Source organism: Cimex lectularius, unplaced genomic scaffold (assembly GCF_000648675.2).
Source record: "Cimex lectularius strain Harlan isolate CLEC.00 unplaced genomic scaffold, Clec_2.1 scaffold374, whole genome shotgun sequence".
NCBI lineage: Eukaryota > Metazoa > Arthropoda > Insecta > Hemiptera > Cimicidae > Cimex > Cimex lectularius.
In genome coordinates this window covers 103724-237981 of record NW_019392920.1, presented here as the reverse complement: position 1 = coordinate 237981, position 134258 = coordinate 103724, and the positions used below count along the sequence as shown (strand labels likewise).

Here is a 134258-nt window from a genome sequence, read left to right as displayed (position 1 = left end):
TTCATCCTTGGATGGCACTATAAGATATATATATATATATAAGGATATAAGGGGTATTCACGATCTTTGTGTTAACACTGTTAAGTCTGTTAGGTCCTGTCAGATCGAGAAAAATGATGACGTAGACTTGACAGAATGGGCTCGTTAACATTGCTCGATCTAACAGGCCAGAGCCAATGTTAGGTGTTAGGTTGAAAATGTAGTCACATCGCTAGACGTTCGGGCGTAGGTAGCCAACATGGCAGCCATGAATTTAACAGCTGTTTTTTGTTTACACGTATTTTATTTTTAAATATGCATAAATTAAAACAGACCAATACATTTATTTTGTTAATTTCTGACCTGTCCTTATACTCTCATCCATACTAGAGTCATCCCCTATCCCATAAAGTAGTTAGAAGTTAGAAGCAGGAGCTAAGTTAGGTATGTCGGCACGAATTAATCAAGTCTTTCATTCAAAATGCTATCTATGCACTCGAAAAGTACTAAGAAATGACAAGCTTAAATTGCTGCCGACCTACCTAACTTGTATCCTAACCTCTAACAGCCTACAACATTATAGCACACAATATACAAATACAAAAATACATTTAAACAAAAAACTGCTGTTAAATTTATGGCTGCCATGTTGGTTACCTACGCCCTAACGGCTAGCAATGTGACTACATTTTCGACCTAACACCTCATTGGCTCTGGCCTGTTAGATCGAGCAAGCCGATTCTTACAAGTCAACGTGATCATTTTTCTCGATCTAACAGTATTTAACAGACTTAGCAGGGTTAACACAAATATCGTGAATACATTACCTAACATCTTAAAAACAACCTGAATACCTCTATAAGGAAGGTTTATGAGCCGACAAACAGCTGAGGTCATCGCCGGCCCACTGCGTATTTTCCTTATTTTTCTGTTCTTGTAAGCATATTTTAACTGCAGTTATTTGAACGCCTCGACGGTTACTGACACTCATACTTTTTTATGTGTATTACGCTGATATCCTAAAATGTTGGTCAAGTACATTCCCCCAGAGTACTCGATATTGCTCGGGTTGGGGTAGAATCCACTCCATTCTCGTTAATTACTTATTTACAATGTTCAGACATCACGCACTCACCCCAGCTCAGCTGAAATACAAACGAGAGGCTAGTCGTCACCCCAGAGTACTCGATCATGGGGGCGGGATTAAGCAATTCTTTCCTTTCACGCTTAAATTACATTCATTACAATAAATTAGCATAAACTCAACATCCGATACAACATGGAAGTCTGGTCACATTCAGTCGAACAGAGTGCCCGATATTCCTGGGGGCTTGGTCGACAGTCCATTTTCGCTAATAACTTACTTTTATTCTTCAGACTTCACAAATTCACCCCAAAGTAGTCGACATTCTTCGAGCGGGGTTAAACAGATACTTCTATCACGCTAATAAATTACATTCGTGCTAATAAATGAATATAAATACTAGACACAACATAAAGCACACATAAACTACATACATTTAAAAATCCTTATAACCCTGAGGTAGGTACCTGAACAATGATCGTTGCCCGCTGACGCAAGTCTATGCAAAGATCATATACCAAAATATTGTCAATATACATCAATGTCTACTACAATTAAAGAGGTGGTCGACCTGTTTGAAGAGGTGTTATTCTAACCGTACATAACGAACACCTACGCGGTCAAAATCCGTCCAGAAGGTGCCATCTAAATGTAAATGTTCTTTTATAAGTACGTCCAAAATAGGTCGATCGTCGATATCATAAATAAAAGCTATTATTTGTTATTTACAGCGATATTTTTATGAGATAATAATTCATGAAGCGTAGAATGCCATATGTCGTAAATGCTTAACGTCATAAACGCTCAACTGCGCTATAAAAATGGACCAGTACCGCTCATAAGAGCGATAAAATTATCCAGAAAAATTGTGAAAACATTAGCCGAGTGGGGAAGGGTGAAATTCCCCACTGGTATTCGAATCCGGCCAATCTCTGACTATTTCCATAATCGGATCCCAGGGGTGAGGGCGGCGGAAATGCCGCTGGAGTTTAAAAAGTAGTTTACCTAATCCGGGGGAAAGTATGCCCCTTGTAAACTTTCCATTCCATCTTCAGGTTCTTTAATGTTTTATTCATCCGACCGCTACGGCGGGATGTGAGAGGCGATATGTTTTCACCTTCCCATTTATATACCCTCCTTGAACCAGTTTTAAATTTTCACGCTCCGGCTATCTAGCGAGTTAGGTACGCTCAGTTACACACATCGACAAAAATCAGACATTTAATTTGCATCTGCACACTCCAACAGGTGTTTCGGCTGATTTTGGTGGTTTTGTTATCAAAAATCTGCACCTCGTGAGGTTGTTTATTCAATAGTGTATACCAGATCATAAGGCATGACATTTGACTGTATATTTTGAACGGTGAACTCATAAAAAGCATCGACGATGACAAAAGGAAAGTTTATGTTCGATTCCGTCAAAATGTCCCCCACTGGTCTAACCAAGATATATTGGATTTTTCTATTTTAACTGACACATTGTAATGGATTGACAAACACTTCAAATCATTGGTTACATAACATTAAAGTTTTTGAAATTCGTCGCAATAAATAATATTGTAAGTTGTGTTTTATTTCCAGATGGTAAAATTATAACAATACAGCAACAAATCTTTATCTAATATCCGCAATGTGATGCGGTGACGATGGAACTAAATCTCACTCGCCTACCTCTTCTATGACGGCTTGGGTGAGACTCTGTAGACCTCCTCGATTGGCATTTGTTGAAAAAGTATGCCGGACTGGACTGGCAAACCCACTGAACACATTGGTCAACAGGGAAGGACGAAAAGCCCTTTTAGAATGTCGTAGATTACCATAAGAAAGGATGTGTGGAGTGACCGTTAGCCAATGATTATTTGGAGATCGTGAGGTGCGGTCTGGTGTGATGTAGGTTTAAGAAAAACGTTTTGTTTATCGTACCAACGTTTCGATCTTTATTGAGATCATCTTCAGGGCTCAAAGTGTTTGTTTTCTGGTAGATGTATCATTCTTGTGTATCTTGTTGAGAATGCCCTTCGTTCTTCTCGTGTACAAATGTGTGGTGTTTAATGACCGTTAGCCCATGATTAATTGGAGATCGTGGCACTCTCGACACGATACATAAGAATGACGCATCTACCAGAAAACAAACACTTTGAGCCCTGAAGATGATCTCAATAAAGATCGAAACGTTGGCACGATAAAGAAAATGTTTTTATAAAACCTACGTCACACCAGACCCCATCTCACGAGCTCCAAATAATCATAAGAAAGGATCTTTGTACATAAGGATTTTCATGCAATTTAAAGACAGAACAAGTCACTATTTACTATGACATTGTAAAATTGGAAATTTTACCTTGTTGCTTTGAGGTATTGCTTTAGTTGTTGTCGACTTTCACCCTGTTGTCAATCCCCGATGTGCATATACCTCAGGGGAGTTCACTTACCATATTATGCGGCTGGGTCTTAGTATCTTAAGCCAGATGCCAAGGAGATCATCGCTTTCTGACAAACGTGGTTAGGCTACAACGGGAGCTTTCGACAGCTAGGTCAGCCCCGACGCATGCGAACTAAAATCTAACCTAAAACTAACTAACTTCTATATAGCATAAGCTGTGCTCATAGCAGTCCAACCGGAGGCGACGGGGTTCGTCGCTCTTTCTCTCTCATTATTTTTAATCCTTTGTACATAGTTTTTGTAAATAGCAGTAATTTTACTTATAAATATATAAAAAAGCAATTTTTGTAAATGTTCTCTGTGGTCACAAAAGTACCTGTAAGAAATTGCTAGTCAGTACAAAAAATAGTTGGACCTTTAGTCCTAGTAACTAGTAGATTTTTAGCGAGATGTCTGTTTTCACCGTCAAAAATGTATTATGCTGGCCATACGCTCCATAATCTTAAACCCAAAACGCTTGTACAATAGTTTTCCATGTTAATCGTTTTCTTCATCCTTGGATGGCACTATAAGGTGCCGAATGCTTGGTGAACCCAGCATTTAGTCTAATGACCCTACGAAGATTGGAACCCTACATAGATCTGCAGGTCGATCAACGAACATCATAAAATAAAATAGATAAAACAGATCTATGTACAATTTTAAAAAAATCGGTGTTTTTATTGCATTATTTCTTCGATTTAGCATTTAATTTATGTTCTTTTTATATATTATGAAAATAGTGACTCATACATTAAAGTAGTATTGAAATTTTTAGTGAGCATCTTTTTGTCTTTGTTTTTGCCTGTATTTAGAGAAGTATCACTCATAAATATTAAATGACTCAAGAATTTCGTTTTTGACGGTAAAATCGGGGCTTTTTTAGGAGCGAAAAAAGTTCGCCAAGTGGAAATATCGATTTCCTCGAGTTTTAGGGGGAGTTGCGTTGGAGCACGGAGTACACCTCATTTTCCGGCAAGTTTCATTTGCTCTTGCCCTTTCATCTAAATAAAAATACGAGCCAGGATCCTTTTTTCTACAACCTCGCTCTCGTTCAATTAGCGAAAAGATGTTTATTAAATTGTTCCCTCGGAAATTAAATTCCAGAATTTGATTCAATGAAAATAGTGAGAAAAAGAAGATCCTGGCCAGATGATAATGACATACTTGACTGGGTATGATTGGACGTGACTCCATGTGGTTTGATGAGATTTTGAGTCACTGTAAGGAGCAAGTCTCACTTGACGGGGTCTGATGTGGTTTTTTTTTTTTTTAAGATAAGATAATAAGCTGTGGTGGAAACGGTTTACCAGCTCCGAAGTCGACTCTCACGTCTACTGGACCAGTTTTTATGGAATCGTACATTTGGCACAATCGATTATGATAAGTGGAGCTTCTTTTCTGAATTGAGATAATGAAAGTAGAGGTGATGAATATGGACCAGTGTAGAAATTCTTTTGGAAGATTGTATGTATGTAATATACATGTAGCATCCGTACTGGTTATTTAAAAATGTATGTTTAAATCGCCGTATGGATAAGATTTCTTATCTTCTTCTTCTTCCAGTTTCTAAACGGTACCGATATAACTTTTTCCTTTTTTAAATGCCTCAACATTAAATCCGGGAACACACTTACCCTATGCAACGCCACGCTCCGCTACCCGATGCTACCCGACATCTTGTCACGTTTTGTTGGGGTGTGCACATCTGTGCAAAGTCAAGTGCCCGTCAAGTACAATCACACATCGTGTATCACAATAATCACTATCATAATCGAACTCCTCTTTTGTTCTTAATGCACTATTTGGAGCAAAACCTTGTAATAAATTGTTTGTTAAACTTAATTTTAAGTTTTAAATAAAGTTATTCTGGTGTTTTGATAAATTTTCTGCCTAACCATCATAATTAAATGATTTTTTTTATAGAAACTTATGAATTTTTGATCTCCTTTAATTTGGTTTACATTAAAATAACATGTTGTAATTAATATAACGACAAAATTACATATACTTAGTTTGAAAGAAACTACAAAAATATGAGTGTCCTGTTCTGAAGCTCTCGACGAAAATGGTGTCATTTTATGAGCAAAACCATGAAATAAATTTTTACTTAAATTTTATGAGTAAAACCATGAACTAAATTGTTAGTTAAATTTTATGAGCAAAACCTGTAATAAATTGTTAGTTAAATTCATTATATCAAAAAATAGTATTCCGGTGTTTTGGTCAGTTTTCTACCAAACCATTGAAATTATTATTTATTTATTTTTTAATAAAAACTAATGAATTTTTGATCTCGGTTAATTTGGTTTACATTAAAATAAGAACGTTTTAATTAATATAATGACAAAATTACATATACATAGTTTGAAATAAACTACAAAACATATGAGTGTCCTGTTCTGACGCTACTCGACGAAAATGGTGTAATTTTATGAGCAAAACCATGAACTAAATTGTTAGTTAAATTTTATGAGCAAAACCTGTAATAACTTGTTAGTTAAATTCATTCTATCAAAAAACGGTATTCTGGTGTTTTGATCAGTTTTCTACCGAACCATTGAAATTATTATTTATTTATTTTTTTATAAAAACTAATGAATTTTTGATCTCGGTTAATTTGGTTTATATTATAATAAGTACATATGTTGTAATTAATATAACGACAATAATACATGTAGTTCGAATAAAAATATGAGTGTCCGGTTCTTTTGTATTCGACTGTACTCGATGCTAACCGGCGAAAATCTGGACAGTTGGGGATCACACAGCGTAGAGTAGGGTAGCGTAGCATAGCATCGGGCAGATGTGCACGGGGTAATACAATCTTATGGAAAAATGGATTTGCGTCGGGTAGCGTCGGATGGCGTTGCATCGGGTAAGTGTGTTCCCGGCTTAAAAGTCTTTGATATTCGTTTAAATAGAGATCAGGTATTTTCCAAGACAGATTCGTTAACTCAATTTTCGCGTTTTTCTATAGGTATGTGAAAATGTAAGAATTACCTTACATCTTCTGGACCGTATCAACAGTAGCTCTTTCTTCACGTTGATAACTTTTCGGTATTCTTCAGGAAGATCGAATAGCAATCGTAATGTGATCCAAATGAAATTGCCGAATTAAAATTTACAAGGGGAAGACCAGGTTTGTGGGTCATGGATTTGGATCCAACTCGTTTTTGTGATTCTACACTCTAAACTATTGAACTTTTATCCGCCACTTCTTGTGAATAGTTGGTTTCGCCAAAAAAATATTTGTACGTTTAGATTGTCCGTTTTTAATCGTTTTATTTCGCCGTTATACTTGTTCAAATTGACTATGTGAATATATCAATTAATTATTCTTTTTATGTAAGGTATTGGTTGAGATGAAAAAGCTAGTGTCCCGAGCAGGATTCGAACCCACGACCTTCGGCTCAATACGCCGCTGCTTTACCACTTGAGCTATCGTGAATTCGATCCACACGGATACTAACTATGTAAATATATCATTTCACAGCATTTTTTATGTAGAACAATAAAAATATAGTAAAAACTATCAAAGTTAATCACTAATTAAAAATTTCTGAAAAACCAAATATTTTTCAACTAAGTAAACTAGTACAATTAATTGAGGGTTTTAGTTGAGATAAAGAAGTCAATGGCACGAGCGGGATTCGAACCCACGATCTTCGGCTAGATACGGCTAGATTGAGGTCACGATAGCTCAAGTGGTAGAGCAGCGGCGTATCTAGCCGAAGATCGTGGGTTCGAATCCCGCTCGTGCCATTGACTTTTTATCTCAACTAAAAACCTTAATTAATTGTAATATATTAATTGGTCAAGCGGACCACGAAATTAGTGAATTTAAGTAAACTAGGTCAAATATTTTTCGTGAAACTAATACGAAATTTCATTTCAACACCTCTAAAGACCCTTAAATATATTTTTTTTTACTTTTTGTCGGTTACACGCACACACACACACGCGCACGCGCGCACACGCACGCACAGAGAGAGAGAGAGAGAGAGAAACTAGTCCTCTTTTTTATGTAATATTTCCAACTTAGTCTGTGATATTATTTTGAAATAATTATAATTAGCAAATAAGAGATGATTGATAAAAGAAAATAATGTTTAAATATTGACTGAAAATGTAGCCCTGAGAAAGGTGAGATTTAAAAAAACCGAAAGCGTGACATAGTTTCAATACACAACATTTGACCACATCCCCAATCCCACCAAATATATTGTGAATAGTTGCTGGTCGATCCCCTTTACATCATTAAATCCCATGGAGTGAGCCCCATCAGACCACGTCAAGTGTGCAAGTATAGCCTGTGCCAGGACCGTCCTACTAATGAATATTGGGGAAAGGGAAAGCGGAAGTGCTGGTAATTGAAAGGGCGGAGGCAAAAATCGTTTTCCGAGTACATTTTAACAAACTGGGGCAATCAATTAGGATGTTGAACTTCCTCAATATACCTTGCCGAAAATGTGAAAAAGAGGAGAGGCACGAATATAACAAAGCTGTAACATTTACGGGTCATAAAAGCGTTTTACAGTTTAAAGTTGGTTAATTTGTGTAAAAAGCTTTGGTTGTTATCTACCAAGCCATAATTTTCAATTGACTTTGTTCCTAAGTCTAAAGTAATAACCACAAATTAACAAATAAACCTCTAATTGGTAGGATATGAAGTTCGGTTAACTACTTGCTAAGCGCAAAATTAACTTCACCAAGTTATTATTATTATTATTATTATTAGAAATACCTCATCATATATGTTCTATCAACACAAAATAATATATATTTTTGTATTTTGAACTGATGGACACCAACGACCAAATTTACCTGGGGTTCAGGTTCATTTAGCAGACCAACAACCACCACCAACAGTGCATTAAATTTTACTCGCATTTACGTGAAGGCGTCCGTTGAAGTTAAGACCGAAGGATTTCTTTAATTTCAGAATGAATCAATTATCGCCTTATAATGTGAAAAGCGCGCGAAACGACAAAACAGACATTCAGGTATTTTATCGCACTGGACTTGGACAATAGTAATGCATTGGAATGAATGTGATTTATTAGCGCGAAAGGAAGAGGTTGTTTAACCCAACTTCCAGGAATATCGAGTACTCTGGGGTGAGTATGTCTGAAGAGTAAAAGTAATTTATTAGCGTGAAAGGAATAGGTTGCTTACAACCCCGCTCCAAGGAATATTAAGTACTCTGAGGGGGGGGGGGGAGTGTTTGACGTCTAGAGAGTAAAAGTAAGTTATTACCGAGAGTGGAGAAGGTTCAACCCCGCCACGAGGAATATCGAGTACTCTGGGGGAGTGAATGTGACCATACAACTATGTCTGTGGTGATGTATATATGTGTATTGTATGTTTCGTTTCTGTTCTGTATTTGACAACATTAGGTACAAACGAGAGACTAGCACTCTAGGATATCAACGTAGTATATATTTGAAATGCTCAAATGACTGCAGTTTAAAACAAAACATGCGAACGAAGAGAAAAAGAAGGAAAACACGCAGAGGGCCGGCGATGACCTTAGCTGTTTGTCGGCCCATAAACTTCCCATTTTTTTATTATTATTATAGTTATCATGTAAGGTAGCCAAGCAGCCATCGAAGCACTAAATTCATTCGCTCTACGATTATACTGAATTGCAAAACTAAACTAAACAGATTAGGTATGCAAAACGAAGTCACCATCTTCTAGGTCCCAGGACATGTGGGAGTAGAGTGCAAATAGAGAGAGGACGGACGCCTTTGCAAGGAAAGGGGCTGTTATACTGCTGATAGATCCTGAGCCCTTCTATTGCATAGGAATTAACACTAACAATGAGTATGTCAGACAAAAAGACAAATTGAAAATGAGGGAATAGTGGAATTCACTCCTTGCACACAAACAATCCAAGAATCTTCTAGCACTCTTTGGTAGGAAGAACAGAATGAATCACAGAAAGCAGGGTAAAACGTCTTGATCCTGATAAGGACACTGCAGACTGAATTGGCATTTGAAGAAGATTGGTATGACACAATGTCATTAACAGTCAGATTCAGACATCAACACACCTACTAACGAACTGTTGCGCCACATTTGCCCGCAGGAGGAATTCTTTTTGGATATACCGTAGAAGAAATTCAACCACTGAAACGGGGCCTACTTATCAAGTTTCTTGATGAGCTATCAGTACAGTGAGGGGTAATACACCGTTTCCAAATAAGCAAATATCAGTTGAAATTTAGATAAAAGAGGAAATTTGTGAAATGATTGAGCTAAACGTCAGCTAACAATGAGCAATAAGTATTTCGTCCTTCTGTGCTCTTTCACAGATTATAAAAAATTCAAGTGGACCTGAAGCAAATTATGAGATAGCACGTTAAACGATATGTAAAAGTTTAGACTAGAATATCGACCTCCTGACAGAAAACTGCAGAAAGTTAGCATTTAAAGCGAATAGAGGAGGGTCGGTTTAGCCGTTGACATGACGCTCATCACTGTAAGGTGAATGCCCCGGGTTCGAATCCAGCGGCCCTGCATTCGAACCCGACATACTTATATTCATAATTCAGTAAAAACTGTATAAAATAAAACAAAAATAGAATAGAAGTTGTGCGGGTCCAATGACACCGTGCAACAATTAGCGTAATTTCATATCTACTATTCTATCAGTTATCACCCCTTCGTCTTTTAAAGGTGGTTTTTCCGGAAAATTAGAAAACACGAAATCGGTTCGTTCATATTCGTACCTTACCGGTACAGGGTATGAAAGTAAATTTCCTTTCCAGTTTAAGAGAGAATTCGTGAAAATAGCTCCTTGACATCAGGGACTGAAGTCAACAGGTTGAAAGTTTCATTTCCCCTCGTCTCCTCCGTCATCAGGGCAATTGCTCAACTTTATCACTTACTTTGCCCCGACTCTCGGATTTGTCTTAGCAAATTGGATTCCATTCAAGAAGTTTTAATTCCCACGATGTCGGAGGTGGATTAATTTCTAGCCAATTCATTCAAATCGCAGATTAGCGCTTTGTCAGTTCCTTCTTAGTTAAACGATTTTTTCGCTGCATTTTCACTTAGCGGTTATCAATCCAACGTGAAATCTTGTTTTCAAGCTTGTTTAATTATTTGCTTTTTATTTAACTACTTATGGAAGTTGCCAAAATTGCCAAAAAAATTAATCGATTTTTATGATTTTTACAGAAAATGAGTTATGAAGAAAGTAGCTCTTCTTGAAAAGTTCAACTACGTCTTCATTTTTTATCAATAGCAAAATAATAATAATAAACTCACTTGTTTTACACAAACAAAACGACAAATTTTATACCTTAAAAAAATAATTTATCGTTTATTCATGGTGTAATCGCATTCACTAAAACATAGTGTAAATAAAACGTGACCATGCATTAAAACGAACACTTTAGATTTTCTTGTCAGGGAAGATGGACGATATATATTTCAAAAAATAGTTAAAAATCATCTTCCAACAAAAATAATATTCAGGCCTAAATGGTCCGGCTAAATTTCTCTTAAATAGACATCGTGTTTAAGTCTAGTTTTAAATTCTTTTCAATTAATTAATTTTTAATTAAGGTTTTGATTGAGATAAAAAAGTCAGTGTCACGAACGGGATTCGAACCCACGACCTTCGGCTCAATACGCCGCTGCTCTCCCACTTGGGCTATTGAGAATTCGATCCACTCAGACACCACCTTCCCATCTCAACCCCACCTTTTAAATTTTCCCTCCTTTTTTGCCATTTTTCAAATTTCGTGAAATCTATTTGATTCTCGGCGACAAATGAAATGGCCTCGGAGAGCTTTATATATTCTTATATAGCTTTATATATATATATATTTATACTTCATTTTAAACTTATTCAATTCACTAGTTTCGTGGTCCGCTTGACCAATTAATATATTACAATTAATTAAGGTTTTTAGTTGAGATAAAAAAGTCAGTGTCACGAGCGGGATTCGAACCCACGACCTTCGGCTAAATACGCCGCTGCTCTCCGACTTGGGCTAATGAGACTTCGATCCACTCGGACACCACCTTCCCATCTCAACCCCACCTTTCGAATTTTCCCTCCTTTTTGCCATTTTTGAAATGTCGTGAAATCTATTTGATTCTCGGCGACAAATGAAATGGCCAAGGAGAGCTTTAGTGAAGGATACTTTATTTTGCTTATTACATGTATTAGGTTTCGTGGTCCGATTGACCAAATAAATTCTTTTCAATTAATTAATTTTTAATTGAGGTTTTGGTTGAGACAAAAAAGTCAGTGTCACGAGCGGGAAGTCACGGCGCGGAAGGTCGAATCACGCTCGTGACACTGATTTTTTTATCTCAACCAAAACCTTAATTAATAATTAATTAATTAGAAAGAATGTATTTGGTCAATCGGACCAATGAACTTAATACATCTAGTTTTAAATTTTTACCGCTGTTTTAAAATATTTGTTGTCAGGGTACTTCAGAGCCAATTTTGAAATGAAGTATACTATTTACCTACTGTTTTAAAGGATTTTTACTCTGAAAACGATGGCGCAATAAGTTTTTAAATTTGTCAAAGAAGTTATGGCACATAATGTGAAGAGAAGTTTTCATTATTACGTATTCTCATTTGCTATTTTGGTATTAGTCGATTTTATAAAATTATTGGGATGATGTTGATGAGTCTGCTAGGCGTAGGTACGCTCATTTTTAGTTAATTTAGAAGGTTAATAATGTCTGACAAATAATTTTGCTATTTTGTGTATTTTCTCATAGAAATCGTTGTTAAAATGATACGTTTTTCTTCTTTCGAATGGTCTGTTTGACGTTGAAATCCTTTAAACCGTTTTCGAATTATAGCCGTTTCAACTTTATTTTTAACATAATGACCTAGTTTACTTAAAAATATTTGATTTTTAAAATCGTTTGGTTGTTGGTCAACTTTGGTTGCTTATGTCTGTCTACCAAATAATTTTGCTATTGTATTGTGTATTTTCTCATAGAAATATTTTATATATTTTAATGTCACATACGTCGTTAAAATGCTGTTTTTCTTCTTTCAAATGGTCAGTTTTTGACGTTGAAATCCTTTTAACCGTTTTTGAATTATAGCCGTTTCAACTTTATTTTTAACATAATGACCTAGTTTACTTAAAAATATTTGATTTTTAAAATCGTTTGGTTGTTGGTCAACTTTGGTTGCTTATGTCTGTCTACCAAATAATTTTGCTATTGTATTGTGTATTTTCTCATAGAAATATTTTATATATTTTAATGTCACATACGTCGTTAAAATGATGTTTTTCTTCTTTCAAATGGACTGTTTTTGACGTTGAAATCCTTTTAACCGTTTTTGAATTATAGCCGTTTCAACTTTATTTTTAACATAATGACCTAGTTTACTTAAAAATATTTTATTTTTAAAATTGTTTGGTTAATGAAAAACTTTGGTTGCTTATGCTATATTTATTTTGCAATCTATATAAAAAGAGCTGTAAAATTATATATTTACATGGATGATTTGAACAAGTAGAATGACGAACTAAAAATGTTAACAAACGGTAAATCTCAAAATTCAAAAACTTAAAAAAAAAAAAATTGGCGAAACCAGGGCCTATTCATAATAAGTATCTGATACGAGTCCAATTGTAGAATAAAAAAAAAAGTTGGGTCCAAATCCGCGACCCACTAACCAGGTTGTCCTCGTTGTAATTATAATTTTTCAATGGTCCAAATTTCTGAAATGATCATCTTATTTAGCCAAAGGTCTAAAATAAATTTAAAAGCGTAATAATATTGTAACTTTATTTCGAAAAAAAATTTCGTTTAAACAAACAAAACTTAATTTCCGTTTCTTTTTCAGGACGAGAGATAAAGACTTGGAATTTTGAAACCAGGCCGAAATAGTGCGATGGCAAACACTCGTATTTATTATGGTGAGTGATATCATAAAATTAATTACGTTCACATCCTAAACATGTTCAAATCATGAGAAATGGGCGTTTTGAAACGGTTTTACCAACATGTAAAGATAAATTTTCCGTTTATGGTAAAAATGCGCGTTTGATTATTTCCAATTCGATTAAAATTCAATTTTAAATTTATTTTCGACTATACACAAATAACAAATTGTATCTATAAAAATAATATTTTAAAAAATATTTGGATTCGAACACTTTCCCACGAGAACTAATTCTTCTCAAACAAAGCTAATTGTAACAATAATGATGTAGTAGTAAAATAATATTACAATTCAGCATCATAAACGCGAGTGTGTTAAGAGTGGCATTTAAAACAATAAAATACAAATTACAAATGTTTTAATGGGTAATAACACTTAATTTCAGGACTTAGATATAGGCCTGCTTCATACTTATACTCTGCACACGACTCGGGACTCAATCCGGCATTAGTTGTACCCGCGTCCAAGGTTAGAATGGAACGCAATAATTTATGGAGTTGTATAGACGTATAAAGAAAAGGAGAAGAAATAAACGAGAAGAGACGAGATTGGGAGATTTGTTGTATTTTTTGAAGATTTAAGAAATGACAGTGTAAGAGTTTTCAGCTGCTTTAGATGTGCAAACATTTGACGAACTACATTAAAGAAAGAAAGATTCTTTTTTTTCCTCCTGCAAGATGTATCTGGCCTATTCAGATGTCGGCAGTTACGTCAAAGACAGTGTTCTTCTTGGAAGCCATGACTGAAAAATGAACTCAGAGAAATGGCTTCCTCGTCTAGCATCTAGATGAAGATAATGCGCAGAAAGTTTGGGATATGCCTTTGAAGGCAATAAGTAGTAGTGCTCCCTCAGCCGCAGTATTAAATTTAGCATTGTCACGAGCGGCAGTGTAGGCAAATTCTACGAACTGCTTCTGCGGAAGATGTTCCCACCGGATATTAGAAGAAGACACTAAGACAAAAACTAATCATACGGAAATCCAAGAGATGGTGTCAAATGGGAAATAACAGAGAGCATACGTGGGTTAAGACCTAACAAGCGCCAAAAATTGACGAGTTTGAAGCTAGGGCATTAAAAAAATGAAAAAACCTGAGGCCCTTGGCAATTGTCAATGTTTGTATTAGCCTCGGCTACTTGCCGATTGCTTGGAAGGCAGCAAAATTAACGCTAATACGGATCAAAGATGCAGACACCAAAAGCTTATCGGTGGAAGCCCCCTTAGCGTTATGGGCAAAACCCTGGAATTGCTAGTCTCGAGGAGGATTAACGATAGGATTACCCTCTCAGACAGGCAATTTGGCTGAGGAAGAGCGACACAATCCTACGGCTGAGAATTAAGTACGTCCCAAAGATGGCTGGATCTTTCTATGTTCCGAAGTTCCATATTTTGTCGTTGCTGTTGAAGCGTTCTGGGTGCACAAACGGTTTCGACGACAACTTGGGATTGACAATTGGAACAAGGTTTTTCTAATTTTTGTCTTTCCTGATGAAGCGTTCGGGCTGCACAAACACCTTCGACGACCATTTGGAGTTGACGATTGAAACAAGAATTTTCTATTACCGCATTTCGATAGCACGATGATATGTTGAGTATTCATTTAGAATAATGAAAAATAAATTGAAAATTTTCCATAGAGCTATAAACCTAAATCCCGAATTAGCCATTGAAATCGACACACAATTTCGTTCACGAACATGATCGATCCCTCAACATCATGGTCTGCCATTTCAGCGGAGGCCATTTTAAAAGGTAAACTTTGAATTAGAAACGAATGCCGTGCCGGGTAGATGTGAAGGCCTCCATAAACATCCAACTCTATGCATTTTAGCTTGGCCGTTTACCCGAGACCGACAGTCGACTCTTGACGAGGGGGGTGCCGGCTACCCTCAACAATGCCCGGCAACTGGGTATCGGTGATACGAATACAGCTTTTGACCAGTATGAAACATCTCATTCACTTCTACTCCCAATAATCGTGTACACCAAGTGTGAAACAGGCCTTGGGCGGAACGAATCTGACTGGTAGTGTCATCTAGTTTCAAAAATCTATTTCAATCGGGCTTGTTTTCCTCACTAAATTAGTTTCTTAAGACGAAGTCTGCCATAGATTTTCAGCCCGATTGTTTAAATTGTTCTCGTTTTCATCGTTGTTTACGTCTCCGCTCGTAAATTAATACACTCTTGTTTCGATGCGAGGGTCATATTCCATGATTAAATTAACTAGATTCTGTGAAATTTATTTTATACCGGCATCAGGTTATAACAAGATTTTGGATATGTCACGTGATAATTAGAAACTTGCTCTTTTAAAATTAAAAACAATAATCAATATAGTTTAATGGTTTAATGACTCTACGAGAACTAAGTTTGTAAATGATATGCCCAACAAGTATGATGAGAGGTGTTTTCATACAGTTCCACCTTCATAACGTTTTGATAATTTGTTAACAATTTTCCAATGTAATCGATCAAAATCCTTTCAAAACTCCAATTTTTGCATAACTTGTAACACTATGGTGAACGATAATTTATGTATATTTTTTCTGTTTTGTTTTTAGATCAATTTCTCATATTTGCAGCATGTACCTCTTCAAAATGGCAAAACTGCCATTCCCAAAATTTTGTCTGATGATATCTGTATGTCGTAGCCGTAGAAAGACGAAGTTCGAAAATTTCGGCGAAAAAAAATGCAAAACGTTCATTTTCAGATTTGAACCTTTGTAGGAGGACTTCGGGATTGCGGGCGAGAAGCGAAACTAATCTCTGCTTTCTGTAGGGTGAGCCGTGAGTTGGGTCGAAAATTTTCGAGATTGCCATGGTTGTAATCTTCACGAATAATTACGGCCATAGCCCGAGTCGTAGCCGTCGTTAAGCCTTCAACTTTTCACGAGGCTCAGCTCAACATCCGCTCGACCCAGGCGAACCTCCTCGCTCTCCTCTTCCCACAGGTAAAAACTCAAAAAGTTGCAAAACTTGCACCTCATGTAATTTGATTTTTCCCTTTGAAATAATTTAATATTACTTAGCCAAACTGATAATTTTGATCCTGCTCAGATACCTTTTATAAAAATATTGGTCAACGTTCATTTACCATTCATGTAAATATTCATTTCAGTGTTGTGTCTTTTTGATGTATCTGTGGGTTTCATGTGTTTTGTCCCCCCGATGCGCACTTTTTGTGTTTTACCGGCCTTCTATTTTTTGAGCATATCGTTAAAAATCGTTCAATACAAAAATTGATGTCACGAGAAAAAGTTATTAATAATTCTGAAATCTGCTTCCTATAAAGAGAACATTTTTCACATTGGTTTTTGTTTCCATTTAAATGAATTGTTGAATCTATANGGAATCGATTCTACTCTTCGTTTGGAGCAAAAAATGCTCAGGAGAAAATTTTCGGAAAGTTCTCTATTTTGAAGATATTCGTCAATTTAGGTTTGTTCAACTTTTCACTACCTTACCACATAAAAACGCTTACAACTTCCAAAATGTTGAGACTACAACAAATCCAATTGCACCATTTGAAAGAACGCTAAATTTGCTGGAAGATACTTTTTTGCAATAATCTGAATGACATAAAATGTTAACCAATATCAGTTGGAACATGTCAAAATTACAAAATTTAAAATTTGGGTCATGATTGCACATTGTACTGAGGTTACAAAAAAATACCTACAACTTGTCAAATTTTACAAAAACTTGTTCATCTAATACGCTTTACGTTGATATATCCAGGTTTTTAAATAATGTTCTAATAGAGTGGAAAAGTAACAATTGAATGTTCGAAAAGCTAAGGTAAATTTGAAGGGGGGTAGAAATAAATCAATTAGAACTCGCTTTGTAAAATAAAAATGACACATCTGTAATCTCACAAAAACCATACAAGAAATCTTCATACAATAAAATGCAATGGTTCTTCTTGTAGAAAGCACCTAACGACAAAGGAGGAACTTTTCAGAGGAAATCGTGTTTTCCCTCTTCTCGAATGCATAAATGACTTTCTGAATTTCTACCCCCCCCCCTTCAAATTTACCCTAGCTCACGTTTTCGAACAATCAATTGTTATATTTCAACTCTACTAGAACATTATTTAAAAACCTGGATATATCAACGTAAAGCATATTAGATGAAGAAGTTTTTGTAAAATTTGACAAGTTGTAGGTATTTTTTTGTAACCTCAGTAGAACGTGCAATCATGAGGAAAATTTTAAATTTTGTAATTTTGACATGTTCCAACTGATATTGGCTAACATTTTATGTCATTCAGATTATTGCAAAAAAGTATCTTCCAGCAAATTTAGCGTTCTTTCAAATCGTGTAATTGGATTTGTTGTAGTCTCAACATTTTGGAAGTTGTAAGCGTTTTTATGTGGTAAGGTAGAGAAAAGTTGAAAAAACTTAAATTGACGAATATCTTCAAAATAGAGAACTTTCAGAAAATTTTCTCCTGAGCATTTATTGCTCGAAACGAAGAGTAGAATTGATTCCCTGAGTTTTGTCAGAAGGAACTGGGACACCCTATATATAGAGTGTATATATTGTAACGTTTTTTCAATATATTTCAATTCTTTACCTCTTTTTCTTCAATTTACTTTTTAAACTAAGTTTTTCTTTTGGCTAACATCAAACAAAGTTCATTTCTACGTCTGTCTTTACAAATGCCGGTTTTTATTCCTGATGAACAATGAGGATAAGATACGATTTCAGTGAAATTACTACTTTCGTATGAAAACCTCGGACGACTCCTGTCTTTTTCAGGTGGCTTCAAAATAAGACTTTGTTGAAATAAGACCTTTTGTCATCGCAAATGTCTCTTTGAAAAGGTTTCATTTAAAAACATTGGCAAAACATCGGTTTAAAGTAGAGACGATTATAATCTTAAAAACGTTTTTCATACTATAGCTGTAGAGATCAGTCAAAAAGCTCTTTTTCGTTTGTGAAGCCTGTATTCAACCGAATTACCAACGCTATTGTAAATCCGTTAAATTTAATTTACTTCTTTCAATTAATTAATATTTTTATGTAAGGTTTTGATTGAAATGAAAAAGTTAGTGACTCAGGCGGGATTCGAAACCGTTCCGAGTGGATCGAATTCATGATAGCTCAACTGGTTTGAGCAGCGTACTGAGCCGAAGGTCATGGGTTCGAATCCCGCTCGCGACACTAACTTTTCCATTTCAATCAAAGCCTTACATAAAAAGATTAATTAGCTATTGTAAATTTTTACTCGTTTCTTTTTAATCTTCCATTTTCTCATATCGCAAATGTATTTTCAGTTTATTAATTATGATTTGATCTAAACGAATTATTTTAAACCAAAGGAACAGAAAGAATAAGAGCAAAGGGAACGAGAAATCGATCTTACTCCGATTAAGTTGTAATACGTGGTTGACAGACGGGCACCTGCTCTGAGACAAAGCCCGCACAGTTGCCCCTTACGCAGAGAAAGGTTCGTGATGTGGTAGAAGCTTGTCATGCCTTGGCTGCTTACAGTGAGCGTGTAGGCTTGCCGCCGAGTATCAGAATGATTCACGGTCAAAATAGCTACTTTCTCATCCCCTGTTCCGATTTTAGGAAGACATGTTTTTTTGTATATAGTACATGTTTTATGTGCCTTGTTTGAGTCCATGTATTTATTAGTGTAATTGGTGAGGAGCCAATGGTGACATATAGCGTTACCATTGCTCCCTAGCATTGTTTTTAGGGTCGATGGCGGAATAGCGAGTACTCCACCGACTAATTAGAATGAGTACAATGTACATAAGTTTAAATGTATTTATTTGTGAGAATGTATTGTAGAATTTAGTTAATTTTAGGCTAGATTATAGTTTACAGGGGCTGAAATGACATAGCTAACGATGCATATGTCAGAGCCTAGCGAAGTTGGTAGGTGAATTCTTCTTTGGTAGGCTCTAGGGTCAGCACATCAATGACGACCACCCTTCTGGGTGAAAATTCAAATAGAACAAATTCACCGACTAACGGATGTAATAGACTCGAAGAGAAACAATTTTTTTTTTCTGCTATCTTCCTTGATGTTGACAAGGTCTGGCATGAAGGACTATCATTTAGATAAAAGCGATGCTACCAAAGCAGTTTGTAGATATTATCAGTTCCTACCTAACCGGCCGGCGTCAAACTAGACGGAAATGCGACGGAAGTTTTCGTGACGAAAAATCCGCCCAACTCGAACAAGCCACATATACAGCGAAAATGAACGGAATGACTTCAACGACTGTTTGGTTAACGTGACTCAGTTGATCTTGTTCGATACAATGGAAAAACTTTTCATTTCGTATATTTACAAGGCAATGGAGAAGCAGAAAAGAAAGAACATTGGATTCATCCATTGATTATGAAAGGGGTAGCACGTGGTCAATTACTCTGTATGGGGAACTTCGACGCTATCCTGTCAAGATCTTCCAATACTATGGAATGACTATAGAACTTCCGCAATAAATTGGACCAAGTCCATCCTAGATCAGTTTCACTTGCAGTTTGCGTGTCCGACTGCCTACCACTTCCGTTCTCCGCCTGTTCGTCTGTGTGGCGCACCCCATCTACTTTGCACTGTTTTGATCTGTTTAGACGGAACCCAGCAGAACGTTCCGTCGACGGACGCTGGTGTACCAACGGAGCTCGACGGATACATTACGAGGGAAATTTGTCTGTCGCTGTCTGTGTGTTTCGATTGTAATCTTATGCAGCAGAAATTTCCGTCGCATTCCGTCTCGTGTGGCGCAGGTCAAGTTTAGAGAATAAGACTTCAGATTGAAAATTAAAATCAATAAAAACAGAGGAGCCATCATGTACCATACTAGGTATACAACTTGTTTTCACCAGTAATTTGAGTACAAATTGCAACGTTTGCAGATGTCACATTGGTGATATCAGTAGGACCGTCCACGAACCATTCTACCGAAACAATTCAAAAACCTTGTAACAAGAAAAGCGAATGCACCACAAAATCAGAATCGGGCTCAATCAGTTAAATGTGTACATATACATCTTACAAACAAACAAATGGACCGTTCCGTCATCGTTGAATAGTGGCTAATAGAGCGGTACATCTAAATATCTGGCTTAAGAGAGATACTAGCTACCTAGCCGCATAATGGGTTAACATCCATGATGTATCGACCCTTAGGTCAGCACATCGGGAGTGCCCTCTTTCGGGTGAAAGTCCAATAACTGCAAACGAAAAAGAGTTTGAATGTTCTAACTATGCTTCATAGAAGTGGTATGTATGAAATGTACTAATTAGAAAAAATATGTTTAAGAATGTTAGTACATGGACCGCACAACACAATAATCCCGGTTTAGAGAAACGGCATACAATAAAACTGAAAGATGAAGTAAAGTTATTACTTATTGCAGTATTTAACAATATACAGCAGAAAAAAAATCTTTGGTCTGTTGAAAAGAGACGTGCTAAAGCAGTGTGCAAGATCAAAAAGTTCTTTTTAATAAATAAAACAGAAATAACACTGGCCACAGTTAAGTCGGAATTCGCTAGAAGAACGAGTCTGTTGACTGTTTCGTCATATATGGTGGGGGGAAGAGTAGCGGGGGAAAAAGAACAGGGGTGACGGTAAGAGTCGAACCCACGACTGCCACATCTTCTTTTATCATTAAGACGGTATTACGTTAATTTCATAAAGCCCGCTATTTCTCCCCACCATGGAGACGAATAGAAAAGATAGACCTAGTGTAAGAAGAGATAGGGCTGACCGGCTCTTTCTTGTTGAAGAAAAGGTGAGAAGAAAAACGTGGCCCGTATTAAGTTTTAAAATTGATTATAAAGTGTTATGAGTTTATGTTTTTTGATTTTAATTTAGTTAAAGGTACATTGTACACAACACACACAGTAAGTGTTTCTGTTTGTGCATGCAGAAGAATTTTGGTTAATTTTTCCTTTTAGTATTTTTCTTATTCTTATTGTAAGCATTAATCTTTTTATAATTTGTAATTGGGAATTTATTTTTTTTAAATATAATTTGTGATTAAGCATTGATCTTTTTTTAATTTGTTATTACAATATATTTAGTTTAGAAAATAAATTTTTTTGTTCTGTTTATTCATGATTCACTAAGGTACGATCCTCCGACTAAAAAAAAGTCAAATAATCACTACAAATAGTGGTAGCAGAGCGTAAGACTCAATGATCATAAAATTAATCTATTTTCTTTTTTTTTAATTAATTAATTTAAAAAAATGGGGCGAAATAAAAAATGTAAAAAACGCATGATGGCAGAATGTGGAGATGTCAATAAAGCCCAAATTGATAGCTTACATACATACATTCAGAGTGTTTTAAATGAAAGTCATAAAACTCTAATAAACGCGCTCGTTGATAGTTTTATAAAAAGCTGGCCTGAATTAGAAGCAACAGAAAAAATGGCAAATTTTATTAAAAACATATCAGACGTTGCACAGCAAAACGCTCAAAATCTAAGAGAACATACATCACAATCCCCAAACACCCAATATTTCTCCTCGTATAAAAAAAGATATTCAACTCACCAATTTTCGTATGGCTTTACAACAACTAAATTTAAGTGAAAGCCATATAAACCAAACTATGCAAAAAGTGCAAGAATGTATTATAGAAACAAAACCTGTAACTGAGATAACAGATACTTGTGAAACACCCAAAAAATCTCATAATAATTTGCCCTGAAATCACTCCTCTACGTTTTGCAAACAAAATGTTCAAGAAACGAAACAATTATATCCAGATTTCAGTGTTTTACATAATTCAGGTGATGATAGTTCCTCTGAGAGTTCATCAGATATTGTTGAAATACCTCATATGCATAAAACCTTTTTTAAACACACAATTTCTCCTACTCTTATCAAAAAAATTAAATTACTACCGAACTTCAAACTTTATCAGCCTTCAGCAATAATTGACTTTATGACCGAACTGATTCCCATCGTGTTACGTAAATGAAATAAATTCAAAAATTTTTTAGCTATTTTAGCAGAGAGAGAAACGGATGAAATGACAGCAAATTTCTTATATAATGCCCTAGCGTTTAGCAAAATAAGTTTTGAAATATTTTCTGAGGCGTTATTAAAACATGGGATGTCGGAAAAGCAATATTTTCAAATTAAAGTCCAGTTACTTTTCGTCCCTCAGGATGAAAACACTCCCCTAAGACAATATATTGACTATCAATTGAAACTATTAAAACTTTTTGGGGAAACGAACGATTTCGCGAACATATGGCATTTAATTACAGCCATACATCCTAAGTATTTAATTTTAATGAGCAATACAGGCAATTTAACTTGTTACCAGCATCTATTTGATAAAATCAAAGAAATTGAAATCAGCCCTGACAGATACGCTAATTTTGGACATAATACGGTACCCAATTTTAATTATAAACTTACATACGCGGGCATTACGAAAACAATTTCAACCCCTAGAAATTTCAACTACAATTATAATCATAACATGCAAGTGCCTAGATTTAACACTCAAACATTCGTTAACAGAAAATTCAACCAACGAAATCCAAACAAAACTTATCAGAGATACAGATACGATAACAATTCCTTTAACAACAATCGATTCAACAATCAATACTATAATCAACCATATAACACTATAAGGAAGTTTAATCATAACAACAAAGATCAAAACAATTATTTTAGAAATAGAAATTGTAACAATTATAATCACTTTAGAGGCAACAATTACAACAACCATTCTAATTTTGCGTATGTTAGGACAAAGAACACAGGATTTGGAAACCCGAACAGAAATAGTCGTTAATATAAATGTCTATGTGGGACCCCACATTAACATAAAAACATTACGGTGCCGCTTCACCGAGAGCTGGAGACAGTTTAATATTTTTTTCCAATTTTAATGTCAAACAGATTTGTAATGCGACGATTAAAGATTGCCAATAGGAATTTCATCAATCTCCTTTAACGCGTTGTCAAAGTTTCTTGATTTTCTATTAACTAACTGGCGAGAATTTATCCATACTTAAAATTTTACCAATCAAAAGAAAAACCTTAATAAAACACTTGTGTCGTTCGGGTTATTGTGTATATTAAATTTTACAGTAATGTAATTTGGCCGGAGTACGCATAAGATAAATTGAAAAATGCAAATTGGTTTCGTTTTACTGCTGTTTTCCATCATATTCATTGGCAGTAAAACGCTCAGACGAGTTTAATTATTTATATATATTCAGCATACATGTTTCGACCTGCCTGCCTCTCATCTGCAAAACATTCCCGGTGCGTGAGTTTATTAAACTACACGACAGATACTATAATGATAATTTTAACGTATCCGTACTAAATTGTTGCAATTAAAATTCTAAAATTAATCAGAGTAACCACAAAAAATGCAATTTTGACTTTTATAAAGGTTAATTAAGATTAGAAATTAATGTAATTGGGTAGATATGAAAAAGTTTAAGTATTAACCATTAGAGAACGTCGATACACTATTTTCACCACGACAAGAGATTTTTTGGTACACGTAAAACAAAATAAAATTCTTTAAATTCTACGAAAGGAAAGAATAGATCAAAGGACGCGAGAACAGATTCATTAAATTCTGAGTGGATGAATCTGTCAATTGATTCACGTGATTCGGACGATCACGACCTAGACAAATAGTTAAGGTCCTTGGTTGCATTAAGACCCTCTCTAAGTACAAAACAGAGAATTTGCAAACTATTCAAGTTATGTATAAAGTAATGCCCGTCCAACCGTAAGAATCAAAAGTTCCGTTAATTAAGTTTTTTTTATTAAGCCTTTAAAATCTCGTAAATCAATTCAAAGAATTATTATTCAGAAATCGTGAGATGCGGTCCGGTGTGGTGTAGGTTTCAGAAAAACATTTTCTTTATCGTGCCAACGTTTCAATCTTTATTGAGATCATCTTCAGGCCCTGGGATTTACAAACATTGTTTAAGAATTATATATTCATAGAGCATTGATAATATTCAATCGTGCAGAAATTTATAGACAAGATTGAATCTGAATGTAAAATAAAAAGGGGTTTTTACACGTTTATTAACTTTCTGATAACATCTGAGTGAATGTAAAACACTTTAAAAGTCCAAAAAACACAAAAGCCATGTTTTTAGTTTCCTACGGGAAATTCCTCCCAATCCATTTTCAAATAATTAAGTAGGATCAAAAGTCAGAAAGTCAACTTTTGTTAAAAAATAAATATGTTTCATGGAGCATCACGAACGTACTACATAATTCACTAATTCGTTAGGTTCAGCGGTTAGGATACAAAATTTCTTATAAAAAGATAAAATATTTTTTAAAGGTTTTTTTCATAAGCTTCATATCTTAGAACCGTCAGTGTCAGAATGTTGTAGCCACCCAGAGGGGCCTATCCCATTAAATGTGGGACTACGGTGACAATGGGTGGTACAGTGTGGCCAAGGCGGGGGTGCGACCTGAAAAGGTGAGCCTCGTGTCCTTGGTCACTTCCCTTTCAAAATCCAGGTTCTACGCAAATTTCCTTGAGACTTGTCCCAACACTTGGATACAAGGTGGGTATCCAGGCGCAACATTAATTGTGTAGCCTTGGGAACGTGGCAACTCTCTAAAGCACAAGCTGTATTCGTGTGGGCAGTGGACGGCGAGTGCTTTTTATAACCACACGGGATAGCAGAAAATGTTCCAAGTCCAGACCTTGCCACATGAGAATGGACTCGTTGAGGCTTAGTGGCGATGCTCCTGGCAAGAACGTGTCGCTCGGGGATACCGTTAGCGGTTTCTTTCCGAAGGCAGTGTTTCTCTAGGGGGTGGACAATCCACTTTAAACAAAACCGCGGCCGGAGCGGATCCGGAATTTCTTAAGCTGGAGGAGCCCCAATACTCTTCTTGGGAGACTTCTTGGCCTTCTCTATCTAGGGAGTGCGAAGGAGACTTGGTCGATGCATTTCGACCTTTTTGGGTATTCCTTTACGCGCAGCACACGGTCTGGTTCTTAAATGCAGCCCCATTCACTCGGAATGGACAAGCGGAGAGTGAGGTCGGTGGGGCTTCTACTCCAAAACTTACAGCTGGAACACCCATCCAGTCTCGAGCGGAGGTGCGTCATCTATCATCTTGAGAATCAAAACATTTTAGGGTTCAGTGTAAATACAGGAAAGAATGTCAGAATGTTGTCAGAATAATGGAACAGATCTTTGATTAGATTTAGGCAACGTTTAGGAATCATCACTTTTGGTAATTCACCGACAATTCCAGTGTTTGTAATGTACAGTAAATTACGGCCTCGGGAATCGCCCACCTCGGATGTTGGCAGTGCGAGGTCAGACCTAGGTCTTAAAGTCGATTCACACATCAGTTACGTGTCAGTGTCGTGACGGCCCTTATTCCCCCTCTGTCGCTGGTCAGTGATTCATCCGTGCCTTGCAGTGGACGAGATTCGCCAAAGTAGCAATGTTTTCAGATGATGAACTTCTGATTATCGCACTGATTTTGGATGAAGACGAGGAACCATAAGCGAAAAAACGGAAGTGGGTCTATGAAGTAGGGAACAAGAGAGACAATTTGCTACACTTCACAAAGAATAAGTGGACGATGGAGAAAAATTTAGTTTACTGCATAACTTAAGACTTAAATTTCACAATAGATTAAGAAATTCGATATATGCATGTATTATTACGTAGCTTCCCAAGTGGATTCGAGGAGTGAAAGTCAAACACTACAAAATTTACATTTACAGGGAGGGGCAGATACATGTCGTGTACGAGAAATATTCACTGATTATTTCAATTCTGGTGCTGAATCTATCCCGTGGTTATCAAATACCCATCAACCTTAAAACAAGTTCTAATCATAGTTCATAATTTATTATACCCTGTTGATATTCATAATGTAAACATTACTGAAATATAAACATACTTTACTCACTGTTTTCATTTCTGCTCTTATTTTTATCCAGAGAATATTCATAAAATCTGAGTCCGTATATTTTGACATTGCTTGATCGAACAACAGAATTATTTGTATTAATTAATTATTATTAACTCAATGAGTTTTTCGTTATTCATGATGTATGGCCGTGAAACAAAATTATCGAAATCCGACGATCACGGTCCGGTGACAACGGCAGCACTGTTTTGGCACGGACACGGTCGCGCGCCGGACGAGTGTGAACAAAGCCATTCACTTTCCAAGTATAATATTTTCAAATACGTCGGTGTTACAAAATGCCTGTCATTTCTCGTCGGTAACTGACACGTCACTGATGTGTGTGAATCGATATTTATCCGTCCGGCCACCGTGGTCGGGATCCAAGGAGTATCAACAGGTATGTCATTTCAGCCCCCAACGCGATCAATCACTAAAGCCAAACCCATTTCTGGGCCACTCACTCACTCTTCAATACGTTCTTTCTTATTTACATACCATTCACTCAACTAGAGTTGTACACGATATTCCTCCATCCCCTCTCACAGTATTCACACCAATAAATACACTCACTTTCAACTCACGCTAGGGACATAAAGCTACCAGTATATTTTTATAATATAAGCTCTACAGTCATCAGCAGAGTTAAGCATACAAAACATAATCAAATAAAACACTAGAACGTTAAGAGTTCTTATATAAAAACAACAGAAAAGAACATTGGCATCTTCTTTTAAAAAGTATATAAAGAGTCTGATAAAAAATTACGTTCTGCTGTAATTGAGCATTCCAGGGAGGCGAAACGGCTAAGCTGGTAATGTCTTGCGTAACCGGTGCGATGTTGCTCTACAAAAAAAGTTTGAACACTTCTCAAAAGAGACTGCAGAAGAGAAGGTAATTAAGAGAGCCAACTTTAAAAAAAGTATCTAGTAGCCCTACGTTGAATACATCAGAAAAGTTTAATCTCAGTTTTAAAACATGAATCCAAGACAATAGTTGTATACTCAAGACGACTACGGAACAAAGACTGATATAACATTTTAAGAGCAAAGGAGTTACCCATGTCTGAAAACGTCTGATAAATTCTAACAGCCTTACTTCCAATCTTGGAAATGTGATCACAAAAATTGCATTTACTATTAAAAAGAATGGCTGTCATTTATTTCAGCTACTTCATCCAGAGGAAGACTGCTTATGTGGCAGATCAAGAAACACAGTCCTTCGGCTTAGAAGACGCATTGAATTTAATGCATTTGCATTTCGATTGATTGATATACAAATCACACCAGGTAAAGAAAGCATTTAAATCTAATTGAAAGAATTCACAAAACGCAATGGAAGAAACGTTGGAAAAGAAACTTTAGGACGTTTGTTAAAATAGAGTATTAAGATAACCGAAAAATCGATTATTTGTCGTAAAAAATACTTTGAAAAAGGTGAGAACAATGAGGGATCCCAAATAGAATTTGAGATAAAAATGAGATCGAACCAACACTCCTGTAAGCTCAAGCTTCCTGGGAAGAGTTGACCTTGTCGAAAGCCTTGGATATGTCAGTGTATATAGCATGAACTATGTGGCCCAACACGAGATTTTTTCAGCGCATTGTGGAAAAGACAATTTATTTCCTACCCATCATTTTATTACGGAACGACACAAAATCAGGATGGGCAACATAAAAGAAAAGTAAAGAAGCAAGTTGGTCGAAGTGGAGCGCCCCATGACAAATTGCTCAAGAATGACGATATGTTTAAAAGGACAGCAATAAAAGAGTCAAGAATCTTAGCAATAATGGAACATTTAGCGTCCTAGATGTAGCAACCATGTTTTCTTCAAGAATTGGAAGAGGATACGTGCTGCCGACAAGCACGATCCTCAAATCGGAGGGTATTCCTACACGCTCCCTATATGGAGCGAAGAAATTGTACCCTTCGACCACACATCGACCAACGTTTCTTTATATCCATTATATTGTACCAAATAACTTTTTTGAATAAATTAATCTTTATGTAAGGTATTGGTTGAAATGAAAAAGACAGTGTCATGAGCGACCTTCGGCTGGTGGTTCGAATCCCGCTTATGACACTGCATTTTTCATTTCAACCAATACCTTACATAAAGATTAATTGATTCAAAAAAGTTATTTAGTCAATCGGACCACGAACTCTAATGGATTTAATAAAGAAAAATGAAGTATATCTTCACTAATGCTCTCCGTGCCCATTTCATTTGTCGCCGAGAATCGAAGAGATTACACGACATTTGAAAAATTGCAAAAAGGAAAGAAAAAATAAATAAACTAATTAATCTTTATGTAAGGTATTGGTTGAAACGAAAAAGATAGTGCCACGAGCGGGATTCGAATCACCAGCCGAAGGTCGTGGGTTCGAATCCCGCTCGTGACACTGGCTTTTTTATTTCAACCAATACCTTACATAAAGATTAATTAGTTTCTTTATATGCCGATCACATATGCAGTTTTTTGAAAAATATTGAAATCAATTATTTATTTTCGTATAAGAACGTTCAAATATATTTATATTAAATAATATTATAAATATTATAAAAATATAATTTGCCTTGGCATATAAGAACACCTGATATTTTATTATAGCTTTCTTTTAATTTTGTCATATTTTACAAAAGCACTGCTGTAATTTAATAGCTTTTCGATTGAAAAAAATCAGACTTGCGAAAACCGAGCTTCCTTGTGAAAAATATAAATGATCAGCTTTATCAGAACTATTGGAACGAAATTTATTCAAAATTAATTTGTTCACCGTGACAAAACATCATTCCAGTGAGATGGAAAATTCTTATCTTCATTCAACTTTTAATTTCGCTTTTTGTCTTCCGTCTCAGTGGATCCTTCAGACGAATCAAACTGAATTCGAGCCGAAATTTTAAATTTAATCATTAAACGGATCATTTTCATTATGGCGTTACATTTCCGTGTTCAAAACCACTTCGTCTCTTCTCTGCAGGAGTGGTCTTTGGCCAGTGTCCGCTCGACCGCCGAGGGTCCGCTACTCAGCACTGCGTATCAAATATGGATTATTTATTAAAAATTTATCATGAGATCCAAGCACTCAGGTACGATTGAGTTACCGTCCCTCCCTAATTCATTTACTTCCCTGGCCATCCCTCCAAGGCACTATGTTGCCGTTGAAGCTATTTTTCAAGTATAATTTGCCTATTTTGATTAATTTTCCTATGTATACCTCAACCCTTTCCACTTTAAATTTCCGGCTTGTTGATTAACCCCTGTACCAATTAACACCGAGGAATTTCTGATGTTTCGATATGTTTAATTTCTATTAATTTTTTCCTCCTCTTATTTAACATAATACGTTTAATTTATTTTTATGCTATTACATTTAAATTAATGTATATATTTTTTTTCACCATTTCATTGTACCAAATTAAACGTATCACGGCTTTTTTGTTATTCAATGAATTCAAAGCCCCAATGGCGTTACATTGTCTTTCGAAATTTTTATGTCGAATAGGCGAACATGATTTAAATCAAAGTAAATTTACATAGATTCAGAACGCAACCTCTTTAATATTTTAATTTAACAGCTTGTTTAAAATAAGTTCTAGATGTTTCATCTATATTTTGTGTGTGTGCGTGCGTGCGTGTGCATGCGTGTGCGTGCGTGTGTGTGTGTTAATTATGACGGAGAGGGTCAGCCAGGAAGCGCGGCTCCAGAACTATTGGAATTGCCATTGTCGAAGACGATTCTGTCCGTCTCTTTGACGGTGATTGGACTTTGGCGAGCCATCCATTCCCTGACAATATCCAGTTGCGGTTTATCTGAAAGAAATGTCAAAAATACAACGAAACACATTTAAATAAAGGCCTTTGTGAAAGTAAGAAAGGGGAAAAATTTAATTTCCAAGGAAAACGAGTGTCGGTAATTGAATCGGGCTTTAGGCGAATTAAACACTGGGAAGCGGGGGAGCGATTGAATTGGACAAAAAAAACGTAAAAAGAAATATGGAAAACTTCCCAGCTTTGAGCTTCATTTAAAATACAACCCTTCCGTGCCTGCTAATTACACGGACCGCATAATTAAAAAAATTTTCTTCGTATTTTATAACGTCTAACTCACCGAAAAACTGAGTGTACTCGCCTTGGCTGAAGTTGTACCCGTCACCTCCTCTAAAGAGATAATCGGTAACGACCACATCGTAGAAGTTGTTCGACATAACTTCTTCAAACTGGCCTTTTCTACTCTTCACAAAAGCTTGGATTTTCTTCGTTTTGTTCTGGGGATATATAATTTTCATTTCTACAAATTAGGAACACTATTAGACTTCCAGACACTCCCACGACTTCTATAAGCTTACTCGATACTTGCAGAAATCCTCCCCGCGATAATTGATCGTATGAATGATTGAGCTGCTCAAGTAACATACTACCGACCACCCTGACTTGCACTAGTTGGGCAGGGAAAGGCAAAATTGTTGCCAAATCCCATAACAGCAATCTGCCTACAAAACAAAATCATAAACATTGGCATTGGGTTAAAAAACAAAGGGTGAAAAATTACCGTTTTCGAGAGTTGATTTATCGACTGAAGACCTGATGTTTCCTCCGTTAATCCACCCAATGGTCTCAAACTCTCTATTTTTATCTGTAGTTCGATTGTCAACCTTAAAAACAGAAATCGTTTAAATCTTCAAGTCTACTGGTAACACTTTCCGTCGTCGTATCGTTACCACTTACAAATTCAGCCGCAGCATCCGCAATTATATCTCCCAAATTGCACTCACTTTTCTTGCAAGATCCATTCAGATCTACTTCTGTTATGCAGACCAGCTCTTTGTAAATTGCGCTCATGTTCTTTTTAAACTCTTCCAAGAGGTGCGTCACATTCTCACCTGAAATCCGATTATTTAGAACGCCAGGTTATCTGTTTACTCTCTAAACGCTTACACTTTGCTAGATTCGCCGTCATGAGAACTGGGTTTCCGGTCGCGTTGATCAGTTTGTTAGTCTTGTCGTCAAAGCTAAGATTCAGTACTCCGACGTACTTTGTGTAGCCGTACGCCTGAACGGCCGGCACTAGCTTTCCGGAAGACTGCTTTACCAGGGTCGGATAAGGGCCCTCTGGCTTTTCCCTGCTAGGGGGAGTACCTATCAATACAAGCCAATTGGATTTAGAAATATTTTTTGTTTAACTTTAACGGTTGTAAACCTGTGTAAAGAAAAGTATCCGTATGCCCTCCGACGACGACGTCCACTTCTTCCACTTTTTCCGCTATTTCGAGATCTTTAGTCCAACCGGAGTGGCCGACTGCGATCACGACATGTACACCTTCTTTCTTTAATTTCTGCGCTTCTTTTCTAATGCATTCGACCTCGTCTGTTAGTATAACATTGCCGACTGTTGCTATCTCCTAGAGAAAGAACTTTTAGAAGAAGACAATAGCAACTTTCAGGTCATTCACCTTGGTGGCGGGAAGGAGGTAACCGACGACGCCAACTTTAACATCCCCGACAGGTATAACTATAGATTTGTTTAGCTTTGCATTGGCAAAGTCCTGCTCGTTAGAACCGTCCACGTTACAAGTCACGACAGGAGTCATCACTCTGTCAAGATAATCCCTCAGGACTCTGGGCCCTCGATCAAACTCGTGGTTTCCAAGACTCTGTTAGCAGAAATTAATTGCTGTTAAATTAACTTAGGGGATGTATTTTTGAAAAGTAGTTTCATCCATGTTTTCTCATATTATCACATTTCAAATATTAATTTTGAGTTATAAGGTAAAACCTAATATTTGTTTTCGAAAACATGTTCATCTGTTATTAGTTATGACGATATGCAATGTTTTTTCATCGTTATCATAATAATCCTTAATTTTAGGATAGTTAGTTTATGTTTTCATGTTTGCATATTATATTTCTCTATGTTGATCCACCGAAAATTCATCAGTTAAAGTTCTGTTGTAATTACTCAATTTATTATGCATAATTTTTTTCTAAATGAAAAATCTGTGTCACAGACGGGATTCGAACCTACAACTAATGACACAAGCATCCCATTTCGACCCCTCGTTTTATTCTAATTGTAAGCAAATCACGGCTTCGGATAGAAAAACTTGTATTAAAGATTGAAACCGCGATTTTTTTACAATTGGAATAAAATGGAAGTTTGTGGCATGGGCGATCGAAGTCATGGTGGCTCAAGTGGTAGAGCAGCGGCGTACTTAGCGGAAAGTCGTAGGTTCGAATCCCGCCTGTGACAAATTTTTTATTTCGAAAAAAAATTTTGTTTAATTAATTGAGTAATTATATAATTAAAAATAAGCTGATAAAAATAATTAAAAAGTTATTTTTTAATGATGTTTAAAATAGTATAGATACAATAATTCCCAATATAGCTTACAGCTTGTCTTAGTATACTCCCGCCTGTGACAAATTTTTCATTTCGAAAAAAATTTTGTTTAATTAATTGAGTAATTATATAATTAAAAATAAGCTGATAAAAATAATTAAAAAGTTATTTTTTAATGATGTTTAAAATAGTATAGATACAATAATTCCCAATATAGCTTACAGCTTGTCTTAGTATACTCCCGCCTGTGACAAATTTTTCATTTCGAAAAAAATTTTGTTTAATTAATTGAGTAATTATATAATTAAAAATAAGCTGATAAAAATAATTAAAAAGTTATTTTTTAATGATGTTTAAAATAGTATAGATACAATAATTCCCAATATAGCTTACAGCTTGTCTTAGTATACAATAAAACAATGAATAATTTCGTCTCCTGTTCCGCTTCTTAAGAGAAACGAGGGTGGTTCCTGGCTGTGTATATACTGTGCGGTGTTTACGTGTAAATGTGCGTATATTCAAATGTATAAGTGTTTAGGGTGTGTAAGTAGAATGTAATTGAAAACGCAAGAAACGCCGATCAACATTACGGCCGAACGATCCACGGATTATCGCCTTTATAGCTTAAACTTTTAGCCCTGACCTCACATTTATTCGAAAAATTATCAAAAGTATAAATTAATAATCGCGAGGATAAATAAGTAATTAAAATATGATTGCGTAGAATATGACATGATGCCGTTCCGTACTTTTCAGTACTTAAAAACCAGTAATTTTCAGTACTAATATTGTTGAGTTGTTCTTTTTATTTTTTTTTGTTATTGTAAAACGTGATTTCGCGCCTATAATTACCTACACAGAGAAATTCCTAAATATTCATATGTAGAAACTATATAATGTGTTCATCCGAAGAAAGAGGGAAATAGTCATTGAAAGAATACATACGGCGTAGCAAAAAACGACCAAAATATGTTTTGTTTGAGCAAAAGTGTAATTTTTTGCCCAGAATAAAGTTAATATCTACCGATCCCAACATGAACTTTGCAAGGATTTAATTTCACCTAAGGGTTGCTTTCGCACCATAACAGCCATAAATAAAGCTCAGACAGACGTTCCATTTTTTTTTCTCAAAACCCATTTTACTCGAGGCCAACTAGACGTTGCACTCAACAGACAATCAAGTTGAGGACGCTGAATCTGATTATGCTACAAATATGGTGTATCCGGAAGTACTTATTTAATATGATCAGAATATTATAATCTTGGGTATCTTTCCATGATTCCAACTATGTAAGAGGCTATTGCCCTAACAGGCCACTAGTTTGTATATCGAAGTTGAATGTCAATAAATGTTAGTTGGAACTAAAGGCTTTATTGACATTCAACATTTGATAATGGAGCTCCACCACAAAAGTACAACAAACCTTGAAAAATATCGTTAGTTTGTAAACCATAAAACTTTGGTGGTGGAATATCTCACGACATTACAAAAAAATTGTCCGAAATGGGTTTTTTCCTAAAAACCTGACGTACCATGGCGTCGATGTCGAGGGAGTCTATCATCGGCTGGAGGATCTCGGTGCCGAAAGCGACGAAAAGCGGCGTCCCTTGAAAGCTGTCGCCGGCGTTCAAAACGAGTGTGTTGTTTTTGCGGTGCGTCTTGACGAAGTGTGCGACACGTGCGAAACCTCCGAAGCACGGGTGGTTCTCCCTGCAGACGCCGGTCGTATCGCTGATCTCGTCGAAACGCGAGTGCAGGTCGTTCGTGTGGAAGATCTGCAGATCGAAGCCCAAGGCTGTACAAAAGAGTAGAAGAGCGAAAACACTCCAAACGGAAGACATCGTCGGAATGATTAGAGACCAGGAAGATTTCAAACGGCTTTCTCTTTTATCAGGTATAAGGACGCATGCGCCTTCACTCTAAAGCTCATTCCACCTGTTCTTTCCTCCTTTTCGTTTCAACGCTTTTCGCCACCTATTTTAAATTTAATCGTCAACACATCTCATTTCATAATAAAACTCAAAGTGTCAAAAACCCTTTTTCTTAAAACAACCCCTGGTCGCAATGGATCTGACGCAAAGCCAGCGAACCCAGACGGGTCAAGATTCCCATCCCATCTTCACGGGCAATCATCAAATTCCTATTCGAAAAACCATCGCCTTTTTTTAAACTAAGTTTTTATTCGTATAAATAGCAGTTGGCTCCTCATTATTGTAGTTCAAATACTGTTTTCTTTTTTCAAAATATATATTTTTTTTGTAAATCTTGCTCGGAATAAATGTCATAGACGAACAATTGTAATTAGCCTGTGTATTCGTTTAAAATCCGGTTAAAAATTAACGATATCAATCACAATTTAATTTAAAGTTTTTGGTATCTAATTCTGTTTTGGGGGCAGATTTTAATCTTTTGTTTAATAAATTGTTTTAATCTTTATTTAGTTCCATGTTTGTTAAGTTTATAGTTCTTGGGCTACCGATGAACCAAGGGATAGTAGTTTTTTTTAATCTAATTCTGTTTTGGGGACAAATTTCAAGCCTTTGTTTAATAAATTCTTTTCACCTTTATTTAGTTCCATGTTTGTTAAGTTTGTAGTTCTTGGGCTACCGATGAACCAAGGGATAGTAGTTTTTTTAATCTAATTCTGTTTTGGGGACAAATTTTAAGCCTTTGTTTAATAAATTTTTCTCTTCTTTATTTAGTTCCTTGTTTATTAAGTTTACAACCTTTGGGGTATAGATGAACGAAGAGATAGTAGTTTTTTTGTATATAATTCTGTTATTGGGACAAATTTTAAGCCTTTGTTTAATAAATTGTTTTCTACTTTATTTAGTTTTAGGTTTGTTAAGTTTATAAACTTTGGGCTACCGATGAACCAAGGGATAATAGTTTTTTTGAATTTAATTCTGTTTTTGGGACAAATTTTAAGCCTTTGTATAATAAATTATTTTCGTCTTTATTTAGTTCCGTGTTTGATAAGTTACTACCCTTGGGTTCGTTGCCTGTGAAGAAGACGGGGTGGAAATCTTGACCCGTCTTGGTACGCTGTTTGCGTCGTGTCAGAGGGGGTCGTTTTAAGAAAAAGCGTTTTTGACATGTTGGGTTTTATTACGAAAACCTCCCAAGGGTTGTAAACTTAACAAACATGGAACTAAATAAAGAAGAGAACAACTTATTAAACAAAGGCTTAAAATTTGTCCCAAAAACAGAATTAGATACAACAACAACAAAAATACTATCCGTTGGTTTAATTTAAATGTTACTTCAGTTTAATAGGACGATAACTTTCCCTACCAACGTCATGAAACGCTTCTGAATTAACCAAAATCAGCGAGTAAAGGCAGACCAGGATGATATGTTACTATCAAACAATAGGTTTTTAAGGACGCAGACCACAGTAGGGGAAACCTCACAATCTTCTGTGATTGTTCGAAATGAAAAGATTTTTAAAACTATTAAGCAATTCATTTTTTCTTATATTCTTTGTTGGCATGATATTAAACAAATTACTTATGGTAATTTTCCAAAAAATGGTCAAGTAGTTGCTTAAATAAAAGTAATTAATTCAAGGGGTTATTAAATAATTCGATCAATCAATACAGAGTGCGTTTGTAAAGAATTACATATTTATTATATATTGTACTTAAAAACAAATAATAAATTATGAAACATTGATTTCGGTTTTTTCAATTTTTTTTTAATGTAATTTAATATCTTCCATCATTAATTAAAATTGGATCACTTGGGTGGACATACAAACTGAACATAATTATATATTAAATTTTTGCATTATTAAAACTTAATTGATAGCAGATAATCCGTTATCCTTCTTCTCGTCAAATTAAAAATGGCAATATTCTTCATTTTAGATCAATTTTCAATTTGATAAGAATTATGCTTTAATAATGCTGGTAATACGTCTTCCTTAATCAAAATGACATCTTTTCTTCGAATAATTTGAATGACGTTTTAATTGTTTTCTTTTTAAAGATTTTTTATTACGCGTCTTTTGAAAATAACGAAACTCGATAGTCAAGCTCGGCATCAAATTCGGAATATCTTATTTACAGTACTCGAATTCTCACAATTCTTTCGTGACATGTAAATATGTATATGTATCAAATTACTGACAATTTAATATTCTATAATTCAATGTTTTAAATAAAAGACGTTACTTCTTTCGCTGATCCTGTCTAACATTTCTCCTTAGAAGTCCCTTTTTGTTCACACTTAAAGACTGAAAATTGTCCCAGTTTCTGTCGTTTTTATTAATTCATCATTTGCAACTTAGAAAGAAGAACATTCACTGGAAATGTGGTACTGCACAGTCTAATAACCAAGATATAAAAGCTGGAGCTCGACAAGGAAGAGTCCTAGAGCCTCTTTTTTTGTATATTGTGTAGTCATCGACTTTCCTAAATCGGATAATTTAGTTATAACCCAACATGCAGACAATTTTGCAGTCCTACGTATTGGTCCAAGAAACTCATCCTTGCAAAACATCACCATAGAAATCTCCGAAAGTTTTAAAAAGTAAAAAACGTACTTAAAAAGTTGTTGTAGAACCGAAGATGATAACCCGGGAAAGGGTAAAATAGTCCTTAACCAGGAGCCTGTCCGCTATCTAGGCCTCACTCTTGACTAAACTCATTTGGCGTGAACATATCAATGGCATAAAGAAACGCGCCAGATACCGAATTTTATGCTTAAAACCTGTAATCGGCCCAACTTCACCATTGCCACTACACCTTAAGATGCTCTTCTACTTAGCACCATCCGGACGATATGGTAATACAGCTGTGCAATAAGGTTCGCCAACAAACAACCAAAACTGTTTTTACGGCTAGCAAAAGAAGCCCAGTAGTATGTCAGGAATTCTACCCTTCATAATGACATGAAAATACCGGAAGTTGATCACGTCATTATTGCATGCTACACACGTCTTCCGCCTCATTGTTCTCGCTAATCAAACTCTCCAGCATATATCAAACAATCCTTCACCAAGGAACGAACGCTTAAAACGCTTAAAAATATAGAGACCTAGTGTTAAAAAACTTTTAAAAAATATATAATGTTTAAAAATAGACTAGAGACCTAATCACTTTTACATTGTATGTATCTATCGGATTTATAAATATTGTACCTATGATTTTTTTGAGCACTTAATTAATTGATTTTTTTATTCGTTTATTATGACAATTAATTAAGGTTTTTAGTTGAGATGAAAAAAAGTTAGTGGCACGAGCGGGATTCGAACCCACGATCTTTGGCTAGATACGCCGCTACTCTACCACTTGAGCTATCTTGACCTCGATCCACTCGGACATCAACTTCCTATCTCAACCCCACCTTATGAGTTTTCCCTCCTTTTGCCATTTTTCCGAGGGGATCGAGGTCACGATAGCTCAAGTGGTAGAGCAGCGGCGTATCTAGCCGAAGATCGTGGGTTCGAATCCCGCTCGTGCCATTAACTTTTTTTCATCTCAACTAAAAACCTTTATTAATTGTCATGTATTAATTGGTCAAGCGGACCACGAAAGTAGTGAATTAATGATTGAAAAAATGAAGTACACTTCACTAAAGCTCTCCGTCGCCATTTCAATTGTCGTCGAGAATCAAAACCGATTACACGACATTTGAAAAATGGCAAAATGAGGGAAAACTCATAAGGTGGGGTTGAGATAGGAAGTTGATGTCCGAGTGGATCGAGGTCACGATAGCGTGGTAGAGCAGCGGCGTATCTAGCCGAAGATCGTGGGTTCGAATCCCGCTCCTGCCATTAACTTTTTTTCATCTCAAGTAAAACCTTAATTAATTGTAATGTATTAATTGGTCAAGCGGACCACGAAAGTAGTGAATTCGTTTATTATTTTGCACGCCTATCTACTGCTTACAAAAGTGAAGTTCATTTTACTTATAAATAACAATTAATTCTGTGAGAAACATTAGTGAATATGATACCTCTATACAAATGTCGTGTTATTTTTGATCAAATACTTTTTGATTCAACAGTATTTTTATTATTTATTGTTTATGTACAAAACGTTATCGTCAATAAAGCGAGGAACGCACTTACCCGATGCAACGCTATGCGACGCTACCCGACCACGTTTTGGTAGGGTGTGCACATCTAAGCGACGTCAAACGCACGCCAGGAGTCACACAGCGTGTATCGCAATAATCACTATGACTGTCGCAACGCCTCTTTTGTTTTTAATGCACTGTTGTGAGCAAAACATTGTAATAAATCGTTGGTTAAGTTTGATGAGCACAACCATGTAACACATTGTTACTTAAATTTAATTGTTTTAAATAAAGTTATTCCGGTGTTTTTTCTGCCTAACCTAACCATTATAATTATATAATTTTTATAAAAACTCATGAATTTTTGATCTCGTTTAATTTGGTTTACATTAAAATAAGAATGTTGTAATTAATATACCGACAAAATTATTTATACATAGCTTAAAATAAACTAGAAAAATATGAGTGTCCTATTTTGACTCTACACGACAAAAGTGATGTAATTTTATGAGCAAACCCATGAAATAAAATGTTAGTTAAATTTTATGAGCAAAACTGAGTAATAAATTATTAATTAAATTTATTATATCAAAAAATGATATTCCGGTGTTTTGATCAATTTTCTACCAAACCATTAAAATTATTTTTTTAATAAAAACTGATGAATTTTTGATCTCGGTTAATTTGGTTTATATTGTCATAAGTATGTTGTAATTAATATTACGACAATAATACATGTAGTTTGAATAAAAATATGAGTGTCCGGTTCTTTTGTCTTCGACTGTACTCGATGCTACCCGACGAAAATCTAGAAAGTGGGGATCGCATGGCGTTGAGTAGGGTAGCGTTGCGTGGCATCGGGCAGATGTGCTCGGGGGTAATACAATCTGATGGAAAATTGGACTTTGGATTTGCGACGGGTAGCAACGGATAGCGTCGCGTAGCGTTGCATCGGGTAGGTGTGTTCCCCGCTTAAAAATTAAAAAAGGTGAACTTCTTGTCGTCCGTTTGATACTAAATACATACAATATTTCACATATTCCGCACATATAATTTTAAAGTCCCATAAACGGCAGAAATATTAGGAATTTACGCTAAGTTGTTCTTTATTTCATTTTGTTATAAAATGAATGTGATAGTGTTTTACAGGCATTAATTTTTCCTCTTCATTTGGCGCATGGTACGGAGACGAGGTGATGGGGTTTTAGTCAAAGCACTCAAGTGCGATTGAGTTTATTGCCCCTCCTTAATTCATTTACTTCCTTGGCCTCCTCACAAACCTGAATCTCGTTGGTTAAATTCGTTTGAAGTACAATTTTCCTGTTTTTGTTAAATTGAGATTGTTTAAATATCTATTTTTGGTGTCGCGGATCAAATCACATTATAAAACATTCTTCATATTATTCTCCATTAAAAATCCTTAGCTTAAGGCGGGATTAAGTTTGTTTATAATCCATTTTGATTTAGTGATCTAATTGACCAAATTATTTCTTTCAATTAATTAATATTTATGAAAGATATTGGTTGAGATAAAAAAGTTAGTGTCACGAGCGGGATTCGAACCCACGACCTTCGGCTAATACGCCGCTGCTATATCCGCTTGTGCTATCGTGGCTTCGAATCCTCCGTGGCACTAACTTTTTCATCTCAACCGACACCTTACATAAAAAGAATAATTAACTGAAAATTGTTTATAATTTTGTTTATTGTTAGTTATTGTTCATTATAAGCTGAGATAAGGCTGTTTGGAAAGAATCAACCACTCAATTAGCAGTAGGTAATTAAAAAATGCTTCTGTGTATGTACGCTTCCGAATATGTATTAGGACGTACTCTTTCCTATGGGTCTTTCTCAGCATCGACACTTATGACCACTAACGCAGCATCATCAACGGCCATGTTCGTCTCCCTCGTCTTATAGAGGATCAAACTTTCTTCCTTTCCTAAGGCACTTTTGAGGTGAACAGAAGTTTATTTGGTCGGGTCGACTGGGAAACAGTTTTTCCAGGGAAGGAGAGAGGAAGGGGAGGACCATTGATTATTTACTTTCTCCCTTTTCCCTTAGTAGCAAATTGGTTTTTGCCAGGAGCGAGGGCATATTGTGAAATGTGTTATCTCTGACAGAGTTTGGGCAAATCCTTTGAACGCGGGTGGGACGTGACACAGGAGATAAAACAACTCGGGTATTGTTGCGACCGCGGGCGATAGCACGCGGGACGACAATGCACGTAAAGGGGTGATCGTCCAGGGGGTCCGACCTGAGGAACGGCCCGTTCTTTTTACTTACCACCATAAACAATTCAATTTGAGGATTTTAGTAGTTGTCCGCAAAGTGCTTTGTCTCTGTAGCAAAGCAACGTCATTTCAAGCCCTCTCGAAAAAGATCTGGAATCGAATGTACATTTACAATCTGAGACGAGTTTGTTACGTACCTTGATGACTTTGATGATTTAACTCATCACTCCAAAAGAGCTCACTCCCGAGGCTGACTGACAGCTAGCAAAACATTTTTACGCAAAGGATTTCACGGTGAGTGGCAACAAAGGCTAAGTTAAAAGTAAAACAACTTTGTTCACTGCAATGCTCTCTGATTGACTTAAAAAAACATTGGATTTGCTTGATTATAGAACAGAGTAGATAATTTTTTTATCTAGGAAAAACGATGAGGTCTGAGGGTTAGTAGTGTAAAACAGACACGGTTAACAAACAAAAGGCGAAATGCTGCGTCTGGGTTTTGAAGGGAGTGATGAACTTATCACCCTGGTGAACTCATGGTTATATCCCTCGAGATGAATGTGTAAATGTTTATTTGTAATTTAATTTTATTATTTTTATGCAAAAATAAATTAGAAAAGAAAAATTAGTGTCAAGAGCGGGACTCGAACCCACGACCCCTGCACTTCAACCACTTGAACTATCGTGACTTCTGTCCTCTATACACCAACTGATCATGTCAGCCAAGAACTTTTGGATTTTGCATTTCCCTATTTTCTACTAATATTAAAAGTCAAACTGGTTCATATTTTTGAACTTAAATCGGTGTCTGAAAATGAGATCTTCTATTTATATAATGATTTGAAACCTAATAATTTAATTTATTTAATAATAACCTATGATGTAATATTTGCTTACAAATTCTTTTATTCGAAAAATTTAAACTTTTATAAATACTATTTTGATCCGTAATTCAAATCCTCTTTAGGGATTTTTTCCGTCAAAATTTACCAAAGCATTAGTCATTCCATTATTTAAAATTGGTTCTAAACTGTACATTAATAATTATGGATCAATTTATTTTGACTTTTTCCTTTTCGAGGGTACTAGAAAAGGTATTAGGACGAGGTTATTTAATTTTTTAATAAGTAATAATTATTCTTTCCATGTAAGGTCTTGGTTGAGATAAAAAAGTCAGTGTCACGAGCGGGATTCGAACCCACGACCTTCGGCTAAATACGCAGCTGCTCTACCAGTTGAGCTATTGTGACTTCGAGCCTGTCAGACACAAACTCCCCATCTCAACCTACAACCCTTCGAATTTTCCTTCTTTTTGCCATTTTGAAATATCGTGTAATCAGAATTGGATTCTCAGCGACATGGGGAGCTGTTTAGTGAAGTGAAACATTTTTTATTTATTAAATAAATATTAATCCATTTAGGTTTTAGTGGTCAATTGACCAAGTTACTTCTTTCAATTAATCAATCTTTCTATGTAAGGTCTTGGTTGAGGCAAAGGAGAGTTGGTGTCCGAGAGGATCGAAGTTACGATAGCTCAAGTGGTACAGTAGCGGCGTATTTAGCCGAAGGTCGTGGGTTCGAATCCCGCTCGTGGCACTGACTTATTTATCTCAACCAAGACCTTACCTAGAAAGAATAATTAATTGAAAGAAGTAACTTGGTCAATTGACCACTAAAACCTAAATGGATTAATAAGTAATAATACTACAGCAGAAAAATAATATGGCTTCTTACCAGGTAAATCAACTGAGTTGGCTTTGTTTGATGTCACAAATCATATTGTTAATGAACTAGATAGAAATAATTATGTTTTCGAGGTCTTTTTAAGCATAAATAAAACTCACTAATTTCGTGGTCCTCTTGACCAATTAATATATTACAATTAATTAAGGTTTTTAGTTGAGATAAAAATGGCTCGAGCGGGATCCGAACCCACGATCTTCGGCTAGATACGCCGCTGCTCTACCACTTGAGCTATCGCGATTTCGATCCATTCAGAATTAATTAATTGGTCAAGCGGACCACGAAATTAGTGAATTTGATGAATTAAAATGAAGTATACTTCACTAAAGCTCTCCGTGGCCATTTCATCCGATCCGATTACACGACATTTGAAAAATGGCAAAAAGGTGGGGTTGAGATGGGAAGTTGGTGTCCGTTTGGATCGAGGTCACGATAGCTCAAGTGGTAGAGCAGCGGCGTATTTAGCCGAAGATCGTGGGTTCGAATCCCGCTCGTGCCATTGACTTTTCTATCTCAACTAAAAACCTTAATTAATTATAAGTAAAACATTTGACTTAGTTTGACTTGTTTTTTTGCAAAAGATGTCTGATATGAGTATTTCTTGCGTACCATTGAAACTTTTAAGTTCTTTAAGTTTCTTACCTTTTATTCGAACTCAAGTTAATAAAGTTGTTTCTTCTATTACTGTTCCATCTAGTATTTTTCCTTGATTGCCACAAAGTTCAATTTTATGGCTAATTTTGTTTCTTATTTATGTGAACAATTAGTTGAATTTTTATTGATCTTGGTTTTTTTTAGTTATGCTGATGATACCAATTTGATTTTTTTTTGGTGGTGATATAAATAAAGAGTTCTGCATTCTTAGTTTTCCAATTGTTATCTTTTACTTCAAAACGTTTGTTTACTAATAAAAGAAAATGCTTTCGAGTTTTGCTAAATTTTATGTCTATAAATCACTAGAAATCAAATTATTGTGCACTGTCAAAATCTATTTGGTTTATGGAATTATCGCTTGGGGGTGGAACAATTTCCACGTTAAACCACTTATGGTCACCTAGAATACACTTATTAAAATAATTTTAATGAAAAACCACAGATTTAGAACTAAAATTTTATACTCAGAATTTAAGGTTATAAATTTAAATCAGCTGTTTATTTAATCTTCATGTTTATATTGTTGTAAACACAAATCATAACATTGAAATCACTTTCAATTCATGTTAGGAGAAGAAATCATATTTTGAATGTTTCTTTATTTAAAAGTAAATAATTTGATTTATTATAATTTTTCATTAAATGCTGTCCTTAGATTTTTATATAGATAACCATAAAATAAAAATTAATTATAAGTGTTCAAATTTTCTGATATTTAAAAACGTAATTTCTAAAACGATTGGTAATTTATTATTTTAGAATTACACTAAGGTTGGTTGTTGCAACAGTTTAGGTGTTGACACGGTGCTCATCTCTGTGAGACAAAGGCCCCGGGTTCGAATCCAACTCCCCAACATGGACTTTTTTCACCAACACTGGCACCCGAGGATTCATTTTATTTTAGTATTATCACATTGTGCTAGATGTTATTTTTGTTTTATTTTGTTAAGAGATTTTGTATAATTGATTTTTTTGGGGCTCTGAAAAGTCTCTACTGCCAAGCGCAAGTTATTCGCTTTATGATAGCAGGTTTAATAAAAGGATTTATTTATTTTAACTTAATAGCATTTTTAAATAAAAACGTTCTATATTTTCTTCTGTTGCATCTATGAATTACAAATGAAAATTTGTTGTGCAGTGGTGAGGCCTCCTCTTGCGGGGTTTGGGGAGAATTCCTCCGAAAATCATAGCGATGTGACTTTGACTTAGGGCCGATGCCAAAAATACAAAAAAGCACGCTACTTAGGATAGAACGGGCTACAATCGTCGTAGAAAACGATTGTGTCCATCTCCGTGACATTGATTGGTGCATTATTTTTCATCCACTCCTCTACAACATTCAGTGCAGGTTTATCTGAAATAAATAACAAAAATACAAACAAAACCCATCATAGAAAGTAAGAAAAATAAAAATGAAATTTTCAATGACAACAAGTGTGGGTAATCGAATCAAGCTCTAGGTGATAATTTTTTTTGATAATTTTTACAAAATATGGAAAACATTCTGGTGTTCAACTTGTAAAAACTCACCATGACGGCTAACTACATTTCGTGTAAAGACGTATAGAGTACAACTTACTGAATGTGTTAATTAATTCCCCTTTGCGGAAGTCATACCCGTCACCTGTATAGAGATAATCGGTGACAACCACATCGTACTTTTTTTTACAATCCACTTTTTCCATCTCACCGGTCTTTTTCAACACAAAAGCTTCAGCCGTCTTATTATTGTGGAAATAGGTGACTTTCATTTCTAAAAAATTAAAAAAAATTAAAAATGCAGAGACCCCATTCAACTGCAAGAACCTTACGGGACATTTGTAAAAACCCTCCTAGTGATATTTTATGGTAGGAGATGTTAAGAAAATCCATTAAAAGAGAACCGTTCATCCTTACTTGCATTAAATAGTTAGGATAAGGCAAAACGGTTGCCAAATCTCCAAAAGTAATTGTGTCTAAAACATAATGATACAGAAATTGGTGTCTGATAGAAAAAGTGAGCATGATACAGATTTATATGGTAGAGATGGGTGAAAAAGTTACTGTTTTCGAGCGATGATTTACTGAGGGAAGTCCTGATGTTTCCTCCGTTTACTAGACCAATCATTTTAAACTCGTCGCTAGTACTGTTGGACTCTTTTTCGACCTTAAAACCAAAAATAACGTTTCGGCTTTTAAGATAATTGCTGCTTAGAATTACGGATTGTCGTTTGATTTATTCTTACAAATTCAGATGTCGCTTTAGTAAAAATATTGCCCATGTTACACTCCTTACTTTTGCAAGAGCCATTCAGATCAACTAAAGTCTGGCAGACTGGTTGTTGGTAAATTTTGCTCAGTTTCTCTTTAAATTCCTCCAAAACTTTCGTCACATTCTCGTCTGAAATTGGTTGTTTAGACTGTCAGCTTATCTGTTTACTGTAAAGCGCTTACTCTTTTCCATATCCGCCGTAATGAGAACTGGGTTTCCGGACGCGTTGGTCAGTTTGTAAGTGTTGTCGTCAAAGCTAAGATTCAGTTCACCGACGTACTTTGTGTAGCCGAACGCCTGAACGGCCGGCACCTGCTTTCCCGATGACTGGTTTACAAGGGTCGGATAAGGCCCCTCTACCTTTTCTATGCTGGGGGGAGTACCTAGCAGTAAAGCCAATTGGAATTATAAATTATTTTTAGGTAACTTCGACGGATGTATACCTGTATAAAGAAAAGTGTCCGTATGCCCTCCGACGACGACGTCCACTTGTTCCACTTTTTTCGCTATTTCGAGATCTTTAGTCCAACCAGAGTGGCCGACTGCTATCACAATATTTACCTTTTCATCCTCCTTCAATTTCTTAGCTTGTTGCGTAATGCATTCGATCTCATCTGTTATCGTAATATTACCGACTCTGGACATCTCCTAAAAAATTTTTTTAGAAGACAAGACAATTGCAAATTTCACGGATTTACCTTGACTTCTTTAATGACGTAACCGACGATGCCCACTTTAACTTTCCCGACAGTTTTAACTATAGATTTTTTTAGCTTTGATTCGGCGAAGTCTGTGTCGCTAGAACCGTCCACGTTACAAGTCACGACAGGGGTCTTCACTTTGTCAATATATTCCTTTAGAACCTTGGGCCCTCGATCAAACTCGTGGTTTCCTAAACTCTGGAAAAAGAAATTTCACGGTATTGATTTGCTTTAGCTGTTTTATTGAATCTAATAATTTATGTTATTGTAAAATATTGCCTTGTTCATTTGTTCTTATCATATTCGAACACTTTGCATATAATACGGAAATATAAACATATCTCTGAGCAGCTGTTCATAGGTGTGTAGTAATGTTAAGACAACAAATGTGGAATGCACAGCAAATGAGTCATGACAAGTTCTTTCTGAATGCGAAAATACTTCCCTAAAAGATAACACAATGTCCCAAGATGAACCTGTTTCTATCATTCATTTTATGTTATAACATAAAATGGCGAAATTCACTAAGCAACGGATGTAATAAACAAACAGTCTCACTGCTGCTGAGTGAGGCCGTTTATTAACGATTGTTTATTAAGTTCTGCTATTTTTTTCACAAGGTATGGCATGCGTAAATTATCAGTAAAGTATGGGGATGCTATCAATTTAGGATATAGAGATTACTTCCTACTTACCTGGCAGACATTTCACAGTCAAACAAGAAGAGATTTGGGCCCCCAAGGGAGCCTAGGATATAGTATATTACTATATATAATTATATACAACTATAAAACAGCAATTTTTGGTAATGTGTTTCGTAAATTGTACCATTGTCAGTTTGTACAATACAACGATGATATCCATGGGTCGACCATCGATCATTATTCCTAAAACGTTTAAAAGCCTTGCAACCAAATAAATTATGAATCAATAATACATAGAATCAAGCTCAATCTACTCAAATCGGCACATGTAATTTTCACAAATATCAAATTGTAATTCATCTAACACCACGGATGTAGCAATCATCCTCCGTATATTGATATGGGTAAATATATGAGAAATATATTCTTATATATATAAGTATATTATTTAGAAGTAAAAGTTGAGACGGAAAGAGCACGAGAAAAGAAAGACTTTAAGCAAAGACAACTCACTATACTGGTTTACTAGGAGGCGACTTCATCCTTACAATAAAAAATAAAATTGGTATACAATAAAATATTAAAACCTATGTGAATATACGGAATAAAACGTTAAGTACTACCAAACCAAGTAACATAAAATAATAGAAAAACTCCAAAATAGTACTGTAATCTGAGTGATAGTGTCACGTTTTGAAAATCGAATAATCCAAATACCACTCATCCCAGTTGCAATCATACCCGAATTCTTATCCATACAAGACAAAACTCCTTCTGGCTAACTACTAGGAAAGTTATCCAAACAATACTAAGTGCCGTCTCCAATTACGGACCTGGTTCAGGACAAACGCAGAAAAGTGTCAGTTTCCTTCCGACCTCCTTTCTATGGTTTTTACTCATCATCCAGATCTGAATGTCACTTCACACTCAGATCATATCACTATATTTTTTAATCTCCCTCTCGCTCTACCTCCTAAGCCCATCCACCCTATAGACACACCCTATGTCTCAGATTTTCAATAACAACATAATTCCCAGTTAGCTAACAACTTATCCAATTAGATAATCAAATAATAAATATTTTCTGAAATTGGATTTTCTTCCCAAAAGCTTCTAGCCCTTTATCCTGAACGACTGTTTGAATGTTTTATAACGTACCATGGCGTCCATTTCGAGGAAGTTTACCATCTTCTCGACGATCTCGGAGCCGAAAGCGACGAAAAGCGGCGTCCCTTGAAAGCTGTCGCCGGCGTTCAAAATGAGGGTGTTGTTTTTGCGGTGCGACTTGAAGTAGTGTGCGATACGTGCGAAACCTCCGAAGCACTTCTGGTCCGCCTTGCAGTCACGGGTGTTCTCGTTGATCTCGCCGAAACGCGAGTGCAGGTCGTTCGTGTGTAAGATCTGCAGATCGAAGCCCAAGGCTGGACAAAAGAGTAGAAGAGCGAAAATACTCCAAACGGAAGACATCGTCGGAATGATTAGAGACCAGGAAGATTTCAAACGGCTTTTTCTATTATCATGACACGTGGCCGCCACCTTCAACTCGTTTTTCTTTACTTGTTTGTTTTGTGTTGTTGACAATGTCAAACACTTGTGTTAACATACTTTTACTTGTTGGGCCAACGATTTTAATTTGAAATTCATATCTCATTTCTTAATCTGAAATTTATCAAATTCTTATTCTTCCTATAAACTTTATTAATATTAATAATTGCGGCGGTATCTAACTGAATTTAAGGCTTAAAGTTACGAGCTTTGTATGGATTAAGATTTTCTCCTTAAAATTATTTCTATTCCTATTTTATGGTGGCCTTCAGAATTGAACCGTTTTCATCTTGGCTTTATTTTTTAAATACAATTTATCATTTTAACTTTTAACTATGTTCAAAGCAAGCATTTTCCAAGAAACCTAAGCCCGGAAAACTTTTCATTGAAATCCTTTGTTACGGATTGATTTATCGCCTAACAGTAAGCGAGCGACCAACTCCCAAGCACCTGTTTATTTCGGGGAATGAACGGAATTGCATAAGTTTTGAGGTAAAATACTGCCGAACAGACGTTTACCTCTTTAAAATGTATGCTTCGCGCGATGCCTTATTATCGATGGCTTATTCGGACTTACACCCCGAAGGGTCTCCCCCCGATGTGCTGACTTTAGTGTATCACCCATTTATGCGGTTTGGACGCTAGTATGCCCCTTAAACCCAATGCCCAGGAGATCGCCGCTTCCTTTCCAACGGGGTTAGGTTCCGACGGGGCTATCGACAGCTAGGTGATTTTAACCCCAAACCGATGCAAACTATAACCTACCCTAATACTAATTAAATTAGATAAGTCATTCGTACAAATAAATTCACTCGGTGAAGTACTGGATAATTCTCCATCGACCTACACACAATATTAATAATCTAACTTAAATTGGGGTCAATGGGGTACTTTTATAAATATTCCGCCATAGACCGTAAACACCCACATGCTGCTGGACAGAGTTGGGAAAAATCTAACTAATTCAATTATGTTTAAGAATTTTGATTGAAATTTAATCATGAGTAAATTAATCATAATATGATTTAGTCATGATTAATTCAATCATGAGGTATGACTAAATCATACAATCATTATTAAACTTCAATCAACATTCTTAATCATGATTGAATTAGTTAGATTTTGCCCAACTCTGGCTACAATGACTTACCACAATCAACAGACTCCGGATAAAAATTTTGATTCGAGAGTCGTGCTCAAGGCCAATTTTTTTTTTTTTTTAATTGGCCTTATGAACTTGCATATTAGCCATGGTACGAATTCTTGTGTGTTCAAATTGGGGGTTATCGGGAAAAAAGGGCCAGAGGCGACGGTGGGAATCGAACCCACGACCGCGGCGCGAGAGTCTCTCATGCTAACCACTCGGCTACCGCGGTGTAATTTTATTTTATTGTTATTATTATTATCATTATTTTTTGGTTTTTCATAACGACGTAGTTTTACTTATAATTGGAAGATTGATTTTTGTTAAATAAGGTGTTGAAGAAATAAATTTCTGTTAGAAAAATTTTTAAAAGAGATGAAGTTGTGTATTTTTCATTTTTTGAGCACCCATTTGAACATGATTTATCGAAATTTAGACATGACTAACTATATTGTGACTAAATTAGTCTTGCCTCGCATTTAATTACTAGTCATGACTAATTTAGCCATCAATCACATATGGTGACTAATGACTAAATTAGTCACTTACTACAATCATGACTAACGGTCTGTGTGATCAATCATTAATCGTTAGACATGACTAATTTTTGCCCAACCCTGCTGCTGGTGGGCCGATGGTGACGCTGATTTCACCATCACCCCTCCACTCACACTAATAAATGCACGTATTCGAACAAAACACATAGAATACAGGGTGGTCGGCTACTCGAGTTACAAATTTTTCTCGTAGATTCTACATTCAAAATGGAACCAAAGAGTCATCATTTGATTTTGTAAGATTTCACGACCTTGCTTCAAATAAACAATGATAACTCCAAAACTAAACTGTTTCGGACAAAACCGTTAATACAATTGAAAACTACGCTACATTTCTAATAATATGTGATCAATACTAAACTTGTAAACGTTCGTGAAATAAGTGTTTTAGTAGCGAGAACTTTGAAAAAAAAAATTTTCAAAGTTGAAAAACATTCTAAACTACTATTTCCAAACCTAGAGACCAGCAAATTTTATAAAACTCTATTTAATATCCTTTTTAGTGATGTTATTTCTTTTTTAATTATTTATTTTAAAGATGAAGAAATTGATGGAAGATGGCACCTTACAAATCCTTCAACCACGGTTTTTTTCTTTTCCTTGATCAATTTCTTCATCTTTGAAAAAAGTAATTAAAAAAGCAAGTAAAATAGTTTAGAATCACTATATTAAGTTTTTCAACTTTGAATTTCTTTTTCAAAATGTTCGCTACTAAAACACTTATTTCACAAATGTTTTCAAGTTTAGTACTGATCACATCTTATTGGAAATTTAACGCAGTTTTCAATGGTATCGACGGATTTGTCCAAAACCTTTTAGTTTTGGAGTTATCATTCTTTATTTGAAGCAAGGTCGTGAAATTTTAAAAATCAGAAAAAATGGAATAACTCCGAAACTGCTGAGATAAGGACCATAGTTAACTGACTTTTTGGTTCATTTTTGAATGTAGAATTTACTGGCAATGTTTGTAACACGACTAGCCACCCTGAACACCCTGTATAACTACACACAGTGAAAAAGTCATCTAAAAAATAGAACAGTGGACCAAGAAACCGACTGCTGTGCTCGACAACCATTTTTAAATCCGGCAGCATGCCTACACGCTCCCTGTATTGCTTCTGTTTTTGAAAATTCTCGAATAATATAATTAATAGATTTATACAGTTTTTTTTAATTTTACTATCTTCCATGAGTTGCATTTTAAAAATTATAAACATTCTTTTATCATTTAACATCATTTACCTGTTTATATTTACTGTATGCAGCACCCATAAAAATTCCAAAACCAAAATTTTCTGAGATTTATTCGATCAACTTGAAATTATTTTTGTGTCTAGCAGAAGAAAGCTACACTGAGAGGCAAAAGAAATTACCACATTTAATATTTTTAATTATCTCTTTGACAAACCTCGATTGATTATCTTATAAAACTACCCGGTCCGTTTTTTAGGATTAGAGGTAAATAAAACTCTGATAAAATGCTTACAATTGGATTTTGTAAATCAATCTTCGAATAGTCAATCTCTTCGTTGTGAGTTTTTCTTTACAGCTTTTTTTAAATTTTGTTTGAGCGATGGTTTTAAGAGATCAGATTCGGCTAGAATGTTGGAAGGGTCTTCCATCGCTACCACGATACTAGAGGTTACTGAAGAAGGCATGGATCAGGTCGCCATCGTGTCACATATCAGAGAGTTAATCTTTTTATTGTTTCGAATGTACTACGTAATCTAGATTATAGCGCTGTCGACATCAAACAACGACATCAACAAGTTAGAAATGTTAATGTTTATGCACTGTAAGGGGATGACTTCCAGAAGCTGGATTACATGAAAGAAGGCCTGCCACTGGTCCAAAACATCTGACAAGGCACAGAACTGCTCGGTTGTTCCGCAAGAAATCTCATCAAATGGTCTGAGAATGTTTGGACTAAAAGCTTGTTTTCGAATGAGTTAACGTTTCGTTTGAGGTCTTCAAAATTTTCAATCCAGAGAAACTATGGTGGTGGTGTTTTTGGTCAGGCATTTCTATCTAAGATCGCACAAACTTGACCTTCATCGAGGGTTCCCTAACAGCTGCGGGATACATTGAAGATGTGTGATCAGAAGAAGTTCCTTGTATGCCACTAATTACCGACCGTTTTTATTTTTATGTGTGACAATGCAAGGCTCCACACAGCTAGGATCGTTGGTGACCACCAGGAACGGCTTCAATTCAATGTTTAGAGTGAATGGCATGTAGTCCTGATTTAATCCTTATCGAACATCTTTGGGACGAGTTGTCAAAATTGGTAAAAAGTCTCCCAGTGGCACAGGAATGGCGCTGTTGAAAGAGTATGAAAATATTACACAACCCATTATATGTAGTGGTCTATTGACCAAATTACTTCTTACAATTAATTAATCTTTTTATATATGGTTTTGGTTGAAATGAAAAAGTTAGTGATACGGGCGGGATTCGAACCCAAGACCTTCGGCTAAATACGCCGCTGCTCTACCAGTTGAGCTGTCGTGACTTCGATCCACTCGGACACCAACTCTCCATCTCAACCTACAACCTTTCTAATTTTACCCCTATTCTGCCATTTCAAAAATTCGAAAGGTTGTAGGTTGAGATGGGGAGTTGGTGTCCGACAGGATGGAAGTCACGATAGCTCATGTGGTAGAGTAGCAGCGTATTTAGCCGAAGGTCATGGGTTCGAATCCCGCTCGTAGCACTGACTTTTTCATTTCAACCAAACTTTACATGAAAAGATTAATTAATATTACGCAACACTACATTCAGAACCTCGTAAAATCGGTGCCAAGTCGACTGCAAGCGGTGATCAAAGCAAGAGGAAGAAATACTGAATTGAATATTTTTTCATTGTTTCCATAGCATCGTTTTTGGTAAAATTTTACTCAGTTTAACTTTGTATTTAATTTGTATATTTAGCTATACCTTAAATTTTTATTTATAAATATTCAACAAACAACACACAATAAAAATTGTAACGATTGCAAATATTTACTATAAAAAAAACATGGGTGGCCACTTTTTTTGCCTCTTCGTGTAATTCAGAAATTTTAAGAATTTGCTTACTGAGTCGACAAAGCTTGTTTAACGCCATACTGGAAAAAAACGTTCCACCCGAAGAATTCCTTTGTAACGCACAGCGACCAGAAAAATTGGATTAATTATCTTTCATATGCACAGTCCGCGATTAACCCGATTCAATAGCATTCGGTCGGTTAACACAAAATGGATCAATAAAACGTTGGTCCCGGTTGAAACAAATTTGAAGCAAAACCTGGAATGAAATATTGCAGATATTAAAAATCTTCTCTTTTTATTATTTAACCGACAAACAATAGAAATAACTATTCAGAGATCGTGAGATGCGGTCTGGTGTGACGTAGGTTTTAGAAAAACATTTTCTTTATCGTGCCTACGTTTCGATCTTTATTGAGATCATCGTCAGGGTTTAAAGTGTTTGTTTGCATGATGTGTCATTCTTGCCTGTCGTGTTGAGAGTGCCCATAATAACTATGTGTAAATGGGCTTACATGTAAACATATATTGATTGTTATTTTACGTGTGACTTAAAAATATTTTCTATGATTAGTAGGCAGATTTTATTGATAATCTGTTGGTTTAGTAAAATTATTATAAGAAAAAACGAAATATAATATACAGGGTGTCCTTTTTAGATGGCCGAATATTTTTTAGTCTAGTTTTTAATTTTTACTCCCTTTGCTTAAATATTTATTGTCCGAATACTTCAGAGCCAGTACAACTTTGAAATTTTAAATGAGAACGTATGCTGTGTTCACCCACTTTTTAAAGGATTTTTTTACACTGAAAACGTTGGCGCGATCAAAACAGAAAAATAGAAATAGAGCGACTTCCACCAATTGAGATACTATTTGTGGTGAACTTGGATTGATCAGTCCTCAGGATGCGAGCATATTTTCTTATGTATTCACAACATAAGATCAACATCGCTGATCCGTCTATCAAAATCAGTGTCTCGAAGCGCCTGGACAAGATGAGAGCCATCTGGTTTAAAATTGAATGTTCTGAGGACGTTTCTAATCTTGTTCTTTGAAAAACCAAAAACAAAATCTTTCGACTGGAAGGAGCGAAGATTTTCGAGAAGGTAAAACAAAATTTTTCGAACCCACAACCTTCGGCTAAATACGCCGCTGCTAACTTAGCTGAATAGCCTTAGACGCAGTGGGTTCGAATCCCGCTCGCGACACTGACTTTTTTATCTTAACCAAAACCTTAATCAAAGATTAATTAATTGAAAAGAATTTATTTGGTAAATCGGACCATGAAACCTAATAGATGTAAAATGTTTAGGTCTTTATCAAAATGAATTCAACCCCAAAAAAATTCTAAATGTTGCGTTGAGATGGGAAGTTGGTGTCCGAGTGGATCGAGGTCATGATAGCTCAAGTGGTAGAGCAGCGGCGTATTTAGCCGAAGGTCGTGGGTTCGAATCCCGCTCGCAACACTGACTTTTTATCTCAACCAATACCTTTCATAAAGATTAATTATTTTTAATGTTATAAGCATCGACCACTTTTTCACTCACGAACATTCATGATCAACGTATGATCTTGAAGAAAAAAGCAAATTCAGTTTTTACTGCCATTTCATTTCACCTATTTCAGGTCATCATGGCAAAACAAACTTAAATATCTTTTCTCTTTTCTTTTTAGATAGTTCCTACTCAAGTAGTTTTTAAAAAGATTGAACAACACACTCACTCCACCATTCTTCATTTCTATAAACTTAAATATGTCTGCGGATTGAAATATTTAAGTTTTTTAAATGCGATCTCTAATTTCCTTGAAGACCGTCTCAGTCCTAACATTGCCAAAGACTGTGGCAGTATATAATATACAATACAGTATAATTAATCAATACTGTTACAGGCCTTGGCTACATCAGGACTGACTGGTCTTCAAGGAAATTTGAGATCGCCTGTTGAAAAAATAAATATGTCCGTCCTTAGACATATTTTAAAAAAATTCCTTTTCAAGACCACACCTTGATGCAGCATGGTCGTAATAAAATTAGACCCGTTGTGTAAACAATATCAAAATAATATTGACAAAGCTAAGAAAAATGTGTGAACAGAATTACTGAAAATACGTATGAATTTCTCGAGATGATGTTGATGGGTCTGCTAGTGCATCTCTTTGTTCCTGTTTGTTGTCCTTGAGGTTGAAACATGTAAAGTACCTTTTTTCTTTAGATGCAACTGTTTACTAAAACGTGCATACCTCTCCTAGCAGTCCCATCAGCATCATCCCAAGAAAATCACAAAACCAGCAAGTACCAAAACAGCAAATAATACTAATAAAAGTTGTACTAGCTCTGCAGAATACTCAGAACAAATATTTTTTTAAAAAAGGGGAAAATTTTGAAAACTAGTGTAAAATATTAAATACGCAATTTTTGTTTTTTCGATAACGTTATACCCTGTATATTAAATTTCATTTAACTTATACGCATAGGTCATACAAGAATAACACACGGGCACCTTCTGCCCGGAAATCGACCGCGTAGGTGCCCATTATGCAAGGATAGAATAACAGTCGAGCACCTTTTCAATTGTAGAAGGCTCGACGTTTATAGGCAATATTTTGGAATATCATCGGACCTGTGCGGAGTCTTGAGGCACGGCAGAACAGATCGCCGATCGGGTACCTCATGGCTATAGGGATTTCTAAATGTATATAGTTTTTTTATGTGTGTTTGTGTTGTGTCTGTGTTTGACTTTGAATTTATTGGAATAAATGTAATTTATTAGCATGAAAGGAAGGGATGATTCAACCCCGGCCCGAGGAATATCGAGTACTCTGGAAGAGTGAATTTGACCAGACTTCTATGTAGAAATGATAAATGATGGAGTGAGTGCGGTGTTGAAGCCTTTTTAAAAAGATAGTTCCTAGTCACAGTTATTGTGAATAGGAACTATGTTTTTAAAAAGAACTTCTATGTTTCTATCGAGTGTTGTGATTGTATTAATTTATTGTAACGAATGTAATTTATTAGCGTGAAAGGAAGGGGTTGTTCAATCTCATCCCGAGGAATATCGAGTACTCTTGGGTAAGTGAATATGACCAGACTTTATTGTTTGTATCTGGTGTTGGGTTTAAGTTAATTTATAGGAATGAATGTATTTATTAGCGTGAAAGGAAGGGTGTTGCTTATAACCCCGCCCCGAGGAATATCGAGTACTCTGGCGTGAGTGTGTGACGTCTGGAGAGTAAAAATAATTTATTAGCGTGAAAGGAAGGGGTTGCTTATAACCCCGTCCCGAGGAATATCGAGTACTCTGGGGGAGTGAATGTGACCAGACTTCTATGTTTCTATCGAGTGCTGTGTTTGTATTAATTTATTCTAATGAATGTAATTTATTAGCGTGAAAGGAAGGGGGTTGCTCATAACCCCGCCCCGAGGAATATCGAGTACTCTGGGGGAGTGAATGTGACCAGACTTTATTGTTTGTATCTGGTGTTGAGTTTATGTTAATTTATAGGAATGAATGTATTTATTAGCGTGAAAGGAAGGGGGTTGCTTATAACCCTGCCCCGAGGAATATCGAGTACTCAGGGGTGAGTGTATGACGTCTGGAGAGTAAAATTAGTTTATTAGCGTGAAAGGAAGCGGTTGCTTATAACCGCGCGTCGAGGAATATCGACTACTCTGGGGGAGTGAATGTGACCAGACGTGTTTGTGGTGATGTATATATATATATATATATATATATATATATATACTGTATGTTTTGTTTCTATTCTGTATCTGAGAACCTGAGTTACAAACGAGCTAACGTGTGTACGAAACAACATGTAAAAGCAGAGAGTCAGTAACCACATCGAGATGCTCTAATGGCTGCAGTTTAATACAAAATACGCGCGAAAGAAGAGAAAAAGATGAAAAACACGCAGAGAGCCAGCGATGACCTCAGCTGTTTGCCGGCCCATAAACTTCTCACTTTATTATTATTATTATTATTTGACTTATATTTTCGAATCAAGTCTCTGCCTTCATCTTCATTTCATGTTAAAAGATGGCTTTTTCAACAATTCTGGTTAACTCTGTGTTCCTACATAACATCGCTAGTTTCATTACAATAGTGTAGAAACAGTTCTTAGGATTCTTCGAAAATCAACTATGCCTGTTTGAAACGTTCATTTCAGAAGGCTTTCTCCAAAGTGTCGGCCAATTATGCCGGGCCGGTGATCCTAATTACTATGGCATGGAATTCTCCTATATATTATCTGCCAGGAATTCGGCAAAACTGAACCATTCAACTTTGCCGGTCCACGAGATTCCGAGATTACACCCCGATTTGTAACAGGAGGGCGAATTTGATATTTTAATAATCGGGTCCGGACACTGTGACAGGCGCGCATGGAGTAATAAACGTTTCTGCCCAAGTGGAAAAGCGTGTTTGCCGGATTTTTCCTTAATGGGCCCGATATTCGGAGCACAAAACCTTCCTTCGGATCCTAACCATCTGGAATACGAGAGGAACTGGCTTATTAAATTTGACTGTACGTACCCACCTGGAACTTCTCCATACATCAACTGAATATGTTACTAATGAGAGTGGATTAGATCTGGGTTTTTCATTTATGTAATTTAAAAAAAAGTAGAGTACTATAGCAAAGAAAGCTCCATTGAAAATAGTAAACACCTGTTGTACACTTAATTAATCTCACAATTTGTCTCTATTTGTCTTATGATGATTTAGTGAATTTAATTCTCAAGCCGTCAGAAATTAAAGAAGCCAGATTATTTCCTACTGACGAAAATTACAAGCCAGATGAAATTAGGCGGTAGGTTTTATTACTTTAATGGGCCAGATAGTGGGAGCACAAAACCAGATTTCTTTGGATCCGAACCGTCTGGAATACGAAAGGAACTGGCTTATTGAAGTTGACTATACGTACAATTTATTTAACGAGGAAGATCTTCCTCGTTCTTTTAAATGTTAGATATTTATGACATTCTTGGTTCACCTCTTGTTAAATGTAACCTTTTATCTTACAATTAATCAATATTTATGAAAGGTATTAGTCGAGATAAAAAAATCAGTGTCCCGAGCGGGATTCGAACCCACGATCTTCGGCTAGACGCCGCTGCTCTACCACTTGAGCTATCGTGACTTCGATCCGCTCAGACACCGCCTTGCCATCTCAACCTCACCTCTAGAATTTTCCCACCTTTTTGTCATTTTTCAAATTCCGTGTAATCTATCTGATTCCCGGCGAATGAAAAGGTGAGGTTGAGATGGCAAGTTGGTGTCCGAGCGGTCGAAGTCACGATAGCTCAAGTCGTAGAGCAGCGGCGTATTTAGCCGAAGATCGTGGGTTCGAATATCTCTCGTGACAGTGAGTTTTTTATCTTGACCAATACCTTTCATAAATATTAATTAATTGAAAAATGTTAATTGCTCAATCGGACCACGAACTGTAATGGCTTTTATATTACTTGACGCTTCGTCAGATCACATAGAAAAACATGGACGGCATGCTCTGCATTTAATTTGAGATTGATATGAACAAAAACAATTATCACAATAACCAATATCTGTATAAATAGTAAGATTTCAATACGTGTCCTGCGGTGTGATGAACCCCACTGAAGATGCGAAATGCCAAAACTCCTCTTACGGACCCGATAAGGATAAGACAATATGGCCGGTAACAAGCAAATATGTGTATAGTTTGTCATGATGATAATGATGATTGTACATACTAGGAAGGAGGGGGGTTCTGTGTTTTGGCTTATTGTACTTTCCTAGTTCCTTAGTTGAATCGACTCGATCCTTCTCCTAAGAAGTCCTAGGTCATTACTGTCGTTGCTTCAATTCCATTTCCTGTGTTTTCTTTGCATCCCAGGTAATGTCTCCATCGTGCTCGTTATTGAATATGCTCATGCAATATTGATGTTGTCTCAGATGCCAGTAACCGGTATATATAATATATGTGTATATAATCTGAGTTTAGCCCTCTCTAACTGTGGCTGTGAAGTCTTGGTGATGGTTATTTTAGCATAAGTTTACTGAGTCAAGCACCTTTAGAGTTTATCTTCTTCTGTACGGACGCCTGTTACTTCCTCGTCATAGGAGGGGAATAAGGAGGCTGATAGGTATCCTAACGGGCCATTGCCCCTTGAGAAGACTCCTCTTCATAATGGGTACTCTACCAGACCCCTTCTGCCTCTTCTGCGAAACAAAAGAAGAAACGGCTCGACACTACCTCGCAGAATGCGATAGGTATGCTAGGGAAAGATTTGATACTTTCGAAGGAGAGGACATAACCAAAACACTCCCCAGGATAAAATGGTCCACAATCCTGGGGTTTGTGAATAGGTCCAAAAGGTTTATGCAGGACTCGTGAGCCGACCAGGTCCCGGACCTTTTAGGGATGGGGTACGGGCCTACCCAGGCTTTTAACCCCTCGGGTCCTGGTTGCCCGCCCTGCGTAATATATATACTTTCTCGTCATTGCATAATCTACAGATCTGTGTTCAGCTATTGTTTTCTCAGATGCTAGTGACCTGTTCCTCCTGTCATCTCCTCTCAGTGAGTTTGCCAGACTTGGTGAGGGTTTTTTTAGCATACGTTTACTATGTCTAGACTTAATCCACTTTTTGGATCCATTCTATGATGGATAGTTCAAGGCCTACATATAGTCTTCCAGATCCACCTCTGATCATCGTTTCTGTTTTTTCGTTACCCAAAATTCACTTTTGTCCAGGTACCCAAGATATGCTTAGATTTTTGGATGCATTGATTGACTAGTTTTGACGTGATTTTTTTACCATGCTAATGCTTTAATAGCTACTTGGCTATCCGAGCTTATAAGGATTTTATTTTCTCGTGTAGCGTCTTTTAAGATTTTCTAAGGCTCAAGCATTGATGGCATATATTTCAGGTTGAAAATCTGAGTTTACTTATGAGATTGCTCATGTTTTGGGCTTGTACAAGAAAAAACTTGATCCGGTTCTTTCAAAATACAGACCATTATGACCGGTAACGACCAAATATGCGTATAGTTGAAACGAAGCGGATAAGGAAAGGAAATAACTTAGTAGGTACTTAATCTCTTGGCCCACTCCTTGTGAAATTGGTTAAAAGATAAAAATGTGTACCATTTTATATCTAGTTGCCGAGAAATGGGAATGAATTGTTGAAGGTTTCAGAGTATAGGCGGAGAATGTAATACTTTAGTGTATAAATGGAAAAGAGGATTGAGTTAAATCGGTTTACTTTGGTAGCAGCTTATGGCTTTATGAATATAGAGCGCCACTTACAAATGAATAATCAATAAGCAATATAACTTTCCATTTATTTAAACAACTGCTGGTCAAGCACTTCTCGGTGGTCTAATACCAATGCTCTCTTTTTATGTATTAATTGAATCAAAACATATAAAGACATAAAAATAAAATTTAAAAACCGGATTGACACATGGATTAACCGAAATTTTCAATAAATACAACAGTAAGACGAAAGCTATGTTTTTTTAATCTAAAAATATAAACCGTTATTGTCCACAAAAAGTTGTTAAATTATCTGTAAATACCATGATAATAGGTAATCGTACATTATATTTTTTATTACACTGACAGGAAACTGTTCCACCCAACGGATTTTTTTTTCGTTTTCTCGATAAAAGAAAATTTTGCCCTTCATTTGTCTCATTATTTTTATCAATAAATATTTGTTTATGCTTTTTTTAAATTGGGTATATCAATTAGACTTAAACACTCTTAATCCTTAATCCAAAACAAGGATAAAAGACTTTTCAATGTTTGATTTTTACGGAATTTAAAATGTTTATTCAGACTCATTTGAATTCTGAAGCAATAAACTGTTTAACTTTCATCTTTGTTTCCTTAATTTCAATTTTTTAACTCAAAAATGCCACTTGGTGCTGAGTATGTTGCGCGTGCTGTGGCACTTGATGATGATGGATGTTCCATCAGGTATGCGGCTAATGTCATCAGAGTTGCCTACGAAACTCTGCGAGACGCCGTTAGAATATTTTTAGAAACTGGGTCCTACCATCGAAGGCCCGGTTCTGGTCACCCTAGGGTAACAGAACCACAGGATGACCGGTTTTTGGCTTTGAGAATTTTGCGAAACCGGCGCCTTACTGTTGTTCAAGCTATTCATCAGCTCCACGAAGGTCGAGGTGTCCAAATATCTCAACGCACTGCTCACAAAGATTAAATCAGTATGAACTGATGTTTTTTTTGTCCCGTAAGAGGACCAGAATTGATCAGAAAACCCAAAGCTGCACAGCTCGCATTTGCTCGAGAACACAGCCATTGGTCTTTAGACGATTGGTCTGCTGTACTTTTTACAGATGAGTGTAGAATTGCTCTCCGATCTCTAGATGAGCAAGAAAGAGTGTTGAAGGTGAAATGAAAGGTACAAAGCCTGTAATTTTTCCCAGAGCCAACTTTTTCAATGTAGCTCAGTGATGGTATGGGCAGGAAGAGTAGCACAGATTTGGTTGTTGTTCGTGGAGGGTCTTCGACGGCCAATCGCTATGTCGATGAAATTTTGGAACATCATGGTTGCCTATCCTCCATGAAATCAGCGACAATCCTATTATAATGCACGATAACGCCCGTCCGCATATCGTTCGCGTAGTAGAAACCTTCAACAGCATCACTCCAGGGTCTTAGCCTGGCTAGCCGATTCTCAAGATTTGAACCCAATCGAACATTTATGGGATAACCTCAAAAGACGAATAAGAGCACGTCCATCACTCCACGACCTTGAAAGGACTCTTCGTGAAGAATGGGGTAACCTCTAGCAAAGCGACATTTCCAAACTAGTAGAAAGTATGCCGATGTGTCTTCGAGATGTAATTAAGGCAAGAGGAGAACATACGAGATATTGAAATGTTAATTAAAAATCTAAAACAAAATTAAAACAAATTTTATCTGTCCGTATTTTATATTTTTTTCGTTTTCCTTAGCAATTGACTTTTTTTTTACTTGTTTAGACAAAATCTCAATTATTAAACGTTAAAAAGCGTGAAACTTTTAGTAATATATTAAAATATATACAAATTAAGATATATTACAAATGGGCGGAATTTTTTGCCTGTCAGTGTATTACTACACACGTGTCGTTTTGTGTCATTTTTGTATGAGTTTGTGTTGTGATTGTTTTGTATTTGTGTTAATTTATTTACATTTGTGAATGTAATTTATTAGCGTAAAAGGAAGGAGTACCTGCCCCGAGGAATATCGAGTACCCTAGGAGAGTGCATTTCACCAGTATGAATACATGTGTCTGTTCTGTTTGTCGGAACATAAACCTCCCACATGTTAAATAAAATAACTGAAAAGAAATAGAATTTGTATCAATGGTGAGTAGGCCTTTTTGCTCGCGTTATGGGTGTTCTGTCGGAATAATCTGATGGGTTGTTGTCGGACCGAAGTAAAGGAGAAATTGGAATATCCCTGTATACAAATGGTGAATGTGGGCGGACAGATTAGTATGCAAGAGATGCCAATCGCACTTGATCCTATCTGAACATTGCAACTGCCCGTATCGAATGAATAAACTCCAAATCTAAACTTACCCGGGAATATTAATTCGAAATTATCCATGTTGAACTAATTCGCAATATATTAACAAATTAAGTTATTGGGTAATCGTGACTATAAGAACAATCACGAAGCAAGACGGGATGAAAAATTACTTATTTTGAGAAGAATAATGAAAAGAAGAATGATCAGACAAATTTCAGAATAATGTCATATTTGCAAATGTAATTGATCATTATTATATATCATCATATATTAATTTAAATGTATATAATATTAATTCATTTACGTTTTAGAGGTCAATTGACCAAGTTCCATCTTTCAATTAATTATTCCTTCCATGTAAGTTTTGGGTTGAGGTAAAAAAAGCACTTAGCAGATCTAGACACGATAATTTCTCTAGATTCTGAGTTGAAGCGTTTATAGTCTAGTTATTAAAATTACACTCAAATTAGAAGAAAATTATCCATTTCACAAATATATTTATATGTAAGCGCGTCCCTTCTGTTTTGGGCCCAACCCTGAATTCGGAAAACCGAAAACGAGGTCCCAGAGGTTTTATATGATCGGACCTGGCTACAATTATTTAATTTATTGATCAGGCACCTTTTTTTGATATACAAAATTCCAATATTCAATTCAAACCAAAATAAATACGAGACCAAAATATTAATTAAATTTATATCTTTTATTACAATTTATTTTCAAAAAAGATTAGAATTTCTTTTATTAATTATTATTTTTAATTTAAAAAATCTTTTATTCTATAATAAAACCTATTTCAGAATCTACAAACATTAATTTTAAAATCGACGTTAATTCTCGTTTTATNATAAATACATACATTGAGATATAAATCGAATTGGTTTAAAATGTAGTTTAACACATGTTTAAAAAATTTTGAACTGGAAATTGGGTTAGAACTCTGTTTTATGCATACAGGCTTAAAACATCAAAAATTCTCGAGCTGTAAACTTTTAAATTTGCCTTCAACGTAAAAGTTAAAATTCAAGAACACTGTGCTTTTATCGCTCGATGCTTTTGGTGCTTTCAATCGCCCTGTTTTGACTAGTTTTAGCATGAATTTTTTATGCTTTCTTAATGTTTGTTGAAAAAGAAAAGGTCACTGAAAAGCACAGTTAGTATATAAGAGAGGTAACGTATAGTTAGTAATAGATAAAAAAGAGTTTTTAGGTTTTTAGCAAATTACTGTGTTTTTTATGCAAAGCATGTTTTATTTTATTCATAACGAAGAGAAATGTCATTAAATCAAGCATGGCTGGTATTTTGAATATACCAGTATGTTTTTATAAATTCAATTTAGTCTTAAGTTAGTCTTTACATTTTTTTTTAATTTAAAACACCAGCAAATGTTCAAAATTCAAAAGATTTTCAGTTTTTATCATCGTTTCGAATAAAATACTAATGCAATATGTTACATATTCAAGACCTTCAGAAAATATACAATATAACTAATCTTTAATTAAGGTATTGGTTGAGATAAAAAGTCAGCGTCACGAGCGGGATTCGAACCCACGACCTTCGGCTAAATACGCCTACCACTTGAGCTATCGTGACATAGCATCACGCAAAGAATAATTAATTGAAAGATGTATATAATATGTTTATAATTACAGTAAATATTATTATATTTTACATATTTGAATTGGGATTAACGGGAAATTGGAATTTAATTTTTTGTAACATGCAATAGCTCATGCATAGTCGTAATATAACATTAGTAAGCTTGAGAAGTATTATGATAGTATTATATTGCAATTAGTGGAATAAACCAACAACAACCCGTTCAAACACGGAATGAAATAAAAACTGCTTTTATTATGTTGCACGAAAAAGATGTAAACGTAGACGTGGATGTAATGTGAGGGGTGTGTGATATACTGCGCCCTTTGGGAGCTATTGTAGCCCCCGTTCTATACTTAAAACACAACAAGGAGTCTTATCTTATCAAGGAACTTGATTAGTAGACCCGTTTTCAGGGTTGAATTTCTTCTACGGTTACGTTGTACATTCCAAAAAACTTCCCCCTTGCAAGCGAATGTAGCGTTTGTTTAGGTCTCCTCTGATTCTTTGAAGAATCCGCACATGTCGTGTTGGGTTACACCTGTTTTCTTCAGAGTCCCAGTCAGCCTGCAGTGTCCTGTCAAGAATACTGTCAGGATTCGAAGGTTTTTTCCTACTTCCTTTGATGCATTCTGTTGTTTTTTCCTTCCGAAATTTGCAAGACGGTTCTTGGTTTGTTTATGTCCAATGAGTCAGTTCCACTGTTTCCTCACTTTCCATTTGTCTTTTTGTCTAAGATACTCATTGAACGTGAGAATTCCTAGCTATAGAAGGGCTGAGGACTTATTAGTAGTATAGCAAGCCCTTTCGTAGCCCTCTACTAAATGTTGAGTCACATTCCCTTTTCTTTGTTGTTCTTTTATTCAACCCCACATGTCTTGGGAGTTTGGCATTCTTAATCTATTTAGTTTAGAGTTGCAATTCAGCAACATCTTTGAGCTAACGATGTTAGAGGTTCGTGCTTTGATGGCTCGACTAACATAATAGCTTTTAGAATACCCTGGATGAAGGTATGTTCTTGAAGAAGAGAGCAAATTGAGTTGCTACGGCCAAATGGATTTGATCTCTTCTTCAAGACCATACCATGTTCCACAGTGTTCTTAAGTGAAAAACTAGTCGATACTTCTGAAACTGAAAACAGAAACTTCATATTCAGAAACTTTATTTTTACTTGTATACCCTTTTTTTCAAGTTGAACTGGGTACATTTCTCAATTGCAAACTTCAGTCTGGAAGTAACTGATGTCCCATGTGTTCTGAGTATTTTGGTTCCAGGGCGAAATATTCCTATGGATAAAATAAGTAAACAAGGTGAATATCTTTCAAATTTTCGAAATATTCAAAATGATTATGTTTTTGTTAGAAAAAATACATTGTTAAAATTGTAATTATTTATATATGATATGTTGAAACGTTATTTTGTTGTTACGTCGATTTATTCTAATTTATCAGATTGCGATATTGTACTATTAAACTACATGAAGCAGTTTAGTAGTATTAACTGAGCCTCCTGGACCAAGTTCAAAATTAAATCAGCCTTCATAGTTTTCTGCCAAACGCACAGTATAATTGTTATGAGCTTTACCAAAACGGTTGGCTTAGTAGGTACTGCTTATGATCGATGATGATTGGTTGTATTAAAATCAAACTAACAATCAAAAGAAAATCAGCAATAAAAAAAACACAATTAAAAAAAGTGACAGCCTCGGTGGGCCAGGGATTGGCAGAGAAACTCTCGCCTTCAAGAAATTGTCTATATGCCGGGAACACACTTATCCGATCCGACGCTATGGTAGGGTGTGCACATCTATGCGACGTCAAACGCACGCCACGTACAGTCACACAGCGTGTATCAAATCGCGACGCCTCTTTTGTCCTTAATGCATTATTTTGAGCAAAACCATGCAATAAATTGTTAGTTAAATTTTATGAGAAAAAACATGAAATAAATTCTTTCTTAAATTTTATGAACAAAACCATGCTATAAATTGTTAGTTAAATTGTATGAGCAAAATCACATAATACATTTTTAGTCAAATTTAATTATTTATAATAAAATAAATATGTTGTATAAATATGACAACAATAATACATATAGTTCGAAATAAAAATATGTGTCCGGATTTTTTGATTTCGACTATACTCGATGCTACTGGTCGAAAATCTGCTCAGTGGGATCTTGTTTGCATCGCGTAGCGTAGGGTAGGGTAGCGTTGCGTTGCATCGGATAAGTGTGTTCCCGCATATCCGGCACGAAGTGCTGACGTTCCCACATGAATGCAAAACAGCGCAGATTATCGCTTTTAAGCAACAGACTGCTTCTCTGAACTTCAGTCTAACATATGAGACTGAGACCATCAGCATACGGCTCTCTAGGTTTGTGCTTCCCAAGCACTGGGGGAAGCAAGAGCGCGATATGTTCAACGTCCTGAATGGGCTAACGGCTAACAGCTGTGTCAAAATTACCTAGCGTACCTTCCTGGAACGTTTTTTACTAAAAAATTATCGTAACAAATATTAATTGTAATTTATTAACTTTTACTTTTACGTCCATTCGAGAGGGGTGAATAACTCTGATGGGCATCTCCAATCCGTTATAGATAGACCTAAAAAGTACAAGAATCGTTTCTTTTTTTGCTGGGATAGGCAAAAATTGTTCCTTCCTTCCTTGTTAAGCAGAAGCAATTATAAAACGCATAATTTGAATATTATTTATTATCTGGTCCTTGATTTGGTGTGGTATGGTATGGTAATGAGGATACTAGGAAGCGGGGTTTGTGCTCCCCAGGCACTTCAGCCTTCTGGCTTATTTTACCTTCCTAGTTCCCTAGTTCAGTGCAATCGATTCAATCCTTTTTCTTAGAAGTATCAGGTCATTGACTATCGCTGCTACAATTTCATTACCTAGATTTTTTTTCGTATGTTGGGTTCAATCTCCATTGATCTGTTGCTTCGCATTCGAAGATGTTATGGGTTTCCTCCTCCCCATTGCATAACCTACAGATGGGATCATCTTTACATATGCCCATGTTGTGTAGATGTTTTCTCAGATGCCAGTGACAGGCTAATACTCCTATGAGTTTTAGCCCTCTCCAACTGCAGCAGTGAGTTTACCAGTCTTGGTGAGGGTTGTTTCATCATAAGTTTACTGTATCTAGGGCGGCTAGAGTTTATCCACGTCTTTTTTTGTTTTGTGTGGATCCATTTTGCGATGGAGTATTCTATATTTGTTTTTGTTATCCCAAGAATAGGTTCGGGGTCTATGTATGGTATGGCCAAAACCATGTAATAAATTGTTATTTAAATTTAATTGTTTTAAACATATAATATATATAATTTTTATAAAAACTAATGAATTTTTGATCTCGTTTAATTTGATTTATATTAAACTAAGAATGTTGTAATTAATATAACGACAAAATTACATATACATACTTTGCAATATGTGAACTACAAAACATATGAGTGTCCTGTTCGGACTCTACTCGACGAAAATGGTGTAATTGTATAAGTAAAACCATGAAATAAAATGTTAGTTCCATTTTATGAGAAAAGCCGTGTAATAAATTGTTAGTTAAATTCATTATATCAAAAAATGATATTCCGGTGTTTTGATCAATTTTCTTTTAAAATTATTTTTTTAATAAAAACTAATGAATTTTTGATCTCGGTTAATTTGGTTTTTATTAAAATATGTATGTTGTAATTAATATAACGGAAATAATGCTAATAAGTTTGAATAAAAGTATGAGTGTCCGGTTCTTTTGTCTTCGACTGTACTCGATGCTGCTATGAAAGTGGGGATCGCATAGCGTAGAGTAGGGTAGCGTTGCGTGGCATCGGATAAGTGTGTTCCCAGCTATAGGTGGCCCTCGGAGCACTCGTAGAAAAAGTGCACACTCGATAAAGAGGACATGCAAGGTTAACACTTACTTTTAGGCGAAAGCCCGCGAATTTGTCCAGCATGCAGAGAAAGGTTCGATCTGTACCAATTAATCGTCGGTTGCCACATGTTTGCTCCATACAGATCGCGTAGAAATGCCAACGATATTGAAAATTGTACTTCAGCACGGCAGTGAGTAATGGTACTTTTGTGCACCTAGCGTGTGTTGAGTGTGAATGTATTTATTAGCGTGAACGTATAATGTGAGAGGGTCTATGTGGGGAACATTGAGTACCCCTTCGATTCTCAATTAGGTTAGTTATATAACATGTATAAAGAACGATGGAGGAAGATCGAACACTCCACCACTATAATGGAGTGGATGGTACGTAAATAGGAAAGAATGAGTGAGTGTTTGAATGGATTTATAGTTTTGTGTACCTAGCGTGTGTTGAGTGTGAATGTATTTACTAGCGTGAACATATAGTGTGAAAGCGTCCTCGGCGGAAGTACTCCTTCGATTCTCAATTAGGTTAGTTATGTAATATATATAAAAAATGATGGAAGTATATCGAGCACTCCACCACTATAATTGAGTGAATGGTACATAAAAAGTAAATAATGAATAAGAGTGTGAATGGATATAATTCATTGATTGCGTTGCGCGCTGAACTGAGAGAGCTGTTGACAGCACCCGGAGCCCAACCTCGGCGTCGGGACGGACAAAACGAGCTGGGTAATTCTCAAGGTTTGCTTGTAATTCATTGTAAATTTCGATGGACTGTGTATGTATATATGTATGTACAAGTGAAGATTTGAGCTTATAAATCGGTAATTAGTACTTCGGTTGTCCCTGGTCGTTCCGGTCTGCCTACCCTTGATCTTGGCTTATCAGAAGCATTTCTCAAGAAGAAAAAAAATTATTTTTCCTTTAAGCTAAATGAAAGTATCTTTAACATTTCCATTTGAGGGGAGTTGAGGAATAAATATGGACAATTAATTGTTTATTGTGCGATATCAAAATGTTGATAAATTTGTAAAAGTCGAACACGGAATCGGCTAGGGGTTTTTTTTTTCATGTTATTCCTCTTATATTGAAGAATATACTTCGGCGCACTCCCTCGATAACAAATTCAAGGGCTCTCAAAGAAGCTATTACAAGCATTTGATTATTGGGGATTCCAGGAAAATTTCCCATATTTTCCCTAAGCGGACAAGATTATATTCATCGATTGAAAATGAATTATTATTGAATTTAATACTTTTACCCTTGAGCATCGGAAATTGTACGAAAAGTGCTTGGGAAGAAATATCAGACGGGAAAGAATTTTATGAAACGTAGTAAAAAGGGCGGGTAATAAAATGACACGTCGGTCGAGTTTTCACTTTCAATATGTAATAACATGATACACGGCACAAATTCTGATCGCTTTAATTAAATATTACCCGGAATTAAACAAACTGCACAAACGTCTGAAACATGAGAAAACACGATTTATTGCTGCAGAAACAGACAATTCTGGTCTAACTATACGTCTATTTTTACATTTTATATCGACGTGTTCAATCATTAATTTTTGTTCCTTCGTTTTGTCGACTGCACAGACGGTTTTCCCCTCGTCTCTTTGACTCTCCGTCCCTTCGCTCTTTATTTTTCTCTCTAGAAACGTACACAAGCCCAATTAGAGTGAAAATCCCCTTAAAGCCTAATGAGTGGCTTTCCTTGATGTATGTTAGTAACCCCCTGTCTTTGCCGTCAAATGGGCACCCCCTATGACAGGGATTCAGAGAAGACATTACGCAATAATACCTTTTTTACAGCCCAATACGCTCAACAGAAATCATTAAGCGCACGTATATCATTTCCCCGACTTGAGCAATTATTTTCCCTAATCCGATTTTCAACAATCGTCCCATATCCGAGTCTGTCGGGATGTTTTTCATAAAGTATGTTTACAAAAATTGAAGATATAACATTACAACTAGTACGACGTAACGTCTAAAACGTTTTATTAAAAATTAGGAATTTTTTTCACTAATACTCGGAATAGACAGGACGAATCCAATTATTATCTGCTTAGCTTTCGACCTATTTTATGGTCATCATTAGGGCAATACAATCTTAACCCTTTATGGCATAATGTTTTCTTAGAGCAAGACGAGCTTTAGCAATTTTGTTAAAAGATTAGCGGGAAATCCCGTGCTGTCAGATTGGCGCCAAAAAAATCAGTGTTGCCAATACACGAGCGGGAAAAGAGCAGGACCAACACTGCGCCAGCTCTAAACTCACGGGATTTCTTCCTAACCTTAAACAAAATGGCTACAGTTGTCAGGCTATGTAGCAAATTCAGGCAAGAAATAATAAACTGGATATGACAAATTTATAAGAATGTTGAAGGTGGGGTGAGCATGTAGATTCACTTTTTGTAAATGATGGTAAGAGGCCAAGGAGTAAATTGTAGATTGGCGCCAAAAAAAATCAGTGTCGACAATACATGAGCGGGAACGGAGCAGTAATAACACTGCGCCAGCTCTAAACTCACGGGATTTCTTCCTAACCTTAAACAAAATGGCTAAATTTGTCAGGGCTATGTAGGAAATTCAGGCAAGAAATAATAAACTGGATATGACAAATTTATAGAAATGTTGAGGATCGGGTGATCATGTAAATTCACTTTTTGTAAATGATGGTAAGAGGCCAAGGAATAAATTGCAGATTGGCGCCAAAAAAAATCAGTGTTGACAATACACGAACGGGAACAGAGCAGTAATAACTAAGTTGGCAGTGCTCAGAAACAACTTTGAGCGAGAAATAATAAACTGGATATGACAAATTTATAGAAATGTTGAAGATGGGGTGATCATGTAAATTCACTTTTTGTAAATGATGGTAAGAGGCCAAGGAATAAATTGCAGATTGGCGCCAAAAAAAATCAGTGTTGCCAATACACGAGCGAGAACAGACCAGGAATAATACTGCGCCAGCTCAAAACTCACGGGATTTCTTCCTAACCTTAAACAAAATGGCTAAAGTTGTCAGGGCTCTGCAGCAAATTTAGGCAAGAAATAATAAACTGCATATGACAAATTTATAGAAATGTTGAAGATGGGGTGATCATGTAAATTCACTTTTTTGTAAATGATGGTAAGAGGCCAAGGAATAAATTGCAGATTGGCGTCAAAAAAATCAATGTTACCAATACACGAGCGAGAACAGACCAGGAATAACACTGCGCCAGCTCAAAACTCACGGGATTTCTTCCTAACCTTAAACAAAATGGCTAAAGTTGGCAGGGCTCTGAAACAACTTTGAGCAAGAAATAATAAACTGGATATGACAAATTTATAGAAATGTTGAAGGTGGGGTGAGCATGTAGATTCACTTTTTGTAAATGATGGTAAGAGCCCAAGGAGTAAATTGCAGATTGGCGCCAAAACAATCAGTGTCGCCAATACACGGGATGAAAACATGGAAGGAAAAACACTGCACCCACCCTAAACTCATGGGATTAGCTAAGCTTTAGGAAATTTTCCAAATTTGGTGTTGCCCTAAGTCAACGTAGGGCAAGAAACGGTTAAAGATGTCTACAAATTGACATAAGTTTTTCTTAGCCGGTCCTTAGCGTTGATGGGACTTCGTCTACCTGCAAAGAAAGTTATAACGATTTATAAAATCAACTAAGTTTTTCTCTCTCAGTATTACGGGTTGACGGTAGCATATAGCATATACGTATAATTTATTATACTCTTGGTAGAGAGAGCTTATATTGTTATTAAAGTAAATTTGAGGATAGTTTAATGGTATTTTCTATGTTTTTTATAGTAGTTGAATCTATTTTGAGTGGTAGGTTTTTGGGTTGGATGATTTTTTTTAATTCAAGAAGGGTAGCCTTCACATTTTTTTATTAAGCTTTTACCTTTTTTATGATTTTGTTAAGTGTTGCTATTACTTGTGAGTTGTGTTTTTACGATTGTTTTTCCTTTTTATTTAATTGTTGGTTTTGTGGTTCTATGTGATTTATGTCTGATTTTAGAACTTATATTTTGAGCGGTTTGGGTTTTTGGTTTCCTAGGATATGATACATTAATGCAGATTGTGGTTGGGGAGAGTATCTTTTTTCTCGATCAGTTTTTGGTTTTTGGTTCGAATTACTGTTAATGCAATAGGGTTTTATTATAATGGGTCTCCTTGGCAATGTTGGAACTAAGTCTATCTTCAAATAAATTGAATTTATTTCTAAAAGCATTATTATGTCGCCATTATTAAGATTGATTTGCCTTGATGATGACCTTAAAATAAGTCAAAAGCATGGCAGATAACAATTGAATGTGTATTTTCATCCAGACGGTACCGAGATCCGGAGTATTCGTAAATAAATGCGTGTTCGATAATCTAACACAAAGTGAGATATTTTAGCTGTTGGTAATAAGGCTACAGCTAAGAAGTAAATTCTAAACCTTGGAAGAATTCATTATCGAAATGTGAAGGCGAGGAAAACACATATACATGAAAATTTCATACAGGCTTTATGAGTGTTATCGATGGAAATCACAGAAGGTAGATTTTTGTTTTGTGCCAGCCAGCATATATGAATTTCCAAACAGATATTCAAACACGCGTATGATGAGTCCGAAGATAAATAATGCAACCTTCAAACATTTGTACGGAGGCTCTTATTTTTTTCACAAACGTTTGCATTATTCAAACGATCATTTATGCTTTTCCTGCAGTCTCGGACCCTCGTACTCACGGTGTGACCGGTATCCGTATAAACAATCCTAGCACTATGCTTTTTGATCATTATGCAGGATGATTAGGACGGGTTTTCTCCGGCCGTGAATCCAATACAGTGGCAATGCATCAGACATCCCACTCCACAAAGGGTCTAATTTAGCAAACAAACCGATCCTAATGGTAATTCGAGTTATAAATACCTTCAGGCTAGACGTTTGTGCCTTCGGCGAATTGAATTGCGAGGTCACGGTTGTGACGGTTTTCTACTCAGCATCAAAACGTACAATGAATTTCAGCACCGTTTATGTCATCGTTGAGTGAAATGCCTGTAGTGGAAGCGATCCTATGATCCAGACAGACGTATGTAAATAAACTGTGTTAGTTTCTGACAGTTTTTTGACCTGAGGTTGGAAATTAAACAATTCAGCTTATTATTAACGTTTGCGGCGCGCGTGCAAGCTGTGTCATTATTATTGCTAATGTTTCAAATATTAATTACCCTTTATAAACTGAGCTTGTTGTGTTTAATAAGAAAATTTGTTTTTTTTCTTCGTGTTTTACCTCGTATAGTATCAGTATGTATATTGTTGATCAGCGCCAAATAACACACACACACACAAAATTTGAAGATCCTATAGTCGTGAGGTTATTGAGTCAACGACGTATAGTTACCTGTTTTTCCTCTAGAAAAAAAAAACAATAAAGAGAAGCCGCTCTTCAAATATTGGTATTAGCCGGCGGGTCGTGATATTTGTTTTGAACAATATTTGGGCGATGGGATGTGAAAGAGACTTTTTCATCGTGCGTTAGATGTGGAGAAATAGAAGGTATACGAAGAGAGAGAGGCAACAGTTTCCGTCTCCCCAAGTTGGGATTGACATGTTGCTCCACTTTGTGCGGTCATCGCTTTCATACTTCCATTCAATCTCCATCGCAAAATCTGATATCTTTATTTATTGGAAATACTCGATACAATTTCTGTTCTCAATAAATATAATAGATACAGTGAAAATATTACAATAAGATTTTAAGTACAATTTATACAAACTAAAAACAATTTAAACATATTTTTTCATTATCATATCACAAGATTAATGCAATAGATGATCCTGAATTTTTACAATAAATTTGTCAATAAATAATAAACAAATCTCAAGGCAGATCTCGACGAGTAAAGCGGGGAACACACTTAAGCCAGAAACACACTTACCCGATGCTACGCCATGCGACGCTACCCGACGCAAATCCAAACTCCGATTTTCCATAAGGTTGCATTACCCCCGTGCACATTACCCGATGCTATGCCACGCTACCCTACTCTGCGCTCTGCGATCCCCACTGTCCAGATTTTCGTCGCGTCGCATCGAGTACAGTCGAAGACAANTTCACTATTTTTCGTGGTCCGCATGACCAATTAATACAATTCAATTAATTAAAGTTTTAGGTTGAGATAAAAAAGTCAGTGTCACGAGCGGGATTCGAAGGTGAGGTTGAGATGGGAAGTTGGTGCCCGAGGGGATCGAAGTCACGATAGCTCAAGTGGTAGAGTAGCGGCGTATCAAGCCGAAGGTCGTGGGTTCGAATCCCGCTCGTGACACTGACTTTTTTATCTCAACCTAAAACTTTAATTAATTGAGTTTGGTAGAAAATTGAACAAAACACCGGAATACCATGTTTTCATATAATGAATTTAACTAACAATTTATTATACGGTTTTAGTCATAAAATTTAACTAACAATTTATTTCATGGTTTTGCTCATAAAATTAAACCATTTTCGTCGAGTGGCTTCAGAACAGGACTCTCATATTTTTTGTAGTTTCTTTGAAACTAAGTATATGTAATTTTGTCGTTATATTACTTACAACATTCCTACTTTAATGCAAACCATATTAAAGAAGATCAAAAATTGTAATAGTAGTAGTAATTGTAATTATAGTAATACTGTTATTGTCGGACCGTAGGAGAAGAGGCCGCGGTCAAATGTCTATTTATTAAAAGTTGTGGCTTTGTAGATAAAAATCAAGGCCCATGTGGTCGGGAAGAATGTCAGTGGGTTGCGACCGCGCCGGTTCGAGGAACGCCTAGAACCATAATTTAAACACAAATAAAACAAAAGTTATTACTGGAACTCATATTGCACTTTTAAAAAATATCATATTACGTCTGGATAAAACGTCCTTTTTATTATTTTACATCGTATACATATAAGAGGTAGAACAGTTGATTTACGGCCAAAAACTTACAATTGCTATAAAAACAATCTCACAGAATTTATCATTTTTTAAGAATGTCGTAGAAAATAAATTGAAAAGTTGATTAATATTGGAAAGATTTTGCATAAAGTTTCAGCTATTTCAAAGTCACCATTATATTTAACGTATTTCAAATAACGTTGACGTTACTTAAAGGCTTTTTGCATAATGGATTTTGCCACTAACGCAAAGCTTCCTGCGGAGTTAGCAGTAGATTAATTTATAGCAGTATCTTGCAAGCTTGTAAACAAAGGCCACCGCTACGGATTTTATAGATTTTTTCTTGATTGATGAAGATAGTTTGGCAAATGCTGAGGAAGTGATAGTTTCAGAAGCTCTAACATAGCAAATTAATCATTAATTACCCGGCGATTCTGGGCAAGTTTAGTTAAAATGAAATGAAGGATGAAAAGTGTAAAAAACTATTAAGAAAAAAAGTTTTTAGCTTAGGTAAGCAATTTTAGGAAAAACGAAAATATTACAATGTAGTTAATAAACCATATATACCTGTCTGGTAAAATTTTTGCATTTAAATTGTTTTTAAAATACAATTGCTGAAGGGAAGTTGTATAACGTTGCTGAATTTCTATTAACAAACATTTCTGATTGTACTTAAATAAAACGACAAATATTTTAATGGAGGAACACAACATACATCTTAGGAATCGCGATTCATGAAAACATGTACTAATTGGAAAATGGTAACTATAAAATGAACAATTTTGTTGGGGGACCGCGGTAGCCGAGTGGTTAGCATGAGAGACTCTCACGCCGCGGTCGTGGGTTCGATTCCCACCGTCGCCTCTGGCCCTTTTTTCACAATAACCCCCCCCCCCCAATTTGAACACACATATATGAATTGTCACATGGCTAATATGCATAGTTCATAACGCCAAAAAAAAAAAAAAAAAAAAAATTTGTTATATTTGTACATATACATTATTTGCAAGTAGTCAAAATCTCTAAGCAAAAACTACTTCGTTTACCGTCAGTAGATGGCCTGTAATGGCCATTTTGGCCGAGGTTGGCAATGGTGTCTGGGAGAATTGGCTTTGGGAGTTATCTCACTAAACAGCTAACATTGGTCGGCCATGGGACTTTTTGGTTCCAGACAAGTTTCTGCCAATAAATGTAAAAAGCAATTATACACCCTATCCAAATACTTTTTTGTTTTATTGTTTTTTTCTTTTTTTTAAAGTGCATTCTTCGATGCAACAAGGAAAACATAATATTTACATATAAACAATAATAAGAGTAGCATGAAAGCTTGAACAGCTACCGTCCAGTGACGGTAGCCGGTAGTACATCAATACGATGAGCGAGATGGACTTCGTCCTAGGAGACCGATGTCTAGGGTTAAGTCGGGGCCACCGACGCTTCAGTCTTCTGTTGGGATTATTATATAATGTGGTGGATCACAGGTTTTTGACGAAAGGGTTCGGATGATGGGGTAGTAAATGGAACGTTTTGTAGCCGGATTGGGCTAGCTCGCTAACAAGAGGGACATTTAGGTCGGTATGGATTATGTGATTGGATACATAGAAATGGGCGTTGACTACTGTTCTGAGGATTTTGGATTGAAGGGGTTGGATTCGATTGAGGTTGGAACGTTTAGCAGTTTTGTAAAGTTCAACTCCGTAAGTCCAAATGGGGGCCAGGAGGGCAATGTAAAGTTTTCTATTGTTTGTTAGTGAGAGTTTTGATCGTTTGTCGAATAATCGTTTAAGCATGAAAAATCGTATGTTACAGTGTGCGCATAAGACCTGTATGGGGGTTCCACGTTATTATCCAGGTAAGTCCGAGGTATCGTACTTGGTTCGCAATTGGGATGGGAACGTTGTTGAGGTATACTGGTGGGATCGTTTTTTTGTTTAGGGTAAATATTACGTTTGTTGATTTGGTTTCGTTGATTGTGATTCTCAACTGTCAAAGTCAGTATTCTAGGATGTGTAGGTGCTTTTGGAGATTACGGGAAGCTGGGAGCCTAGCCTAGCCTAGCCAAATAGAAAGCTGCAGTAGCGATTTCCTCGACCTCGATATCCATCAAGGCACAGGAAAAGTAATAGGCATCGAGGTCATGCTGACCCAATCTTGGGCCAAGGTTAGACGATCTTCTGGCCCAGTGTGTGAATCCCATCTTAGTGACCAAAGTATTGGCCTGCCATGGCCCAAGTGCAGAGGGGCTGTTAGACAAACAACGTACGCTATTTCAGATAGCGTTCCGTTAAATTTGCGCATGCGTACTTCAATCAATATAGCGTTACCATTCATACAAAATCTCCCTTTTATTACTTAGTATAGCAAAAAATAGAATTATAGAAAAAATATTACTCTCGATCGATTTTATTGAATAAGCACAAAAACCTTCACGAAATTCAATTTTTTTTATTAATTATTTTATTTAACTCTTGTGTACATACACATTATGTTTTGCTAATAAATACTGATATACAGCACACTCAAAAAGTGTGATTAACAAGGCATTTGAGGGTGGGTCCTGCTCTATGGCAGTCCACACAATAATTCCATGGAGTATAAAAATTTGAGATAAATAAATATCTCATTAATAAATAAATTAACCTACTTTTTTGTTTTTATCTATAATCATATAATTCTATATCTATAATCAATTCAATTGAATACGAATTTAGCTTGTAAATAAAAATAATTAAGATATTTGTACTATTTATTATTAATTATTAAAACAAATTCTTAAACCTCGTGACATCAATCATTTTGAAGTTTCTTCGCAAGAATGCTCAATTGGAGGCTGTCCTGCATTTTTATATCCTGTTTTTTTTTAACTTTTTTAATCCGATTGTAATCGATGTCGTGAATTTCCAGCTGAGTTTGGCTTTGAAATATCCATGAAAACGACATATTTTCTGTGAAAGGAGCGAAACATAGTATTTCAGAGTTGTTTTTTAGCGTGTTTCGCTCCTCGCCAGAAATGATGTTACAAGTTACCACCAAAACATTATTTTCGAGTAAAAAGATTTGTCTAATTCGGCAGAGTTGGGTCGTCACGCCAGAGGTGGCGTGAGAGAATCAAGCATGAGTCATGGCGAGATCCTCCCCAAGGCTTCGGACCTACAGGTCACAATCCACAACAATCACTATTATTTTTTTTAATATAATATTATTATATATTTTATCTATTGCGACCATTCTTGTACTTCCGTTTCTGGTAGAGGACACGATGCACACGGATTGAAGTAAGCGCAATCGCACCGGCCACATGACCAAGCTGCACAACGTCACACTATTCACGATATGTACTATTCAATAGCAGCCGGTGTAAGATCGATATTCTGAGCCAATTTCCAGCCCTATTGAAACGAAATACTTGGTTTTTAGCTCTCCATCTACATTGAATAACTAAATTTAAATAACAATAGTTAAACAAGTTCAGAGAAAACTAAAAACTGATTTTCAGAGGTAAAATCATGCTGAGATCATCCTGGTCTGCTGCACTTGTTGGTATACTGCAAACTGCTGAGAAAACATAAAACTAGGCAGACAGTCATATTTGAGACAACTCTTCTGCATCTAGCAGACCTAGACACGATAATTTCTCTAGATTCTGAGTTGAAGCGTTTGTAGTTTAGTTATTAAAATTACACTCAAATTAGAAGAAAATTATCCATTTCACAAATATACATATTAAAACAAATTTAAAATACATGGAGATATAAATCGAATTGGTTCAAAATGTAGTTTAACACGTGTTTAAAAATTTTTGAACTGGAAATTGGGTTAGAACTCTGTTTTATGCATACAGGCTTAAAACATCAAAAATTTTCGAGCTGTAAACTTTTAAATTTGTCTTCAACGTAAAAGTTAAAATTCAAGTACACTGTGCTTTTATCGCTCGATGCTTTTGGTGCTTTCAATCGCCCTGTTTTGACTAGTTTTAGCATGAATTTTTTATGCTTTCTTAATGTATGTTGAAAAAGAGAAGCTCACTGAAAAGCACAGTTAGTATATAAGAGAGGTAACGTATAGTAAGTAATAGATACAAAAGAGTTTTTAGGTTTTTAGCAAATTACTGTGTTTTTTTATGCAAAGCATGTTTTATTCTTAACGAAGAGAAATGTCATTACATCAAGCATGGCTGGTATTTTGAATATACCAGTATTTTTTTATAAATTCAATTTAGTTTTAAGTTAGACTTTACATTTTTTTAAAACTTAAAACACCAGAAAAAGTAGAATGTTCAATATTCAAAAGGTCTTCAGTTTTTATCATCATTTCGAATAAAATACTAATGCAATATGTTATAGATTCAAGACCTACAGTAAAATATGCAATATAACTAATCTTTAATTAAGGTTTTGCTTGAGATAAAAAAGTCAGTGACATTAGCGGGATTCGAACCCACGACCTTCAGCTATGGCTATTTAGCTAAGCTAGCAGCGGCGTATTTAGCCGAAGGTCATAGGTTCGAATCCCGCTCCTGACACTGACTTTTTTATCTCAACGGAAACCTTAATTAAAGATTAATTGATTAAATAGAATTTATTTGGTCAACGGACACCAAACCTAATAGATACAATATAACGTTTAATTTAAACAGATATAAAAATAATATATACAAAAATTTTAGATTCTTGTGGATTAGGTGGCCATAAAACAATGCTTCTGGGTCAACGCCTAGCTTTCAACGTTATGTCGTCTTCTTTAGTAACTACAGAAAACAATTTTACTTAAATTACATTTTTACATCACAGATTCTTTGATAACTGACACCTAGTCATAATTTAATAACTTTTGCACATGTTAAATAACAAAAAACCTCCATCTTTACTTCTTTTTAAATTAACACTAACATTAATATTAATTAACATTAACTCTAATAAATAAATAATAAAAATACATTTAACTGATACATATATATCACATGGACGTTGTCTATAAGAAAATTAAGCTTTTTCCTACTTAGACACTGACACAATCGATCCCTTTCTTTTTTGTTAGACAACATTTTTTCTTTTTCTTTAAATATTATTGGACCAATGTATTGTATGTATCAATGTATATGTAATGTTAAAATTTAGGAGGGGGTGGCAAAATCTCTGTACACCCTGAAGAAGACGTCCAAAGCATGGCGCTGATACAACAGCAATGTTTATTTTATGGCCACAGCTCTGATCCATGAGAATTTGTTAAATATGGCTGGTCGATCGCATAGAAGATGTAAAAAATTTTAGTTCTCAAACACCTTTCTTACCATAAATTAGGGAGTTATTTCAAAATTTTGAATTTTTGAGATGATTTCATAAGCATACCAAAGTGACAAATTTTTAAATGCTCAAACAATGAATCAGTTGATTTACTGCTGTCTTCTTTAGTGTTTTTACGTAATTACTAATTGACAGCGATTTGAATTGATATTTATGTGATGCAATACTATCATAAATATTTTGTTCGATAGTAAAAAATTTTTGAACTGTTTGCAATAACAAGTAAATCTTTTACGCTCTTGGAGCATGCATGTGAGTGCGTAAACAAAAAACGTTTATTTTGAAAAATACATAAATTTATATGGAAAAATCGTTTCCTTCGAAAGCCAATTGAACCGTAGCTTTACAAATACAAAAAACCACACAAAAGATGAATCAACAAATTATGGACTAATCTATTTTTTTATTTGTTTTTAATTAGGTACAAAAACTGCACTGGAGGTCACGAAACAGTTGCAAAACTACTGATACAAAAAAATAAAAACAAGATTAATCACCAAGACAACAATAATATAAAGAATGTGAATGCGGAATAGATCGGAGTGACAGGAAGAAAAAAAAGACTAATACGAAAAACAATAAAGCCATTTAATAAAGAGATTTTGCTTAACGTTTCCGCTATTTTAATATTGTCGTTATATTTAACGGGTTTCCAATCAGACTAACGCAATTTGAAGACTTTTACATAACGTATTTTGCCGCTAACGCTAAGTTTCCTGAAGAGTTGGTTTTAGTTCATGGTATGGTCGTTTCTTGCAAACAAAGACACCGTTCACGGATGTCATAGATTTTACATTGATTGCTGTCGATAGTATGGCATGTGAAAACATGATAATTTTTGAAGCTCATTAATTACTGGGGCATTCGGGGCAAGTTCAGTTTAAATGAAATTGAGGACGAAAAGTGTCAAAAAAAATTTTAATGCTTTTTGTTTAGCATAGTAATTTTAGGAAAGACTAAATATTATAGTGATTATTATAGTATATAGAACCATATACATACGGGTATAAAATAACCACATTCTGTACCTGCCTCATAAAATTTTAGCTTTTAAATTATATTTAGGCGGTTCAGCCAAAGGGTCTGTTTTACACAATTGTTATGGTCTATTTGATGTTGATAATATTTATTGAAAGAAATATGAATAAGGCTGCTGTATTTCTAGTTAACTGTCATTCCTGCTGGTATGTAAATAAAACAGCTAAAGATTTGAAAGTTGAAACAGCAAAATACATTCTTAGGAGTCGGGACTCAAGAAACTACTACTGCAACGGAACTAATTGGAAAATGCTAACTATAAAATAAACAATTGGTGTATATATATATATATTTAATTAGTCAAAATCTCCAAGGAAAAACTACTTTGTTGATTTTACCGTCAACCGTAACAAGCACGCTATCCTAATGGCCCCTTCACTCTGACCCAAAGAGTAGATGGCCTTCAATAGCCATTTTGGCTGAGGTTGGCAATCATGTTGGGAAACATGGTTTTGGGAGCGATCTCACTAAACACATCAAAGGAGGACAACATGGGCGAACAAAATGCGATGAGATAGGTGACATGCCACACACTGGGCTAACATTGGTCGGCCATGGTTTTTTTTTGGTTCCAACCAAGTTTCCCCCAATAAATGTAAAAGCAATTATACACCCTAGCCAAATACAAAGCTGCATCAGCGATTTCCTCGACATTGAGGCCATGCTGACCCAATCCTGGGCCAAGGTTGGACCATCTACTGGCCCAGTGTTTGAAGCCCAGCTGTTAGACAACTAACGTACGCTATTTCAGATAGCGTTCCGTTAAATTTGCGGATGCCTACTTCAATCAATATAGAGTTACCATTCATACAAAATCTCCCTTTTATTACTTAGTATAGCAAAAAATAGAATTTAAAAAAATATTATTCTCGATCGTTTTTATTGAATAAGCACAAAAACCTTCATCTGCAACAAAACACTACTTTGTTTATTTTACCGTCACCCGTTAACAAGCACGCCATTCCAAGACAGTTAAATCTGCGCATGCGCACTTCAATCAATTTAGCGTTATCGTCTACGCTAACGTTACGCAAAATCGCCCTAATGTAAAATAAAATTAAGGGGCTCAAAAAAACCCACCCCGAATCTTTAACAATCAAGCTTGAAATTGCTACATGACACAAAAAGGACAAAAAATTCATTGAGAACCCTCAGAGGGCCGGTGTTTTTGAAAAAAAAGCCAGTATGTCGCTGAATTCGAACCCGGGACCTTCACCTTACAATGACTAGCGCCGTGTCAACGTCTAAACCGTTGCGACCACTGACGCCCCCAAATTGACCTATTTCAAATCTCGGAAATATACGAAACAACATATGCAGCAGGAAGAACCGACAGACAAACGCCGATACACACCTTCCTTACAACAATCGCACAAACACTCGAACATGGCGAGAGCCGAAACGCGTCTGACAGACCAAAATTATCAGAATCAAATTATAAATCCGCTGAATTGAATTTATACCAACGTTTTATGAATAGATGATTTGCTTCGAAAGGAGGCGAAAAATTACCCAAGGATTTAAACCGGCTCCCGGTAAGAACTAAATTGTGTTAAATTGAATTGAATCGATTTTCCGAGAAGATTAAATCCTTGCGGCCAGGTGAAAAGATTTACTTGTTGTTGTTTTTGCCTTTAATTTGCAAAAAGGCAGGTACGAGATTTAGCCTCCTGGCCTCAAATCGGCTTATATCAAGAGGAAAAAGGTGATGAATCAAATCACTGTTTATAGAGAACAAAAAAAAGCAGAGAGGGTCTAAACGTTTTAGGAGAGCACGCAAAAACCGGGCACGACATTTCGAAATAAATTCGACCGATTGTCCGACCGCTCGCGATCGACGACGGACTTGATTTTTTACTCGAAAAGTAATTGAAACTTACGTCGAAAACGACGAGATTAGACGGGTGATGAATGGATTTGGCCACGGTCGTACGAGCCCCTCAGAGTCAGGATATAAACGTGCTTCGCTCCGGTTACTTTCACATGGAAATGATTTCATCTGAATTTTAAACAAACATGTTTATATGCAGACCACCTCTCTGAGAATAATTGGCCTGGAACGGAGCAAATTACGAATTAACCTTCTGTTAACTGGAAATCAACAATTCACGATCCTAATAAATATATGTAAACCCTTTTATGGACAAAAAAACACATTAAAGCTTTTAACGTGTGACTTATTTATTGATGAAATCACTCTTCCCCCTCCTCCTAAAAAAATCAATTGAAATATTTAAAAAAAACTACATGTAGCAACAAATTTTTATAATTTAATAAAAACATTAAATATTAATCTTTATACCGGTACCTTTAAAAATTCGAATTGGAGAAGGTAAGCACTTCTATTTTAGCTCGTTAGCTAATACATAAAAAGATCAGTGATTTTTTTGTAAAACTCAAAATTCGTCAACGTTTGATGTTCAGATTTATTTTTAGCTCTGTCGGCTAAAACCCGAGGGTGCTACATTTATCGGCCGTTCTCGCTATGCCTTTATTTCCGTATGCTATAAAGAGACCCCACGTCAATATTTGAGATATGTTTTTCCCGTTACTAGTCGGGAAATGTTTTCCTCAAATATTGCCAAACGCTAATACGTTATGCTAAACAATGTTTTTCTAGCATCGATATGCAAAACGTTGGAGTAATGAAAAAGTATCTCGACTAAACCGTGAATAATTTTTGAGCAAGCAAATTAGATAAATCGATCCGAGACGTTGTTTTAAAAAATCAGAAAGATTTTGATTCAAACTTTCCACCCCAAGGCCAAACTTGAGTCTGTTTCCAGTCGTGGATCGGTTATACGTACGTAAGAGGAACATAAATCCATGTTATGTGCATAACAGGAAAAAAAACAATAAATGTAAAAGCATACATTTAACAAAGTTCATTTAGATTTTACATTATGTACCTTATTCCTATGTAAACCATACAAGCATTGTTTACTTTTACATTCCATTAACTTTTATTATGCAGGTACAGTTTTCATTATATACATTTTAAAATTTTTTCGTACATATATTCTGTGCTTATTTCTTCTAAAATTTTTAATATCTAATACATACGTATGTACGAATAGAATATGAATCTGTAGTTTATGCGCAGTTTGTTTTATCAATTCAATAATCTACCTATTTATAAAAAGTTTAACTAAAAGTTTCATTAAACCATTTGCATACTAAAAACTAAATAAAAAAAAGAGTTACCGTATCCAAAAACGTTAAAGGTATACAATAAATATCGCTCTGCTTATAACATAGGCGGGCTAATCATAATAACAATAGTATATAACATATTGTAAACATGTAATAGTAATAAAAAGAATGGTCAAACCAGAGTAACTTGTTTTATTGCTGAGTTATGTCAAAAAATTATTGACTAATTTTTTTTTAATTTAAACTAAATTATAAATTTAATAGCTATAATGTAAACATAAAATGTTGGCAATAAAACTATGTTCTTCTGGTTCACTGTACTTTTTATCTATCTTTTTCACCTATTTGTAATACCTAAAGATTAGTAATTTCCGACTACTGATTTGAAGGAAAATGTCTTGGTGCTTTATTGTTTGACTTCGAAAGCCGTAAATCGGCAGTTATTACAAACTGTGTGAATACTGTGTGCAGCTTGTCATTTACCGATAAATTTAACCAGCTAAAACTTTTTTATTACATCACCACCCTTCCAATTTTGCCGAACAGTCCACGTTGGAACGGCTTGCAAGAGCAAAAGTTGGAACGGTTTCTGAAAACAGAAATTGATGAAGGGCTTTAGAACATAGCCTAGGTTGTTGTGGTTTGTTTCGCATGATTTTTTCACATCTCTGTTTGTGTTTTGCATGGTGCATGTTTTACGATATCCTCAATTGTCGTGAGCTCGTTTGTAACAAGAGTTAAACGGGAAGATATTGGCTTCACGGCTAATTAATTAGCTATAAACACGAAACTCGGTAATTGCACAGCAACGTGGTAGACACCGGGAAGCATAAATCTCACGTTTAACGCTACAACGACACGCCACGTGCGTCGTCGACGATTTACGACCACCTCGAACGACGTCCCGGGGCCGACCGAGCTCCCGGTCTCTGCTCACTAAATATTTGTCTAGTAATTTTTTGGGTTCGCAGGACGATGACTGCAATATGTTTCGTCTGCAATTTGCCGATCCTGAGCCACCAGGTCGGTCTGGTCTGGCAGGGAGGCAACGGATGGGACGACCTCGTCAGGGAACAGCTGGAAGAGTCCACCCTTCGGCAAAGGTAAAAACATCCATTCAACCATTTTTTGTAATAAATATATTTGTAATATAATATAAATCAAATATTATTAGAAACAATAGCCTAATCTAAGTGTCTTGGATCATAGTACCCGAAATAATACTGAGGAGAAAAGAGTGTTCGTAACCTCGACGTCAACCCATCATTCACGCAAATAAATACATGCATATATGTAGTGTCTTAACTAGATGTACTGTACAAACATATACACACATCCTTCTTACATAAATTGACCGACTATCATTCAAAAAACTTCTGCCTATATTCAAGAGACTACATTGGATGCGCTTACAGATTCCAACATCTAACAGAACAGTTTCAATTAATACCAACAACCCGACGTTGTTGCTCATAATTAAGAAGCTACCCAAATGGCACATAACATCAGGAAAGAGGTATGAGATCTCGAGGGCGTAGGCTGGGCAATCTCATTTACACGGGTCAAAACACACATGCCTAGGAAATGAGGAAGAAGACCTGACAGCAAAAGCGGCTGCATTGACACAAGCTTTACTAGGGTTCCAAGAACTTACGTACGAGGAAATGTAAGGAAAAGACCCAAAATGGCAAATACGCGAAATTATTTTTCTCTACTATACGATCATGAATCCGCTCCGGTTTCGAAAGTACTGCACAGTCGACACAGACATTAAGCGGGCATGGCAACAGCCGTCAACGATCCTTCTTGCCCATGCGATGCTTCAATTCAAGACTGGAGGCATCTGATGTATCACTGCTCAATTTTCATTAGGATAAGGGTGAAGATGGAACATTTTGCTTCAAGAAGGTTAGGAATTAACCTGTACAAATGGTGGATGTTCTATTAGTTGAAAGTATTCTCGTCACTTTCAAAGTTTTATTAACAGCACTTTGATTTGTCCTGAATAAGGAGTGTTAAATATATCTAGATAAACGACTAAAAAATGATTTGTTATTAAATATTAACACTTTAATGCGAAGATATAACCTCAGTATAGAGTTACTGCACTGAGCAAAACATAAACTCAACATGTTAATCTAGACTACCTAATGAAGTTGAGGTTATCGACCTGCAGAAAATGGTGTTAACAGCTGGATCTTCGAGAGGTCAAATGACGGCTGAAATAAAAGAACAAGGAACAGCCTCCGGGTTCAGCCGAGTTTTCGGCGACTCATATCACCATCCTCAGGGCCTAGATTTATTACAAACAATACATAAAAAATTTTCACAAAACAATACAATTGTGAAAAGATAAACATAAATTTACAAAATTACATTATATATATATATATATATACACATATATCCAAAAATCCAAGAACAAAACGAACGATCCAACTACTTAAGCTTGCATTACTCCTTTATATAAAACTTTAATCATCTTTAACATTAAAAATTAAACCCGAAAATAACGATTAAAACATTAAAGGCTTAAATTATGTACATGGGATTAACCCCCCCCCCCAAACTAGACTACTTACTACATTATATTCACTAATTTTGTGGTCCACTTGACCAATTAATATATTACAATTAATTAAGGTTTTTAGTTGAGATAAAAAGTCAATGGCACGAGCGGGATTCGAACCCACGATCTTCGGCTTGATACGCCGCTGCTCTACCACTTGAGCTATCGTGACCTCGATCCACTCNTATATATATATTGGGTACAGAAATGTCTTAAAAAAGGTAAAATTTATAATTAGTAAAAAGACTCAATCTAAACGAACATTTTTCGTATGATGAATGGTTAACAAATATAAAATCTATGTTGGTAGTAGCTCTTATTAGCCCCACTTACTATTTAACAGTAAAAAATAGACAAATATATTTGTCCAATTGACACCATAGAAATACATACATAAGATTCTCTACTCGTACGACGAAGGTGCTTCTACACCTCAAATGCAGCAAAGTTCGCATGAACCATGATTCGATTCTCAACCCTTTCGCAAATATTCAACATTTCATGTTGTCGTTTTTTTTTTCAACTATCTACTTTTTTCGACATGAATCTACTCGTAGCTCATGAAGAATTCATTTTTGTAGATATTCAAAAAAAGCATTGAAAAGACCGTTAAATTTGTTTTAACAAGATCTAGAACGGTCTAGAATCACCGGTCAATTTGAAAAAATTTTATAACAATTTCTTCCTATAATAAGACTCCAGTGGTATACCCTTTCTTTAATTACATCGAGCCAAAATGGAGAAATTTTATGCTAAATGGGAAAAAAGTGGTGACGGAGTGAAAAGAGGGAATGGGATTAATCTCGTAAACTTTTTACCCTGGGCAAAATTTATTTTACAACTTTAACTTAATAAGAAAGCACAAAAAGAAAGAAAAATTCACTTAAAAACCAAAGCAAACGCATAACAAAGAAACGTGTAAAAACGTTGAATTTTTCTTTTGTTGTGTCTTTTTATTTGATCAAAGTTGGTTTTACAACTTCTGTATTGTTATCATTTCCTTCATCTGTGTTTAGTTAGATAGTTTGTCCAGTTTTTCTACTTTGGCTGTTAGCTTTGTGTATTGTCACTTTTGTGTTTTGCTTCATTTTTTTCTTTGTGTGAATTTTAAATTAAAGTTGGGAAATAATTTTTTCACAAGACAAAAAGTTGAATTATACTACACCCTCTTTTTCACACCGTCACCACTATCTCATTAAGCATAAAATGTCTGCATTTTGGTTCTACGTAATTAAAGAAAATGGTATACCGCTAGAAAATATTAAACTAAGAAGTTGTTTTGAAATTGGCCAAGCTCTACCATGAATTTGTCCAATGAAGTTGCCAATTAAGTATTTTTTACTAATTTTAAATTTAGCATTTTTGACAAATTTAGGCTTTGTTTTTGATGAAAAATCAAATTTAAAGTTCTACATGGGTGTCTTCTAAAAGGAAATTTAACGTTCTTTTCAATTTATTTAAGGTATTCTTAGCTGTGATGTTAGGATAAACAAGTTGGTGTCCGGGTGGATCCAAGTCACGATAGCTCAAGTGGCTAGAGCAGTAGCGTATTAAGCCGAAGGTCGTGGGTTCGAATCCCGCTCGAGACACTAACTTTCTCATTTCAACCAATACCTTACATAAAGATTAATTAGTTGAAAGAAGTTATTTGGTCAGTCGGACCACGAAATATAATGGGAAAAAAAATATTTTTTTAATTTCCCAAAAATGAATAGTCCAAGAATTAAGAGCAGATTTATGACGAAAACCGCAGATAGTTGAGTATCTGGAAAAGGGTTGAAAATTGGACAATGTGGTCATTCTAAGAACTTTTTTCTTGAATTTGAGTTTTAGAAATACCTAACGAAATTTTTCGTACAGCAACGAATCATCCTGTACTCACTCCAGTTAAATATATTCAAACTTTTTCCACCAAAATTTATATTTTTAATTTAATAACTCTTCAAAAAAGCTCGTTCAATCATCGTTTTTTTATTAATCTACTTGTCTGATTTATAAATAAAACATACTTAGCAAGATTAACTGCATTTCAGTTCGATTAAATTTTTAAATTTCATCCCACTATTTGATTTATATATAGCATAAAAAAAAAATTATTATAGAGCTTTTCAGTAGATTACTTCATGAAAGATACCATTAATACGTGCACAATCAATGATTGTCAATTTGCAAAAATGGATAACCCAATTGAATTTTTTTCAGACCAAAATGGAAATCTGTGAAAAAAATAGGTCGACTGTTATCATTTTTTCTCTCATTGTGGTTTCGTTTCTTGATAACATTTATTAACCAATTTGAAAACTCTTGTTTATTAATCGCACTTCTTTTGTTACTCGACAACAGGGCCTCGTGTTTCTATTGTGTTTAATGCCCTATCTCATCCAGGACGACGGGCTGTCTTTCTCAGAGCGATTTAAATTATTTACAACGCGCGTAGTACAAAGAGGTGGTTGTTTAGTCCGTAGATTAATCCGCCCGGATAATCCGGCCGTTGCAAAAATCCTCCTTGCCTAAATATATAATATGTTGAAGCTTATCGGAAGTCGGTTGTGCGGCAAAAGACAGTAAAAGCTTTATTAACATCCAATGATGGCTCTACTGTTTTACCTTTCGATTCACTTTTCGGCAGTTTGAAGATATTCTTCCCAAGGTTTTCCTCCTCTTTTATTATTGCAAAAAAAAAGAATACGCTGAATAAACCCGCTCTGACAAACAGGCGTACAAAAATAATTGTTCTTTCTTGATAAATCGAAAGTGAAAGATAAAATTGCTTTTATCTCAAATTTGACGTAAATTAAAATACGACTATTTGACGTGGAAAAAGGAAATTATCAAGGCTTGAGATTAGAGGAAAAGAGTTTTTCGTAGCGTGAGTGAAACCGGATAAGAGATGCGGCGACAAAGGCATTAAGAGTCACTTTAGTTGAAAACCGCATTAACTTAATAGGGTGCTTTAAGAAAGAAAAAAAGCAATTTTTGAAGATAAACTTATGGCTTCCACATCTTGGATTTTATGAAAGAAGGATAAACTCGTTTGTACAGCACACGTGTATTTTGTTCTTTGAGCTAACGTTTTGCGTCAAAATCTTAAATCGTCATTTAAACCGTAAAAAAAATTTAAAAACTTTTTATTTAATCAAATAAATACGCTGTGATAAAGATATGTTTCAGTTATACCACATTTAGATCATGGTGATTTTCGCACATCATTCTCACCATATAAACTATTAAAACAAATTCACTAGTTTTCGTGGTCCGCTTGACCAATTAATATCTTTCAATTAATTAAGGTTTTTAGTTGAGAGAAAAAAGCCAGTTTCACGAGCGGGAAAAACATTTGAAAACTAGCAAAAAGGAGGGAAAATTCCAAAGGTGGGGTTGAGATTGGAAGTTAGTGTCCGAGTGGATCGAGGTCACGATAGCTCAAGGGGTAGAGCAGCGGCTTATCTAGTCGAAGATCGTGGGTTCGAATCCCGCTCGTGGCACTGACTTTTTTATCTCAACTAAAAACCTTAATTAATTTAAAGATATTAATTAGTCAAGCGGACCACGAAAACTAGTGAATTTAATAAGTTAAAAAGAAGTATACCTTCACTAAAGCTCTCCGCGGCCATTTCATTTGTCGCCGAGAATCAAATAGATTACACGATATTTGAAAAATAGAAAAGGAGGGAAAATTCAAAAGGTGGGGTTGAGATGGGAAGTTAGTGTCCGAGTGGATCGAGGTCACGATAGCTCAAGTGGTAGAGGAGCGGCGTATCTAGGCGAAGATCGTGGGTTCGAATCCCGCTCGTGCCATTGACTTTTTTATCTCAACTAAAAACCTTAATTAATTGTGATATTTCCAATTTTTTTAAATTAAATAAATTTATTTATTAAAACTGGTTTTATTAGACCAACCATTAATTTTAAAATAATATTATAGAATAAATAAATGTTTGCATTCATATAAACCCATTGGTACAGCAAGATTTACATTTCACTATTCACTTCTAACTACACAAGTTCATATGGCTTTGTTCTTTTTAATCTTCTGACCGTGTTTCGGTTAAGTAAGAGTTTGGTCGCTTCTACATTCTCGTGCTGGCTGAGGCGAGCCTCGTGTTTGGCGGCAAAACTTTGTATTTCCGCCGTGACCTCACGGATCTTAAGATCCCTATGGAAGTCCTTATTCCTTATGTACCAAGGTTCATTGAATATGTTACGAAAGATTTTATTTTGGAGAGTTTGTATGATTTTGATATTGCTGTGTTTGGCACAACCTCATAGTTGATTATCAAGTCCACATAGGCTTTATGACTTGTTTATATAATAATATTTTATTTTGGAGCCAAGGTTGGAGCCACGTCCTAACAACCAGTATAGTTGTCTATACCTTAAACCTATTTCTGTCCTTTATGGTTTTTATTCACCTGTTCTTTCTATCTCAGCTGGCATCTAAGGCCTTTTTCACATATTTAGCTTTATCGTTGTATGGTATAGTTCCATCGATTATGAGCGACGGAACATGGTCCACTTTTTTTGTTTGTAAAGATTACATGAACTGATTTATGCTGATTTAACTTGATTTTTCATTTTTTTGTCCATTCGTTTATCTTATTACAAGCATTTTGGAGGATTTTGATTGAATGGGTGATAGTCGGTCCTAGTAATATCACCGCCGTGTCATCTGCAAACGTGCAATTTTTACTCCATCTATTTTCGGAAAATCACTGGTGTATAACAAGTAAAGAAGTGGGCCTAATATGCTACGTTGTGGCACTCCTGCATTTATTGTTTTTAATTTTGTATATTGATCTTCTTGTTTGACTCTAAATAGTCTGTCAGTAAGGTAGGAATTGATAATATCGACATACTGTTTTGGTAGCATACCTTTTAGTTTCTTGATGAGTCCTTCGTGCCAGACCTTTTATTTCACTCAAAAGTTCAAGTAGTCTAGCAGCGGCGTATTTAGCCGAAGGTCCTGGGTTCGAATCCCGCTCGTGACGCTGACTCATTTTGCTAATTGAACGACATTTGAAAGATGGCAAAAAGGAAGGAAAATTCGAAAAGTTGTAGGTTGTGGTGGGGAGTTGGTGTTCGAGTGGATGGAAGTCACGGCGTATTAGCCGAAGGTCGTCGGTTCGAATCCCGCTCGTGACACTAGCTTTTTTATTTCAACCAGTACCTTACATAAAAATTAATTAATTGACAGATGTTATTTGGTAATCGTACTACGAAATATAATGGGTTTATTTCTTAAATTGGAAAAACGTTGCCGCACTCTTCAAATTGGACTGTAAAATTCCACGGCGTAAAATTAATTTAACGTCAACGATAATTGAATTTCTAATAATAATATAATAGATGTTTTTTTTTTTTTTTTTTTTCACCGCTGCTCTACCACTTGAGCTATCTTGACTTCGATCCGTTCGGACACCAACTTCCCAATTCAACCCCGCCTTTTGAATTTTCCAAATCTCGGAAATCGCTGCCCTAGTGACTCAACGTCACGATTGCTCAAGTGGTCGAGCAGCGGCGTATTTAGCTGAAGGTCGTGGGTTCAAATCCCGCTGGTGACACTGACTTTTTTATCTTAACCAAAACTTTAATTAACGACTAATTAATTGAAAAGAATTTTTTTGGTCAATCGGAAATAACTCGTGCAATCGATAGATGTCCTAGCCAAATTATACCACTTTTTTTTTGTATTTCGGTTGAAACTAACGACGAAAAATGCCCAATAAAATCATTCCGCTCTGAACCGATTTCCCAATTGCAAACAATGGCTTTTCACCACTTTATTAAAATAAGGTGACAGACGTGAGAACAAAACTGCGCCCTCCCCTCGTTTCAACAACCGGAGTCGTCAACGTCCAAATCATGCGGCAGTTTTCCAGGCTCCCTCCATGCCCGCCGAAGGGCTGACACAATGGGCCGTGAAAGGACGTTCGTGACATTCGACTTTACCGCACGCTTTTAGCAATCACTCAAGGAATCAATCGCCCCCGGAAGACTATTCACGATTTATAAAATGTCAGCTATCAATCATAAATCAAGCTATTACTGAAGTGGATTTATTGATTTTTACCAGTCCGCCACCCCTGCAGGTAGATTACAATATCTCTATGTTATTTCATTCTAACACGAACGTTTTATGCCGGTAAAAAATTTCTAATATGCAGAGTTCATTCGTAAAAATAATTTCCCCAAGTAATACAATCAATTTAGTACATTCCATTCTTGTAACATCTAGTAAAAACAAAATTTGAAATAAACCTCTATGGATTTATATTTGGCATAACAAGTTCCCATTGAAAGAAATTAACGTTTTATTCTGTCAGAGTTTCTTGGCAATGCTGGAAATTTGGAACTTCTTCAAAGAAATTTGAAATTATTTATTAAAAATTAATTATGTTAATTTGTAGACATCCATAAGATTTACCCTGATGATGAACTGAAAATAGGTCGAAAACTGGGCGAATAAGAAATGAATTTGTTTTTTCGTCCAGACCGGGTCGAGATTATTCTTCGGTGAAAAAGGTTGTCCATACAACATAAAACATGGTACACCATGAGAAGTAGGTAGAGTCTATCATCATGACAACAAATTTTAAATAACCTTCTTGATAACTAGAATATTCAGACAAGTCTTGGTCCGATCTACCTTTTATGAGTCGACTAATTCCGTTAACACCGAGCAAGCACAATGCAAAAGAATTAACTACAAACGATAAAAACGACCATCGAAAGAGGAACTTCGACTGACTCTCCGGGCTTTCCATTTGAACCCTTATGGCATAAACACATAAGTTTAATAGCAGTTTTATCATCTCGTACTTCGGTTTAGCCCCATTCATAAATTTATTGAAAATAGAAACTTTGTGGAGCCTTATCTTTTGATGGAAGATGAGCATTCTGCGTAAGGATAACTCTCATACTCTCTTGACATTCGTCAACTACAAGCTGTCCCAGACAATACTCTCAGCTAAACAAGAGCAAAAGAAAGAGTACTAAAGCATCACTTCCTCGATGCTAAAGCTGTTATCCCTCATAAGACGTGATCAGGAGACGACGAAGTGACCTATAAGCCACGCCACGGGAGGGAGATGCTCGAGGTACGGTTGAAAAAGACATGCCTTTCACATAGGTATGTGGCCTATCAAGTGCAGAGGACAATGACAAGATCTTTAATCACAAATGAATGACACTTAATAGGAAGTTTTAACATAACTATTATTCAGAGTCGATGCGGTCTGGTGTGACGTAGGTTTTAGAATGATTAGTGTAGAGAGTACACGATAGACAAGAATGACACATCTACACGGAAAATAAATATTTGAACCCTGATGATGATCTCAATAAAGATCGAAACGTTGGCACGATAAAGAAAATGTTTTTCTAAAACCGCATTTCACGATCTCCTAATAATCATTAACTAACGGTTACTAAACACCACACATTTAACATAACGTTAGCGTGAACGGTAACGTTAAAGTGACCAAAGTGCGCATGCGCAGACTGAACTAACAGAAATAGCGTCCCACGTTATTTGTGTTAGAATAAAGTGCTTTTTAACGGGTGACGGTAACGTTAAAGTGACCCAAGTGCGCATGCGCAGATTGAACTAACAGAAATAGCGTCCCACGTTATTTGTGTTAGAATAAAGTGCTTTTTAACGGGTGACGGTAAAGTCAACAAAGTAGTTTTTTGTTGGAAATACTGTCCAACTTTAAAAAAATATCTTTTATTTAGAAGTATAATAAATTGTTTATTTTTATAGTTAACATTTTACAAATCCTACATTTTTTCAATCCCGACTCTTAAGAATTTGTGTACATTTGATGTTGCGACACTAAAATATTTAATTGTTTTATTTACGTGCAAGCAGGAAATTGTGTAAAACAGACCCTTTGGCTGTAGCGCCTTAACACAATTTAAAATCTAAAATTCTAAGAGGCAGGTATAGAATGTGATTGTAATGAGTCTGTATATTGGTCACTAACTGCACTGTAATATTTTCGTTTTTCCTAAACTTGCTAAACTAATTCAAAAGCTTGTTTTTCTTAAGAGTTTTTGACACTTTCCTCAATTTCATTTAAACATGCCTAGAATCTTCCGGTAGTTAGTTTTTACTTTTTACGTTATAGGTTCTACTACATTTAAGTCTTCAGCATTTTCCAAACTATCGTCAGCAATCAAGAGAAAATCCATAACATAAACGGTGCCTTTGTTTGCTAACTTGTGAGATACGACTATAGCCTGAACTATTACAACTCCCCCAGGAAACTTAGCGTTAGCGCGAATTCCGTTATGCAAAAAAATCTTCAAATAAACCTTGAAGTAGCGGAAGGGTGATGAAAAATCTCTCTAATGAAAAAAGTATTTTCACCAATAAAGTTAAATTGGACTATTATTTGCCTGTAATTTAACTAAAATAAAATTCAATCCGAAATATAGACATTAGTTCAATATGTTTTCACCTTGTAGGGAATAAAATTCGTTCCGTTTGACTTAGAGATTTGGAGTAAATTTTTAAAACGTGAAGACAAAACAAAAATTACATCAGCCTTTGCTCTTTAAATATGTTAAATGTTTAGCGTTTTGAACTACGCGAACGATACACTAATTGGATAGACTTTAAAATAAAAGGTCATTTGTTCTCATTTTATATTATCAAATCGAGTCAGGCACTATTTCATTAAAATGGCTAGTCCAGCAATTTAATATTGGAATACAAACAGCAGACGTGCATGTATACCCTTCGTTGTGCAAACAGAGTGTTTTGCTAGCAGATGTTAAATATAACGGTGACCTTGAAATAGCGTAAACGTTATGGAAAATCCCTTTAATATCCGACTTATCTGTTCCAGTGCAAGACTGCTATGGAGGATTAGAACTTAAAAGCAATTTTAATTCTTTATGAATAAGTAAAACAGTGCATTTCTACTAATCCTTTCTAAAGATTAAATTTTGAATTCGTTTTCAACAATGTTTCATAGTTTATCGTACCGATTGCGATCTGCTAACATTATTGGCATTAATATTTTCAATAACAAATGTACTTAATAAGTCCATAATTTTTTTTCTAGAACATATTTTTTTTAAATTTATATCTCGGGAGCGACTATTAATTGCTATATTTTAGAAGAAATAGGAAATTTTTATTCAGATAAATTACGTTCATTTTAATAGTATTGTTGAAGATTTGTTTTATCTATTTTAACAAATTAGTTTAACTTTTAACCGATTCATAATAATAATTTTATTTACAGAAGATTTTACAATAAAAATCGTACATTAAATTAAATTTTCCGTTTTGACACATAAGATAAATTTTCGAAAACTGTCAAATACATATAGCATATCGATGTTGCATTGCGAATTAAATTAAATCCCCATCTGTCTTGATGACTGCGTAGGTTTATATATTTATTAAATTTATTTCATCAAAATTAAAATGAGATGGATCAGAAATAAAAAAAAATCTGTATATTAAAAAAAATCGAAACGGCTTTTAAATTTTATCATAACAATAATTTATTAATTATTAATTATCAAAACTGGAATTACATATTTTATATGTAAAAGGCCATGTAAGGCCATTCAGTATTTGTCTATTTTTTACAAAATTTCGAAACGATTTTTCATTTTTTTCACACCGTTTATTTAAATATGTTCCCTTTTTGATTACAGGAGTTTCTTAATCATATTATACCTAAAATAAGTTAACATTAAATAATTATCAAAAATTGAATTACATATGTTATATTATGTAAAAGGGAGCCGTGAAGAAGGGATAGTTTGTGCCAGACTAAGAATAGGCCATATGCGATTGACACATGGGCCAATCCCCCGCAGGTGTCCCCTATGTAGAGAAAGGTTGCTCGACGTGTCCCACATAGTCGAAGCGTGCCTTGGCTCTTTACAGGGCACTAGTAGGCATGCCACCAGATTTAATAAGAGTTCTAGGACAAGTTTCAGTGCGTGCACCACAAGAAGTGGAGCCTGCGGCTTAATTTGACTCAACACGGGAAACCTCACCAGGTCAGGACATTGGAATGATTGACAGATTGATAGCACTTTCTTGAATCAGTGGGTATGGTGCATGGCTGTTCTTAGTTGGTGGATCGATTTGTCTGGTTAATTCCGATAACGAACGAGACTCAAGCCTATTAACTAGACGCGTTTGGTATCGAATCTACCGGCGAACAATATTCTTCTTAAGGGGACAGGCGGATTCTAGCCGCTCGAGATTGAGCAGTAACAGGTCTGTGATGCCCTTAGATGTCCTGGGCCGCACGCGCGCTACACTGAAGGAATCAGCGTGTGCGTTCCCTTGGCCGAAAGGTCCGGGTAACCCGCTGAACCTCCTTCGTGCTAGGAATTGGGGCTTGCAATTGTTTCCCATGAACGAGGAATTCCCAGTAAGCGCGAGTCATAGGCTCGCGTTGATTACGTCCCTGCCCTTTGTACACACCGCCCGTCGCTACTACCGATTGAATGATTTAGTGAGGTCTTCGGACTGGCGGTAAGCCCAACCGACTTTGTCGGTTTTGTCGAACGCTGGAAAGATGACCAAACTTGATCATTTAGAAGAAGTAAAAGTCGTAACAAAGTTTCCGTAGATGAACCTGCGGATGGACCATTAACGAGCAGTACGCTTTATCCGGAAGGATAAAAGCGGGACTCTCTCAAGAGGACGAAATCAGAGCTAGGCGGCGGCGGCGGCGGAGGCCGCGGAAGGTGAGCACGGTGTCAATCTGTACCCGGAATATCGGATTCTGGTCACGAAATCTCGCATTGACCGCGCAGATAGTATGTGGACCCAGGCCGTCCAAGAAAAGCGTAGAGAATGTCGTTGCCCCGTCCGTCCGACCGACCGTCCGTACGTCCGGGCGGTTGATAAGAAAGATAGGGACGAAAGACAAACAAACCCTCTTCCACAGTAAACTAGCGAAAGGAGGACCATTAACGAGCAGTACGCTTTATCCGGAAGGATAAAAGCGGGACTCTCTCAAGAGAACGAAATCAGAGCCCGGCGGCGGCGGCCGCGGAAGGTGTGCACGGTGTCAATCGTACCCGGAGCATCGGATTCTGGTCAAGAAACCTCGCATTGACCGCGCAGATAGTATGTGGACCCAGGCCGTATTTTATGTTTGTGTCTTATATGAGTGAATGTATTTATTGGTGTGAATGGGGAGGGGCTGATGGCGAAGTAGCTTCTCCATCGCCTCTCAGGTTGTGTGTTTGACTTGGGCCGAAGGCGGAAATTTTATAAATACCCCATCGACCCCAATTTAGGTTAGTTTTTTATAGGGAACAGGTAGATGGAGGAATATCGATTACTCCATCTACCAAACAGATTTATGTAGGTTGTAATCGTTTCAATGGGGAAAGTCCAATGCAATAAGGAAAAGTTCATATAAAAACATTAAAGAAAATAACTAAACATTGTGAATATTTAAATCTCCATCTGCCTTGATGATTGCATTTGTAAACAAGATGGTTCCAGTTTTGGACAATTGCTTATATCATCGTTCGTATGTACCATATAAATCTTCTCAAATACCACAGACTTTGGCTTTTAAAACTGTTAATATGTTTATTAAGTCTTTGGATTATGATGAGGAAGAGAAAAATAGATTATCACCTGGTCATCCAAAACGGTAAAACTTAATAATTTTGTACCTTTTTGAACGTACATAACGTAATGACGTAATTTACGAATAGCGTTTGATGAAGTTCTAATCTAACACGTGTTATACTTTCTTGTACTTAAGTAGCGCGTCGAAATCGTCCGTGGTTGTTTATGAAATGAGATGATCCGGATTCCGGGCCGGTCGATCCGGGGCGTTTTTTGAAGGTGATTAAAGAACCTTTACGTTTTGGCGGTCGTCTTGAAATCCGTTGATCTGAAGAAAGATTCACGCCCAAAACTGGACTATATAAACGAAACCATCTCGAGAACCAGCAACAGTCGTCAGTTAACGCTGTAAAGAGAAGATGTCTTACATTGTAAGTAGTTTGTACAAATTTATAAACCCTTATGTCTTACAAAGGTTAAACGATACATTAAAGAATTATTGCTGAAAGTCAATACAAATTTAAAACAACTATTATCAGTCAATCGGTCTAATAAAAAAAATTAAACTTAACTGTGATTTTGAGAAAAACCACCAATTTTGACGAGACAAAGCTGATATTACTTAAAAATAATTAGGACTGTAAATAATTTTGATATTCCAACAGGTGCTTTCTTATTGCAAGCTCATATTTATTACATTATAAACTTTAAAAAAAAATCTAAGGGGTTCTCATCTTGTTAGGAACATACTGTATAATGTGTGGTGATTAGTGACCGTTAATCGATAATTATTCAGAAATCGTGAGATGCGGTCTGGTGTGATGCAGGTTTCAGAAAAACATTTTCTGTATCGTGCCACGTTTCGACCTTTATTGAGATCATCTTCAGGGCCTGGGATTTACAAACATATTTGTCAAATGTAAACAATGTTTGTAAATCCCAGGCCCTGAAGATGATCTCAATAAAGATCGAAAAGTTGGCAACATAAAGAAAATGTTTTTCTGAAACCTACATCACACCAGACCGCATCTCACGATTTCTGAATAATACTGTACAATGACTGATTTGTTATATAGGTTATATATTCTCACCTTTCAAATAACTGTTTACTATGGATAATGATATGGAAAGGGATAAAAGAGGCGGACTCAAAACCTTCTGCACCTCGACCTAAGTAGATGAGTGCTCCTCTGTATTTTATAACTAATTGGCTAGGTTCAGGTTGATAATCAACCTCCACAGTCTTGCCAGACGTTCCTTAGTGTAGCTTCTGGTATGTCGTTTTTCCTGTCTTAGCTGCAAGAACCTATACGTACGTAGACCTTAACAGAAAGATAAAATGTGGTCTGAAGTCTCCTCCTCTTCCTGGCAGTATCTTCACAGTGTTTCTTCTGCCTACACTCCTCTCCGGGGCATGTGCCTTTTTTAGGTCGTGTTAGAAGTCCAGACAGAATGCCGGTTCTGTTGCGGTAGCCTTAACTGTTTACTAGTACAATTAAGTTCAAAAATGTTATACATGTAAAATAAATAGGGACCGCGGTGGCTGAGTGGTTAAGGCATCCGCCTCGTATTGGCCACGCTATGAGTTCTGGGTTCGAATCCCGGCATAGCTCGTACATTTGTACTTGTGAATTATAAGGACAATTTTAAAGTGGTATGAACTCTCGTTCGCGTCACCCAACGGGAAGATGGACTTTAAGGAATTTAATCCTTCCTGTAAGACATGAATTATTTACTTTTATATCTATATAATTTCACTCAATTTCAATCTATATAATATCAATACAAACGATATAATATACAAAAAAATTGATTTAAAAAAACTCAAAGCCCAAAAAAAAACACATTAAAAGTGAACTACCTAAAAGGTTAATTGTGAAATTCAACAATGTTGATAGTTGTTTGCTGTTGCAAAAATATATTTCTGCTTTTCATGTCTGCTGCATTCTCCACAGGCTTTCGATTAATCTTAATAAATGTCATTACATTTCTTTTTATGCAAAATATGCTCAATTGTATGCTGATTCTGCAAAGTCTTTCATAATGAGTGAAATTCAACAAAGTTGATGGTTGTTTGCGATTGCAAAATGATAGTTTTACTTTTGATGACTGGTGTAATCTCAACATGCCTTCGATTAATCTTCATAAATGTCATTACAATTTTTCTGCAAAAAAGGTTCCTTTGTTGAACAGTATTCCGTATCTTATTCCATTGATGATGTCCCACTCTCAGAAGAGGTCTACATGATAACTGATTTGAGCCTGGTCTTTAATAAGAAGTGTACCTTTGAGAAGCATTATTCGAAGAAAAGCTTTCGATTAATCTTCATAAATGTCATTAATTTTTTCTGCAAAAAAGATTTCCTTCTTAGAACAGTATTCCTTATCTTATTCCATTGATGATTTCCCACTCTTAAGAAGGTCAACATGATTACTGATTTGAGCGTGATATTTCATAAGAAATGTACCTTTGAGAATCATTATTCCTGCAAGAACTTTCGATTAATCTTCATAAATGTCATTATATTTTTTATGTAAAAAAGTTTCTTTCTTAGAATAGTATTCCAAATGTTATTCCATTGATGTCCCACTCTTAAGGAGGTCAACATGATTACCGATTTGAACGTGATATTTCATAAAAAATGTACCTTTGAGAATCATTATTCGTACAAGAACTTTCGATTAATCTTAATAAATGTCATTAGATTTTTTCTGCCAAAAAGGTTCCTTTCTTAGAACAGTATTCCGTATCTTTTTCCATTGATGATGTCCCTCTCTTAAGGAGGTCTCACTGATTTGAGGTTGATATTTAATAAGAATTGTATCGCTGAGAATCATTATTCATACATTTCTTCTTTTTACATTTCATACATTCCTATTGATCCTGAGACATAAAGAAACGTGGGTTATTAAACGAATGACGTTTGACTTAAATGCTCATGCAGTAAAAATATTGTATCTTTGGTTAGGAATATTCTTAAATTCGGTGATTTAATTTGGTTTCCTTACTACAAAACTCATTCAAATGATAAGAAATGATTCTAGGAAAAGCTATCAAATACCAAATGTTTAAATCTGAGCTCAACTTTGTATTCCGCGAAGAATATGGACGACTCCTTGGTCCTTCGGATTGTAGGTTTTAAATGGTTTTACAGATCTCCAGAAATTCTATCAAAACTCGCTTATGGGTACTTAGTCGGTGTTTGCGAATGGCTGAACTCTCATCCAATCCAACCAATCTCTCATCAACGAAAAGTTTTTATAGAATTGTCCGGCATGCATTGATCAATTTGTTAACATTCAATTGGCCTTTAAAAGAAAGATTTGGATGTTACTTTTGAACTGATGTGCATTTTAATCATTGATTTATGGTTTCGTTTTATTTAAAAGTGTGTTTTCGACTGGTGTTTTTGTTTCCTTTTCATATACTGTTTCCACCTAATTTTTTATTACTTTACTTTGACCGTTCTGTTTTGGAGCTGCGTCCCTATTTCAAGTATGTAATAAATAACGTTGGAATTATAATAGCATTCTCGGATTATAATAATATATATAATTTTAAATAGATTTATTTGAGAAAAATGTATCGTAGGTGGTTAAGTGTTTCTGACCCGTCGTCGCGACTCTCAGAGGGTAGTCGGGCTTCAAGCCGCAGGACTTAATTTTTTAATAATAATTTTGTTTATGTATGATTTTTATGTTTTTTAAATAGCATACCTGAAAGAAAAGATAAATACTTCTAACATGAGAAAATTTTACCTGCTACTACTGCCTTTTTCGAACAATACAATTTTCAGCATTACTCCGATCTTCTAGCAGTGCTAAAATTTATGAAATTATCATGAACGAATTGGAGATTCCCGTATGTAATATAACTATTTGACCGTTTTTAGACAACTTTTGTTTTGGCCGCCACTTTGGTCGCAGCTCAGGCTGCACCTCAGTTTCTATCCGCGGGCTATGCCTCACCGTTTGCCACTGTTGCCCACGCTCCGGTCGCAGTCGCTCACGCTCCGGTCGCAGTCGCTCACGCTCCAGTCGCAGTCGCTAGAGCCGAAGAGTACGACCCGCACCCCCAGTACAGCTTCTCTTACAGTGTGAACGACGCCGTGACCGGAGACTCCAAAGGTCAAACCGAAACACGTGACGGAGACGTCGTCCAGGGCAGCTACTCCCTCGTCGAACCCGACGGTTCCAGGAGAGTCGTAGACTACACCGCCGACCCCGTCAACGGATTCAACGCCGTCGTACACAAGGAAACCAACGTCGCTCACGCCCCAGTCGCCGTCGCTCACGCACCTGTCGCTTACGCTCGTCCCGCTGCTGTTGTCGCCCACGCTCCAGTCGCTTACGCTCGTCCTGCTGCCGTCGTCCATGCTCCCGTCGCCGCCGCACCTGCTGTCGTACACACATCTTTCTCCAGCCCTGTTGTTTCCTACGGTTTCTAAGCATCTAAATTTATGACAGACGAAATAAATTGTAAATAAATGCTTGTTTTTTAAATATTGTAATTTTTGCTTTTAAACCGATAAACAAATTTCCTCAGACATTCTTCCGAATTCAATAATGAACATTTATTCTATTTCCTATACCATTTATATTTTCACTTACATAATTATAGTTTTGTGTCACAAATTTTGGATCATTTGATTATTTTCTGACTTAGGCCATATTTATTTTGTCATAACTTTCACCTCATTCTCAAAGAATTTTTTTATGCCTCAAACTTTTCTCGAAGCTCGCGAGTACTAAGTTTTATAGCTTGTTGCTCTTGTGTATTTTTGGGTGTTTTGTGGGGTCTAGCTGCAGAAACATACGCTAAGACAAACCATCAAAGTTACACAAAATGTGCTCAGTAGTTTCTTCCTCTTTTTGTAAAAATCTCCACAATGTTTTCTTCTGCCAGTACTACTATTACATAAGTTTTCCCTGCATAGTCAGGAAACAGTCAGGACCCTGATTTTCAAGTTGACACTAGCCCGAATAATGAATTTAGTTTGGATCTAAACGTTTAATTTAATTTTTCCAATATGATTTGACTATTTTAGCCAAGTTTGATTAAATTTCAGGCACTCCAAATGGAGCTGTACGGCTTGGCGCGGTTCTATTTGGAGTGATCGTGAATGGCCACCTTTAAAGGGCGAAAAGTCATCAGTCCATCAGAGCAGTGCCTTCACAAATTTGGACATCTCGAACTTCCTGGAGCATAAGAATTGCTTGAACGTAAGGTGCCGGTTTTGCAAAATTCTCATAATCAAAAAACGGTCCTCCTGTGGTTCTCTTAACCTAGGGCGTCCAGAACCGGGCCTTCTATGGTAGGACCCAGTTTCTGGAAAACGTCTAACGGCACCTCGCAGTGTTTCTTAGGTAACTCCGATCGCAATAGTCACATACCTCATAGAACGTCCATCATCAATAAATGCCACACCACTCGCGAATCCTCAGCACTAAGTGTCATTTTTAAGTTTAAAAATTGAAATTAAGAAAAGAAAGATGAAAACTAAACAGTTTATTGCTTCAGAATCCAGATGAGAATCAATAAACATTTTAATTTCTGTAAAAAGTAAACATTGAAAAATCCTTTATCATTGTTTTGGATTAAGGATTAAGCGTGTTTACCTCTAATTGATATCCCCAATTTAAAACATAGCCATAGACAAATATTTTAATGATAGAAACAATCAGGAAAATAAGAGCAGAATTTACTTTTATCGAGAAAAAAAATCAATTGGGTGGAATCGTTTGCCTGTGCGTTTATCATTAATTTTTCTTGTACTGTCCGGTTTGCCAATGTTGGATAAACTGTCTCAGCAAAACCAGGTTTATGTTGCAAGACTTGTCACAGACTAGTTTTCTAACCTCCGTTTCGTAAATTTCGAATATAAAAAGAGATAGCTCAGTTACACGGTATCATTCGATCGTTACGGATCGTCGCACCAGGAACCAGGGTGACTACAGCGAACAAAAATGCACCTTTCAATTAGTTTAATTGCAAAATGGATTTGGCTTTCGTGGCTCACCGATGTTTCGTTATTAGCAATCCACCTTGTAATTAATATATGTTTTTTTCACAGAGAATTCCAAATAATATTTTTTTAGCTGATAAAAACCTGTTAGGAGAAATATTTTCAAGAAGTTTTAATAATTTCCATTTCTATAATTGAAAAAGAAAATCCTTCGCCTTTGTTGATAATAATAGGGAAATTTTTATTATTTTTATTTTATTAGAGAGTTTTAGAGAGCTTATTATTTCCAAAACAGCCTAAGCAAGCACACTAACAATTCAGGCTTGTTCCAACACACAATCACAAACCAGTTGCCATGTAATCCGTTATTGATGACTGCCTGAAAATTGATCATGGTTTCTTAACTCCGTCGGAAAACTTTTTTCCAATCTTGCAGAGACTGACAGACATAGGGCTTAAAACACCGCCTTGCTTTACTTTTTATTTAATTATAAATTTATCTGATATGTTATACGATGAAGTTGCCTCCTTGTAAATATTGGGAATGGCTCGAATATGTAGAAAATCTCTAATTGTTTCACTTTGTGTAAAAGTCCTTATAGTATAAAGAGCTCCCCAAGCTAAAGTTCCCCAAGGCACTAGCATCTTTCCCATCCTTTTCAGCATCTACATTAATGATCTCTCCTATTCCATCCATTGCAACAGACGCCCAAATTTACCTTTGCTTCTATCCCTCTGACCTATACCCGGTGGCAGGGTGGGCGACCAAGACCCCGAGGGGTTAAATGCCTGGGTAGACTCGTACCCCATTCCCCCTCTGAACTTCCAATGGCAAGATCCAAGATCAAAAAAGACCTAAATTCAATCAACAACCGGGCCTAAATAAATTCCTTCCACTTCAATTCTACAAAGTCCACAGGCTTTCCCGTATACTCGGTCGTCCTCAAAAGACAAGGATCTTTAACATACGAACCTAGCTTATTCGGCCTTATCGGACGTTTTGATTCTCAAGATGAGAGCTGACGCACCTTCACATATGACAGAATGGTGTTACTGCCGCAGCGTTGGTGTAGAGGCAGCTCAGCCCCGAAGGACCAAGACAACCTCGCTCCCCACTCCGAGTGGTCGGGTCTCCATTAAGCATCAGACCGTATGCCGCGCGCAAAGGGCTACCTAAGGCGAAATACATTAGCCTGGTCTCCCGCGCACTCCCTAGATAGAGAAGGACTCTATCTCCCAGAGTATTGGGGCTTCTCTAGCGTTTAAACTACCAGATCCGCTCCGGCTGCGGTTTTGTTTAAAGTGGAATTGCTAACCACCCCGTAGAGGAGTACCGCCTATGGTAAAAGCCTCCAATCGAGCTCAGCTTACGCCTACGAGCAAAGCATAGTCGAGTAGGAGCAACCGATTCACTACCCGTTCCCATCCGCCACTACTCACGCATTCGAGGGACTTTTCAGCATAATCATAGCGTCCTCAACGCTTATACGCTGCCGTCCTATCCCGTGAGGCCGGGTGTATAACGATGGTCATGCGCAAGTTTCGTGCGAAGGTCACAGTTAGAAGCCTCTTCTCTAAGTTCCCGCCAGGGGCGTCACTACGCACCACTACGAATCCATTCCCAGTGTAACAGGGGCGGGATTTTGGAACATTTCTGTTACCACGTAGTACAGATGGTAATACACCCTCCCCCGTCTATGCAGACAGGATCTGGTACCTGAACCAATCGTGTGTTTCTGATATGGCACCCGCCGCCCATGCCGACCCGAGGCCCACACGAGTGCACCTTGTGCTTTAGAGAGGTTGCCAAGCCCTCAACGCTGCACCATTATTTTGCGCCCGGACACCCCCTTCTACAAAATCCACAAATGTCATGATAAGATCCAGTCCTCTATTGGTATCTTCACGTTTCACAAATTTCCCGTCGTTGTATTCCCTTCCTCATCCAATTCCGCCGGTCCTGGCTCCTCCTACCGTTTTCCACCCGTAATCTCCTGATCTCTTCCATCATCTTAACCTTCTTTGACCACAGCTGTTTTGCTTAAAATGGGCATTCGGGGTGGAGAAATAAGCATATAAAAAGATTAATGAACTGTTGTGTCGGATATTCGTCATTCCCCGAAGGCCTAACTCTATATTTTCTTGGTTTCTTCCTTGACCAGGCCATTAACACCCAGCATCCTCATTGCATCCCAGTCCATCCGATTCAAATGCTGTTTATACTCCAGTAATACTTTCTCTATAACCGAATCCTTCCCCGGCATAAAACATGCACCTTTAAACGGTCTTTCCTTGTCCGAGGACCAAAATGACGGAACTCGCTCCCTCCGCAAAGCTACATCCCTAATCTGTTTTAAACATTTCCTGTACATGCAGCTCCTCTCCAAACGGAGTCCATTTAACCACAGTTTATTTATTTACTTTTTTTACGAGGGTTCGAAACAGCAGAGGTCATATAAGCCCTCAGGGTGCCGGTGTTTTTGAAAAAAAAGCCCATTTGTAAGTATGTCGGGTTCGAATGCAGGGCCGCTGGATTCGACCCTGGACCTTTACCTCATAGTGATAAACGCCGTGTCAAAGACTAAACCTTGCGGCCACCGACGCCCCTAACCACAGTTTAAATTTACTTAGTAATTATTATTTTCAATTACAATTAATTAAGGTTTTTAGTTGAGATGAAAAAAAGTTAATGGCACGAGAGAGATTCGAACTCACGACCTTCAGCTAGATTCGCCGCTACTCTACCACTTGAGCTATCATGACTTCGATCCACTCACTTTTTTATCTCAACTAAAAACCTCAATTAATTGAATGATATTAATTGGTCAAGCGGACCACGAAAACTGTGAATTTAATGTTATTAACTTTTAATTTAACCTATGTATAATTCTAAGGGGATACAACTGTCCCAGAATATTTTTTTTTCTTCTTCTTACAAAAAATTTACATATTTACAGTTCACATGTTTGCTGCTTGGAGCATGAGTCAAGAAAATGGTCCAAATATATATTTTTTTTATTTTCGAATATGTTCAGAATTTCATACATTAATCTGTACAAATGATATTGTGAAAAAATAAACGTTTAAAGATATTCAAAAACGGGGAGAATCGATTAATCGAACGGAAATTATCCCAGGCAATATGATAAGTTTAGTGTCCGATTATTGAATAATTTTGATATTGTTTGACACAGTTGTTGATTTCGTAGCAGTATTTATGATTTTATAGGATACAAAACCTAGCAGGCAGAAGATATTTTCCCACACCCTGATTTCAAATTTGAGTAAATTCAGATAAAAAGCAGACGCGCAAATTGTAGAATAATACGTTAGGCGATAAATTCCTGAGAGTTTGTATTTATACGATGGTGAACAAGCCGTGCAATAAGTACAGAGTGTCGCAGGGGCTAAGTTTCGAAGGAGGAACTCGAGGAGGATTGTGTGCACGTATCTGCTCGAAGAGATAAGTCTTGAGAAAGGGGAAGTTGTAGTTTAAGAAAGGGAAGGAGCATGCACCTGCCAGGTGAAATAATCCAAAAGGCACACACTTGGATTAAGCGTGTTTAGCCAGTCATGAATAATTTATGAGTATTACTCCCACCTCTCTTATAACTCCGAGCTTTTGTCCCCGAAATTTAGCTTACGTTTTTAATATTTGCACTTTTATTTTCCAACCTCGCGTTGTTTATTTTCGCTTAGATTTTTCATAAAACAGATTTGTACACTTCCTGCGAACTCTTCGGTTGTTGAATTGTTCAATGAACGAAGCTTTAATGTCGGAACTACTTGTTCGCCAAATTTTGGCCTTGATTATTGAAATTCAACATTTCCCATTTCAGACCAAATCATAAATAGTTATCCATATAAGGTATCCCCTAGATAATCAATCTATATTTTAGTTAAAAATTTAAATTTTTTAATTTAACTTAGATTTTGTTAATTTTGTTATTTTAACTTTTTTTCTTTTTAAATGGAGCTACCTACAGTGAAATTATTTCAGCCCCGCTCGCTGTTATGACCGAAGGGGTAGATAGGCCCTACGCTGTACATTAATCACACAACCGATAACTAAATTATTTACAAACATATACAAATAAATATACACACAAATTCACATACACGTAAAAGCAATATATACAGTATATGTGAGGAAACACCTAAGTTTATCTTAAGAAAAGGAATTGGGGACTCAACATTCGACTTGCCAGCCCGAGTATCAACTTTACGTCAGGGATGAAGCTCACTCGCTTCCTGTAAGGAGCCACGGCCACTCTTTGGCCGGGGGTGGCACACTGAGAAACCTTTCAGGGGATATTGTAGTTTAAGAAAGGGAAGAAGCATGCACCTGCCAGGTGAAATAATCCAAAAGGCACACACTTGGATTAAGCGTGTTTAGCCAGTCATGAATAATTTATATTATTAATATGAAAATTTAGTGTAAATTACATAAAAGTTGAAATTGGTACTTGAACTTTTGGCCTTGATTATAGGAATTCAACATTTTCCATTACAGACCAAATCATAAATAGTTAACCATATAAGGTCCAAAGGGACATTAATTATTTTTAATTGTTAATTTTCGCTCGGAGAATAGTGAGAAGCGGTTACCTCGACTGGAAACATGCTCCTTATTTTGAAGCAAACTTGCCGCAACCTGCATGTCTTGAGCAGTCTGTCAGCGATGATAATAGGATGATAATAACATTAACAGATAAAAAAATACAATTTTTAATTTTACCCCTTCCATCTTTGCAATTTAGCAAAATGACTAATGAAAAACAAATAAGACGACTTTCAGGCTTAAACAGCGCACCATTCAACCCATATTTTGATAATCTAATAAGCACTTCGATAGGTAGCCTTCAGATATTAACTTACGATGGGTCATTATCAACCGATTAAGGATAGGCCATACATAGACACTTTTGGGCCTAAACCCTATGTGTCTCGAAAGGGGTCCCACCTAATTGAAGTGTGAAATTCCTTGGCTCCATATAGAGAGCGTGAAGGATTGCCATCCGATATGATAATTTTCTGGAGCGACAATTATTTGGGTTTCTTTTCCGATTCCTGGAGAAAGGTTGTTTTATTGTATGTAGTACCGATAGTTTGGTGTATCTAGCATGTATTAAGAGAGAATGTATTTACTAGCACGAATGTGCAGTGTGAGAAGCCGATGGCGGAATTACGACTTTCAATGATGATAGTTATACAATTTGTAAAGGGTGAAGGAGAAAGTTTGAGTACTCAATTGCCTTAATGAGAGAACGGTATTTAAATAGTAAAGAGTGTATTTAAGACTGAGAGAGGATTTGAATTTGGAGACTGCGTTGAAGGACGGATAAGGCCGAGTTTGGCCCCAGAAAACCGGCGATGGGTCATTCTCGAAGCCTCAAAGCGACAGTATGATGATTGTTGAGAATATGATTTATTGTATATTTATAATTTATTGTAAATTACGTAAAAGTTGGAATTGGCGAGCTGCAATAACTGACGGTTTTGAGCTCTTTGCGCACAGTTAGCATTACAAATATCTTTACAGTGCAAAATTGGAATTGAGTTCTTTAGTGTTTTTCAAGAATGTAGTCATAAATAGTAAATTGCACCACGATTTATTTAAACAGTGGTTTATTGTTTTTTCACATAACTGTTAAATAGAACGAGAATAGGATGATCATTGAAAATTTGATAATTTTTGTAAATAAAATTAAGCATGCTGCTACTATAAAATGGACGAAGGGTGAATCGGCGACAAGATTTTTTATTTATTTTAATAAAGTTCAGTCTTTTAGCCATACAAAGGTTGGATTTAAGAAACGAACAGGAGAACCAAAATTGGACCTGCCAGCCCGAGTGCCATATTTATGTCAGGGATCATCCCTACTCGCTTCCTACAAGGAGCCAAGGCCACTCTTCGACCGGAGGTGGCACACTGAGTAACCTTTCTCTACAAACTGGACACCTGCGCGGAATGATCAATCCTCAATCGGGTTAACACTTTATTTTCCTTTCGTTTCAGACTCTCCGGGGCCATCGTTCTTAACTTAACCCGCAGGAGTTTATCTAATAGTGGTATTATTATTCTTAGCAATGGATGAAACAATGAACTATCGTCATCCTTCATTTTTATCGTATGAAATTTATGTGAATTATGTAGAAAATTACGATCGTGTTTCACGTTTTGTTCAAACTAGATTCGCAGGTGACAAGTGCGTTCTTACGATTTCTCAGGGAATTAAGTCCATTGATGTATTAGACACGGGACACCCTACTGGAAACTTGAGTGGTTATATACATAGTTCTCTTGGGAGGCATTCAAACTCATCAAAGCTAATTTACCATTGTGTCCGTTTCAAAATTAAATACTAAATTCACTAATTTCGTGGTCCGTTCAACCAATTAATACATTACAATTAATTAAGGTTTTTAGTTGAGATAAAAAATTCAATGGCACGAGCGGGATTCGAACCCACGATCTTCGGCTAGATACGCCGCTGCTCTACCACTTGGTAAAAAAATGGCAAAAAGGAGGGAAAATTCAAAAAGGTGGGGTTGAGATGGGAAGTTAGTGTCCGAGTGGATCGAGGTTACGATAGCTCATGTGGTAGAGCAGCGGCGTATCAAGCCGAAGATCGTGGGTTCGAATCCCGCTCGTGCCATTGACTTTTTTATCTCAACTAAAAACCTTAATTAATTAAATACTAAACAATTTTCAAAGATATATTAGTAAATATCAAAGAATATGTTAGTTCCACTGCGGCAAATATTACAACCTGAGAAGTGATGAAGATGGCAAGACTCTAAAAGGACACTTAGTGTTTTTCTTATTTGTTAATTGGACTCGGATTGTACTACTTATTATTTTGGAATAATTAAATACTTAAGAAATAAAGTTTAACTATTAAGGATAAAAGGCATGATGAAAACGCTTTGATGATGTTAACGTTTCTTTTCTATGTGCGTATGTGTTCTTTTCAATCTGCAAGGAATACTGAAATTTCAATTTTTTTGGTGCTAGGCGAATGTAACAAAATGATAATTAGAAAAAATAACAATGTTTTATTAAATTTCAGTCTTTTATCCGTACAATGGTTGGACCGGGGCTGGATGAGCGGCTCCTTCCTTGTGGACGACTGCGTTGAAGCCGTTGACGGAATCCGCCGTGTATTCGACTACCCGGGTCGTGCCGTCGGCCTCGAGGAGTGAGTAGCTACCCTGGACCACATCGCCGTCCCTAGATTCCCTCTGGCTCTTAAAATCACCCGTCGTCGGATCCTGGACCTGGTACTCGAAGTTGTAACGCGGGTTCGGGTCGAATTCGGCCGGGTTCGCAACTACCGGTGCACGTGCTACAACAGGAGCAGCAAAAAGTTGTGGCGAAGCGGTCGTTATTGCCACTACAGCTGTCAATGCCAGGAAAACCTATAAATTCATACATTATTACAAGAAACATTACTAACACCCAAAATCCAATCGTTAAATCTAAGATACATTGCATATGTTGTTAATTTGACTATCAACGTTTTTCCGTACCTTAAGTATGTATAAGCTTTTTACTATTTATATAATTATTCTTGACATATGTAATTGTTAGATTACAACTCAATAATATCATTACGTCTGGAACATTTAGCATCACACAACGTGATTGTAGTTATTACTAAATTACTAGTGATCTTAGGTCCCAGGACACAATGGAATTCTGACTAATGAACAGTAAACAAACCTGCTAAAGAAGAATCTGCGAAAAAGTCCAAAGAAAACAAAAATAGAAGTGCACAAGCTCCAATGGTGCCAGAGAGAGTATACTCATGATAAAAAAAAACCCTCATCAAAACTGGCAAAACATTGTTACAGTTAAACAGTGAAAAACTGAGGATAGTGATATGGTTACATACCGGTTGTTGGTTTCTTATCGGTTATATATAGTTCTTCATCGGCTCGTCAGAGGTATAAGCTTGGAAAGAACTAATGAGATAATGTAAATATAGGGTAATGTACTTACTGTGTTGGAGATTGCACAAGAACAATTACAACTCAAAACCAAAAATTATTATTTTACATAACTTCAAAAAGAAGAAAACAGAAGGAATAATGGACGAATCGCACCTGTATTCCAGACGAACTAAACTTATGGTGAATGGTATGGTATGGTGATAAGGATACAATGAATCAATTCCGTTTTTCCGTACCTGATAATTTAATTATGTATAAGCTTTTTAATATTTAAAGAATTATTCTTGACATATGTCATTGTTAGATTACAACTCATTAGTATCATTATGTCTGGTACATTTAGCATCCCACAACGTGATTGTAGTTATTACTAAATTACTAGTGATCTTAGGTCCCAGGACACAATGGAATTCTGACTAATGAACAAGTAAACAAACCTGCTAAAGAAGGATCTGCGAGAAAGTCCGGGGTTTGTGGTCCCCAGGTACTGCAGCCTCTGGCTTATTGTACCTTCCTAGTTCCTTAGTTCAGTGCAGTAGATTCAATCCTTCTCCTTAGAAATATCAGGTCATTGACTGTCACTGTTACAATTTCATTCCCTAAGTTTTTTTGTTTGTTAGGTTATGTCTCCATTGAGCCGTTGCTTCGCATTCGAAGATGATATGAGTGGCTGTTTCCTCCCCCTCAACAACATAGTCTGCAGATAGGATAGCTTGGCTAGTGAGAAACTAGCGGAATGTTTTGTAATTATAATTAATTTTCTATTTGAATGCTTCATTATACACACATACAAAATGAATAATACACAAAGTTTAATGGCATGGCTAATGCCGTCTGACAGAGTTTGCCAATAAGAAGAGAGAAATATTCTCTAAGAAAATGGTAGGGGAGGCTGTTTCGTTCTTCTCATTACATAATCTGCAGATGGGATCATCATTCTGTATGCCCAGGTGCAGCATGAGTTTGCCAGTCTTGATGAGGGTTGTTTCATCATAAGTTTACTATGTCTAGGCGCCGCTAGAGCTTATCCACTTATCATTTTGGTTTTGTTTGGATCCATTCTGCGATGGAGAATTCTATATTTGGTTTTGTTATCCCAAGTATAGGTTCGGGGCCTATGTTTGGTCTTGCGGATCCTCCTTTTGCCAGACTGTCTTATTTGACGTTAACCCAAAATTCCTCTGTGCCCTGGCATTTAAGATATCATCATTTTGTTGTTTCCCCAGGTTGTGGAGATTTTGGATGCATTCACTGACTAATTTTAATGTAATTCTTTTACATACTAGTGCTTTAATGGCTGGTTGGCTATCAGATCGGGAGGATTTTTTTGGCAGTGTAACCTGTTTGAACATTTTCCAGGGCATTGATGGCATGTATTTTTGCTTGAAAAACCGATGAGTACTTCCCTAATGAGTTTGATTGCTCATGTTTGGGCTTGTACAGAAAATGCCTGATCCGGTTCCTACGTTTGTTTTGGAGCCATCTGTACACCATATCTTCGTATGTGATGCTCTCCTGTGTTCTTCTTCTCCTTCATAATCAGTTGAGACTATATAAGTTGTTGTAAAGAATCAAAAGGTGCGGTTGAGATGGGAAGTTGGTCTCCGAGTGGAACGAGATCACGATAGCTCAAGTGGTACAGTAGCGGCGTATCAAGCCGAAGTTCGTGGGTTCGAATCCCGCTCGTGCCATTGACTTTTTTATCTCGACTGAAAACCTTAATTAATTATAAAATGTTGTAAAGATGTTTCCGGGATAACTTACGGTGAAAGAATCCTCGCCAAAACTTACGAACTCAGTTAGACAAGGCAAAAATAAGAAGATCCGGCTTTATACCAGTTAGTGATATAAGAGAAAACAACTTTGCGGTGTATTCAAAGAAGATCCTATTTGTATATTATGCTATGAACAAGAAGAAAAAACTACCATTCATATCATCAAAGCGATATAACTTAGCATACCAAGAATACCCGGGAATTGCAGCAATACATTGGCTTACTTCGTAAAAGAAGGATTGCGCCAATTGAACTGAACTAAGAAAAGTATCTTTAAACTTAAGGATGAGTTGCTTTGGAATTCTAAATCTCCCGCTAACTAGTATCCTAATCATCATAAATCCACCATAAATCCTAACATATAACCCGTCCCTGACAGGCTATAACTGCGAGAATTAGCGGATCAGACAAGTCTGATGGTCAAACAGGTTGTTAATTTTTATCTTATAGTAGGCTACAAGTTTAAAATTTACAAATTGCGTTAGGCCATCAGAGTTCAACTGATGTCGACATCTCGTCTCGGTTAGGATGAACTGCGAAAATAAGCGTCAGGAAGTCGTATATACGGCCGCTTTCTAGTTTTTCTTTACTACCATCGACACCATCATTATATTACTAATTTGTAAAATAGGGTCCTAACATGTAAAATAAAAACGGTTAAAAATGAAATGTTCTTATTTACAGTCGCCATGATAATAAGATGAAGCTTTCTACAAGCTGGTTTAATAGTTCGAAGCTTGTTCAATAAATACTTTACATCATGTCCTATAATTTTTTGTAATGGTCAGTTTTTTTATTGCAATTCTATCAACATCTTGTAAATATTAGGTGAAATTTGATTTTATATGTGATTCATAAATAATTTATAACCTGTTCAAAGAGTTAAATGAACCCATGTTTTTACAAGACTCATTAAATTCACTATTTTTCGTGGTCCGCTTGACCAATTGATATCATTCAATTATTTAAGGTTTTATGTTGAGATAAAAAAAGTTAGTGTCATGAGCGGGATTCGAACCCACGACCTAAGGCTTGATACGCCGCTACTCTACCACTTCTCGAAGGCTCAAGTGGCAGAGTAGCGGCGTATCAAAACGAAAGTCGTGGGTTCGAATCCCGCTCGTGACACTGACTTTTTTTATCTCAACTTAAAATCTTAAATAATTGAATAATTTTTACAAGAAATTGGTTTTTCATCATTTGGACACAGTTAACGCTTAAATTATTTTTGCTACTTGTTTGTGTCGAATGTATCATTTCACTGGGCTCGTACAAAGATGGCTTTTAGGCAAAACACTTATGAGTGGAACGTAAACCAGCGAGAATGTACGGACCATTGATCATAGTCCATCAGTACAGCATGTATTCATCTAAGACCAGCACCACTTCCTTCCATATATATAGACAATTGATAACCAATTATCTCAATTTGTAAATCATTGTTTAAAATAAGTACCAAAACAGTTTATTCACTTGGGCGGTCTTTTTTTCCCTATAAGAAAACCATTTATAGCCATAAAATTTGAATTTGTAAACGTAAAACTATTTTGAAATAATGGATTAATAAATTTAGGGAATATTTGATATCGCAGGGCGCAAAAATGAGACAGAGTAAAAAAAAAGTCTGAATGCTGAATTAAGTCTTTAGGACAGTATTGAATCAACTTACTCCGAAAGCCATGTCGAATCCGAGGTCTTTTGCTGTCTGGTACCATTCTCAGCCGAATCCGCCTTTTATATATTTCATCGTATAGAAAATCTGTCTTTGCGACATCTCTCAAAAACTGGTCTGTCTAATTCCGCCCTTTGGCCATCCTCAAGCGGGGATAAAATTTCTCACTGGTTTCGAAGACGAGTTCAAAATAAATAGTTTCCTTTTCAAGGTTTTTTTCCTCTCCTTCTTTATTTATTTACACCTTACCAATTGTTGCGTATAGGTGAATTTGATAACATCTTATAACGGGACGAGGTTGGTGGGTCACTGAACTGAACCAAACTTTTTTCTGGTGATTTTACTTTCCAAAATCGAAAATATAAAAAAACGATAAACATAAAGTAAATTTAAGTAAACGAACATAAATCGTTATATATAGATTTTTACAAAAATTTTGGTGTAATAATTTCAATGTTGGATAACATAAAAAAATATTCTACGACGCAGAATAGATAAATTAACAAAGAAAAAAGATAAATTAACAAAGTACTACTTTTCTTGTATATTTCAACAAAAATTCTGTAAGGAAAATAGGTCAGAAAATGGTCAAAAATGGTGGTGATTTTCATGTTATAAAACACCGTTTTTTGCGAAAATAAATTTTTTCACTGATAATTTCGACTTCTTGCCTGACTGACATTCCCTAGTGCAAGCTCGCAAATTTTTTTCGCAAAATTTCGTGGAACGATTTTCATGGTTGTTAATTCAATTAAAAGATATTTTCATGGGCATTTTATTATTTATCCGACTTAAAATAAGACTATTATTTCCTTTTAAAAAATCGAGGTTAATTTATAAAATTAAATTATTATAAAAATAAATACAATTATTTTGTTATTTTGTGTATTTTCTTATAGAAATTTTTCATATATTTTAATGGTACATACGTCGTTAAAAAGCTACGTTCCTCTTTTTTTAATTGGACGCCTTTTAAGTATTCTTTAATTATAGTGGTTTCGATCAGATATTCCGACATTGTTTTCTGAAAAATCGGTAAAATTTTTAGGGTTAAAAAAATTGGTAAATTTAAATTCAAACAAGTATTTAAGTGGGCTCTGTAGGTGTTAAAACGAAATTTAATTGTACGAAAATAACAATAAAAACTTAATTTGCTTGAAAAATATTTGGTTTTAAGAATTTTTTTGGATGTGAGGTGATTAGTGATTGTTAATCGATAATTATTCAGATGAAATATATTTTGCATTGTATAAATTCACTTTTCCACATCCTAAATATTTGTAAATCCCAGGCGCTGAAGATGATCTCAATAAAGGTCGAAACGTTGGCACGATAAAGAAAATGTTTTTCTGAAACCTACATCACACCAGACCGCATCTCATGATTTCTGAATAAATTTTTTGGATATTGATAAACTTTGATAACTTTTACTATCTTTTTATACAAACACTGGAACAAGAAGGATTCTACTATCTAGGCTATGCGGACGACCTGCTGTAGTAGTAAAGGGCACAAAACTAGCCCTCAACCTGGTTGACAGTGGTGGAAAGAGAGGAACTAAAAAGCCACAAAAACATAATGATTGGATGCACAAGGATGAGGACAATAGGAACCCTAAAAACTCCGAGTCTAAACGGAATCCCGATCCCATTTTCCAAGGAGGCCAAATATCTACGGATTACACTAGACCAGCGACTGACATGGAATCCACATTTAACTAAAACCACCCAGAGAGACAAAATTGCCTGGGAGAGGTGCAGAATGTTCTGCGCCAAAAACTGGGGATTAAATCCCCCTATGACCCTATGGCTATACATCTTCGTCTTAAGGCCAATGACATATGGGTCGGTGGTGTGGTGGGGCCCGGACTCTGCGACTCTGCAGGCCAAAGAAATCAGGTTATTAATGACATCCAAAAACAAGCTTGTCTCAGTGTCACTACAACCATGAGTTCAACTCCTCGAGGTATTGTTAAACCTCCCATCACTTAATATTTTAATCCAAGAAGAAGCCAGAGCAGCCCATGTGCTCATTATTGAACAGCCATCTAGAAGGATAGGCCTTGCAAATAAACAACGGAAACTAAGGGAGGAGATACAGGCAGATGCCATATTAGGCATACCAATGGATGCCACTACTCCAAAATACAATTCACTAAAAGGTAAAAGTTCTGATACCAGAACGGGAAGAATGGGCCAAAGGAACACCGCCAAAACAAACACTGAAGACTTCAAAACCGACCAGCATGGGAGCTGGAGTCTTCGGGATGAATCCAAAGACCGAACTGACAATAAAACTTGGGTAAATAAACTACAGTTTTCCAGCCTAAAATCATAGCGATTTAACACGGCAGAGAAATAAAAAGGGTAGGAAATCATTCCCAGAAGATAGCCGTCTTATCTGACATTCAGCGAGCACTAAAGGCCCTTGCCTCATGGAGGTGAAAGCAAAGAGCCCTTCAATGAATTTCTTCACGTGCCTCATGCCTGTGGTATTGTTCCACCAGGCGTTAAGGATCCATCTTAAGATGTATTCTCTTTTGTAGCAGGATGCTAAGCCATAGTAGAGATCAGGACCTAGGGAGTCAATGCCGAAAGTAAGGATGGATGGACTGTTTAGTCAGAGCATCTGATCTTCCGCTTTATGTGGGACAGGATAAACTCATCAAATGTGCAAATTATTGTCTAAAGTCATTATTCTAAAAGAAAGTATGCTGCTTGCGTCAGGAAATCTAATGTCCCAAGGGAAAATGAATTTTGGCAACTTTAGTTCTGCTATGACTCAGGATACTATCGAATTTATCCAAAAAGCTGAAAATTTCTCTCTAGATATGGAATCAGACGTACTCTTGGATAAATGTCAGCACTGAGGAACGGCATTATAAAAAGATTCATTTATACCATTGCGGGTATCTCTGCAGTAGAAGCGCTGTGCAAAACAGATCGCAAAGATGTTCTCTGCCCAAGATTTTTTTATTATGGATTTACCATTTATTGAATCAAGATAAAGAAACTTGTCAAGAGTCGATAATTTGATTTTAATCGAAATATAAATTACTTACGTAAACTGATTACTCTAACCTCCATGAAACGGAACATAAAATTAACGGATGGACGGTCGAAATTGTCCCATAGACGTTTTTTAAACGAAAATGAAATCTGTCCAATATGCACAATGTTCATGGAAGATATGTATCATGGGGTCGCTATGCCCAGGGTACTCACAGATAACGATAAAATGGGTCGGCTCAGATCAACTGGAGAAGAAATGTTTGAGTATGCCGTTGGAAAAAACTTGTCAGCATCGATAGATTATTTTAAACAATGGGTAGTGATTAGTGACCGTTAATCGATATTTATTTAGAAATCGTGAGATGCGGTCTGGTGAGATGTACGTTTCAGAAAAACATTTTCTTTATCGTGCCAACGTTTCGATCTTTATTGAGATCATCTTCAGGGCTCAAAACTGTGCAATTGTGCCATTCTTGCGTGTCGTGTCGAGAGTGCCAATCATCTTTAAAGTTGATGAGTTAAACAATCATCTTTATCATGATACGACTTGTCTGACTCTAAAAGTAAGAAACAATAATTTTGAGCTCAACACATTGTTTTTTGTTTGTTTTCTTTACGAAAGTTAAAATATAAACAGTAAAATTTTAGTTTGTGCATTTTCAAATTTAAAGAAATGGTAGGTAATAAATAGACACCCTTAATGGTGTAAAACCATGGCGATTTTAAGGTGTTATATAATATTACACGTTATTTTATTTTATATAATGTATCATTCATGAACATAAAGTCTTAAAAATAAAATAAAGTAAAGCGATAAACGGTATTTTTTATTAGAGGTTAATGTTAAAAATAACCAATTAGTTTAACGGAAAAGTTTTTGAGCGATAGAAAATTATCAGTATACTAAAACGGATCATTTTACACGATTTGTTTTCGAAATACAAAATCTGAATAAAGTTTCAAAACAACATCCCGCATAAAAAACAAAAATGGCAAAAGCGAAAAACGTGTATTCCATTAAGAAGAAAAAAATTAGAACCAAAAGGTCATGGATCGGGTTATCAATGAAAGGGCCGGAGTTAGGACAGGACTCAATAATAAAACAGGTATTAAAGATAGGGGAGAGATGGCTGGACCTGTTTATTCTGATTTCGCAAACAATTTGCCTTCGCTGGAATATATAAGCACTTTCAAGCTTCTTGGAGGCAGTTGGAGATAACAACAGGATACGAACATGTCTTATTTGGTAAATATAAAGCCACCATTAAACATTTTATAGGTTTCAAAATAAGATTTGGTCAAAAAGGTCCTGCCCAATTTAAACTTAAAAACAAGTGGCCCATAAATAGCGAATTTTGATCAAGCAAGAATTTTGTATTTAATTTTAGGTTTTTTTAATTTTTTTCAGGGTATTTCAGTTTTTGCCATCTTATTGGCTTTGAGTGTAGTTCAAGCTCAGTATTTGGCCAATTATCCTCGGGTGGTTCAGGCTCCCGTCGCCGTCGGCGGTGATACTTTCGACCCGAACCCGCGTTACAACTTCGAGTACCAGGTCCAGGATCCGACGACGGGTGATTTTAAGAGCCAGAGGGAGTCGAGGGACGGCGACGTGGTCCAGGGTAGCTACTCACTCCTCGAGGCCGACGGCACGACCCGGGTAGTCGAATACACGGCGGATTCCGTCAACGGCTTCAACGCAGTCGTCCACAAGGAAGGAGCCGCTCATCCAGCCCCCGTCCAACCTTTGTACGGATAAAAGACTGAAATTTAATAAAAAATTGTTATTTTTTCTAATTATCATTTTATTCGCCTAGCACCAAAAAAACCGAAATTTCAGTATTCCTTGCAGATTGAAAAGAACACATACGCACATAAAAAGGAAACGTTAACATCATCAAAGCGTTTTCATCATGCTTTTTCTCCTTCTAAAATAATAAGTAGTACAATCCGAGTCAAATTAACAAATAAGAAAAACACTAAGTAGACCTTTTAGAGTCTCGCCATCTTCATCACTTCTCAGCTTGCAATATTTGCCGGAGTAGAACTAACATATTGTTTGATGTATACTAATTTATCTTTGAAAATTGTTTAGTATTTAATTTAGAAACAGACAGGATGGTAAATTAGCTTTGATGTGTTTGAATGCTTCCGAAGAGAACTATGTGTATAACCGCTCAAGTTTCCACTAGGGTGTCCCGTATCTAATACATCAGTGGGCTTAATCCACTGAGGAATCGTAAGAACGCACTTGTCACCTGCGAATCTAGTTTGAACAAGCTTTCTGGAACAAAACGTGAAACGCGATCTTAATTTTCTACATAATTAACATAAATTTCATACGATAAAAATGAAGGATGTCGATAGTTCATTGTTTTATCCATTGCTAAGAATAATAATACTATTATTAGAGAAGCTCCAGCGGGTAAAGTTAAGAGCACTGAACGATGGCCCCGGAGAGTCTGAAACGAAAGGAAAATAAAGTGTTAACCCGATTGAGGATTGATCATTCCGCAGGTGTCCCGTTTGTAGAGAAAGGTTACTCAGTGTGCCAACTCCGGTAGAAGAGTGGCCTTGGCTCCTTATAGGAAGCGAGTAGGGATGAGCCCTGACATAAATATGACACGCAGGCTGGCAGGTCCAATGTTGGGTCTCCTGTTTCTTAAGTCCAACCTTTGTATGGATAAAAGACTGAACTTTGTTAAAATAAATAAAAAATCTTGTCGCCGATTCACCCTTCGACCATTTTATCGTAGCAGCGTGCTTAATTTTATTTACAAAAATTATCAAATTTTCAATGATCATCCTATTCTCGTTGTATGTAACAGTTATGTGAAAAACAATAAACCACTGTTTAAATAAATCGTGGTGCAATTTACTATTTATGACTACATTCTTGAAAAACACTCAAAGAACTCAATTCCATTTTTGCACTGAAAAGGAGTAGCAGTAATGCTAACTGTGCGTAAAGAGCTCAAAACTGTCAGTCATTGCAGCTCGCCAATTCCAACTTTTACGTAATTTACATTAAATTATAAATATACAATAAGTCATATTTTCAATAATCATCCTATTGTCGCTTTGAGGCTTCGAGAATCACCCATCCCCGGTTTTCTGGGGTCAAAATTTGGCCTTATCCGTCTTTCAACCTAGTCTCCAAATACAAATCCTCTCTCACTCTTAAATACACTCTTTACTATTTAAATACCGTTCTCTCATTAAGGCGATTGAGTATTCAAACTTTCTCCTTCACCCTTTACAAATATTATATAACTATCCTCATTGAAAGTCGTAATATTCCGCCATCGGCTTCTCACACTGCACATTCGCGCTATTAAATACATTTTCTCTTAATACATAGCCACAGCAAACTACTGCTACTACTACTAGTACTACATACCATAAAACAACCTTTCTCCAGGAATCGGAAAAGGAAACCCAAATACTTGTTGCTCTAGAAAATTCTCATATCGGATGGCAATCCTTCACGCTCTCTATATGGAGCCAAAGAATTTCACCCTTCAATTAGGTGGGACCCCTTTCGAGACACATAGGGTTTAGGCCCACAAGTGTCTATGTATGGCCTATCCTTAATCGGTTGATAATGACCCATCGTAAGTAAGATCTGAGGGCTACCTATCGACAGTGCTTATTAGATTATCAAAATATCGGTTGAATGGTGCGCTGTTTAAGCCTGAAAGTCGTCTTCTTTGTTTTTCATTAGTCATTTTGTTAAATTGCAAAGATGGAAGGGGTAAAATTAAAAATTATATTTTTTTATCTGTTAATGTTATTATCACCTTATCGCGTTGACAGACCGCTCAAGACATGCAGGTTGCGGAAAGTTTTCTTCAAAATAAGGAGCATGTTTCCAGTCGAGGTAACCGCTTCTCACTATTCTCCGAGCGAAAATTAATAATTAAAAATAATTAATGTCCCTTTGGACCTTATATGGATAACTATTTATGATTTGGTCTGTAATGGAAAATGTTGAATTCCTATAATCAAGGTCAAAAGTTCAAGTACCAATTACAACTTTTATGTAATTTACACTAAATTTTCATATTAATAATATAAATTATTCATGACTGGCTAAACACGCTTAATCCAAGTGTGTGCCTTTTGGATTATTTCACCTGGCAGGTGCATGCTTCTTCCCTTTCTTAAACTACAATATCCCCTGAAAGGTTACTCAGTGTGCCACCCCCGGTCGAAGAGTGGCCTTGGCTCCTTATAGGAAGCGAGTGAGCTTGATCCCTGACGTAAAGTTGATACTCGGGCTGAAGTCGAATGTTGAGTCCCCAATTCCGTTTCTTAAGATAAACATAGGTGTTTCCTCACATATACTGTATATATTACTTGTACGTGTATGTGAATTTGTGTGTATATTTATTTGTATATGTTTGTAAATAATTTAATTATCGGTTGTGTGATTAATGTACAGCGTAGGGCCTATCTACCCCTTCGGTCATAACATAGAGCGGGGCTGAAATAATTTCACTGTACGTTGCTCCATTTAAAAAGAAAAAAAAGTTAAAATAACTAAATAACAATAACTAAGTTAAATTAAAAAATTTAAATTTTTAACTAAAATATAGATTGATTATCTAGGGGATCGCGTTGGCCGAAGAGTTAGGATGTCCAACTCGTATTTGCCACGCTAGCGGTACTAGGTTCGAATCCCGGCGTAGCCCGTTTTTTTTTCAATTGAAGATGGTGTAAAAATATGTATTGCAAAGTAATTTGACCCCACGTCCGCGACACCTGACGGGTATTTTGACGTTATTTCCCTCCTGTAAGAGAGGAATTATTTAACTTTACTTACTTTTTAATTTTGTTTAGTTTTGTTCGCTTTTACTTTTGTTTTATATATATATATATATAAATTACAAATAAAAAAATAACTAAATTTCTATTAAAAAAATTTCTAAAACATATACTTATTAGATAGGGGACCGCGTTGAATCAATCGGACTCGTCCTTGCCACGCTAGCGATAGTGGGTTCGAATCCCCACGCAGCCCCGGTTTTTTATAGTGTATCGTGGTTTGCCCACTCGTCCGCGATACCCGACGGGAAGTTCGATGTTACTCCTTCCTGTAAGTCAAGAATTACTTAGCTTTACTGACGTGTTACTTTATTTATTTTTAGTTTTATTCGCTGTTGCATTTGCTCTTGGCTGTATTTTTTATTTTATTTCGAAAAGAAACATGAACTAATCAATTTAAAAAAACCCATAATATTTGCAAATTTTTCGAAACCTTTTACTATATCCTTTCACGCCTGTCGAACATTAAAGCTCCTGGTTTTTATCTGATCACATCCCAAATTCTTAAAAATCTCTCTCAAAAAGCTATTATATTTTTCAAAAACTTTTACGACTGTATATTCCACACTGCCCATTTTTCCTTACTCTAGAAATACTAGAACGTCTTCCTCTTCCTGAAACGTGGCAAACGAGCTCAAAAAGCATCATCATTTCGACTTATTTGTTTCCACATCATGTAGTAACGTAATTGAAAAAATCCTCCTTAAAATACTATAAATTAAATTCCTTTTACCTTCTCCCAGATCATCAGTTTGGCTTTCGCCCCCTGCAGTCCAGCAAATGTCTCGCGTTGTAAACCGTACATCCTCCTCCCTCGAACGCAAAGAATATCGTATGGCCTTTCTAGATGTGGCATAAGCGTTTAACTGCCAGGTGCCTCCTGTATAAATTAAAGCGTGCGCCTTGCATGGCAGGTTGGTCCAATCCCCTATATCCTTTATACTGCAGATGTTCGTACCAAACCTACCACCCTCCTTGCGACTTTTGCCGATGACATAGCTGTACAACCTTCGAAGCCCGAACCTGCGGTTTCTTCGGACGGTTTGCAGAGATCATATAGCAGAATGCTCTAGACCAGTGTTTGGCAAACCCGTAATCCAAAAGAGCCAAATATAATCAAAAATACAAAATTGAAGTTTATTGAAAGAGCCATTTTTTAAACTTAACCTTTGCTTTAGTAGACATTTTTATGGAAATAATTAGAATTAAAAGTACAGTCTGGAGCTTGCCTTTGCTGAATATGTCTTAGTTTAACTAACGGTACATTAAATAAAACTTGGTATCATTCTTATATAAAGATAATATTTATTTAAAAATATAACAAGTTAAATCATATAAAAGGTATCTTTAAAAAAACTACAAATACTCCACTAATGTGAACAATGGCCATGCATTTTCCCTGGAAAGTAGGGGTAAGTCAGGTTTGCATGTTGTTTTTAATTTTAGGCACGATTCCAAGTTCTCATTAATGAGCCGATTTCTTAACCAACTCTTGGTAAAGTTCATGCTTGAAAATCATTGTTCGCATAAATATGTAAACCCAAATAAGGAAAGAACAGCAAACGCTACTTTCTTCAGTTGATCATCATCGTCCAGGTGTTAAAAATCAGCATAACTTCCCTCGTCAGTTCTTTCAAAGCAGACCGTTTTGACATAATTTCAGTTCAAATCTAAATACAAGAGTGTTACATAGTTTGAACAAAGGGAAAGAACTAGATTGGTTTGAGAAATTTGAAATTAAAAAATGTAAAATTGAACATGGTGATAAATGCGTTAATAATATAACAGATTTTGATCTACCTCCCATTTTAAATATGTACATAATATCAAACATCCAAATAATTAAACTAATTTATTTTAATTGTTATTTTTTTAATAATATTAAGTATTAACTAGTATAATATTTATTTGTGCTATAATTTCCGCGTTTCGCACGTTCAAATTGAGCGCCATTAAAAAAATCAGCTGCTAATTGGAACGTCGCGTTGGCGGAGGTATCAGCGGGTTCACTTTGGCAATTCATGTCGAGAGACGTGGTTGTAGAAGTCCTTCAACCTGATGATGAGCAAAAAGGCTCGAAATCCGGATCGTTGCAAAACAACTTACTGTGAGTAGGAACTATCTTTTTAAAAAATGATTGAACACCACACTCACTCCACCAGTTATCATTTCTATTAAGCAGACCGTTTGTGATGGAAACTTAATCCACATTTATTTTTCTCCAATAGCTGTAAATCGGTTTAAAGGCGCTAAAGTCTTTGAACCTGCTAAGCAAATTTCTTCAGGAAATGTCTGCGCACATAGTGCTTCCTGAGGCATAATACAATGGTAAGTATCTCGTGATTAATTTTTTCTTTAAAAATAGCGACAATCCCATTTCTTGCATCTGGCATACTTTTCGCTCCGTGTCTGCACTAAACATTTAGTGAAAGAGCTGCAGCCAAGAAGTCAAAGAGCCGCAGTTTGCCGACCACTGGTCTAGACAATTAAAAATGAAGATATATGAAAGCAAGTGCGTCCAAGTCACATACAAACTTCGAAGGAGTTAAGCACAATATACAAGCAACGTTCCTATCCTCAAATCCGATTGCTTTCGTTACCTTGAGTTTCACCTTGACTGTCAAAAGGACTGAAACGACAAGACATACGGTTTACTACACAAACTTACAGGTCGACAAGCCAAGTTATAGACGAACGAACTTACAAATTACAAAACGATACTACAACCTTATGATTTTTCCTTCTTGAAGGTGGGATAATAGGTCATCTCAAAAAAACCACAACCAGTTTTTATCCACACGTTTCGGATTTATTTTAATCCTTCCTCAGATGAGTTAACGCCTGTACGCAGAACAAATATTTTTTATATTTTTAGATCAACATGGTTATCATTGTTTCTTCACTACTTACAATGGTTAAAAAAGTGGTCGTCGGTCATTAATATTTTATAACGGTTTATTTTAAAAAAGAGCCAGTGTGGTACTTATTCAGACTACGAACAATATGTCGAACCTGACTAGACTCTTTATTACAACCGTGACGTTAAAATTGCATTTTTCTTAAAAATCTATTTTTAAACAACTAATTTTATTTATTTTATTAACAATATTTTAACAATTATTATCAGAACTATCACAGATTTTAAGTTTACTCCAGAGTTTAAAATTGACTAGATTATTTTTATACATTGTTTAACAAATTAAAATAGCAATCACATATCATATCACAGTCTTGACGGTAATTAACTAAAAGTTTATCTTTTTTTATGTAAAAGGCCTCCAGAAACTTTCGTTTTTTGCTATTTCGTTCCTTTGTAACAATATTAACATCATCAAAAAAAAGTATGACCTTTAACAACTGCATGTTGTGCCAAGACAGTTTCATTGTTTTTACTAGTTTGGACTGTGTATTTATGTTGATAAATTCTATTCTTTAGGTATTGTTTGGTTTCACCATAGTATACTTTCTTGCAGTCTTTGCATTCAATTTTGTATACCAGGCCTGATTGTAGTCCTTTTTCATTTTTATCCTTTACCGGTGAGTAGTATTTTTTAACCGCATTACTGTTTCGGAAGGCCAACTTAACTAAAGGGAACTTCCTTTTAAGACAACTTCTCAACTCTTCCGATAACCCTTGGATGTAAGGAAAACATAGGAAATTTCAGAATCATTTTCATCTTCTAGGATTTCCGAGTTTTCGTTTGGGTTTATCTTCCATAGATTGTTGTTTATAAATTTATTTACCATTTTTCTCGGGTACCCATTCTTTTTTAAAATTTCCCGAACCAGTGTTTTGACTTTGTTGGTAACACCTTTCGACGATAAATTGAAAACCCTTCTTAGTAATCCAATCAGCATGTTAACCATGTTGACCATGAATGGGAGGACATATACTGTATTAGCCGGTTCGATGCCGTTTGGAGTACCAACTCGTACTCAGATTTCCATTAACATTATGTGTTACTTTCACATCCAAAAATGCTTTACTACCGTTTTCCTCCACCTCACAAGTGGAATTTACACTTTCATGGTAACTGTTAAGTATTTTCAGTACTTCATCAATTTGATCTATTGGAAGGGCCGTCAAAATGTCCTCCACGTATAAATACAAAAAAGGGGGGCAAAATCAAGTTTCGCCAAACACACGTTCAATAATAAAGACATCATCAGATCAGACAGCACTGAACTCAACGGATTCCCCATTGCCACTCCAAAAATTTGTTTGTATGTTTTGCCATTATATTGCAAGTAACCAGAAGAACAGCAAAATTTTAGTAATTCAAGAAATCTATCTTTTGGTATGCATGCTTTCGATTAATGGCCATTTATTGTCAACATTTTCTAGTATTAACTCAATGGGCAAATTAGTAAACAATGCACTCACATCAGGTAACTGAAAGTTCATTATTTTCTCTTTAAATTCAAAAGAGATATGCTATAGGAATTAAATTTTCTAAGATGGTTCAGGGTTTTTACCAGAAATTTTGACAACTTGTAGGTGGGAGAGCCTATACAGCTAATAATGGGCCTAACTGAGTTTTGTTCATGAATTTTCGGCAAACCGTATGCTCTTGGCGCAACCCGGTTGTGGCATTTTAAGTGATATCCCTGTTGAGGGGAAACAAGCCCTCTTTTTTAAAATAAACTGTTATAAAATATAAATGACTGAGGACCACTTTTTTAACCATTGTAAGTAGTGAAGATACAATGATAACCATGTTGATCTAAAAATGTAAAAAATATTTGTTCTGTGTACAGGCGTTAACTCATCTGAGGAAGGATTAAAATAAATCCGAAACGTTGTGGATAAAAACTGGTTGTGGTTTTTTTTGAGATGACCTATTATCCCATCTTCAAGAAGGAAAAATCATAAGATTAACTGTTGAGGTGGAATATAAGAAAACATCGATAACAACCGATTTGGTCACACGGTATAAAACTGTAGGACACCGCTAAAACTTCCAATACATACTACACTCCAGAACATTTTAAAATCCTATTTATCTCAAACATAATTCCTCAAAAAATTACCAAATTCCACAATATTCTCTTCCATTATCTCGCCTAAGCCTTGTCCACCAGAACCCCATAAGTCTGAAGAGGTAATGACCCCTTGACCTCCTTTCTGAGGAGTATACAGTGTAGTTTACCTAGCAAAGTGAGTGGGAGAATAGTATTGCTTGTTCCCTACATTGCATGTTAAATATGTTTATGTTCATCAAATTGCATATTGTAACAGAAAATTGAAGGTTGTAATAAAACGTTGAAAATTTTTTCCTTTATATTAAAGTGGCAAAACTCAAACAAACGAGATTAAAATAACGAAAAACGAGTTTTCGAGTGGTTTACTCGAGTTAGATTATTTGTAATAACATCGCCCTTGCGCTTAGGAAGCTATTTATTTTCGATTAGCGATGAGCTAATGTTTTTGTTTTCATTTCAGACTTCGTTGAAATTAATTTTACATCGGTCAACAATTGAACTCATAATTTTCTACAAGCACCTTTTCGAGTCGATGAGCAGACTTATAAACGGATATTTAAAATTTGGCGGTTTTTTTCGGTCAAACAGGTTACCGTCGCCCGTGTCGACTATTTCGTCCGGGTACAAGTGGCCTTTCTCGCCGTCACATAAATTTCTAATAATTATTGACATTTCACCGTGGAAAGCTTTTGTTACTAGAACGTGTGTCGATATGGTATGAGCCCCCCTTTCGCCGACTCACCGCTCATCAATCCTAACCCTCTGAACGGGGCAAACGCTCATCTGAGACAATTGCGGTCATCAGAGGTTTGCTGTAGGTCATTAGTCATCCGAACAAAAGCATATCGATTGATTCAATGCATATACTGCGTCAATTCACGTTCCTTTTTATCTGGTCAGTCTGTTGTTTTACAATGTATGATAATTCCCTCCTACTAATCGTTCATACATTATTGTCCAAATAATTCTTTTTAAATAAGACTGATTTATAAATTTACTGCAAACGTGTTATAGATTGATAGATTGTATACATTTTTTAAAATTTATTTTAACTTTCAAATAACAAACAATTCAAATTTTCTAACTTAACAAAACTTGATTTTAAACTGTCTATATGTGTCATATTTCAATTTATGTCGTAGTGACAATGTTGTGATTTAGATTTCATGATTACTCCTAGAAATGTGTGGTGATTAGTGACCGTAAATCGATAATTATTCAGAAATCGTGAAATGCGGTCGGGTGTGATGTAGGTTTCAGAAAAACATTTTCTTTATCGTCCCAACGTTTCGATCTTTATTGAGATCATCTTCAGGGCTGGGATATACAAATATTGTTTATATTTAACAAAGACATGTAGGATGTGGAAAAAGTGAATTTATACAATGCAAAATATATATTTTTTAATATTCAATCAAAGTATTTCTACTCACTCAAAAACACTTTGCTTATCAACATAGTGCCTCAAATGAAGCTTTGTATGAGAAAAACGCAAAAACTGTTTTTTTTTTCTTCAAAAATTACTCCCAAATGGCTCCCTGTCTCAATATACGTTTCGAAAAAACATATTCGAGCATTAAACTTTGGACAAAACGAGCAAAGCAAACTTTTTTCGTAATCCTTTGCCAAGATATGGTTTTTTTATATAATAACCACTTTTTTTAAACGTTTTTTCACTTTAACGTTTGAAGTGTTAACACTGAAAAAGTGTTCTTTTTTCTCGAAAAAAGATTATTATGGCAAAAAAACAGATCTCGATTAATTAAGGCATTAAGATAAAAGTTCAGTAGAAAAAAACCTATTCCAGCATTAAATTTTCAGTACAACGAGGATTCCAACCCACGTTTTTATCCTAATTCTGTACCAAGAGTGATTTTTTTTTTTATATAATACCCACTTTTTTGAACATTTTTTCACTTTAACGTTTAATTTGAAGTGTTATCAGTGAAAAAGTTTTCTTTTTTCTCGAAAAAAAGATTATTATATCAAAAAATCATATCTCGGCAGCGAATTAAGGTAAAAGGAGAGCAGAAAAAAACCTATTCCAGCATTAAATTTTCAGTAAAATGAGGATTCCAACCCACGTTTTTATCTTAATTCTGTACCAAGAGTGATTTTTTTTTATATAATACCCACTTTTTTCGAGACACTTTTTTGAACATTTTTTCACTTTAACTTTAATTTGAAGTGTTATCAGTGAAAAAGTTTTCTTTTTTCTCGAAAAAAAGATTATTATATCAAAAAATCATATCTCGGCAGCGAATTAAGATAAAAGTTATGTATAAAAAACCTATTCCAGCATTAAATTTTCAGTAGAATGAGGATTCCAACCCACGTTTCTATCTTAATTCTATACCAAGAGTGATTTTTTTTGTGGATATAATACCCACGTTTTTCGAGACGCTTTTTTAAACATTTTTTCATATTAACGTCTAATTTGATGTGTTATCAGTGAAAAAGTGTTCTTTTTTCTCGAAAAAAAGATTATTATATCAAAAAATCATATCTCGGCAGCGAATTAAGATAAAAGTTATGTATAAAAAAAACTACTCCAGTATTAAATTATCAGTAGAATGAGGATTCCAACCCATGTTTTTATCTTAGAATAAAAGCTAAGAATTAATTCTGTGCGGAGGATATAATTTTGGATATAATACCAACTTTTGTCGAGACAGTTTAATTTAAAGGTTTTATTTTTTACTTTAACGTTTATTTTGAAATGTAAACAATGAACAAAAGGTGAAAGTGTTTTTTTTCTCGAAATAAAAAAATGTTATTACATCAAAAAATCATATATCGGTAACGGATTAAAATTATAACGTAAGTGTAGAGATTAGTGACCGTTAATCGATAGTTATTCAGATATCGTGAGATCCCGACCGCATATCACGATATCTGAATAACTAATAACGTAAGGTCGGTCTCCTCATTCTACTGCAAATTTAATTCTCCAATCTGTTTTTTCGATACTTAATTTGAGACATGGAGCCATTGTGAATAATTTTTGAATAAAGCTAAAAAAATAGTTTTTGCGTTTTTCTCATAAAGCTTCATTTGAAGGCGTATGTTTATACGAACATTTTGGTTCTTGTATCGTACATCCTCAAATCAACCTTGTTTCGTTTGGGCCCAAACTGTTTTAAAAAAATGTATTTACAAAAATAAAAGTATTTTACGACATGGAAAGATTCGTTTGACGAGGTTGTCTGTTCATTATGGAATTCTTATCATATTATTCATAATTCTTTCAACGTTAAAATATTACCAGATAAATACACTTATAAATTCAGGCTGGTATTGTCATGTCTGATGGAAAACTTTCACAATATTTTTACAATTTTTTATATGGTTCAAATAGTTCAATAAGGGCCTATGAATGAACGGTCGGATAATTTCTCTTACAAATGACTCAAACCGTACAGTCAAGAAAAAAAAACTTAATACAGTATTTGCAGTTGAAAATAAGAAGAAAAAACAAAAATCGGGCAAATTGTGCATTATCAAGAATACCAGAATTCCAACGTTAAAAACTTAGTATTTCTATATTTTAAGAAAAATTATTTTGTTTGACTTATTTATAACATGGATATATTTACATGTTTATAAATCTTTATAAATAAGTATATTAATGTTGTAATAATGAATTTTTATTATACGTAGAACAGTCCCAACCAAGGAATGTAATTAGTAATCGTTAATTGATAATCATGATGAATTATCAACATTATCAGACAATTAATTAAGGTTTTTAGTTGAGATAAAAAAGTCAATGTCACGAGCGGGATTCGAACCCACGATCTTCGGCTTGATACGCCGCTGCTCTACCACTTGAGCTATCGTGTCTTCAATCACTTTACCTCAACTAAAAACCGTAATTAATTGGAAGACATTAATTGGTCCATTGGACCACAAAAACTAGTGAATTATTATCAGTAATTTAATCTTTGCTATATTGAACTATTGTAATATATTGGTGTTCTTAGGGAAATTTATTCCCAGGACATAATAAAGTTTTGTTTTTTGTTTTCTCTCGTTTCCACTTATTTCCACATTGAGGTATATTATATTCTGACATGGTACAACGTTTAAGACCTAATATACATCAGATATAAAAAATATATACAATTATAAAGCAAAACTTAATAACATTATTTTTATTTACACATAATTTACATAATGTTGAATAATAAATTATAATTAAAAGTTTTAAAAATCGGCCATAGTCGTCAGTAGGTAAAATCGTTCAAGTTGTAACTGGACCGAAGAGTACAACAAGGACAGCAAAACCGACAACACGGGCACCACCGGAAGCAGAAAAAACGCCAGTAAAGACATGTGCAGCATATGCAACAATACCTCCGTGGGGCTACCTCTGAAATGGAAATAGAATAGAATGTGTTATTAGTCGTTTAGTAAGGTTAGGCATCCATTTTGACACGTTTCGAACAGTCGCCGTTCGGCAACGGGAGAAAAGGGTTGTGGAGCAATTAAACATCCAAAAGGTTTTAAAAAACAGAACAAACATTAGCTATTAAACTATATTTTGTCTAAAGTAGTACAGTCCAAGCTTTGGAACTCCATAATAGAGAATCTGTGTTTGAAGAAAACTTCTTTTAGTTCCAGTACTGTTTATTTTGATTTCATAGAAAGCTTTTCAACTGCTTTGCAGTCATCGTCAGCCTAAAAATTACAAGCAAAATAATTCTGAGGATCAAGTATAATATTAATTTTTAAATGGTAAGAATAAATTCAGTTAATTATTTTTTATGCAAGATCTTGGTTGAAATGAAAAAGTTAGTATCACGAGAGGGATTCGAACCCACGACCTTCGGCTAGATACGCCGCTGCCTGACCACTTGTGCTGTAGTGACTTCACAACTTCAAAAGAATGAGTGAGGCTCAAATGTTTAGAGCAGCGGCGTATCTAGCCGAAGGTCGTGGGTTCGAATCCCTCTCATGACACTAACTTTTTCATTTCAACCCAGATCTTACATAAAAATAATAATTAATTGAAATAAGTAATTTGGTCAATCAGACCATTAAACATAATGGGGTAAGATTAATAATATATTGAATATTTTTCGTGATCCTCTTGACCTATTAATATCATTCAATTAATTAAGGATTTTAGTTGAGATAAAAAAGTCAGTGTCACGAGCGGGATTCAAACCCACGACCTTCGGCTTGATACGCCGCTCCTCAACCACTTGAGCTATCGTGACTTCGATCCACTCGGACACTAACTTCCCGGAACATTAAACTTGAAAAATGGCAAAAAGGTGGGGTTGA

General features: G+C 35.9%; 5 protein-coding genes and 1 long non-coding RNA gene across 7 annotated transcripts; 3 read left to right on the top strand and 3 right to left on the bottom strand.

Annotated features, from left to right (window-relative positions):
* Nucleotides 1–13332: 13332 nt before the first annotated feature.
* LOC112127850 lies at nucleotides 13333–85746 on the top strand. Of its 2 annotated transcripts, none has more exons than XR_002910752.1 (3): nucleotides 13333–13402; nucleotides 15989–16378; nucleotides 85619–85746. It is a non-coding gene; the product is annotated as an uncharacterized LOC112127850 (long non-coding RNA). The 2 variants fall into 2 exon arrangements; XR_002910751.1 differs by lacking the exon at nucleotides 85619–85746 and adding an exon at nucleotides 78227–78315.
* Nucleotides 29882–34569, bottom strand: LOC106662735 (protein 5NUC-like). Its single transcript, XM_014386979.2, has 9 exons — nucleotides 34218–34569; nucleotides 31798–31998; nucleotides 31545–31746; nucleotides 31283–31483; nucleotides 31073–31227; nucleotides 30897–30999; nucleotides 30694–30837; nucleotides 30456–30635; nucleotides 29882–30157 (listed from the first exon to the last, which is right to left on the bottom strand). Exons 1-9 carry the CDS (start codon nucleotides 34524–34526, stop codon nucleotides 30030–30032), a joined length of 1623 nt encoding a protein of 540 aa, XP_014242465.1. The 5' UTR covers nucleotides 34527–34569; the 3' UTR covers nucleotides 29882–30029.
* Nucleotides 44403–48491, bottom strand: LOC106662736 (protein 5NUC-like). The gene is made up of 9 exons (XM_014386980.2): nucleotides 48095–48491; nucleotides 46290–46490; nucleotides 46035–46239; nucleotides 45774–45974; nucleotides 45566–45720; nucleotides 45384–45486; nucleotides 45152–45295; nucleotides 44920–45093; nucleotides 44403–44694 (listed from the first exon to the last, which is right to left on the bottom strand). The coding sequence occupies exons 1-9, from the start codon at nucleotides 48401–48403 to the stop codon at nucleotides 44579–44581; spliced, it is 1608 nt and encodes a 535-aa protein (XP_014242466.1). The 5' UTR covers nucleotides 48404–48491; the 3' UTR covers nucleotides 44403–44578.
* Nucleotides 85747–99089: 13343 nt separating the features above from the next.
* Nucleotides 99090–103279, top strand: LOC106665779 (larval cuticle protein A2B-like). The gene is made up of 2 exons (XM_014392486.2): nucleotides 99090–99213; nucleotides 102676–103279. Exons 1-2 carry the CDS (start codon nucleotides 99202–99204, stop codon nucleotides 103228–103230), a joined length of 567 nt encoding a protein of 188 aa, XP_014247972.1. The 5' UTR covers nucleotides 99090–99201; the 3' UTR covers nucleotides 103231–103279.
* Nucleotides 103280–111782: 8503 nt separating this feature from the next.
* LOC106666880 (cuticle protein 21-like) lies at nucleotides 111783–116174 on the bottom strand. The gene is made up of 2 exons (XM_014394432.2): nucleotides 116149–116174; nucleotides 111783–112170 (listed from the first exon to the last, which is right to left on the bottom strand). The coding sequence occupies exons 1-2, from the start codon at nucleotides 116158–116160 to the stop codon at nucleotides 111826–111828; spliced, it is 357 nt and encodes a 118-aa protein (XP_014249918.1). The 5' UTR covers nucleotides 116161–116174; the 3' UTR covers nucleotides 111783–111825.
* Nucleotides 116175–120366: 4192 nt separating this feature from the next.
* On the top strand, nucleotides 120367–120918 carry LOC106667149 (cuticle protein 21-like). Its single transcript, XM_014394918.2, has 2 exons — nucleotides 120367–120408; nucleotides 120571–120918. The coding sequence occupies exons 1-2, from the start codon at nucleotides 120397–120399 to the stop codon at nucleotides 120916–120918; spliced, it is 360 nt and encodes a 119-aa protein (XP_014250404.1). The 5' UTR covers nucleotides 120367–120396.
* Nucleotides 120919–134258: the final 13340 nt, after the last annotated feature.

Coding starts and splice junctions, on each gene's coding strand:
- LOC106662736 (XM_014386980.2), bottom strand. CDS start 48,403: ATGTCTTCCGTTTGGAGTATTTTCGCTCTTCTACTCTTTTGTCCAGCC. Junction 45,721..45,773: donor TACGGCGGATATGGAAAAGA/GTAAGCGCTTTA, acceptor AACCAATTTCAG/ACGAGAATGTGACGAAAGTT. Junction 45,296..45,383: donor TAAATCATCGCTCGAAAACA/GTAACTTTTTCA, acceptor ATTATGTTTTAG/ACACAATTACTTTTGGAGAT.
- LOC106662735 (XM_014386979.2), bottom strand. CDS start 34,526: ATGTCTTCCGTTTGGAGTGTTTTCGCTCTTCTACTCTTTTGTACAGCC. Junction 31,000..31,072: donor CGGATGCTGCGGCTGAATTT/GTAAGTGGTAAC, acceptor TCTGTTTTTAAG/GTTGACAATCGAACTACAGA. Junction 30,158..30,455: donor CGAGTACACTCAGTTTTTCG/GTGAGTTAGACG, acceptor CATTTCTTTCAG/ATAAACCGCAACTGGATATT.